Source organism: Glycine max, chromosome 20 (genome assembly GCF_000004515.6).
Source record: "Glycine max cultivar Williams 82 chromosome 20, Glycine_max_v4.0, whole genome shotgun sequence".
In the NCBI taxonomy this organism is placed as follows: Eukaryota; Viridiplantae; Streptophyta; class Magnoliopsida; order Fabales; family Fabaceae; genus Glycine; species Glycine max.
The window spans coordinates 804,677-917,288 of record NC_038256.2 but is presented as its reverse complement, the minus strand read 5'-3'; the positions used below and the strand labels follow the sequence as shown (position 1 = coordinate 917,288).

General features: G+C 33.3%; 14 protein-coding genes and 1 non-coding gene across 22 annotated transcripts; 6 read left to right on the top strand and 9 right to left on the bottom strand.

Moving 5' to 3' along the window:
* The first annotated feature begins 3,314 nt into the window (after positions 1-3,314).
* On the top strand, positions 3,315-14,509 carry LOC100776183 (tobamovirus multiplication protein 3). Of its 3 annotated transcripts, XM_003555690.5 has the most exons (11): positions 3,316-3,659; positions 3,761-3,851; positions 3,964-4,016; positions 4,159-4,251; positions 4,386-4,457; positions 5,203-5,275; positions 5,370-5,415; positions 7,615-7,678; positions 12,917-12,970; positions 13,055-13,132; positions 14,122-14,509. In XM_003555690.5, the coding sequence occupies exons 1-11, from the start codon at positions 3,489-3,491 to the stop codon at positions 14,212-14,214; spliced, it is 888 nt and encodes a 295-aa protein (XP_003555738.1). In that variant the 5' UTR covers positions 3,316-3,488; the 3' UTR covers positions 14,215-14,509. The 3 variants fall into 3 exon arrangements, with proteins under 3 accessions (XP_040869047.1, XP_003555738.1, XP_040869048.1); XM_041013113.1 differs by having other exon boundaries at positions 3,315-3,659; positions 12,917-13,132; XM_041013114.1 differs by lacking the exon at positions 13,055-13,132.
* Positions 14,510-17,251: 2,742 nt separating this feature from the next.
* Positions 17,252-20,768, top strand: LOC100819668 (pentatricopeptide repeat-containing protein At5g13770, chloroplastic). Its single transcript, XM_003555687.5, has 2 exons — positions 17,252-19,242; positions 20,455-20,768. Exon 1 carries the CDS (start codon positions 17,357-17,359, stop codon positions 19,184-19,186), a length of 1,830 nt encoding a protein of 609 aa, XP_003555735.1. The 5' UTR covers positions 17,252-17,356; the 3' UTR covers positions 19,187-19,242; positions 20,455-20,768.
* A 610-nt stretch (positions 20,769-21,378) lies between these two features.
* Positions 21,379-25,999, top strand: LOC102669023 (putative clathrin assembly protein At1g25240). Its single transcript, XM_041013112.1, has 6 exons — positions 21,379-21,527; positions 21,735-21,954; positions 22,109-22,392; positions 22,703-23,035; positions 23,287-23,459; positions 24,179-25,999. Exon 6 carries the CDS (start codon positions 24,482-24,484, stop codon positions 25,634-25,636), a length of 1,155 nt encoding a protein of 384 aa, XP_040869046.1. The 5' UTR covers positions 21,379-21,527; positions 21,735-21,954; positions 22,109-22,392; positions 22,703-23,035; positions 23,287-23,459; positions 24,179-24,481; the 3' UTR covers positions 25,637-25,999.
* Positions 26,000-32,444: 6,445 nt separating this feature from the next.
* Positions 32,445-34,220, top strand: LOC100809335 (uncharacterized). The gene has a single exon (XM_003556587.5). The coding sequence runs from the start codon at positions 32,949-32,951 to the stop codon at positions 33,738-33,740; it is 792 nt and encodes a 263-aa protein (XP_003556635.1). The 5' UTR covers positions 32,445-32,948; the 3' UTR covers positions 33,741-34,220.
* An 8,633-nt stretch (positions 34,221-42,853) lies between these two features.
* On the bottom strand, positions 42,854-45,391 carry LOC100808787 (pentatricopeptide repeat-containing protein At5g39710). The gene has a single exon (XM_006605406.4). It carries the CDS (start codon positions 45,339-45,341, stop codon positions 43,005-43,007), a length of 2,337 nt encoding a protein of 778 aa, XP_006605469.1. The 5' UTR covers positions 45,342-45,391; the 3' UTR covers positions 42,854-43,004.
* Positions 45,392-49,483: 4,092 nt separating this feature from the next.
* LOC100813442 (uncharacterized) lies at positions 49,484-50,971 on the bottom strand. Its single transcript, XM_003555676.4, has 2 exons — positions 50,617-50,971; positions 49,484-50,201 (listed from the first exon to the last, which is right to left on the bottom strand). The coding sequence occupies exons 1-2, from the start codon at positions 50,876-50,878 to the stop codon at positions 49,933-49,935; spliced, it is 531 nt and encodes a 176-aa protein (XP_003555724.1). The 5' UTR covers positions 50,879-50,971; the 3' UTR covers positions 49,484-49,932.
* A 2,771-nt stretch (positions 50,972-53,742) lies between these two features.
* Positions 53,743-56,189, top strand: LOC100808264 (uncharacterized). Its single transcript, XR_005890174.1, has 5 exons — positions 53,743-54,206; positions 54,761-54,883; positions 55,249-55,356; positions 55,748-55,806; positions 55,993-56,189. It is a non-coding gene; the product is annotated as an uncharacterized protein (transcript).
* Positions 56,190-61,487: 5,298 nt separating this feature from the next.
* LOC100809323 (myb family transcription factor EFM) lies at positions 61,488-64,578 on the bottom strand. Of its 2 annotated transcripts, none has more exons than XM_003555668.5 (5): positions 63,941-64,578; positions 63,361-63,605; positions 62,925-63,264; positions 62,423-62,499; positions 61,488-62,338 (listed from the first exon to the last, which is right to left on the bottom strand). In XM_003555668.5, the coding sequence occupies exons 1-5, from the start codon at positions 64,158-64,160 to the stop codon at positions 62,114-62,116; spliced, it is 1,107 nt and encodes a 368-aa protein (XP_003555716.1). In that variant the 5' UTR covers positions 64,161-64,578; the 3' UTR covers positions 61,488-62,113. The 2 variants fall into 2 exon arrangements, with proteins under 2 accessions (XP_003555716.1, XP_006605467.1); XM_006605404.4 differs by having other exon boundaries at positions 62,423-62,496.
* Positions 64,579-66,831: 2,253 nt separating this feature from the next.
* Positions 66,832-70,261, bottom strand: LOC100807730 (pentatricopeptide repeat-containing protein At2g15820, chloroplastic). Its single transcript, XM_003556585.5, has 2 exons — positions 69,726-70,261; positions 66,832-68,971 (listed from the first exon to the last, which is right to left on the bottom strand). The coding sequence occupies exons 1-2, from the start codon at positions 70,098-70,100 to the stop codon at positions 67,133-67,135; spliced, it is 2,214 nt and encodes a 737-aa protein (XP_003556633.1). The 5' UTR covers positions 70,101-70,261; the 3' UTR covers positions 66,832-67,132.
* A 392-nt stretch (positions 70,262-70,653) lies between these two features.
* Positions 70,654-75,031, top strand: LOC100804702 (serine/threonine-protein kinase SRK2E). Of its 3 annotated transcripts, XM_041013111.1 has the most exons (10): positions 70,656-71,046; positions 71,170-71,398; positions 72,230-72,304; positions 72,398-72,499; positions 72,586-72,639; positions 72,731-72,823; positions 73,065-73,157; positions 73,755-73,859; positions 73,935-74,033; positions 74,473-75,031. In XM_041013111.1, exons 2-10 carry the CDS (start codon positions 71,222-71,224, stop codon positions 74,767-74,769), a joined length of 1,095 nt encoding a protein of 364 aa, XP_040869045.1. In that variant the 5' UTR covers positions 70,656-71,046; positions 71,170-71,221; the 3' UTR covers positions 74,770-75,031. The 3 variants fall into 3 exon arrangements, with proteins under 3 accessions (XP_003555707.1, XP_040869045.1, XP_014628196.1); XM_003555659.4 differs by having other exon boundaries at positions 70,654-71,398; XM_014772710.3 differs by lacking the exons at positions 70,656-71,046; positions 71,170-71,398 and adding an exon at positions 71,715-72,097.
* Positions 75,032-78,103: 3,072 nt separating this feature from the next.
* On the bottom strand, positions 78,104-81,770 carry LOC100803646 (DPG1-like protein). Its single transcript, NM_001362096.2, has 4 exons — positions 81,533-81,770; positions 80,450-80,878; positions 79,237-79,480; positions 78,104-78,437 (listed from the first exon to the last, which is right to left on the bottom strand). Exons 1-3 carry the CDS (start codon positions 81,629-81,631, stop codon positions 79,286-79,288), a joined length of 723 nt encoding a protein of 240 aa, NP_001349025.1. The 5' UTR covers positions 81,632-81,770; the 3' UTR covers positions 78,104-78,437; positions 79,237-79,285.
* Positions 81,771-82,902: 1,132 nt separating this feature from the next.
* LOC100801527 (probable N-acetyl-gamma-glutamyl-phosphate reductase, chloroplastic) lies at positions 82,903-90,592 on the bottom strand. Of its 2 annotated transcripts, none has more exons than XM_041013110.1 (13): positions 90,006-90,592; positions 87,621-87,755; positions 87,036-87,143; positions 86,670-86,756; positions 86,494-86,544; positions 86,310-86,381; positions 85,944-86,063; positions 84,997-85,057; positions 84,812-84,892; positions 84,093-84,172; positions 83,906-83,995; positions 83,431-83,559; positions 82,903-83,322 (listed from the first exon to the last, which is right to left on the bottom strand). In XM_041013110.1, exons 3-13 carry the CDS (start codon positions 87,096-87,098, stop codon positions 83,215-83,217), a joined length of 942 nt encoding a protein of 313 aa, XP_040869044.1. In that variant the 5' UTR covers positions 87,099-87,143; positions 87,621-87,755; positions 90,006-90,592; the 3' UTR covers positions 82,903-83,214. The 2 variants fall into 2 exon arrangements, with proteins under 2 accessions (XP_040869044.1, XP_003555702.1); XM_003555654.4 differs by lacking the exon at positions 90,006-90,592 and adding an exon at positions 87,934-88,186.
* Positions 90,593-91,400: 808 nt separating this feature from the next.
* Positions 91,401-94,073, bottom strand: LOC100806672 (protein DMR6-LIKE OXYGENASE 2). Its single transcript, XM_003556584.5, has 3 exons — positions 93,454-94,073; positions 92,329-92,656; positions 91,401-91,801 (listed from the first exon to the last, which is right to left on the bottom strand). The coding sequence occupies exons 1-3, from the start codon at positions 93,894-93,896 to the stop codon at positions 91,493-91,495; spliced, it is 1,080 nt and encodes a 359-aa protein (XP_003556632.1). The 5' UTR covers positions 93,897-94,073; the 3' UTR covers positions 91,401-91,492.
* Positions 94,074-95,319: 1,246 nt separating this feature from the next.
* On the bottom strand, positions 95,320-100,901 carry LOC100806143 (uncharacterized). The gene is made up of 9 exons (XM_003556583.5): positions 100,487-100,901; positions 99,569-99,766; positions 99,017-99,114; positions 98,050-98,137; positions 97,758-97,961; positions 96,991-97,247; positions 96,200-96,290; positions 95,900-96,113; positions 95,320-95,765 (listed from the first exon to the last, which is right to left on the bottom strand). The coding sequence occupies exons 1-9, from the start codon at positions 100,658-100,660 to the stop codon at positions 95,554-95,556; spliced, it is 1,536 nt and encodes a 511-aa protein (XP_003556631.1). The 5' UTR covers positions 100,661-100,901; the 3' UTR covers positions 95,320-95,553.
* A 422-nt stretch (positions 100,902-101,323) lies between these two features.
* LOC547735 (3-ketoacyl-CoA thiolase) lies at positions 101,324-107,494 on the bottom strand. 2 transcript variants are annotated; one of them, XM_006605344.4, is made up of 15 exons: positions 107,386-107,494; positions 107,132-107,276; positions 106,620-106,693; positions 105,498-105,582; positions 105,169-105,295; positions 104,907-105,005; positions 104,758-104,825; positions 104,572-104,679; positions 104,409-104,486; positions 104,202-104,334; positions 104,007-104,103; positions 103,247-103,370; positions 102,754-102,862; positions 102,409-102,492; positions 101,438-101,654 (listed from the first exon to the last, which is right to left on the bottom strand). In XM_006605344.4, exons 2-15 carry the CDS (start codon positions 107,234-107,236, stop codon positions 101,608-101,610), a joined length of 1,338 nt encoding a protein of 445 aa, XP_006605407.1. In that variant the 5' UTR covers positions 107,237-107,276; positions 107,386-107,494; the 3' UTR covers positions 101,438-101,607. The 2 variants fall into 2 exon arrangements, with proteins under 2 accessions (NP_001237076.1, XP_006605407.1); NM_001250147.2 differs by lacking the exon at positions 107,386-107,494 and having other exon boundaries at positions 101,324-101,654; positions 107,132-107,289.
* Between the last annotated feature and the right edge of the window lie 5,118 nt (positions 107,495-112,612).

Genomic DNA, 112,612 nt, shown 5'->3' with positions numbered 1-112,612 from the left:
TAGGGTGATCGAACAATATAAAAATCATTGTGTCATCTTCTCTCTACTTTTCTCTCTTGATCTTGATTATTTGTGATCATTTAAATTGAATAATTGAAGTTGTTCAAGCATTGATCATATAAGTTTTACATTAGAAAATCACATTCGGCTAATCTTTCTTCTACATCTCGTTGTGAAATTAATTGAATCTATAAATCTATAAGAATCCAATCAAACTTCTAAAAAAAAGTATTTGATGGGCTTGAAAAACTCTGAAGATCCAATTCACCTCATCTTGGATTTTGCCATTTTGACTATAGAGTAGGAATGTTGCTCCCTATTTGGACTTCAGAGATTTCAATGTTACATTTATGGTGAAATTAGGTTGGTCCTTGTGTGGCAAAAGAAATTCTTTATGGGTGCAAATCCTTAGGAAAAAATATAAGTGTGGTGATTCTATTGTGCCTAATGTTAATGTCCTTCAGCCTGGGTCAAATACTTGGAGGGGAATTTGTCACAATTGGGAAAATGTTACTGCAAACCTGGAGTGGCGAATTGGTGATGGGAATTCTGTCAACTTTTGGAACCAACTTTGGGTTCCTTCTCAAGATCCTTTGGCGCACAAATCGACATGTGTTGTTCTTAGTGACCTTGAAGCTGAATCAGTTAGTTACTTTGTTACTAATTCTGGTGCCTAGAATCTCCAGCTAATGTACAAGGTATCTTCCTAGCCTCACTTGTGAGTTTATTTGTTCCATTCCAACTGCAGACCCTGTTCGAGTAGGTGATAGAATTGTTTGGGTTGATACTTCATATGGTTTGTTTTTTATTGCAAAAGCTTGTAACAGTTTGATTTTTGAGCGTATCTCCTAGGTGAACCTTTATTCAAAGTTATAAGGAGGTGGAAGGGTCCAAAAAGAGTTAGATTTTTTCTTTGGAAAGGGGCAAAAGATTCTCTTGTTACCAATGCTATGAGAATAAGGGGGATGCTTGATAATGCAAGTTGTCCTTTATGTTTGGGTAGTCCTAAAAATATTGATCATGTTTTTCATTTATGTGAGCTTGGGAAAAATGTATGGTCTCATTGTTTCCCCTTAACAATCATTTGGATGCTCTTAATTTGGATTTCAGATCATGGCTTTTGAGAAATTCAAATCCCTTAATTTTTGGTGTTATTCTAGATAATTTATACAAATTAATTTGTCATCAAGAATAAGACCTCTTCTTTGTCGAATTTCTATTCAAAGATTTTGCACCAAGTTGTTGCTATCTCGGATAGCATATCGCCTTAATTGCTCCCATAATTCGGTTGATCATGACAAGCTTATTTGTTGGAGTCCCCCTTTGGTTGATTGCTATAAGCAGAATTCTAATGCCTCGATTCAGGCACAATCTGGTTCAGCTTTTGTGGGAGTCATTCTGCGTGATCATTGTGGATTTGTTGTGGTTTCATGTGTAGTTGATATTGGTATTTGTCCAGTTGTTAGTGCAGAATCATGGGTTGTGTGTATTAATTGGTGTTCTTATTGCTTGACAAAGAGGATTCAAGAGGTTCACTATGGAGTCGGATTCTTAGCTTGCTATCAATCTCCTGAAGCATGGGTGTCTTGATTCTCATCCTTGTGCAACTTTTGGTTCATAGTAATGAAGAGTTTAGAATTAAAAGGTTTGATTGTGATTCTGTTTGGTCCCACACCCTTCGTGAAGGCAACCAGGTTGCTGATGTTCTTTCCAAATTTGGTCATTCTTTAGACGGTCAATTCAAGGTTATTGATTTTATTCCTGCTTTTATCTTAAACGCTATTTTGGTTGGGAGAAGGACTTTTCAAATTGTTTCTTGTTTTTCTTTTAAAGTAAATTAAAAAAACAAGAAATAATTTGTGGCGGCTAAATGCCATCACAAAGTATTTAATATTTTTAAAAGCATAATTCTTGACAAAAACAAAACAAACAAAGATATAAGTCCTTCTCCAAGCTACAAATTGGTTGTAAAAAAAATGGCACAAGTTTTAATATGGGTCTATCTTGACGGTTTTTACACATCTCAATAAAAAATAAAAAAATATAAGTTTCACATTTTTTTCTTTTTAAATTTACTTTTGGTGTTTATAATTTATGATTGTGCAATTTTAGTTTTATTGTAAATTTGGTCCCACTCTTTTTAAAATTTAACAATTATGTTCTATAGTTAATTTATCATCAATTTATATTCATAACATTTAAGTAGTAATGATGTGTTGATATGATGAATTATATGATAATTTAACATATATCTTGATATGATACTCTCAATGTGTTAATCAGATAACAATAATAAAAATTTAAACAGTGAATTTCATCTTAACATACATATAATCCTCTCACATTATTTATCATATTAATATATCAATATTATATCATCACTTAAACGTTATATAAGTATTTTTTTTTTTATCAAACAATGACAATAACCTCACTTTTTAATTTCTCTTGTATCTAGTATCCGTTCAACCAATCAGGCCTCACCATTTCTCCATTAACCGTTATTGCATGATGCAATTAATTGGCACATCCCACACATTCATGGGAACAAATTTAGTGACTTTGACATTTGATGAATTTCCTAGATTAATCTAGGGATCCAAATTTTTTCAACTGTTTTGAAAAATATTTTTAATTTAATTATTAATTTATTTTTATACTTTTAAACAATAGAAAATATTGTTGAACGTATAGATTAACTTGTAAAAAAATCATTTCATTTTAATCGGTGATAGTTCTTAAATTGCCAGAAACATCTTTCAAAGTAAAAACATTCCAACAATTCAATATTTATAATTTTTTTAATAATTTTACACTGCCATTTTTTTTTTACAAATGACAATCTGAACAATACCTGAGATAATTTACAGGTTAAATGTTAAAGTGAAATAATTCTATACCAATTAATTTATGCTTTCAATAATATTTTTATAATTTTAAAATATATAAAAAAATAATTAAAATGAAATATTTTTTAAAATAAGTGAAAAATCTGGACCATTAGATTAATCTAATAATCTAAAATGAGAAAAAATCACCAAAAGTCTTTCACATTCAATTCAAAGTGTTCACAATAATAAATTAATTAAAATTCTGTATCTGTTAAATATAATATAACTTAAGTGAAAATAATAGAAAGAAAAAAAAAAGAAGAGAGTTGAATTTAGAGAAAATGATAATGATAATGTATATTCATTTGAAGATAAAAAGATAATTAATAATTAAAAAGTTATAAAAGATAAATAAAAATAAAAATAAATAATAACAGATAAAGAAAAATATAGATTATTTATAAGATTACCATCTTCCTTCTGACCCTCTCTCTAAGTTATCACATACAACGTACACATAGACATTCATAATTCATTGCTATCACCACACACAAGCCTAGCTCCTCATCATACCACTGCTTTTCTCTTCCCTCTATCGTTTGTTCTTTCCTTCATTCACTCTCGCCGCCGCGCGTGCTAAAAACCGTCTATTCCAGAATGGGCAGCGAGGGCGTGCCGTCGACGGTGGCGGAGGTCATGTCGGTGGCGGCCGTCGAGCTCACTGACGCCTCCAGCTGGTGGCACGACATCGACGACTCTCCGCTGTGGCAGGATCGTATGTCCTACACTCTCGCCGTACTCTACGGTATCGTGGCCACCGTAGCTTTGGTATCGTCGCGTGGCGTACTCTTTCAATTCCAAATTAGGGCTTTATTTTTGTTTATTCGTTTTTTTTTTTTTATAAATTTTTTATTTTGATTGAACTTTAGGTTCAACTGGCTCGGATACATTTGAGAGTGCCGGAGTACGGTTGGACCACGCAGAAGGTCTTTCACTTTCTCAATTTTTTGGTGAATGGGGGTTTGTATCGTTCAAACCTTTTGTTATTTTACTTTTTGAAATTATTTGTTTAGTAACTGCTTAATAATGTGACGCTTTGTTAAGGGATTGTGCACTCTTTTTAATTTTGCAGTTCGGTGTGTAGTTTTCATCTTCTATCGGAACGTGCAGAGGTTGAAGCCAGAGGTATTCGAGTATAGGGAATGGAATGTAACATTTAATTTGAGTAATTTTTTCTTAACATAAGATTAGTTGTTTATTATTTTCTAATTACAGAATGTGGTTAGACTCACTTATACTCACTCACTGCGTTTGCTTATGTTTGTAGATTGTTCAACACATCTTGCTTGACGTGCCGAGTCTTGCTTTCTTTACAACATATGCACTTTTGGTCCTGTTCTGGGCTGAGATTTATTACCAGGCAAGTTTGATTTGTGGTGCATTTGCTTCTACATGGTTGGTTTGCCTCCTGTGATTTTCTTATTCCATGGCAGTGTGTTTTGCTGATTGGTTTTGATGGGCTGATTACTGCCTCGGTGTTAAATGCTTTTGCAGGCACGTGCTGTATCAACTGATGGGCTGAAACCAAGTTTCTATACGATTAATATTGTGGTTTATGTTGTTCAGGTGAAAATTTTATTGTTTACAAAGTTTGTGTATGTGATCAACTATTGAATGATGTTTGACTTTGGTTGCGTCGTTGCGATTCACTATATGGTGGCTAGAAGGAAAATTTTGTGTGATATCCAATAATAGGATATAGTAGTATAGTTGTGCAACTAGGTTATGGTTGTAGAGATATGAAGGAATAGATAATAATATTGGTTTCTAAATTCTAAGTGAGCAATATTCAAGCATTTAATAATAACAAACTAGATTCAAATTTTTTCTATTTCACCTTGAAACATCAAACTGAATTCTTTTGCTTCCTCTATGCTGGCATCCTAGATTTGTTAACATGCTTCTTTCCATTGACAAGTGACTCCCACTCTCATAGCTTCCTCTGCCTTCTCTATGTAGAAGTGAATCAAGCTAGGCCTAGCTGAAGCATAGCTCAATTAGGCAGTTAGTTAGACTATTTTCTCTCCTAATTTTGATCAGGTGCATCGCACCTCATAGTCTGATCAGTTGCATTGCACCTTTCCCCTCTTCTTACAAATACCTTAGTTATTTTATTATGGGTTCTATCCGTTTTTTTTTTTTGCTCAGTCCATTTGTTGGTAATTAACATTTAATATTCAATTTATTTATCTTGTGTCATTAGTTCTTATTTTAAGATGCATTGAAAGTTTCAGATGGCTTTTACTTTCAAGTTGACTAGTGGAGTTTGTTGAATATGATCCATCTTGTTTTTTGGTTTAATGTATATCAGATTACTTTATGGTTAATATTGTGGTGGAAACCTATCAGTGGACTGCTCATTTTGTCTAAGATGTTCTTTGCAGGTTTGTCTATGCTGGAGATTTGGTTTGTCATTTTTATTATTTGTGACACCTTTATCAGTTTTTGCTAACGCATATAATATATATGTTGCAATAGGGGTCTCTTTGTGTGCAGCCATAGGCTTTCTTCTCTATGGTAGAAGGTAATTGCTGTATTCATATCCAACTCCCTTTGATGCATGAAACTATTGCATTAAGTTACAAGATGCCACCCATTGAGTTGGGGATTGGTTGTGTAGAGAAAAATGAAGTAGAATCTAGAATAACGACTCCTTGAATGAGCAGAAATGAAAATTATTTGCCTTTGTTTTTGCTACTGGTTGGTCAGTTCTTCCTTTCTGGACTGATGAAATAAAATGGTGCTAAAAGATGGGCCTGGGGGAGCATACTTTGTAGATTGGTATACATCTGTATTGAGATCAGGGTCCAATCCTATATTGAAGTTTCTGTTGTAATTCTCTATAGCAGCTAAAATTTAACTTCATAGGCCATTGGTGTGGACAGGACTCTTCATCCCAATTAAATAGTTTGTTGTATTGTTGGATCTTTTAAGTCAAACTCAGAAGTATAGACTGATCTTTACCACATTTGAAATCTTTTTTACAAATGAATTATTTTCAATTCCAAGATAGTTCCTTTGTGTCTTGATTACTGCTTTCAATATTTGGGATCTGGTCTTCTCTGAAATTTCTTACATTAGTTGCACTGTCCTGGTTTTGTGAGGTGGTAGGATATATGATTGTAACCAGGATATCCATGAAGAAGGATAAAGGGATAACAATTGTGGCCTTTGAGAGTCCTAATTTTGAAATGACATAATGTTTGTCATATGATGTGTTATTATGATCTTCAATTTTCACCACCAAGCTAGTTTTAGTGCATATCTTGGTAAACATGGACGCTTCATGGACCCATTTTACCTTTGTTTAAAAAATTCTAAAGTTTCTCTCCATGACTCTATTTTACCATTTACTCTCTTGGCTGACTCTCATATTAGTGCTATATAATCTGTGCAACAAACATGTATTCTGCAACCAAAGAGAAGATAAAAACTTAATTGTCCTAGAGCTGATTTAATGGCAATGCCACACCTATGAAAATGCATGCATTCCAGACCAATGAATGAACTGAAGAAGTACACTAAAGAATTGTGTATGCTTTACTCTACCACTAAATATTGGCCTCTTTACTTTTACCAAAACCTTTAAAATAAAAAGGCAGGAATTAGTGTTCCAAAAGGATTGTTCCAAGGGACAGTAGCTGCCATGAGGCTAACAAATTTGTAGCAAATCATTTTTTTTTATGTCTTATTAAGCACCGCAGTTGAAAGAATATTTGGAGAGCTTTAGATTTCCAAATGGGTTTGTTGATAAGGAAGAATTGACTTTTGGGAAAAAAGGAATTTACAAGAAAACATGCCAGGAGAGTGAACAATCCACTTTCCTTTCAGACTTATCCAATGTACAAAGCAGAATCAAGTTAGAAACAATTTTTGTATGTGTTTTTTTTTTGGCCTTTATTTTTTTTATTCCTAACCCCAAAGGAACTCAGTTGTATGTGAAGATAAGAAACGGATATTATCTGAAAATGTGGCAACCAGTATGGACAATTTTTTATTTATCCAAACTAGAAATTTACAGAAACTGGGACTGGTAAATCCTTCAAAAATAAACATAATCAGCTTAACAGGTCGAAGGATTTTTTTTTTTAATCGTCTTTAGTTAGTCATGGTCTTATTTATTACCCTGATTTGGATACTGCTGTGAGTGGCCTCAAAGATTTTTAAAATTTCGAACTATATTTGGTTTTAGATTTGGTAGCAGTAAAGTTATCATAAATCATAATTTACCTGGGAGCTATGTTGCTGCATCACAAGCCTTTACAAGCTACTTAGTGATCATACCTCATTTTATATTTTTAAGCTTTTGTGACTTTCTATGTCAATTTTCTTCTCCGTTTACTAGTTAGCATATCCTTCTGTTTCTCTGTGACCTGGTTCTCAAATGAAATTTCCTCTTTTATAAAATTAGAGAATTTTAAAGTTGTGCCTTGGTGACTTGTTGGTCATGGGTTCGAATCCGGAAACAGCCTCTTTGCATATGCAAGGGTAAGGCTGCGTACAACGTCCCTCCCCCATACCTTCGCATAGCGAAGAGCCTCTGGGCAATGGGGTACGAAGTTTTTTTATAAAATTAGAGAATTTTAAAGCAGATAGATACTTTTAGCTTCAATTTTTAAATTAAAAATTTGAATTTTGTCAATGTACTTATGCTTTGTGTACTTATCTGTATTACCTTCTGACTTTTCTGATTCTGCATCCCCTTCTTGACTGTTTTTTACAGACTATTCTTAATGCTACAACGCTTTCCTGTTGAATCCAAAGGGCGATGTAAGAAGCTGCAAGAGGTATGCAATTTGATGATGGGATATTCCTCTTCTTCCCTCCTTCACTTTGACCCAGAATTAGGTAGTGATCGCCTAGCTTATTCTGGGCTCCTCTTTTTAAAAGGAGAAGCTGAGTCAAACAAATTTTTAAAAAGGAGCTTTAAGAAATGTAGCTTTTTTTAAATGAAGAAAACTAAAGAAAAAGGATCTTCAAGGAAGCTAGTTTTAGGAGCTTTTGGCTTCTACTTCTCCATAATTTCAAATCAATCCAATGACACTCCCAAGAAGTTTCAACTGAAAAGTAACTTTTAAGCTTAAAAAGTTGTGGAATTACTAGATGGATTTAAATTTAATTTTAAATTCAATTTTAAAGTAGCTTTAAAGTTCAAAAAACTCAAGGCAAATGCTATCTTAATCTATGTTAAAATTATAGGGGCTTGACTAAGCAAAAAGGAAGAGACAGAAAAGGAATACTCAATATAAGATTATATTGATATGGTGTGTAATAATATCATACATAATACTTACACAAATGATCCTATCTCTGCTAATAACCTGGTCAAATACCTAATGTAGCATTACTAATACAAATTGAAGGTCACTAATTAATAATAATAGTAGCTCTATTTTGGGTTGAGGTTATGGAATTTACCAATTGCCTATGAAGTCCTCTCTAACAACGCACCTAAAAAATTGATGTTCAATTTTATCTTAAGTAATTATATTACTTTTATCTTTTCACATTCTAGTTAATCTTAATTTTTCTTGTACACCAAAATGCTTCACTTTGAAAATACAATACATAAGCTCATAGCTTATATATGAAATGTCTTGATATAATTAAATTACCTAAATTTAGAAATATAAGGTCATCAAATAATTCTAGCTATGTCATGTTCCTATATAGAGAAAGTAATGAGTAACTTACTAAAACATAAATGTGTGACTAGCAAGCTAACTAGAAAAGAAAAAGCTGAAAGGAAATTTAAATCATAAGAACAAAAAGTAAATATAAATAGCTCGTTGTGGAGTATTGATAGACAAATATTAATGTGTGTGCATATATATATATATATATATATTATGAAAAATCACTTGAATAATATATTAATCAGGAGAATGCAATTTAGAAAATGACATAAATATAAAGTGGGCTCCACAAAACTTTGTTGAAACGGTAACTCGTGCTAGAGACATAAGCATCGTTGGAAAGATAACTCAGTAGAATGACTATGGTTCATAAGTTGCATAGAAAAATCACCATCTCTATGATCCACATCCCACAATAATAAGAAAAGTCACCAGAGTGTCTGTAAGTAGAAAAGTCACCACTAGAAAGATTGTTGTAGGAAGGTATGTTGCCAAATCTGAGGTATTGAGAGGGAAGAGAATGCCAGAATTGAGACATGACAAAACTTTGCTCCCAACTACTACTGCAGTTAGGGTTTGTCAAAGAGATAAAGGTAAAGACACTTTTTCAGATGCTAGGAAACTCAGCAGGCAACTAGTGTCAAGACCATATCATGCTGGATGGTACTACTTAGATATCATGTTAAAATTATAGGGCCATGTGGGATGCCAATATGAAAGGGGTGCATAATGAGGGGTCAACTTCAAGTTCTATATACAAGAGCCCGAGAAGATGTGATGCTATGATGGATGTTGCGTGCACATGGGAATTGGCTAAAAACATGGGAGCTTTAGATGGAAGAGATGAAAATGGAGTGTTGACTAGAATGGTTGCTTTAGATGGAAGAGATAAGTCTAAATTTGAGAAGTTGGGAAATAGGGAGGGTGATCAATGAAGATAATTACCTACAACATTAGAGGTTCGGGGAGGGGTGTTAAATGGGGAGCAGTAAAGAAACTGGTGGTAAATGAACAAGTTGATATGCTATGTCTACGTGAAACTAAGAAGGAAATGGTGGACAGAACTACATGTCAGGCTTTGTGGGGGGATTTAGAGGTGAAATGGGCAACCAGTCCAGCAGTGAACAGTGCTGGAGGCATCCTATGTATATGGAGTGAATCATCTTTTGTACCAAAGAAGGAGCTTATTGGCAGTGGACTTAATTTCACTAGAAGGTATTTGGAAGGATGATGGCGCAAAAATCACAATTGTAAATACATACTCCCCTTGTGATGCAAACTTAAAAAGAATCTTGTGGGATCAGATTAAACAATTAAGAAATGCAAGTCATGTCAAATTGTGGTGTATTGTTGGCGATTTCAACTATGTAAGGAGACAATTAGAACAAGTGAGGGTTGGCCAAAGAGAGCAAGGTGGGGGGGGGGGGGGGGGTCATGACAGAATTTAATGATTGGATAGCGGATCTAGAAGTTGAGGATGTGTCAAGTGTAGGGTGTAAATTCTCTTGGTATAGGCCAAATAGGACAGCTAAAAGCTGGTTGGATAGGATTCTTATATCTGCTGAATGGTTCTCTAAATGGAGTGGAAGTACACAATTCATATTGGATAGGAATTACTTAGATCATTGTCAAATTCTGCTGAAATCAATCATTGCTGATTGGGGCCCGAAGCCATTTAAGACTCTAGACTGCTGGTTTCAAGATAAATCCTTTAGGAAGACAGTTCGGGATTGCTGGAGAGAGTGCCAGTACTAGGGTGGGGAGGCTATGTATTAAAAGAAAAATTGAAGTTGTTGAAACAGAGATTAAAGGTGTGGAATAGAGAGCAGTTTGGGGATATCCACTAGAAGCTAAAGAGGGCAGAGCAAAAACTCAATGACTTGGAAAAGAAAAGGGAGGAAAGAGATCTGACTGAGGAGGAAATCAGGTTGAGGAAGGAGCTGCAGGAAGAAGTTTGGGTGACTACGCACTCAAAAGAATCCATTATGAGGCAAAAAGCAAGAATAAAGTGGTTGAAAGAGGGACTGCAATTCAAGATTTTACCACATGATTGTCAATTGGAAACGACGCAAAAACATGTTGCGAGAGATTTTTATTGGCAGATGTTGGGTGGAGGAGCCAAACAGAGTAAGGGAGGAAGTCAAACAATTCTTTATGGAAAGGTTTGAAGAATCATCATTCGAGAGACCAAGATTGGGTGGTGTAGAATTCAAGACCATTAATCAGGAGAAAAATGCTAAATTGGTGGCCTGATTTGAGGAGGATGAGGTAAGGGCAGCGGTGTGCGAATGTGGAAGTTTCAAGAGTCCAGGACCTAATGGACTAAATTTTAAATTCATTAAGGAATTTTGGGACGTAATGAAAATAGATGTCCTATGCTTCTTGGTTGAATGTCATGTAAATGGGTGCTTCCCAAAAGGCAGTAATGTCTCCTTCTTGACTTTGATTCCAAAGGTTTGGGATCCCCAAAATCTAAATGATTACATACCTATCTCTCTGATAGGCTATATTTACAAGATTGTCGCCAAAATCCTAGCTAGAAGACTTAAGAAGGTTATGGCCACTATCATTGATGAACGTCAGAGCGCCTTTATAGAGGGGAGACATCTTTTGCACAACGTGGGGTTGCTAATGAGGCTTTTGATGAAGCAAAAAGGGGAAGAAAAAGTTGTATAGTCTTTAAAGTCGACTATGAAATGGCGTTGGAAGGATCTTGTGTCTTTTAACCGAGCACTACTTGGTAAATGGCGTTGGAACTTATTTCAGCATACTGGCGCTTTATGGGCAAAGGTTTTGGAGTCGAAGTATGGGGGATGGAGAAATTTAGATGAGGCTAGGAGGAATCATAAGGAGTTGATATGATGGTGGGACTTATGTGGTGTGTGGATCAGAAGAGGAAGGTGGGTGGCTCAATGATGGTGTGAAGTGGAAAATAGGATGTGGGTTGCGGATAAAGTTTTGGAAAGATTGGTAGAGGGAGGACAGGCTGCTTTTGATGGAAAAGTACCAGAGTCTATTACATATCGCAACAGCAACACCACACTATTCAGCAAATAGGCATTGAGGTGGGGAAATCATGGGAATGAAATTTTGAGTGGCGGAGAATGATGCTGGAAGGGAAAATGGAATTAGCAGCCAGCTTTATGGAGGATATTGAGGAGTTGAGGATTCAGCCTAACCAACAAGACAAATGGATTTAGAAAGGGGATGTGAGTGGGCTGTATTTAGTGGGAAGTGGATATCATTTGCTTAATGAAGTGGTGGCGGATGAGAATTGCATATTGCAACAGCAACACCACACTATTCAGCAGATGGGCGTTGAGGTGGGGGAATCATGGGAATGAAATTTTGAGTGACGGAGAATGATGCTGGAAGGGAAAATGGAATTAGCAACCAGCTTTATGGAGGATATTGAGGATTCAGCCTAACCTACAAGACAGATGGATTTGGAAAGGGGATGTGAGTGGGCTGTATTTAGAGGGAAGCAGACTTCATTTGCTTAATGAAGTGGTGGCGGATGAGAACGATGATGGGGCATTCACAATCATCTGGAAAATGAAAATCCCAAGCAAGGTTGCACACTTTGTTCGGGGGTTGGTGAGGGACAGATTGCCAAAAAGAGCAAACCTAAGAAGAAGAAATGTGATGTTAGATGATTATTTCTGCCCGTTTTGTTCGAGCATCCCACACTTTTTTTGGATGCAAAAGAATAATGTCTTTTTTGGTGGGAGAGCCTTGCATGGACAGAAACTGTAACCATGTTCCCTGCATCACCTAAGGAACACTTTCTTCAACATTCTTATTGTAAGGCACCAGAAATAATCCAAAACAGATAGTGGATTTGGTGGGCTTCCCTCACATGGTGCATTTGGAATCTCAGAAATAGAATTGTTTTCTCAACTGAGGAGTTTAATGGACAGAAATTGATGGAGGATGCAATTTTCTTCTGCTGGTTGTGGCTTAGATATTTAGACAATGATATTTAAATCTGGCTTCTTGTACAAGGGCGGGACTAGGCCATAGATATTTTTTGTAATGGTTGTTTCCGCTTTCCAGTATTTAGGGGTGGGGATTATGGTATTCTAATATATATTGCATATTTCCATACCATAATCTTTCATTGACAACTTGCACACTGGGATGTACAGATTCTAGTACTAATTGTACTGTTTATATATATATATATAATACTTTTTCTGACCAAAAAAAAAATGTTAAAATTATAGGGCTTTTATAGTTAAAAAGGAGAGAGAGAGAGAGAGAGAAAGAAGGAAAAAGAGATATTAGAGTCTCTGAATAATAATATAACATGATAGCTAGATGGATATTTGTAGAAAATCTAAAAATATTTTTTTATATATTCTAACAATCTACATGTTTCTTTTGTAGGTTGGATATGTGACAACCATATGTTTTTTATGTTTCCTTGTCAGATGCATTGTGGTGGGCCCCTTTTTATTTTTAATTCATAGTGTTTCCTGTTTGCTTGGTTTCGAAATTGAGTTTGATTGTATTTTGTTGTATCAGATGTGTTTTAATGCATTTGATAAAAATGCGAACCTTGATGTTTTGGATCATCCTATTCTAAACTTCATATATTACCTGGTAAGATGTTTGTGTTCCTTCCCTTATTTTGGTACTTATATTGCCATACTCCTTACTGTTTCTTTTAAATTATTGGTATGGTAGAAGACCATTTTTATATAGGAGGGAAATAAGGGAATATAGGTGGGAAATTGGGTAAATGGTGTGTTGGGTGATTGAAACGCCAACTTTGAACACCACAGCGTCAGCCCCCCTTGGCAAACAGAGATGCCACTAGGCTCTGAGGCCATTGGCTCCTCACAGAGATGCCACTATACTAGTTATCATTTGTATTTTTGGGTCTGTTTTATACTAGTCTGGTTACTTTTTCTTTAAGCTGAGTGAGGTGAGGAAAGCTCTGACATATCCTCTGCCTATATTTTTTTTCTAACCTGAACTGTTAGTTACTTAAATTCAACTTTGCTTTCTGGTGTTTGGCATTACCGTTAGCCTTTAGTTCTGATAAGATTTTTTTTACCTGCAACCAAAATGGAAATTGAGCTAAATTGGATAACAAATCATCCGTTTCAAAACCCCCACCAATTCATAGTGAGGATATCTCTTGAACAACTTTTCAACCACAGAGATGTTGTTTCTCAAAATATTGCCTATTGATACTCTGATGTTGATATTCTGATTTCCATTTGGAAGGGTATTGGATTGCTATTGTGAGGTATCGATAATAGCATTTTTTACCATGTTTTTTGAAATGCTTTACTCTATAATACTTTAAAGAGAAATGCTTCCTGTATAACAAATTATTCAAGTTGTACAACCGAGAGATATAAAGAGAGAAAAGATAGAAGTCTGAATGTAATAAATAATGGGGTGGAGGGAGATAGACACAAAGAAAAGAGATTGTATAAATTGTTGTATGAACCTCCATCTCTACTTTAAAATAATAAAACCTCCATCTCAAGGATAAGCAATTGAGAAAGGTGTTTGTATGTCTTCTACTAGAAAGTGTCTCCCACTCTATTCCTCTTACTGTTTTCCCATTCTTGCTGCAGGTGGTGGAAATATTGCCTTCTTCTTTGGTCCTTTTCATTTTGAGGAAGCTTCCACCTAAGCGTGGTATCACACAATATCACCCAATTCGCTGAAAAGGGGATTTATCAATCGTTCACTATTTTCTTGAATGATTATCACTCTCCAAGGGTAATTTTTTAGAGTAGAGACAAGTCAGTCTTCTATGTTCGGTGGCAAAGCTTGTATGCTTTGTCTCTAGAACATTATGGTTTAGTTTTGCGATCCAGCATTTCGACACGATGATAATTGGGAGAAGGGGATATAGTGATATCTTGTATAATTAGTGTTTTGAACTGCTACGAGTTCGTAAAATGTATTGCCCCTTTGATTTCTCACTCATATTAACTTACTACATTAATTTCTGCACTATATCCCTAATTTCATTTCTTTAGTGGAGCTTTAGTTTTTGTTTTTACAGATTTGATTCTTTAGTTTGATCATTAAAATTCATTCGGAATCGGAGTCTTCCTAGATGAAATGTTCCCCCTTGAAATTACCACGTTTGAATACTAAATACTATCATGATTACTAAGATACAACCAAAAGAAAGTAAAAGAAAAAAAGAAAAGAAAAGAAAACAAGCATTTCAGTACGTGTTTTCTATATGATGACATTTTGAAGATTTGCATACCTGGGTCAGATTTGCTTTAGATTTGATGAAGTGATTATTAAAAAGTTGCTGCTATGCTTGGTTGTGGAATCTTAAGCGATAATGTGAACCTGCTTCTTCATAAACAGTCATTCAATTGTCAATTGGTGTTAGTGTGAATTATCAGCTACTTAGTATTTGAATGTTTGGTATGACTTCCTGGTTGAATGGTAGTTTTGAATTGATATACACGACATTAAAACGTCAAGAATTTTTTTAGCTGAATACAATGAGAGCAAATAATTGTTATGTATATAATACTATTTTTTTTGTTCCATTACGACATAAATGGTTCTAATGCCGAATAAGAAATAAAGTAAAATAAGATGCTTGTGATGTAACATTATTTAATGTAATTGCCTACAAAAAATTAGTTGAAAATTTAAATTCTTTTAACGAGATGAAAAAGTGATTGAATTAATAGTATGAAAAATAACATTAGTTTGTCAAAGAGCAATTATTCATTACTGATAGGTGTAAAATATAAGTTAATTTGATAGTCAATTTGAATTAATAAGTAAGTGTAATTTCTTTATTTTATTATTATTTTTAATGAAATAATGAAGAAATTAACATCTTTGTTATTTTTTACTAGCAAAATTTAAAAGAAGAAGATTTCAAATGCTTTAGAGAAAAAATTAATACAAAAATTGGAAGAAAAAGTCTTGAAGAAAAATTGGAAGAATTGAAAAATTCGCTTAACGTGCAAGACAGGTCCAGAGCACAACACACGTTTAGCGCAAAAAAAGTCCACGAAGAAACCCAAAGACACGCTTAGCGTGAAAGTTCGTGCTAAGTCCGAAGTCAACATAAAAATTAAGGTACCCTAGTGCCTATATAAAGAGGAGGAAGCAGAAGAAAAAGACATGGAGTCTCACAACCCACGTACTGGGTCTATCCCTTAGGGGGAACCCTCCCTCTTTAGTCATCCATCATCTTCTTCCATCCATCTCAACCTCCTAAAGTGTAAAAGTCTCTCATGACAATGAGAGACTAAAACCCCCCTTAATTAGGGTCTTACAGATCTAAAAAGTCAATAGATGTATTGTAATGTTTTATATCTATCAATACAATCAGATGTTTTCTTTCCTATTTCTTATTATTCTTTCTTATTTTAAGTTCATGTATCATTCATTTTTGCATCATCTTTAGGGATTAGTCACTCGAGAGACAATCATCCTTTATAGAAATACAAGGAATGTCTTACATGCATTAGTTTTAAGGGTTATTCATTGGGAAATGATAATATCTACAGGAGAAGGTATCTCAACATTGCATTTCTAAGGACAGAGTTACTTTGTTGTCTCTTGCATACATGTTTATGATTTCATCTTTGTAAAGAGATTTGGGAGAGAAAATATAAATTAGGCTCTTGATCGTGAGAGACCCGGGTTGAGCATATTAAGGTAGGAAAAATTCACCAATTTGATAGAGAAAAATTTAAAATAATACATCTTAGGCTAAGGCAGACTAGGTCCCAACATCTTATCTTTCTTTATCTTCATCTTATCTTTTATTCTTATTTTTTACTTTTCTTATCTTATTTTTCTTTATCTTCTATTTTCTTTTATCTTTATCATCTTTTAATTTAAATATTTTATCTTTTCTATCTTCTATTTTTTTCTTCTTATATTTATCTTTTCTTCTTAATATTTATCTTATCTCCTATCTTTCTTTATCAATTATTTTATTTCTTTTTTCATTGCTTAATAATTGAGTTTGCATCAATCTAAATACAAACAAAATTCGTGGATTCGATACTCAAAATTTTAAGTACTTTATTGCTTATCACAAAATTGGTACATTTACCACTCGGTTAACAATTACTTTGTCAAATTTCGGTACCTTTGGATACTTGCTACACATTTCCAGGTTACTGTATTTCATTTCAAAACATTTGAATGAGTTTGTTTTTTTTTTTTTACAAGAAACAATATATAAAAATTAGAATTAAAAAAGTTGTTGAGTATCTTAAGGTTAGCTAAATATAATTATATTTAATCAGATTATTCTTTTTCAACATCAACATTGTTTTATTTTAGTTAAAAAAACATTAATCAAACAATGATAAAATTTTAAAAAACAATATCTTTTGCAAATTTTAAACAATAAATTAATTTTCTCCCCCAACCACTACTAGTACTTTAAAAATATTAACTAGTATTTTTTAAATGTTTAGAATTTATTAAATATAACTTGGCTATGGATAAACAAGCCACCACTGTTCATAAATACAGTGATGTCGCACAAAATAAATTTTCATTTGACTTTGAACAGATAAAATGGAATATGGGTTATGGCTAGAAAACATTAACGTTCGTCATTGGTGGGAATCTGAAAATAGTATGTTTGTGATTGTCCCACACCACACGTCATTTTTTGAGTGGCTAACTAGATCCACATGTTTCTAAGATATCGTACTTCAGATAATGCCATGACATCTATCTATCTATCTATGTATGAGAACCCAATTAAACCACAACAATCCTCAATCTTAAAGTTTTTCTCTTCCAAACAAAAACCACAACAACAACAACTACTGTGATGGCCATTTCAAGTTCTGCAGAATGAATACTCAATTTTGCAGAACACCACCACCCCATCACGTGCATGCACCCATCATCCCCACGTGCCACTTCCCTTCTTTGCACACTGTCTCACCCTCCCACCACCACCGACGTTTCTTCTTCTTCCATGCCAATTTCTCAGCTTCTCCCACACCCATCTTGGAAGAAGAACCTTCTTCTTCCAACACCCCCACCATCATCCATGTTGTAGATGTTAACTTCGCTGCTGATGTTCAGAAACAATATTCCAAGCCAGAACCTGAGAACTTGAACGAGTTCTTATGTGGGTTGTTTGAGGATCCAAAGACTAAAGAACTTGCTTTTGACTACTACCAAAGGTTGAAAGAGAGACCAGAGTTTAGACCCGAGAAGCCAACACTGAAGCACGTGATCAGGTACTTGGTGAGTTTGAAGAGTTGGGGTTCCATTTTGTCTGTTTCAGAAGACTTTAAGGTTTACCATGTGTTGCCTGATAGGGCTACTTGCTCTAGGTTGGTTAAGTTTTGCATTGAGCATAGGAAATTCAGGGTTGCTGAGTCTCTGCTTTATGTTTTTAAAGATGATAGTAAGGTTGCTTTCTTGGCTTTTAGTTCTGCCATGAGAAGTTACAACAAGCTGCATATGTTTAGGAACACTGTTTTGGTGTTTGAAAGAATGAAATCGAGTAATGTTGTTCTCGATTCGAGAGGTTATTTACACATTATGGAAGCTTACTCTAAGCTCAATGAGTGTGAGAAGGTGGTTCAGTTGTTTCGTGAATTTGAGAGTAGGAAGTTAAGAGGTTCAAGTTATTTGGCTCAGATATATGTGATTCTATGTGAGTCATTAGCGAGGCATGGAAGAGCTTTCGAAGCGCTTGATTTCTTTACAGAGATGGCTAAGAAAGGAATTTCTGAATACTCAATTTACTCTAAATTGATATACTCGTTTGCGAGTTTGCGTGAGGTTGTCGTGGCTGAGGAACTTCTAAGAGAAGCTAAAGGAAAAATGACGATAAAGGATCCTGAGGTCTATTTGAAGCTTGTGCATATGTATATTGAAGAAGGTTTGTTGGAGAAGACTTTGGAAGTTGTCAAGGAAATGGAGGATGCAGATGTCAAGGTTTCTGATTGTATACTATGTACTGTTGTCAATGGCTTCAGCAAGAAAAGAGGGTTTTTGGCTGCGGTTAAGGTTTTTGAGGAGCTGATTTCCAAGGGCTATGAATCGGGTCAAGTCACCTATGCTTCGGTTATAAATGCATATTGGCGTCTCGGGCAATATAGCAAAGCAGAAGAGGTGTTTTTAGAGATGGAGCAAAAGGGGTTTGATAAATGTGTTTATGCTTACTCTACCATGATTGTGATGTATGGAAGAACGGGGAGGGTGAGAAGCGCGATGAAGTTGGTGGCCAAGATGAAAGAAAGAGGGTGCAAACCAAATGTGTGGATCTATAACTCCTTGATAGACATGCATGGGAGGGACAAGAATTTGAAGCAGCTTGAGAAGCTGTGGAAAGAAATGAAGAGAAGAAGGGTAGCACCGGATAAGGTGAGTTATACTAGCATCATTGGTGCTTATAGTAAAGCAGGTGAGTTTGAAACCTGTGTGAAGTTTTTCAATGAGTATAGGATGAATGGAGGGCTTATTGATAGGGCCATGGCAGGTATAATGGTTGGTGTGTTCTCTAAAGTTGGTCTGGTTGATGAATTGGTGAAACTTTTACAAGACATGAAAGCAGAAGGAACAAGACTAGATCAGAGGTTGTACCAATCTGCTTGGAATGCTTTTAAAGATGCCGGGTTGCAAATTCAGGCAAGGTGGATGAAAGAGAGCTTCCTTGTGACATAGTGTTCTTTCAATTTTGCAAACAGTGGCCAAATCTGAAGCTGAAATATTCGAAACCGGTGAGTAATTTGATGCTTGCTTCTTCAGGCACTTTGAGGTGTACAAAAAGATCTATCATAGATATATATCATGTATAGGTTTTGGTGATGAAAGGCTCTTGCTTGTACAATTTTTAGCTTTATACCCTTTCTATTGTATGCTTCCAAAATCAGATTGTACTCAAGAAACGTCTTTTTAATTATGACTTCCATAATCAAAGTAAAAGGCCATTAGTAGCAGCACAAGATGGAACTGCGTAGAGTGTAAAGTCTTTCTGAAACAAACATGTACATAACATTTAGTCAAAGAATTTCATATTCAGTGTAGCATACTAGCATAGCATCCATCAATGCAGGGGTTCTGTTTTCTGTTGGACTTCATAGCAGTAATTTCTTATAAATTTTGACATAAACTAAACTTGTGGGAATATAGGATTCTAGTGACCGTCATAATAGTAATTTTGTGGCCCAATTTATAACGTTGCAGAATGCAGACTTGCAGGATATTAAGCGTAGTTCAAAACCCATGAATATACAATGACACAACAAAATAACATTTAGAAAAGAGAAATGTAGCTAAACAATGTTAAGAACTGAGGTATATTATAGTAGTGATGGATAATGGGGACTAGCCCCTAAGAAATTAACAATGATACTTTGTTTTTGATGAAAGAAAACAGGAAATAAAAGAAGGAAATTGAAACAGAATCAGAATAGTAATAGGGTCTCAGACCTTGTTGCACTTGCACTGCAGGCCTTTCCCAGAAGGTAAAAAACACTGTAGTCTTGTGAACGAAGTATAATGGGTTTGGATTAGATTCAATTTTTCCAGAATTAATTCAAATTTCACGTTGAAAGCCAAAGTAACTAATAGTAGCTTTCACCTTTTCGATTTTCCACTATTATTTTGGGGGCTAGAATCAATTGTGGTAGCTATCCAAACACTCTATGCTTCTTCCACTAGACAGATATACTAAAGAAAAAATAGATCATGCACTAAATAAGTTTGTTGAGTTTTACGATAATAATCTTAAAAGTCATACCGACAATTGTCTCCGATTGGTTGATAGTGTAGAAATCTTCACACTAAATAAGTTCATAGCTATTAAACTCTACTAAATACTCTTCCACTAATCTGGACTCTGAAATTTTTCTTAGTAGAATCTTGAAGAGATGTTTTAATTAAAATTTTGGCAACATCTAACATTCTCCTTTCCTTGGTATCATTATCAGAATTGATGATGAACGCTCCAGAAGTGAGAACTAGTCTCCAATAGAGCTTCTTTCCACGCATGGACTAATACTCCGTAACGCTCTATCCATGCTATTTGATACAATGGATAACAAAATCTCCTGATCATCCTCAGCCTCAGCCTGCAACAAAACCAGATGTCTTAATAGAAAAATATCCCTCCTTGTGGAATTTTTCTTGGATAGAGAACACGTCTTCAATGTAGTTCACCTTTCCTACAAAGGCCTTTGATAACTTCTTAATATGCTTTGCTAATTTATTAGTTTCAGATAGGTCTCTACACGTTACCCTTAAACTGCAATTTTAGTCATTGTATGTTATCATTAAAATACAATTTCGTTCTTATAACTAAGCATTACAGTTGACATTGGTCCGTCTACTTCAGCAAAGTTACTTAACTATCATCCACAGAACAAATGTGAATGATGGAAGCTACTTTTAAGAACGTTTTGAATTTATTTTATTTCGGGGACTAACAACTAAAAATTATATACACTTTTGGGGACTAATTTGATCATTTATCCTTTTTTTTCTAATAATAAAGTACTGAAACCTGCCTCTTCTATACAAAGCGTTTGGGCTGAAATAAATTTGGTCTACAAATATACTGGATGATTATTTTTTTTTAATCAAAGATATCTCCAACTGATAGTTTGAGACAGAATTCTTTTTGAGGTATAGAAATTGTCGAAGTAGGTTATGAAAGTCTTCTCCACTGCATGATTAACTTAATTACACAACTAAGGTGCCACCGTTGGTCATTTACACCCTGTCAATTGTAGAAACATTTAACAGTGATTGATGGTTTCAAGAATAAAAAAACAATCTAATTATATATTTGTTCACAAATATCATGAATTTGAGGCTCTTGCAAACAAGGTTTTTTTCAGTCGATTTCACAGTAAGAGGCCTTCCTTCTTCATATGTGGAAAAAGAGTTCTGGCATGAGATGAGATGGCTCTTGGAGAGAAGGGAAAAGTTGAGTATGGAGTCAATGTTGAAGGTGGCGCCTTTTCACTTGATCCTGCTGACAGGCTTGGAACAAGCTTTGAAGGTTGTTTTTCAATTTAACTTTATGCTTTCTCCATTTCTTTTTAGTGTTCTCTTTTAACATCAGCACTCCTTCAACTGATTTTTGGTTGTCATACATTCTTCTAAAAAATTAGTCTTCTATTTGAAGTTAATATATAGACTGTTATTTGCAGTAACATTCTTTATGCAAGTATTCATTATTTTATTGATATTTTGCATTTGATTTCAGAATTTCTAACTGTTGCTGCAGTCCCCGTTACGTTTAGTTGACACTTGACAGGGAAATTCTAGTGAGAAGCAAATTTTGAAACCTGAGATGAATTCAAAAGTTACAATTTCTTCTTTCTAATTCCAACGCAAAATTTTAGGGAATAACTGATCCCACGCTTTAGGCTGGGATGCTGTTCAGTATGTTTTGCTTGGCATGTAGAAGATCATTATTTGTACAGGTATATATAAGAACAGTCTGCTTTTCCACTTCCTTTTCCTTTGACCATTGTTTAACTTTAACTTAACCCAGATATATCTATATATATATATATATATATATATATATATATATATATATATATATATATATATATATATATATTTCCTTCACAGCAATGGCAGCATAAATTATCATTACTCAGGTGCAAAATAAAACTTGGTATGGCGTGCCTAGCTATGCAGCATCACAATTTGAAAAGACTGTCTTACAGCATGTGTATTGCAATTAGATCTTAACAAAACATGGAGATGATGAAGCTTTCATGTTTCTTGCACAAAAAACAAACAATTTCCAACCAAATGTCCTGCTACAGCATGATGTGGAAGTTTACAAGTCTGTAAAGAAGCCAAGTTTATCATCACCTTTCCCATAGCATATCATGCTAGATTTAGTCATGGTAATCCATCATTCTCTTTGCAGGTGTCAGTGTGAGTTTGACTACACATGTAAAGTGACATACAATGATACAAGGTCTAGTTTTAGACATGGATTAGAGTTTAATTTTCAGGCAAGGTCAGGGTAAGGATTTTTATATTGTTAACACATAAAAAATCATTTTGTATAAATTTTAAAGTAACTATAATAAAAGTAAAAAAACTTACTGTACATGACAACTTATAATAGGATGGCGGTGTAAAAATCTTTTATACTGTCAATACAATGTAACCAAATTCTATCAATTATTTGATTGTTTTTGTTGATCCTAGGTTTTAACTGTGGAGAATCAGTAAACTTTGCTAATGGAGATTGGTTTCCACTCGGGGCTGCAGCTAGCAGGCGTTATTATGCACATCTCAGAATGATGCCTTTAATTCCATATGAGTAAATTCTTTGTAAAGAGGCGATGTTGGTTTACAGGTCCTCAAGAATCAGAAGTTCCAAGAACAAGCCTGAAGACACAGCATCTTATCGAGCTATTATGCTGCCTGTCTTCCATCTTATGCAATTTTATAAGACATCCCTTCGTGACTAAAGAGTTCAACAAACTTGTCAAGTTCTTCAAATACATCAGGTTCCCTGCTATACTGCCTGTGCCACAGGTATTGCTATGTAGCTTACTTGCTGTGCAAGTACTGCTTTTCTCATCCAATTTATCTTTTCCATGCTAAGACATCATTAATATATTCATTTTGAGAATTGTTATTTTAAATGCTTCAGTTATTGATAGATGAACTTGCTTTCAGTTACCATGTGGATGTAGACTTCATGATGATTTGAGACTTGTTAATTTTCATTTTGCTAGCAACAAGATGACGTAGGACTTACTGGTTCTGCTTATTATGCCATGCAGACATTGCACCGCAGAATTGTTTATGTGGAAGAAATTACGCTACTTTCAAAAGGAATGACATTTTCGCACTGGAAGAAGCAGCCAAAGGTTTTCAGGGAAAAGAATGTGTTGACACATTCTCTCTGTCAAGTATATTCTCCTATAACAGAAATGAATGCATCAAAGATCTCAAGGTATGTGAAAATTTTAAACATGAAATTGGTAAAGGCATTTTGATGGTAAACCATGGACACTTCAGAACCCTCTCACTGAAATGAGAATATTTACCTTCTTTGCTTGCATCACAAATATATTGCATTACTTATTCATCGGGTTTCTTATATGTATCTAATTTATTTCCATATTTGAAATTAAAACTGAAAGCATAATAATCCTAGGAGACTAAGATTTGAAGCAAATAGACCGTGATGCAACAATATAGGATGAATTCCTATTGTATTTTTGTGAAATAAAGTTTTACACTAAAATAGTATATATAAATTATACTCTTTTGATTATAAAAATATTACTTTATTTTTAATTTTAAATATTTAATAAAAATGAAAAAAAAAGTTTAGTTATTTTTATATCAAAATTTAACAATAAAATTTTTAATTAAATAAAAGTATATAATTTCTGGAAGATCATAAGTTAGGAAAATAATGCGCTCATATGCTGTATGACACATTACAAATATTTATATCATAACTAAAACTATTATTTTGTCTGAAACCAACACTTCAATCCTTTTAAGGGGTAAAACGTGTCAAGTGAAAACCCCAACGTTCCTAGTTCTAGAATGTAACAGTTTGTCACAAGTTCAACATGCATGATTCATCATTCTATTTTTGACACCATGACGATAGCAACAACATTAATTAACTGTTAACAATGTTGCATACATCGTTTAAAGAAGCTTCGAAATTAAAGTGCGTTTTAAGGATGATCCATCATTGTAGCTCGCGGCATAACAACCCTTGACGAATTCCACCAGATCAATCCCCAAAATACATGGCGAGACAAACAATATAAACAAGGAGTACAGCACATGACGGTTGGACAAATCGGTTGTGTCATCAAGATCCAACATAGTTCCAAAAACTATCACTAATCTTCACACATTCCAAAGAAGGTTAAAAAACAAGGAAAACATAATTTCCTCACACAACCTTCTTGTTCTTGCAACCATTGCACCATCGATCACAACAACAAAACAATGAGGCTATGGATTAAGGCCTCGGGTGCATTGAAAGATACGTATAGCATTTGGATTGCGAAGCTCTCACCGAGTGGTCCATGTAGGAATCCTGATCTCGAAACCGTGATCATCAAGGCCACAAGCCACGATGAACAATGCATGGATTACAAGAACGTTCAAAGGGTTTTCAAATGGCTACGTATCTCACCTTTGTACCTTAAACCTCTTCTCTACATTGTCTCCATGAGAATGGAGAAGACTCGTTCATGGGTGGTGGCACTCAAAGGGCTAATGCTCACTCATGCGTTGTTTTGTTTTGACCTACCCGCGGTGCAAAAAATGGGAAGGTTACCATTTGATTTGTCACATTTCAGCGACGGACACGTAAACCCTAATAAGGCGTGGGTTTTCAATGCATTTGTTCGTTCTTATTTTGCGTATTTGGACCAAAAATCCGCATTTGTGCGGTTGGAGGCAATGAAAGGGACCAAGCGTGGGAGCAAGGAGAAGGAAGAGACCGTGATGGAAGAGTTGCAAGGCTTGGAGAAGTTGCTTGGTTTGATTGATTTGCTTCTACAAATCAAACCTAGGAACCCTAACATGAACGTGGTGCTTGTTCTTGAGGCCATGGATTGTATTATGGACGAGGTTTTGGAAGTGTATGATAAGTTTTCCGTGAGGGTTCATCGAGTGGTGTCGATGATAATTGATATAGGTGGGAAAGAGGAAGCAAGAGTTGGTCTTGATGTTGTGAGAAAAGCTGAATTGCAAGGTGGTAAGATCTCTATGTACTTTGATTTTTGTAGGGACATTGGGGTCATTAATGTCTCCGAGTGTCCCGAAATTGTGAGGATTGATGAGAAAGACATTCATGAACTACTCAAAATTGTAAGAGATGGTGGTGTCTCCAAGAAGGAAAATTTGGAGGGTGATAATAATAATGCTATTGTGGTGTATGAGGGCAATAATTGTAGAGCCATTACCACCATTTTGGAGCAGAAGCAATTAGATTTCAAGACGGTGATCACTGACCATTGGGAGGTGTTTGATGATGTTATGGATACAAGCCTGCCTATAGCCACAAGTGCTAACCCTTTTGTTGATTCTTTGAGCATCGTACCTTATATCCCCGTTTGCAATAATCATGTTCTTCCAGATTTAATTGTTTTGTAGCATGTTGAGATAAGTATAAGGCTTAATTTTCAGTTTTTCATGAGGCTTATTGTAATATTCATGTAATTTTTGAAAAAGAAAAAGAAAAAGAAAAAGAAAAAAAAGGATAAAGTTTCTTTGCCTTTCTCATGTTAGCTAGCAAAAATATCAAGCACAAATATAACTTCAATTTCGAAATTATTATATGTAAACCGGACATTTATTTTCTAAATTTGAAATATTTTCGTTAGAATGTAATTAACTTTATAAATATAGTCACTAATGTGTAAAAAAGGATTAAAACGAATAATATTACAAAAAAAGGCTTAATTATATTTTAAGTTCCTAAAATATGGGTTAAACATTATGTCCCTTAAATAAATAAAAAATTAGTCCATGCATTTTTAAAAATCAATTAATTTATGTGAATCTAAAAAAATGTTTTTAATTTCTAATAATCACTAACGACGTTAACAAAATCACTAACACGGCTAACGATGGCCATGTCACTGATTGTTGCGTGGAATTTTTTTTATGAAATGTTGTTTCAATTTGAATATGATTAATATTTTTTAAAACTTTAAATTTATTTAAAAACTGAAGATATATTTTAATTTAAATTGTATTAAAATTGTGTGGTATATGTATATATTATTCTTTTACCAAATATATATATATATATATATATATATATATATATATATATGTATATGTATGTATGTATTCATTATGAAAGTTGTTTAAATTTTTATATTATGTACAATTAATGTTTTTCAAGTTTATGTGTTTTTTGCTAATTTAAATTTATATATGTACACTTAATGTTTTTCAAGTTTATATATACGTTTCGGCTAATTTTACAAATAAACATCATAATTAATTTGATTAATATTAATAAAGGAAAATTATAATAATTAATTCAATTATTTTTACAACTGATAACTTCTATCTTCATTAATTATTAATTCATTTTAATTGTTATTATTACTATTAAAAAAGGAAAAATAGAACTTTAAAAAGGGGTAAATTGAATCTTAATTAATTTGATTTTAATTTAAAAAATTACAATTTATATCACCAATAATTTGATTAGTTAAAAAATAGGAATGTTATCTACAATTAATTTAAATTTTTCATAAAAAATATTAACAAAATGAAAATATAATCTTGGACTTTTTATCTACAATTACCGTTATGACTACCACATTAAATACATCATCTTTAATTTTATAAATTCTAAGTGTAATACTTTAAATACTTTCCCAACATTTTTATTGTAATTCTTAATTAAATTTTTTAGATAAAGAGTGTAAATTTTAATTAAAAGTTATAGATAAAAAAATATAGAAATTAAAATTACAATCATATATATATTTCCTAAGGTAACTAAAGAATATAATGATTAAAAAATAATTATTAAGATTTTAATATTTTATAATTATATTACACATATATTTATGTATTTTACTATAATTTTAATTATTAACTTTTAATTAAAAATTATAAAATTTTAATCGTACACATAAATAAATGATATGAAAGAGAAATTAAAAATAAAGCATTAATTAAACATGACAGTGATAACATTAATGATTGAATTTAAAATAAGATGATTATCTAAATTTTATTAGATTTTTTTATGAGGGGAGGGGATAAAACCCCTAAACCAACAAGCAGTCATGCCAAAAGATCCTTACAAGATCACTCCAAAGAAGAGATAAACACCCTTGAGGTGGATATTTGTCTAATTGACCTTAAGATTGTTTTTACTTAAGATCAATTAGACGATCCCTAAATGAAAGAATACATGTTTAACATATAAAATAAACTCAATATACAATAAAAAGAATCCTTCACCAAAAAGTCAAAAAAGAAAACCTTTCTAATATAAATCCTCTTTTCTCATCATGAAATATTACCTATTATGCAACGAAAACTTATATTTCAAATAGGGCTGAAGCCCAAATTTAGATGATAGTATTAATAACCTCTAGGCTTAGATACCAAAACACAGCCTAAATATACACCATATCACTTCTTTTGCACTGTTAGCTAGCTAGCATTAGGTTAGCATATAACACTGATCATGGATTACAGAACGCTAGAACTGAACATGACATCCGCAAAGGAACTCAGAGATGCCAACTCCAAGAAGATGGCTGTATACGCCATCGTCTCACTCTCTGGCAAACAAAAGATCAGGACTTTCGTGGACAGAAATGGTGGCTCCAAGCCCACATGGAATTTTCCTGTGAAGTTCACTTTGGAAGTTGTTCTTTGCTGAATGTGAACGAGCCATTGCCGGAGCGGAAGAGGAAATCGGCAAGGCCCACGTCCCGCTCCGGCAAAGAAAGATTTTCAAATGGGACTCAGAACGGGGTTTGTTGGGGTTCTGTTTGCGGAAATAATATCTGTCTTAGGTGTGGACAACGTTTGGCTGATGTCTGTTGGAAAATTTGTTTTTTGTGTACTCATTTTGGTTGTCTTGTTTTCCATGGAGTAGCTAATTTTTCTTTCCTGAGTGAATTTAGGTTATGCTCTTGCAGTTTATATTCCTTCTGGTGTTTGTCTTTGTCACTGTCACCGGTGTTTGATATATCCTTTGCTTGAAAACTTAAAATGTGCTATTACATTTTAGTGAAATTAAGTTATTTTAATAGTAACTTTTAATAGAATTGTTTCGTTCAATAACTTTTATACATCAAATTATATCTATGCAAACCGTTAAATCAAAAGTTTATATTGAATATATTAAATCTACAAAAAGAAATTATGGAAGAGTTGCAAAGGCTTGGTTTGATTGATTTGCGTTTACAAATCAAGCCTAGGAAGCCTAACATGAACGTGGTGCTTGTTCTTCAGGCTATGGATTGTGTTATGGACGAAGTTTAGGAAGTGTATGGCAAATTTTCCATGAGGGTTCATTGAGTGGTGTCATGGATAATTAATACAGGTGGGAAAAAGGAAGGAGATAGTCTTGATGTTGTGAAAAAAGCTGAATTGCAAGGTGGTAAAATCTCTATGTACTTTGATTTTTGTAAGGACATTGAAGTCATTAATGTCTCTTGAGTACTCCAAAATTGTGAGGTAAGTGGTGTAACGACTCCAATGAAGTAGAAGTGTAGAACCACAAAGTAAACGAGAAATAGTTATTTAAATTCTCTTTCGTTTTTCTTTTTAGGCCTTTTAATTTAATTTCATCTTTGGTAATCAGGCTGATTAGTATACCATTTTAGGTAATACTTGACTAACTTTTTCTTGATGCGTCTTTTCTTTTTAAAAGGAAAGATCAAGCTAAATAAACATATTTTCACAATTTAAAAAAATAGATTTGTTTTTCAAATAAACAAAAGTAATTATAGTTCATATACATAAAAACCTCTAAAAATAAAACTCTTAAAAAAATAATAAAAAACACTTAAAAAATTAATAGTAGTACAATATCCATGCAATAGTTGAAAGTGCAATCCATACAACAGTAATAATCTATCCAAAAAAAAATTTGATACAACCTCTTGACTCTACTTTGTATATCATGTGGTATCAACTAGACTATCATAAAATAGTCTAGGAGCATATGTATATCCATAAGAAGCATCATCCACATCGATGCTGATATCCACCTAATGACTAGTTAGAGTTACCTAACTTTGCAATTAAGTTTTAACTCATATGATCATTATGAGTCAATGAAACATCCACACCAGGTCTTAGAAACTCCTAAGGTTCAGGTTAAACCTGTTGTGACCTGTACCATCTTGTTCATGTCTATTTCACCCAAACAAAACTCTTAAATGTTATGATGCATGCCCCTTTCTCTATTCTGTGCGCGTGTGTGGAGCAAATTTTTTCTCTCTTGTTCTCTTTCAGCTGTGCTATGCGTTAGTCTGTGAGTTTTATTTTTCCCATTGATATCATGGAAGCTTCTTTTGGGATGAAGATCAAAGGGGAAGAAATAGAGATCGATAGGAACATTTAAGTAAATTTTTAAAAATAAATCATTAGAGAGAGAAAATCAAAGGGGAAGTAAGAATGCTAAAAAACGAAAAAGAAAAAAGCATTCACCGAATTTTCAAGTAGTGCCAAATCAATTTTATATAAGGTGGACATGATTAATAATTAGAGTTTGTACAGTACACTAAAGTACGTTATTGGTTGAACCGAATCCTAGCCTGTAATCATGGGAGACAAGGTTAAACAATGAAAGTACTTTTATGTCTATAGATAGAACAGATATAAACAGACATCATCTTCGAGATTTTCCAACAACCTAGAATCCTGCGGGTTGGTGAATTATCATGGAAGTGCAAATGGTCAAGTTGTTATAAATCTGTTTGGAGAGAATGTGTATTGTGTAGCCAGCTAGCTATCCACAAGATGATGAATATAAGGGCCGTTTAATTATGTTTTGTTTTCTGGTGGTTTGACTGCGATTAATGATACAACTTCAAATTCAAATAGTACTATTTCAAGTAAATCAATGGCTTCCAAAAGACCATAATTAGGATGAAAATACTTATACAAAATTCCGTCATAATGAAGTTTAATTATTAAATGAAATGAGCATTGCCACGCACAATATTTAGAATAAATGTGTGAATGCTTCATGCGCACTCTTCAACAAATAACAAATAACAAAGATTGATCTAGTTATTTTATATTATAATAGTATATCACTTGTGCGTTTGCACAGTAAAATTAAATATAATTTTTTTTACAATTAATAAAAAAAATAGTTAACAACGTAGAATGCGTTAAATTGCATTTTTAAAATTTAATTCAAAATTATTATTGCAAAAAAAATCTAATGATGAAACAAAATGAAAGCATATTTATAATGAAACAGTAAACTATAACACAATTGCTAAAGTTAAAGTATATAAGAGTATTAATAATTATTATAAAATTAATAAAATAATTCATGATCATTGATTATTTTGAAATGAATATTTATAACATAGTCTTTAAATTTTTTAGTTATAAACAAAATTCGACTTGTCATCACTTTTACTATTATCATAAAAAAATTTATTAAGACTTATGTATATTTTTATTCCTTCAAACTAGAGATATAATGTGTTTAGTCCTTCAAATTATATTTTATTATTTGTATGGGTCAAACAGAAAATATTAAATTTGTAATTTTTGGTAACAAAATATCTGTTTTTAGTTAACAGTAAATTAATTACCAAAAGGAATTTCTAAATTTAATTAAATAAAAATGTTAACCTTTAAAAATATCAATAAAATATTCAACAATTCGTTGGAAAAAAAGGCTAAAAGGTTAAATATAATTTTGTAAGAAAAGAAATAATTATACAAAATATAAATATATTTTTAAATGATAATTTCAAACTAAACAATAAGAAAATAAACAGTATTTTTACTATATTAATCATCAATAAATAAATAAAAACTATATTAAAGTGACAATATGAGGTTATAGAATGAAGAATTAAGACGGTAAAAGTACAATAAGAAATTCTATAATACAGAAGGTAAAGTACTTTTCAAATAATTAACAGGCCAGTTACCCTGTGTAGATATATGAATATGTCTTTTAGTCAATTTCATATTCATTGCTTTCAAGGAGGTTGATCAATATTTTTCTTAACCAAACTTATGTTTAATCTGAACATGCATGTGACCATTAAAGACCTACCAAGAAAAGACAGCACTATTCCTAGTCAAATTTAACCAACAAAAGCAGGATCAAAACTGGGATACAAAAAACAGTATAACCTAACCCCGGAACTCGTTATAATATCATCAAATCAAAGAAACAAGCAAAAGCACTTCCTTTGTCTTTTTCTTGCATCTTCATTTTCTTCCTAGCTTCTTCAGCACGGTGCTCTTTACTTTCAACGGCAATTTTCTAATTAAAACTTGAATTGAATGACCTTATTATACCGTAAAACCATTCTGAAGCACTTTGCCTGTCACTTGCATCTTTACGTTTTCTCTTTTTTTGGGAAGAGAAGATGCTATTTCTCTTTAATTTCAACGGTAATTTTCTTTAAATTTGAACGACCACGTACGTACATTATCAGAAACTATGCTTAATTTTTTTCCTTCTGTATAGAAACTATGCTTAATTTGATTGGATTGTATGTTTACTTCGATGAACAGATTTGGATGGATTTTCGAAAAATTCAAACATTTTAATTACTGATTCTTTTGCCGTTAATTTTTATTAGCTTTATAGTTTATTTTTAATACTCTTAAAAAAACTATAATAGAAGTTTGATTTTTAATAAAAGATACAAAACTATTTTTACCAACTTTTAATTTTATTTCCTCCTCTAAAAAAAAATTATTTCCTTTTTCTTAATCAAACAAGGAAAAATAAGAAGTGTTTACTCTTTCCGTTTCTTTCTCTTCAAATTTTCTCCTCTTCTAGATCCACTGTCACTCTCTTTCCTAAATTAAACGAAGCAAAGTCATGCATATTATATCATTTACGCAGGCCAAATTGATTATACCCTTTGAATAAAATAATTATTGCTCCATCAGTTTCCTTCTGGAATACTATTTTTCTTGGCCAAACAATTTAAATCCAGCCAAATGCTGAAGTAATGGCCATATTTGTTCACGCCACATCAAAATTTACTTTAGCCGGAATAAGAAAAGAAAATGGTTTTGAATTCTCTTCTTCTTTTATTTATTTCCAAATAAAAATGAATTTATATTTGATCAGTCATATATTTTTCATATTATCGTATAGAACGTATCAATATACATCAACAAGTTTTTTTAGCAAACAATTACGATGACAGTAATTTTCTTAATAATTTAATAATACATAATTCAAGACTTACATAAATTTACTATATACTTTAGTGAATAAAAAAATCATATTCACAAAATAATGACGATAAAAAGAAACACCCTTTCTCTAGTTAAAAACACATTTACCAATTTACAAAGCAAATCGACCAATTTCAAATTGTCACTAACCAACCTCTCGCAGTGTCGTTGATCAAGTCAAGGATTGACAAATCTCAATTATATTAACTATAACCTAACAATATTTTTTTGAAGGAAACTAACCTAAAAATAAATTTACCATTTATTACATTTTATTCAGACCAATGGAAAGCAACAAAACAATTGGAGAAGATACTAATTAGACAAAACATAGGTGAAAATTCCAATCAAATGTAAGAAAATTCTAATGACCAAAATCATTCCCAATAGTGAAATCTCCACCCCTTTCCTCTCTCATTCCTTCCCCTGTCCTCTCTCTGTCTCTTAACTTGATCTATATATTTATAGCCGCCACCCATTTCTCACAATCACAATTGGTAATTAAGTAACACTAACAGAAGAAGACATGGAAGTGGTGGTGGCAGTGCCTCCTCCTCCACCACCTTCTTCTTCCATGGACTTTAACTTCGATAGCAACTGTTCCTCCCCTTACATCACTGCACCTTCCAGCCCCCAACGCTTTGGCAACTTCTTCTTCAGTGCCCCCACCAGCCCCACTCGCAGACACTCCTCTGCTTCCACTCCCAACACCACCCAAGACGAGTTCGAATTCGACTTCAGTGGTCATCTCCAGAGGCCTTCCCTTTCCGCCGAGGAACTATTCCTGGGCGGAAAGATTAGACCTCTCAAACCTCTTTCCCCTTCGTCTAGTAGAAGAAGAGAGAAAAGGGTTATCCAAGAATCACCACCATCACAACAACGTAAGTTAGGCAAGGAAAGAGCTTCATCATTTTCCGTTTCCTCTACGACCTTCTCTTTGGGAGACAAAAGTAACAGCAGCAAAACCTCGGAGAGTATTTCTAACTCCTCATTTTTGTCGTCGATTTCGTTCGGGAAAGGGTACCGAAAGTGGAGGCTGAAGGATTTTCTTCTGTTCCGAAGCGCCTCTGAGGGAAGAGCTTCGGACAAGGATCCTTTTCGGAAGTACGCGGTTCTGTCCAAAACGACCGCGCACGAGGATGTCCGGAACGTCAGTTCCGGTTCGGTTTCGAGACGGAGAGGGCCGGTTTCGGCTCACGAGTTGCATTACACCGTGAACCGGGCTGCTTCAGTGGAGTTGAAGAAGAAAACGTTGTTGCCTTATAAGCAGGGCTTCTTGGGCTGCTTGGCCTTCAACCCTGCCATGCATGGGTCTTAGTTCACGTTTTAATCAAATTGTGATTTTGGTGTTCTCCAAAATGTTAATATTATTATGATCCTCATTCGTGTCGTGAATGGTAATTTCAAATTTTCTTTGTATATTCATTCTCATTCACAAAGAGACTAAAATTAAATTGGATGAAAATTTGAAAGTGAAATTATTCACACACAGATACAGTAAACTTTTGTTAGGATTAATTTTGGTATTTTATATTTTGTCCATTGTATTTGGTTGACTCGGGAAAATTGTTTTGTAATGTCCCCTTCAGCCAAATCATGTGTTAGACTACACATTAACAAGTTGTGTGATAGTTTTGCATGTTGCAATATAATTTTCCACATATTGTATATTCTTTGCGTGTATTTATGACTTTGCTTTGGTGAGGAAAAAGTCTACTTGTCAAGCTATGTACCGAATTTAGGACTTGGGGAACCTATTGAGGATTTTAAAATTAAACATTAAGCACTCTTTCATTTTTTTTTTTTGACAGATTAAGTACTCTTTCTTAAAGTGGGCTTTATTTATTTTACCCAGAACAGCCTGTTACCCACCATAATGTGTTTCCACTAGGTACTTATATTTGGTGATTGGTAACAGCTTTTCCAAGTTAAAAAGTTTATGAAAACGCCCACAACATATAGCATGCCAAGAAAATAACTAAGAACACAAATTAATTTATGGACAAATTAAACATGACCTTTGAAAAGAAAGAAGCTTTTATTCAATATCATTAGGATGTTGAATAATGATTGTAATATAGCTGTACAGAGCAAGGATTGTCGTTGAGTTCGACATCCAAAGTCTTTGATTTTTTTAAAGATATACTGTAAGACTGCGTGCGAAAATTCGGTGATTATTATGCCATCAACAAATATTGAGACGAGAGACATGCTAACTGTACTTTATTTTTGTATATAATGTACGAAAAAAGGAGAGAGATGTGAAGTGCATAATAAGATAAATGATGTAATAAAGAAAAATAAAGAAAAAAAATGATATTTAAATAATATATAACTATTGTGATGATGAAAACTTTGGAAAATGCCATTCTTTGAAAGAGAAAAGATGCTATACACACATCCACTCATGTCTGTGTATATAGTTTCTGCATATTATTATGTAGTATGCTTCATTTGTCGCTTTGTAAAATACAAGCAGAGAATTATGTAGTATGCTTCATTTGTAGACATGAGTAGGGAAGCAGCACTCTTTTTAGAATGTGTCATTGTCTTTTTGGGAGAGAAAGAACACCTATCTTTTCTTTCTCCTTTATAGAAGTAAACATGTTAGTGCTTGAAGTCTCTATGCATTTAATGAAGATTCAAAATCATAAGATTGAAATAGGCTTGACTTCTCTGTTGTTCCTTTTCAAATTGTCCATGTGTTGTCTGTTGTCCCTTTTCAAATTGTCCATGTGTTGTCCATTTAAAATGACGTCACAAAACAGTTGTATTAATATTTAGGGTTGTGATTCAATTTTAAAAATCATGAAAACGATATCATTTCAAAGGAACAGTACAGATACAACTTGAAAAATGACTAAGAGAAGTCAAGTGGGATTGAAACAATCCTTTCTCACAACAAACATATGGTCCCTCAAGCCTATAAAAGCAAGACTCAAAGAAAGAACTTTAATGAATCTATATATCTCTTTGGCCGGAAACTTTCTTGCTCTAACCTTTGGACAAAACACTGAGCCACAATAGTTTATTCTTTGTTTTGCAAAGTCGTTTATATCTGTTATTCCTTCATACCCTTACACAATGCGTTGATATACTGTGTAATCTTATCAAACTTATTGTTTATGAAAGTGAAGAGTAATTTCGTATTAAAGAATACATGGGTTGACAATTTCATGTTGAGATTGTTGGTTGGCTATAACAAAAAATGACATAAAGAATATTTGTTTATGATTGTGTTAGTGAGAAATCGTGACTGATCTGCTAGTAGGAGATGAAACTATTCCATGCCTCCTTCCCATTTCATGTAAGTCTTTCCCTTTTATTCTTGCCATACAAAGTAGAGGTGACATTTATTTTGTCATTTGAAATTTTTCACGTGGATCATGTCCTCATTCAAAGACCTAAATTTGGAAATATTTAATTGTTTGTGCAAATTTGGGGACGAGGTGAGGAATAATTAATTGTACTTCGCACCCCACAAGTTCACTAGATATATTGAAAAGGAAAATTCATTCTTAATTTTATGTAAACATGTATGCTTATTTTTAATAATTAATAAATAAATATTTTTATTCTGTTCCTTAATACAACTAAATGTATTAATTTCATTTTTTTTTATAATTTTAAACTGTTAAATTTATTTAATTTTTAATATTTATTACTATTCTAGGTCTCTACAGTTTGTCTAATATTAGCTAGAGAATCAGCGAACATAATTAATGAGGAAATTATTCCAAAGCAAGAGTCAGAGGTGGGAGCAGGAGAATAATTGAGAGACAGAGATGAAAATGGGGGATTTATTTCCTACTCCTATGCCACCTCTACTTGAACGAAGAACTAATGCCATTAGCCATGCATGCAAGAGAAGCTATCTTTACGTAAAGTCTAATGCTACCAATTGCAGAGGTTACCATATTTTAGCTACTTTAACTTCCATTTTTACGCCTTTATTTGAAGGTTTGAACTCTATAGCATACATAATTTGGAGCAGTAGATGATAGCATGATGCTTCATGGGCACGTCACTTAACCGTGCACGTATTATACCCATGAGAAAATATGTCTCCTTGTGTGTATTTAATGACGATCATTGATGGGTTACAAAGATAAATTTTCATGATGACGGTATTAATTATGTGGCTATATATGTATATTGATGCTCATTAATTGTTTTAGCTGGATCATCATTGCAATGGTACTATATATCCTAAAGGCTATTGATGTTGTTCGTAAAGTTTTATTACATTTATTATATGAAGCATGCAGTACATACAAATTCAATTGGTAATTTGTTCTTTTAAATTTCAGTTTTTTTTAGTGTGTTTGGATGGAGGAATTTAAAATTTTGAAAAATTTTAAATTCTAAGAATTTTAAATACTTTAATTGAAATTCTTTTATTTTCAAAATTTTATGTTTGAATAAAAAAAGTTAAAATTATGAGGGTGAAAAAAAATGAATGAAAAAAAAGAAAAGATATTATTTATGTGTTACTTATACATGTTCTTCTATGTTCAGACCCCGATGTTTCACAATCTCATACTGTGTTTTTTGAAGAAGACCGTAAGAAGAGAATTTCAATTTTTCACCTTTTAGAAGGAAATTGAAATTCCAAATTTTTAATTGTTTAAAATTCTGTTTTAAAATTTCAAAATTTTAAATTCTTCAAAAAAAACATCCAAATAATGAATTCTAGATCACAGAAATTCAAATTTTATAATAAATTACTTTTCTCAGTTAAAATTCTTTATCCAAACATACTCTGTAGGATTTTTAATCTGAGTTAAGATCATGAATGCGCTTCTTTTCGAGTTGCATCTAAAGTTTTACTAGTATAATTTTATATGCATACATAAAAAGATAATTAATACCTAATAGTGTTGAAATATGAATGATTATTAGAATGGATAAAAAGAAGTCATCGCCTAATCCAATATTAGAATCATAGTAATTAACTCATTTGACTCAATCATTTAGCCTCAAGATAGATACCAATGCACTAACTTCTTACCTTTATGCCTAGCTAGTGAAGTTATACAAAAGTCGGCCTTTTTCACCAAGGTCTTTAACTTTTCAGTTATCATGTTAAACTTGGATTGCTTTATTAACTTGAATTACACGTCTTTGACTGGTCTCTTTTGAAGATGTCATCACTAATTAAAACGCATTGGATAATTATGTCAAGCGTGGGTATCATAAGAAACAAGCAATAACACTCCAAAATGTATAAAAGTTAACCAACCCAGAGTAATACATCAATTATGTGTTCTCAGTGAATAATGTATATATTAGATATGATTATTCTTTAAAACTAGTTTATAAATGAGCTAAATTATAAGCTAGTTATAAACACAGTTTATAAACTAACTAATTTAATTAAAAATATTTTATAAGATTAATTAATAAGCTAGTTAATAAATGTTAAATAATATAAAATGACATATTAATTATTTGATTATATATATATATATATATATATATATATATATTTCAATATTTTAATTTATTTTTAATAACTTATAATCTTATAAAGTAAGACCATAATTAAAAAAAAAAACAAAACAAAAGCAGTTGAACGAATGATTTTAAAGTTGGTATGATTAAAAGTACGTACTACTTCTAACCTTAAACTGTGCAATGCAAGTAAATGAGGAGACGCGCAACATTCAGGTGCGTTTGTTGGTAGGGTTCTTGTAAGGCCAATGGGTGGAGCCTAGGACATTCATTCGCTGCACGATATCTCGCTAGAGAGCAGAAAACGTGTTTGCACCACTCTATGGTTTGGGTGAGCGTTTATGTCGATTTCCTTCACTGTGAACTGGTGTGGGTTGTGGTGGAGATGAATGCGGCGTTCGTTGATGGAGACAGCCGAAGATGGAAAGCCAGGCTAATTCGGGAATGTGAAGAAAAACTGAGAAAAGTAGAAAACAATAAAAGAAAAAGTCATCATCCGTTCCATTAAATGTAAGGTAAATAATTCTGAATGTCTTTGAATTGATAAATTCGTTCATCAAAGATAAAAATTTAAATTTTAGTCTCTAAAAATTAAAAAAATATGTAATAAATTTATCTATCGGTCCATTTTTCTTTGTCACCATTAATAAAAAAGCATACTTCATGTGACATAAGAGACAAATTTGTAGGAACTTTGACAAATGAAAATAACTATTTACTCAAAATATAATTTAATCTTCATTTTCTCTTTTCTTTTATCAGTTACAAGTATAACATTACAATAAGCATCTAAAAATATAGGAAAAAATATAAGTTAAAAAAAAACATAATAATAAATATAATATTGATCGGTAAGTATAATCTGTATATTATTTTGAAATTTTTATGGTGACAATATTAGATAATAACAAAATTAAGTTAGTCTCATTTTTTTTAAAGATTAACTTAATAGTTGTGTATTTCTGTTTGAGTATCATATCTTGACTAAAGTATTATTATATTAAAAATTTCAGAACAATAAACAAATTATGTTAATTAATCAATATTATATTTATTATTATGCTTATTCTAATTTATTTTTATTTTCTTTTTTTTTAAGTGTTTATTGTAATATTTTACTTATAAAATTCATAAATTTATAGAGTACAAACAAATTTGTCCTTGCACATATAGTCTTTTTCATTAATATAGACGGTTAATGAATTAATAAATTTATTGTACTATTTTTCACCTGGATTTAAAATTTAAATTTCTATCTTTAAAAGATAAATTTATTAACACTATCTATTTAACGATAAAAATGAGTACTTCCTCTTAAATATAAAAAGAAAGTGTCGCACCGTGCCAAACTCACGGTAGCCTCAGTCGCAAAAGAGTATGTCAAAGGACAACATAGTAACAATCGACGAAATAGTGGTGGCCATTAGCTAGTTGGTTGCCATATGCATTCAGATTAATATAATAAGTAAAAAAAGATAATAATAAGAGATTTCAAATAACTTAGTGAAGATAATATTGAGAAAATTAAAAAAGATAGCTGCTTATTAGCTATCTTATTTTTATTAGTTAGTTGAAGTATAACTTATGAAAATAAACGCATGTACCAAACAAATTTAATTTGGACAAATTAATTCATAAGTTTTTAAATTATCTTACCGAAGACACTTTTCGTCCATAAAATTTAAAAAAAAAAACACTTCAAATCCTAAAATTACTGAATATTATCATATATTATAATTTTAGGAATAAAATTTATTGTTGTTTAGTTTGATAATTTCATAAAATAAATTTTTTTGTTATTAGTAACACCTTAGACAAGGTTCCTTCAAAGAAGAATTATCTTTTCGTAAGAGCTATTAATGCTGTATATATTTATAAATCTATTTTCTCTTTTAACTTTTTTTCATTCTATTTTTCGTTTTCTTTTTCTTTTTTGTTTTACATCAGATTATTTATTACAATTATCATTTCCTCTCTTTTTTTTTGTTTTCATCTCTCTCTGTTTTCCTTCTACTCATAAACCTAAAGATTGAAATATATGTCCAATGCCATCCCTTTTATTGACAAATGACGATATAGTGCGTGTTTAGATTGGCATTTCACATGCCTTATGTTCACGATTTCCAATATACAAAATCCAAAAGCTATAATACTAATGGATTGAAAAAACGGTCGTTATGTTCAACTGGACGTTTTTGCAAGCACGCCCATGTAGTACGTTTTTTAAGAAACACTATAAAATAATTTAGAAAATAATATTTATTTTCATGGAATCCTTGTCTTCTTTAGCACCCTAAAATGGTGTCTACTCCTTAAAGAAATGGTGTCTTCTTTCTTTTATATTTTCTTACCACCCTCTTTGCAACAGACCAAGTCTTCTCTTTTCAAGCATTATCATTTTACACTGAAATTATTATATACTTTAAGATTATTCCATGTTTATGGTCATCCTATTTTCTTAAATATACGATTTTAATTCTCTTATATTTTAATGAAAACATTTTATTTTTTAAAAATTCACAATTTTAATCTTTAATTTTTTAATTAAGATATTTCGTCTATCACTTTTAAAAAATTCACAATTTTAATTTTTATTACTCATTTCAATCGTTAATCTATATACTTTATAAATATTAACTAACACATTTATTTATTATCCACACAAATATTTTTTTAATTATTTAATTGTTAATAAGTTTAATTTATTAAAAAAAATACATATTCAAATCTCAAAATTGAAAAAGAAAACTAAAATTACATATTTTTAAAAAAAATAGGGACAAAATGTTTCAATTAAAAAAATATGAGAATTAAATTGTGGATTTTTAAAAAGTAGAGGACAAAATATCTCAATAAGTGAACTTTAAAAAATGAAAATTACATTTTAGCCTAACTAATAATCACATAATATATAATAATTTATTTATTAATCTTTTCTTGTAAATTGAAAAACTCAATTACATGATACATGTTCATTGACGGGAACAATGAACACGGATGTTTCCGGACCATAAAATAATTTCTCCCCAAATGCAATCTTGCATCCCTCTTGTGGTAAAAGTACTGTACTACTGTTTGTGTGCATCTGACAATGCAAGGGGCAGTGGTTGTGCCTGTTGTTGAGCAGTAGCCACTTTCTTCAGCAAGGAGATATGAAAAATAGAGTGAACTAACTGTCTTCAGGCAATTCCAACCTGTATGCAACCTTGCCTCCAGCATCTTATCATGGCCATAAAAGTGTGGGTAGAGCTTCTGATTAGGTTTTTCAACCAACTACAGAGTTTGTATGGCCAATGCAGCAAATCATGCATTTGAAGCTTGTCATTCTTGTCAACTTTTAGAAAACTTTGTTCCATAAGGACAGATATAACTAATCTTTTTGCATGAAGTCCACTGCCATACAAAGTCCATGCAACAGTGTTAGTCTTTACCTAAAAAGAAACAGCTTATACATTTTCCCCATACGATCGCTTAAACCATCATAGTTTAATTTTAATCTCTTTCGTATTGGATAATTGGGAATAATTTCAAGTTTCGTCAATGCACTTTCCCACTCAGCAATAGCCTTTTCAAACCAGTAAGAGCCAAAACCTTCAAGAGCAGGTGGAGGTCTTCCAGAGTAAGCAACAACCCTTCTTAAGAGTTCAATGATATCTGCTAGCTATTAGAACAGCTTGTGTAAAAGCTTGCTAACTGAAAAGCTCCAGAGACTTTCTTTCTTCCATTCCTTTCATTCTGTATATATTATCCTCAGTAAATGCTCATCTCTAGTTGTGATGAATAATCTATTCTCTTGACTAACCCACTGGTGACTTTCCCTTATTATAGTCCTCAATTCAATGTCATGTAAATTCATCCTTCTAGTTTCAAGACGCCTGGAAGAAGTTGTTCTTGCAAATAAACTTAGCCACCATCTTGGTCCCAAATTACCATTATATTTGCAAGGAAACATTTACGTCCAAGGTTTTGATTGATTTCATTGTAAATGGCTCTAGCCATGGTTGTTTTACCAATTACTCCCAAGCCCAAGATACCTTCCATGAAACCTCATTCGAGCACACAAGATTTCACTCCCACTAGGTGATATGCAGCAAATAAGTGGTGCCTTGTCTCGTTTTGTGATAACAGTTTTAAGAATATCACCAATCAACTCGAGTTCCGTTCTGGCAAAAGACAATATACTACAAATCAGATTAAAAAATTGTTTACTAAGTAATTCTTAACATTAACAGCACAATCTATCAAAAAGGGGAGAGGAAGCTGAAACCGACCATTAAATCATTTAATATAAAAAACAGCAATGAAAATTTCGAATTGATCAATCCTGGCTGATACTTTTCAAGCAAGGTTTCGCTACTGCTATGGAACTAAGCGTATTTTCTTTCAATATCATGAATTTTAATCTTTACCATGACGACCCAACTATTCAGAATGTGTGCATATTCATGTTGCTTTGCAAAGACTCTAATATTCAAATTTACAATTCAAATGATAAAATAAAGGGCGGATCATGCCCAGATTATGCTTTCTCGACTTAAGCAGCACAGCACCCATTCATAACACATAAATGATAAAGACCAACAATTTGAAATTAAGTAAATTTGCCATTATAAGAAAAAATTATGCTTTGATAAAAAAGCACAACAATGTCCGTTTATGATTGCAAGCAAGTTACTTCATACTTGACAATTAAAAACAACTAAAGAAAAGGCCATATTTGGTTTGTTTAAATGACATTTGAAGGAATGGGAATGAAATTGAATTATGAATTATTTGACATATTTGGTGTGATTAGCAAGAAAATGATTTTTGGTGTAATAAAAATTAAGGCATGTATGGGAAGTAGATTTAAAAAGAAAAACAATACTCAATTGCAAGATACCTCACAAGTAAATTTTGGGCTAGGAATTCATAGACAAGACAGAAATAGGAGATGATTTACCTGGCCAAGAAGGAGGCTTTAGATAATTGTGGAGCTCCAGAAAAAAAAAATTGATAAATTACTTTCCCAGCAAGAGAGAATTTCATTTCCACATTGTAAGTCACCAAACTGATCATGCTAGGTGTCCACTAGAAGGATAAGTTCTTATTTTAGCATAATACAGTTTAGCACACAAAACAAAAGACATTAGGTACTTGCTGGAGCAGATGAATGAATTCCACCATCAGGTAGTAGGCCATCCTTGGCCATTTCAGTTAGCACATTCAAAACAGCATCCATGTTACCTTCTTTAAAGTTAACCTCAACAAGTACTTTAGCTACCTTGGCATCGTTGAGCCTACAGCTCCTCAATATGTTTTGCAATAACCGACTCAGCTCATCATTCATCCCTTCCCTAGCTAGTGCTTTAACGAGAGCAATTACAGCCACTGTATGACAAGCAAAACTAGAATGCTCCAACTCCATATACAGATTATATGCCTTGTGAACATTTCCCCCTCTAGAATGTCCATGTATCATTAAATTATAAATTGCTGCATTGGGCTTATGATTCCTCTGAAGCATTGTCTTAAAAACTCGATCTGCTTCATTCATCAAACCCTTCATGCAGAATCCTTTAACAAGACCTTCCACACTCTTAAATTCATTATTACTGCAGTTTTCTATCAGCGTATTGTATGTTACGTCATCTGGTACAGACTCCTCATAAAACAACTTCAGAAGAAGCCTCTTTGCTACTTTTGTCCTAGCTTTCTTATTAAGTCCATTAATAAGCACACTATAGGTAACATTATCAGGCAAAAAACCCCTCTGCACCATTTCATCATGCAAACGAAGAGCCTTACTCAACTCCCCATCAACGCAATAAGCATTAATCAAACTAGTATAAGTAACCTCATCAGGCGGGAGACCCCTGCGCATCATCTCTCGGAACAAATCAAAAGCTTCCACCAGTTTCTGCTGCAGACAAAGACCTTGTATGAGCGACGAATAGGTGACCGTGTCAGGCAAGACACCCTTCTCAACCATCTCCTCCTTCATTTGAAACGCTTTTCCCAGCTCACGCTCCCGGCAAAAACCAGCTATAACAGTGCTATAACTAACAACATCAGGAGGCAAACCTCTCTCAACCATCCCCCTCAAAATTCCCACAGCCTCCTGCACCCTCCCCAAGAAGCAATATCCATGGACAAGGGCGTTGTAAGTCACAACCGATGGCGAAAATCCACTAACAATCATCTCACTCAAGACCTTATAAGCCTCATTCATCAACCCTTTCTGGCAGAACCCATCAATCAAAGTAGTGTAAGTCCTCTCATTCGGCCTCAGCCCCCTGACACGCATCTGATCGAAAATCTCCACGGCGCGACTCAAATTCCCGGCCTTACACATACAATTAATCAAAGTAGTATATGTAACAACATTGGGAGACAACCCTTTACCAACCATTTCCGAAAGCAGCACCAACCCCTGATGCAAATTCCCTTCTTTGCAAAACCCATTAACGAGAGTATTGTAAGTAACCTCATCAGGAACCAACCCTTTCCCCCTCATCTCCTCAACCAATTCCCCAACCTCACTCATTCTCCCTTTACCACACAATCCATTAATCACTGAATTGTACGAAATCAAATTTGCGGCGACGCCCCCAACCGCCATCGCTCTCAGCAGCGCCATCGCCTCCTTCACCTTCTTCTTCTTGCAAGAAGCATCGATTAGGGTATTATAAGTAACCACATTGGGTGAAATTCCTTCCTTTTCCATTTTACGCATAAACCCTAACCCTTTCTCCAAGTCCCCTTGAGAAACCACGCCGCGGATGATGACGTTGTAAGTGTACACATTCGGCGACACGCCGTTCCGGACCATGTCGCGGAACACTCGTTCCGCGTCGTCGTAGTCGCGATGATTCGACGAGCTCCGCCGGAGGAGAGCGTCGAGGACGGCGTTGTAGGAGAGGACGGTGGGGGCGAAGCCGTGGCGGTTGGCGAGGTGGAGGAGGGTGAGGGCTTTGGGGACGAAGCCGAGGCGGGAGAGGGATTTGACGACGAGGTCGAAGACGGCGGAGGAGGAGAAGGGGGAGGAGCATAGGTGGAAGGTGTCGTGGAGGTGGCGGAAGAGGGAGGCGCCGGTGGGGTCGGGGAGGGTGGCGGCGAGGTCCGCGGCGAGGGAGTGGGCGGTGCGGTAGAGCTTGAAGCGGACGAGGATGTGGAGGGCGAGGCACTTGCAGTGAGGCGTGAAGAAGAAGTTGTGGGCCTGGGCTTGGGCTTGGGCCCAGGTGAGGAAGTTGAGGAGGGTGCGTTGGTCGGATTGGGAATTGAGGAGAACGTAAGAAGCTGCTTGGGGAGTGAAGTGAGGAGAGAGAGATGCGAGTCTTTGAGGGTGGCGTTTTAGAAAAGCGATTGCTTTGTCGGCTATGAGAGAGTGGTTTGAAGAAGAAGAAGATGAAGGGAAAGCCATTGTGTTGTGCCCAATGCCTCTTGTGTGATTCTGGGAAAGGTTGAATTGAGTCCACAAATTCATACTAAGTGTAAGTAAATGAGATTCGTGGCAACTAGAGTGATGCCATCATGACAGATTAATGGCGTATCATTGCAACATATTAACTTCCTTTCATGCTTTCAAAAATTAATTATAATTTTATTTCTTATTTTTTATGTTTATACCAAGTGTTTGATTTATCTAATATCCAATATTATATACTTCTTAATAAACACACCATAAAATAATGAAAAAATTAATGTCAATGTTATCATTTAACAACGATGTAAATAGATGGCATAGACTAAAACTTTAAGAAAAAAATATGTAGGAACCTTAATTGATCAAAATTTTATTTAAAGACCAAAATTTAAAATCTAAAAAAATTTAGGGAGTAAAAACTTATTTTTATCTAATCTAAAATAGAATTTAATTTAGAAATTAATTTAATGTAATATACCAAGACGTAAATTTATTTTATAATCCATTCCTATCTAACAAGTTAGAATTCCCACTATTAATTATGAGTATAGTTTAAGCATTTTTTTTCTTCAATCAAATATGTGACTTCAGTGTTTTAATTTTTTTAACTTTTTGTTTTATTATTATTATTATTATTATTTCTTTTTAAGTTCCGTTATTATTATTAATTTGTCAATTTTATCCTTTAACCTTGAATCAGACTAACTTTGCTCGTAGTTAAGGTGGAAATAAGTCAGACAATCCGTCAAGAACCTATAATCTGGCTTGGCCTAACTTATTTATTAAAAAGGTTAAATTTAAATTTTTTAAAAAGATTTTTTAATTAGAAAGGTCAAGTTGTAAGCTTAAAAAAAAGCATACTAAGGATGAATAGTGAGTTTGTTTAAATTAAATATATTCTTACATCCACTTATCAATTACGTCACTTGTAATATAGGTCACAAGAATCATGTGATGCATAAGTTTAGAATCAGTCCATCACTTCCATTCCTATTTCCGCATTCTTACTTCCTCATTTTCCTTCTTTCAATAGTGGACCTATTTTAAACTCTTGATCCGTCACACGAGTAATCTAAACTTTTAGACTTTTTTATGTATTTAATTAATTAGATCAAACTTTATATATAGACTTTTAGGTCAAATCAGACTTTTATGTAGGTCAGGATTAAACCTTAATAAATTATTTTTAACAGATAACAAATCAGACTTATGCTTAGTATAGTGGTGTGGGTCAAGCTTAGGTCCACCAAAGTCCGACCTATTTTCATCCCTACTCACTGTGCATGGATAACCCTGACCCAAGATAATTCTACCCATGATGAGAATCAAACATATATTCTTCCACTAAATAAATTGTTTTCACACATGTAAACCCGGAGAGTCATACACTATTGCATTAATACTTTAAGTTTATGCAGTTTTAGTATATTTGTTAACTTAATATTCAATATTAATATGTGAGTGACATTGTTAGTCAGCCATGTTAATTCAAAATGAGTAATTGATGAATAAGAATAAAAGTATCAGATAAGGAATTGAAAAAGAAAAGTAAGCATTGAGCAAAGGGAGGAAAACTGGTAACAAAAGAATAAGAAAAAACCTAAAATTGAGTGTTGCCTTTTGCTGAAAAAGAACTGTGTGCTGGTGTTGAAGAGAAAGGCCAGGGACTAAGGGTACGTATAGAAGGAAAAAACGAGTTTCGCGATAGAGAAAAGTTTCAAAAACTTAAAGATTCTTAATTTCCTCTTCTAACAGATCCTTAAAGATCAATGAAGCTCTTGATATGATGTTACAAAAACAAAACAAAAAAAAGCATAAAAAGAGGTATTGGACTTATCCAGAAAAATATAAACGTATATGAAGAATGAGTGAGGAGCAAAACAATTCTGTTGTATTTGAGATTTGTAACACAGCTTTTGCACACTCTAAATTATTATAGTAAGATCTTAAATAATAGAAAAAGCTATAAAACCTCTAATTGAACAAAGCAAACAGCAAATTATGGCTAAGCTAAAAAGAGAGCACCATATTAGCCTCCAGCTATAACTTGCTTTTCTGAGCACAAACAAACGTTAACCAAAGTTACCAAACTTACAAGCAAAACAAAAAAGTACAGAGTCATTAAAATATTTTATTATAACAGCTTAGAAAAATCTGAATTGCCAACAGAATCTTAGGCATAACATATAAGAAAAACAAAATATAAGAAGCTGCAATGGTGCAACTTTCTCATGGCCACTTCCAGAAGGGACGAAACATTGGCATCACGGCGAACTTCATGGTACCGTTATTGCAATGGAAGCCGTTTCGCTCACCACAGGCAAAGTAGTGAGGCTGCCACTTCTTCAACACAAACTTGAAGCCCTCTCCCGAACCTTGTGTGGGATTTGCTAGCATCTTAGCCTTTTTAATGTCACACTTCAAGAAGCTCCCAAAACTTTTGAACATGTATACACTGTGTGGGAAACTGGTGGCATTTGGAGCATCATATTTGAAAACTGCATCACAAATTCAATCAATTCGTGCCCATGTGGGGTAGAATTAAGTCCACAAATTAGTGGGGTAGAATTAAGTCCACAAATTAGTGGCTAGTTTTATATAGACTTTTTGTAAATGAGATGCATGGCAACAACATGAGTAATATGACGATGACGCCTTGATGGCGTATTATTACATGGAATGACAACAAATTTACTTCCTTTTTATGTTTTTTTTTCCTCCTTTGGTGCATTAGTTCCTCTTAATTTAAATCTAATCGTAAAAGTTTCATCTATAGTTATATACATATTGGTGGAGGTTACGGTGAACCACCTTTATATGTAGTCTATGGTGGACTATTTTCTTGACCTTTAGATCCATCTAAGGCTCACATTACAATAAATTGTTATTATGATATTAAAAATAATATTATAAAAATGAAATTTTTTAAAATATTACTTAAAGATATAAAAATAAAATATTTAAATCAAAATTAATACATTAATTTTATCATGTCTGGGATGTGGGATGTTGGATTTTGTGCTGGTAATTTAATAACTATGGATGTGTGTTTGCTATTTGTTAGTGGAGAACGAAGCTTAATAAAATTATATGTTGATATATTACTATTAACTTGTTATATATCTAGAGATGGAAATATCCTTTGTCATAACTATATAGAAGGGTTAATTATAGGGTTGGTTTAAGAATAAAGTAATTAAAATTTAATTTTTAGGTTTCTCAACAAAAAAAAATGTATTTATTATTAATTTTTATAATAAAACACTAAAGGTCACAGACATTGATAAAAAAAAGTTATATATATTAACAAAAACACTCAACATATAATTCTTTCAATAAAAAATATCTCAAAATTTATTTTAGATTTCATTCACTATTGAATTAATCCTAATATTAAGTCAACTAATTAATAAAAAATGTAATAGCATGATTATTTTCAAAGAGTTCATAGTTAGAGTCCAAGAAGTGGGATAATTCATCCCACTAACCTACATTGTGCCAATTAATATTACTTTGCGGGGTAAGCTAGTCTCAACAATATCTAGGCCATCAAGAACTTATTCACATTATGTAAATTGTTCTTAAAATTAAAGGTAAATTACCATAAAATTTATTTGGTGGAACGTTTTTTTATCAGTAAATATTAATTGTTAATTTTTATTAGCAAAAGATCTAAATCTACAATGTTGTTCTCTTCCTTTCATTCTCCCTTCATCACCAAGTTAACTTTATATTCCCATTTGTGAAACTAAATGAAAAAGGATGGAAACAAAAACAAATGTCACTAATGCAAAAATCATATTCAATGATATTTTTTTAACACATTCAACGATGATTTTGAACTGTCTTTAAAGCTAAAGTTGTGGAAAGTCAAGATTTTCCACTTTCCAATTGGTAACTAAAAAACTATCTTTCTAAAGCGATTTTGACTTGAAAGTAAACTTTTAAAATGATTTTCAAAATAATTGTTTAAAAATGTCTTTTTTTAAAAAAAAATAAAAAATGAGGCTTTTAAGATGAAATCGTCTTAGAAAATAAATTTTTTAAGACAATTCTTATAATAATCATCTTAAAATATTTTTTTAAAAAAAATTAAAAAATTAAGAGACCATTTTACTAATACAAAAATGATTTTATTTACCATAAAATGATTGTAATTAAATACATAGACATTTGAAAATTCTATGCCAATAACATCTTTTAGACTCTGCAATTAAATTATGACAACATATATCATCACTGTCTGCAATTAAATTATGACAACATATATCAACTCTGCAATTAAATTTGACAACATATAATGACATCTGTTGTATTTGATATTTGTAACACAGCTTTTGCACACTCTAAATTATTATAGTAAGATCTTAAATAATAGAAAAAGCTATAAAACCTCTAATTGAACAAAGCAAACAGCAAATTATGGCTATGCTAAAAAGAGAGCACCATATTAGCCTCCAGCTATAACTTGCTTTTCTGAGCACAAACAAACGTTAACCAAAGTTACCAAACTTACAAGCAAAACAAAAAAGTACAGAGTCATTAAAATATTTTATTATAACAGCTTAGAAAAATCTGAATTGCCAACAGAATCTTAAGGCATAACATATAAGAAAAACAAAATATAAGAAGCTGCAACGGCGCAACTTTCTCAAGGCCACTTCCAGAAGGGACGAAACATTGGCATCACAGCGAACTTCATGGTACCGTTGTTGCAATGGAAGCCATTTCTCTCACCACAGGCAAAGTAGTGAGGCTGCCACTTCTTCAACACAAACTTGAAGCCCTCTCCCGAACCTTGTGTGGGATTTGCTAGCATCTTAGCCTTTTTAATGTCACACTTCAAGAAGCTCCCAAAACTTTTGAACATGTACACACTGTGTGGGAAACTGGTGGCATTTGGAGCATCATATTTGAAAACTACATCACAAAAAATTCAATCAATTCATGCCCATGTGTTTGCATCCTTTAATAGCAACTAATTAGCAGGGATACAGATGACCAATAGATAACAATATAGTAATTTTTTTATTTTGATTAACAACAACCAACAAATGAATTGAATGTAGAATATTGAAAAAATAGGTCCAATAATTCATCTTTTCCCCGTAACATATTAAAAGAATGATATGGTAAGATGATAAAATCTAATTACATGTATGTGAAAAGAAGTTATATACTAAAAATACATAAAAATTAACGTGTATATATATTTAAATGCAGTTTAAATTTAAAGTATATGTATAAATAAAATGGATTCTTCCCAACTCACTTTTATATATGATATTAATTAAACAAAATATTAAAGGTACTCATGTTTTACTAGAAAACTCACCTAGAGTATCATTGAGGTAAAATGGGGCAGTCTTGAAGGCCCAATCGGTGTAGTTGAAACCGTAGTGCCAATGCTCTGAGCCACCCACGAGAATTTGCCTGGGTTGTTGCTGTGTTTTGTTTTGAGGATGATTCCCAAATCTAGACCACCAATCAGTGTAGTTGAAACCAAAGGACCAATCCTTGTTGGCCATGCTCACTGAAAACATTGAAGCACTTATAACAATTAATATCACCACTCCATGTGTAAACTTCAGACCCATGATATATGCTCCAATATAATATAGTCTCACAAATGTGGGTAAACAAAACAAGGGAATTAGAGTGCACAATGTAAAGTATGATTTGGTTGTTGTTGTTGTTGTTTGCTGGGGTTAATGGGTATTTATATAGGGAGGGTGAAGGGGGAAAAACGTGTCATGAAATATGGTGGTGCAAAATGGCCAAATCAACTTCTAATTTTTTCTAATAAAAAAAAAATTGTTGGTTGGCATACTACAAATTGAATAGTTGTGTTTTTAATTTCCCAATCACTGGCTGGTCAACTTTTGTTCTACGCCTGGCCTCTTTCACGGAACATGTGTTTGACCTGGTCGAATAAATAATTAATCGTAGTATTGTTTTCTGTTAGATAAAGGAAAATGGCGAGGATAGTGTATGTTCGTATATTTTGAATTATGATGATAAGAGATGAATTGAAACAATATATACGTATTAATAACTTTTTAAAATATATAATAATGATAATAATAATAATTTAATACGAGTAATTAGATTTTTATTTTTTATTTACTAAAAGGTCCCTTACCTTACACTTTTAAAATTATTTAATTAATTATAATCATTAAAAGATTATATAATGGTAAATATGGTTAAAAGCATATACAAGTACAGTATTAAGCAGTTATTAATTAAATACCAACCTTCAATTTTTCAATCAATGAATAATTTCTCATTTGAATCCATATACTAAATTCTTCACCTGTAGTGTTATCATTTATGAACTTTCTAACAAATTTTAAAGAAGAAAAAACAACAATATAAATAGTGTGTTTGGTTCCAAATTTTAAATGTGATTTTTAGAGCGTAACAATTATAACTTTCACATTTTAATAAAGTTAATCTCTTGTGATGGTCTAGTGAGAGGCAATATCAGTGGCTTGGTAACAGTGGTAAGAAACAGAAATTCTTCTAACAGGTTACACTATACCATGGTTATATGCAACTGTGGTGCAGATCGAATGGCTTTCTAAAACGTGTTTATCATTGTCTTGTATAATATAGGGGTGGTACACCAGGTACCTGTTATAATACATTTTCTTTGTTGTTTCAAAATAAAATGTCGTTAGAGGTCTAAATAGTAACGAAATCAAAGTCAGCGTGTAATGATAATGATAACACTATTATTATTGCAAAACTAACGGAAATTTAGCTAGTGTAGTAGAAATGTCCACAAAATGGTGTGGATGGTTTCATACTTTGTGTGAATGAAATACGTTGCAACTTGAGTGATGCGATCATGACGGATTAATGGCGTATCATTACATTGAAAGCCAACATATATATTAACTTCTTCCTTTCATGGTTTCAAAAATTAAAAAGTGACTGTAATTTTTATTTTCGTGTATACCAAGAGTTTGTTTTTATCTAATTTTTTTTGGGTACACTTTTTATCTAATCTAATATTATATAATTTAATTTAGAAATTCGCTTTTCTTTAGTGAACAACTGAACAAGGCTGATCAAATAATTTTAAAAAACTCTGAGTAAATAAACCCCCAGATCAAGAACAATAATTAAGCCATGACGGAACGTGATTGAGGTTAATAATGCTAGAAAGTGAAAGAAGAGGAACTAAATGATCATAAATTAAACATCATAAGAAATATGTACTTTTATATCAAATCATAAGATTGGAGTATAAGCATATCTATGTCTATATTTTTTTTAAGACATCTATGTCTATACACTGTAAAGAAAACATCTTTCTCTATATCTATAAATGGTTATATACGAGGAAGGAAATCAATTAGGTTTTATGATATGTTTTTAATTTTTTTTTTCAAAAAAAAAATTGAGAATAATAGGTGAGGGGCAAGAAAGACCCCGACTAGATTGGGTCCCCTAAAAGTTACTCAAGCACACCAACCCCAAAGAACATCAAATTAAAATTAACAAAAAAAAAATGACAATTGGACACTATGCAAAAACCCAAAAGGGAAAGTAACAAAACTTATGATTAGGTAAAGAATATTGATCCCTAAGGAATCAATCCTTCACAAAATTCGGAATCGAATTCCACCAAAAAGAAGTGTTATGAAATGACACTCCAAAACTAGCAAACTTATATGCACAAGAATTATTTTTTTAAAAAAATTATCTCCATGTAGACAAGTGAACAAGAAAACACTATTTTTTTTTTTAAAAAAAAAAAAGACAAGCAAATATGTTTGAAATCTTTATACAGAATTTCACTTGATTTGGAATGACTTGAGATCAGAATTCCGTTTTGAAGAGTTGAATAGTCTTTTGTATGAATAGTTTGTCTTTAGAAGTTTATATTGATAATAACTGAGACTGAGAGCAGAAGAAGGAACGTAGCAACAATGGGTCCTGCGGCAAAGACGAGGAAGAAGTGGTGAAGTAGAACATCGAGGACCCCACCGAGGCCCTCCTAGACGCCATCCAAACCCTCACCCTCTTCTTTTCTTCCCTTCTCACTCTCCCAATCTCATTACGCCGTCATTTCGCAGGCATTGTCACGTGCTTCCCCGGAGAAATATAGAGAAATGAAATGTCTCAATTGAGTCTTTATGTTGTAGCAGGTGTCCATATATTGGTTGTAGAAGACATTTCTAGTTTTTCATGAATTCGCATGTAAATACAAAAAGAATTTAATTAGAATACATTGACAGGGTAAAAGTTATCTAATCACAATGTTTAGTAGGTTTATTCACTTTCATAATAATTACTTGAAAGTCATGCATAAGATAATTTTTAATTGGTTGTTATTAGTTTTATCATACTAGGTGAGGTTGACTATATAGATCATATGACCCAATCGACTCTCTTAAAGATCAAGGTTTCAGAGATTGTTTGACATCGTAAAAATGTTTATGGTGACGGTGCATGAAAATTAAATTCTTACAAGAATATTGTTATTTTTACTTTATATACTTGTATGATGAATATAGGAAACAATGAATATAGAAAGTAAAATAAAAACAGGGTGACATTTTTGCCATTATTTGTAAGGTTGATAATAGAAAATATTTTTACAAACTATATAGTTCCTGAAGTGTCATGGGTGTTCATGCACATAGGTACATGTAAATAGAGAAGAAACGGATGCAGAGTTAGAAACCTAATTTGGTGAACAGTGAACAGGATATTTCCTATATTCTGGTCCTTGGAAATTGTAGGATCGCCATCTTTTGAATTGTGCGTACATCATGACTTAAAAATGTCCAATATGTTCTATCTCCAGGTGTATGGTTATGCACGGAAACTTGCGAAGATTGGAATTGAAGAAGCCCTTGTGGACCTGACTTGATTTCAGCATGCATCACTTTGAGGGCCATTGCCGTAAATGTAAGTGAAGTAAAATCTAATCCTACATTGAGCATGAAAAATTGTGTTTGCATTGAAAGTTCACAGGAAAATAACAGTTGGATCAAAACTATATGGTCAGATGGTTTTAGGTGATTTTTATGGTGACTGATCCTACACAAATTTTCAGTCATCCTTCATTCTTGTCTCAAAATGGCTGTTAAGAGCTTTTATGAGCTGCCTCTCCCAGTATGATCCAAATGTTGAGTTGCTGCAATGTTTGCTATTCCTTTTCTTGAGTCAGTTGACGCATCAAGGTGGACATGTTAGTGGAAATAAAAACTTAGGGCTAATGGTAGGTATACTTGCCTGTTTATTATATAGGACTTGTAGTTTGTAAGATTTGTAAATTGGGTGTCTTGAAGTCTAGCTTTTACTTTTTATCCCCCTTAGATTTTTAATGTTTTTCGAGGTTTAAATTCGGTATGTTGGGCCTGCAGCCTTACTAACATTGTCAAATTGAAGTGTTGACTCAAGTATGCATTGCCTTAATGCCTTGTGTTATCACTGCTGAGTATTTTCCTTTTATGTTGCAGGATGAAATATGTAAATCCATTGCTGAGAAAGGTGGTATTGATGCAATACTCAGACGTATAGATGACAGTGGTGAACAAGGCAACAAAGCTGTGGCCAAAGTTTGTTGCTCATTACTTTCAAAGGTATAGGTTAAAAGATTTTCTCTGGACAGGTCACCTGAGAATTTTTATTATTTTTTAATTTTTTAATTTGTAGGGATTGCATTGTGTCGTTCTCTGTTATTTTGATGGTTGTTGTCCTACTCTTTCTTCATGAACTGAAAGTTCTCTTTGAACATTTATATTTTGTGTTTAAATTTTTTTTATTGCTTGGACATGAGAGTGCTTTAAAATTAAATGACCTTAAACTTATACATTGTTTGATATCTTCTAACTTGGAAGATCTTTTAATTTAAATGTAATAGGATTTATTTTTTTGCGTATGTGTGTGTGTTTGTGTTATTTGTTTTATTAAGTTGAATGACTCTTTTAGTTGTTTAATTGATAAGTTAGCAGGAAGTGACGCAAACAAGAGTACAATTGTTGGGAAAGGAGGTATGGATAAGCTAATTAAACTTTCAGCCAGATTTGCTGATGACCCTTCTGTTTTGCAAGAGGTGAGAACCTGCAATATCTTAATCTAGGCAGCCAGTTTAAAATTACTATCAGTCTTAAACATCGTGCTCCAAGTATAATGATTTTCGAGTCAGATTGGTTTAATGACATTCCATCTACTGAATTATTCCATTGTAGGATTGCAATTTAGTTATAGAAATTCAAAGAATGGATGGACATTAGATATTATGATAGTTGTTGAAATGTGGAAAGGCTGTAATCAGGGTTTACAAGGTACTGAATGTAGTTAAACTGGGTTCTTACTCGTATCAGGCCATATCCTGGACAGAATTTTATCTATAAAGTTCATGATATACTTGTTTTCCTTTCAGTTTATATGAATCTGTGCACCCTGTACCTGTTATGATTTTATTGCTTTTATTTGTGGCACAGATTATGTCTATTATTTTGGTGACCTCGCTATTCAAGCAATGGAGAAATCCAGAGAACAGGCAAGTTTATGATTTGTGATCTTTATATTTATAATTCAAGACATACATTTAATCAGTGCTTGGCACTCTTTTCGGTTTTTCTCCTTCTTTTGTAGTTTTGTAATCCTTGCCTTGTAGTAACATTTTATTTTATAAGGCAAGTGTGCTCATTATGGTTACCCTTCTTGCACATTTTCTATTGGACAGAACTATCTTGCTTAATAATGGAATTGAGAAATACATAAGGAAAGCAAAGCAAACACATAGCAACTGTACAGATGGGTCGAGGGATTTGGAGCTTGATAATTTTGACCTCTATTGTTTTACAATGTAATACCCACCAATAATTTTTTTGTTTCTGAAGAAAAAAAGTGAGTGTATATGATTGCAGATTTTAATCGTCTCGTCTCTATTGGATTTGTGGACTTCAATGTACAAACTGAGGCTGAACGAACCTAATACTATATTTTTTTTTTCTTTCTATCATATTATCTTCTACATGTAAAATCGTAAAGCTTTTAGCTTATTATTTGCATTGCCCTTAGATATCCCCTTGTGCAATTCACAATATCCCTTGCAGGTGTGTTCATTTGTTCATATTGCCCTCTGATTCCCCTTGTGCAAAAATTAGTTACGCAATTCATTTCACAATTCACTTCGCACAAATCTCTTACACTGTCTAGCATCTATTAATAGGGATCGGTTAACATTATTTTGAGAAAGTACATTTTTATATTATTAACTAATATGGGTGTAATCACATGAGTGCATTTGTAGCCAATTCCGGTTAAAAAGGCCACTGAATTATGTTTTTAAACAAAATAAATCAATGATTTTAACATGTAAAAACAGGGGAAGTTGTTATGTGTAGTTGTGTATGATTGGTTACATGTTTTTAAAATATAAATACTATTAGATAAGTAACATAAATAAATTCAATCTGAAAAAAAATAAGGCAAGTTCAATTAGATTCAGCATATTGCGCCAAAAAAAAAGTAAAAATAAACAAATAATAGACAGTAATATTATGCTAAGTTTTCACATCATTCATTAGTTTGAGTTGTCTCATTCACTATCTCAGTTGTAGTTAAATTTTTTTAGTTCTTATTTAATATCATCAATAAAGAAGATTTAATAATATCATAGTGTTCTTTATTAATCCTACACAGATATACTTTAATTTATGACAATAAAATATTATATCCAATCGATAATTAGTGTAATGTAAAGAAAATTGGTGAATTTAGAGAGACGCGATTGTAATTTATCTACTAAATAACATGGTAAACACTCTATATGCCTTAGAAGTATTAGAGTATCTAAGAAAGATGTCTTATCAACTTTGAGCCAAACTTTTCAAGTTGATATTTGGAGTTCAAGAAGGATGAAAATATGAAATATGAAATATTGGATATTCTACTATGTGGTTCATAGGAAATATTATCTGACAATGATCTCATCAATATTCAAGCTATATATATTAATTACACAAAGCATGCTGCATTTATAACTTCTATCAAGAAATGCTCAGGAAGTGAGTAATTACACAACATGCTCTTAATTTCTTGTAAGGCTTTATTTTACCTTTCTTCTATCCTATTTTACTGAGTTATTTTTTATGAAGAAAAATTATGGAAGATGTCGTTCTTTTCAGAAAGGTTTTAAACTCGTCATTTTCAAACTGTGTCGTTCTATGATAACTTCTAAATGAAAAAAATGCAAAAAAAAAAAAAAAACACTTTCATTTTAAACATTCTTATAGAATACTTCAAAGATTTTCAAAGATTCATGTTTGTGACTTTAGAAAAAAAATAAATCCATTTATAACTAGATCAAGCATACTTTTTACCTCCGAGAACAAGATCAAGGGTTTTTGATCAAACAAATCCATATGTAATAACTCAAATAGACTAGAAGTGGAAACAATATTTTTGGAATTAAAAGAGATTTTCTTTTGTTTTTCTCTCTAGCATGTTTCACAAAAAAAAAATGAGTTTTCTAAGAAATCTGAGACAATCCTTTTACCAATTGGTTTTTAAATGTTTAATCCAAGTGAATATACATACACTCATGATTATACCTTAGAAACAATTCTACTTCACTACCTGGATAAAAAATATATATTTTTTAAATTACTTGTCAAATACTATTCCTAAATATAAATTACCTTTTTAAATTAATTCTTTAATATTAATATTTTGAAATATAATTATACTAAAATCTAAATTATTGAGTAACAGAATCATTTTTGAAAAATAGTTATAATACCTAAAATACAAAAAAAGTATATGCCGTAAAATTCTTTAGATAGTCAAATAAAAGATATCCTTGCTGACTAGTAGATGTTACATAAGTCAAAACTTCCAGCTTGCAAGACAAAAACTTCCAGCTTACAGAAAACACAAGTGTTTTACAATTTGTTTCAAAAACAATTATTAGGTCGTATTTAGATAAAAAAAAAAAGTTATAAGTATTTATAAAAAAAAATCTCATGTATTAAAATTAACTCATAAGTTAAAATTAGCTTTCTTAGATCTATAAATTATTTTATACATAAATTAATTTTAATTTTTTTTCCTTACAAATAAAAACTTATCCAAACAAAATCTTAACCACTCATATGATTTTAACACAAACCTCAGATCATTTTTTTTAAAAAAAAAAAACAAGGTACTCTTTGTCGTTAAGGAAAAAGTTGAACGTCATCTAATCTAATTAATTAATGAAAACCGTTCAAGATATATAGATCAACCCTTGGACAATAAATTCTGAACTGTTGGTGAATGTTCCATGGCAAAGATTGTCATTGAATTAAACAGAGAGAAGCACGCTAAACAAAATCAAATTTCACATAGATTTTGGGACAAGCCAAGATAAGATATCTGCAATTTAGGCACGGAAATTAATATTTTTGAACATGTATTGGTGGGTGGCAGTTGGCAATTGGCCTTTTTGCCAAATTTTTGGTGGTATTTCCTTGTCTCATACTTATAGTATTGTGTGTATAATAATATCTTATATTATATTTGCTTTCTTATTCATACCATAACATAGATAAGATAGATAGCTATCAATTGGCTTGTCTGAAAGAATCTTTCAAGAAATTTTTTCTTCTAGGGTAAGACCAACCTAATTTATATATAACTTACACACATTTGTTTTTTTTATTCGCCATGTGATTTGATTATTTGAATGTTTATATTATAATACTATTCTCCGCATATTATACCCCTGTAGAGGTGTAATAAAACATTTGAATGGTTTTTGAAGTCTTCAAAGCAACTTAATTTAATTATGATAGCGTGTAGCTGAGCCAAAATTGGATAGCAACTTTTTTATTCTTAAATAATATAATCTTCATTAAAATATGTTTAGATAAACTTCTTTAAAAATATTCATAGGAAAAAAAACAAAATAAACTTCTACATAAATTAAAATTACCTTATAGATAAGTAAAAGGTTAATTTTAAAGAAACTAATATAAAAGAGTTTTCACAAATTAACTTGATATAAACTTATCTTACCTTATGCACAATGAAGAAATTTATTTATTTTCTTTTTTTAATAAGTATTTTTTTGAAAAGAATCATCAAAACAGATCTAAATATGAAGTATTCTTGAATTTCAGTGAAGATTCAAATATTAATTCGTTGGCAATATATAATATGATATCGATATATAGTACTATGTTTTTGTTAAAAAATAAAGATGCAATTTTATAAATGATTTTAATAAATCTTACAATTAATCATGATATATAGAATATTATATGATATAACTTTGGAGCTATTATCAATACATAGAGGATCAATGATCAACCTTCTCTCTGCAAGATTCTTCTCTATTATTTGTTTGAGAGTGACCGTTTTGTCATGCTCCTTCCAACAAGATAAACATTGAAACCGAGTGCTTCTATTTCTTAAGAGATCAGAAAAGGGCGATTTTGTTACACGATCATGACAAGGCTTAGGTAAACGGATAAACATTAATTAAATAAACAGATTAACCCTCGTAAAAATTATCAAAATAAATTTATTTATTCCAACAATTTTTCATACACACAATTAATAATTTAAATTTCTGTCAGTACGATTAAGAATCTCAGTTATTTACCAAATGTACAAACCTTGATGATAAAATATTGAACCTTTTAGTGATAAATTTTTTACTGAGTAGGTTCAAACATTTGATTAGGTTGACTGTTGGTGCCTGGTCAGTCGGTGGAGTTGATTAGTTTAAATTTGCTTAGGGATGACTTGGCTGCGGTTTCTTACAAGCTTCATTGCTTGTAAGCTTTTTATTTGGGTAGTCTTCTACCCCTAGATTTGGCCTATTTTTAATTAATGAATATAAGTTTAAGCTAAGAGGAAGCTATCTCTATTTTAAAGTTAGAGTAAGATATTAAAATACAATTCAAGTAGAATTATATATTGCCAAGTAACAAGAGATACTGATATGTACTCTAATAATTTATTTAAAACATGCCATATAAGGTGACTGATCAAATTATGATTCAGAAGCTTATTGAATGTTTTTTATTTTAAGAAATTATGATTATATAATTTGATTAATTTTTAATTAAATTATATAGCATATGATCACTTTGTTAATATTTTCTCTAATTTTTTTAGTAAATATATGGAAAAAATGATAAAATAACAAAAGATTATGACTTCCTTAATTTTATAAAAGATAAATTTAAATTATATGAATTTAAATTTCAAATTTTACAAATTAAAAAAAAAACAGATGCTAACTTAAAGGATTCTTTTTAAATGAGTATTAAAAGAAAATATTTATATTTAAAATAATACGTAATGTAATATTGGAAAATTATTTAATCACTTATATTAGAAAGAAAAAAAAAAGTAATGCTTAATGTATTTTGTAACCTCTTAGTATGCTTGATATTTTTAACACGTGTTTGCTTCATTTGGCTTTTAGTATCAGACAAACATCACTATATTACTTTCTTTAATCTTTACTAAAACTTTTAATTTTCAATGACATTGGATAAAGCCAACTAAGTTCATTGGATACCAATGCCACAGGTCCACAGTGATGATGCAAATTGAAGAAAAAGTACGCAGAAGAGCATGAGGATATTGTTCTCATGTGACTCTTCTATTTCTTGTTATAATCTGTTACATGAAAATTACACTCCAAATAGAAATAAATAGATTGTTTTTTCTTTCCAAGCAAATTCCTCTTCCTCTAACCTGCATAAGTATTTTAATTAATTATAGCATAAATTTGGAGACACTGTCAACTTCAAGTTATGGACATATCTTTAAATTAAATATAGACAACAGCCCTCACTTAATGATAGAGTATCTTAGAGACAAAGACAAGATAATTTGATAATGAAGAGACGATTTCCCTGGCATTATCTTCATGTGCATCCAACATAGTCACCATATTATCTGTAGATTGAAGGGCACATTTTGCTAACTCAATAAATGAATCAGGAACTTTAAAACATTGCATTAGCAAAATAGAGAAATCCAATTTTTTTTATAAGCACGTGGAACTTTTGCTTTAATTCCATGGACAGAATTATACAACACCACCAATTATTTCAAGGAAAATAATTCCATATTTTTCAAAGGCTCTTTCACAAAACAACAAAAAATAAGCAATTATTTCTATAAAAAAAGTTGAACCAAACACACTAGATATCACAACCATTCCATATGTAGGACTTCAACAATATATAATTTTTTTATTCAAAATCATATTTTAACAAGTTCTCTAACAGTCTTATGGACTTTGTACACAAAATGACATCAAACATTTTATCTCTCTCTCTCTCACTATCTAGCTAGCATGGTAAATTTGCACCTGACCCGGATGACGAATTTCACAACCTCCTTCACAACTATTAGAAAACACTGGGGAGCAAAACTGGGAGTTACTTGATAGCTTTCCTTTCCTATTTTGGCACAACGGTATGCAACAAGTGCAAGATATCAAATATAAATCATCTAAACTACTATTAACTAAGTCAACCACCAAATCATGAAACTCCAAAATCCATCTAAGATGTTGGAGTAATTTCTCCTGCAGCATTACAGTGTTCTCAGGGCAAAAAGAAATGAATGATCATTATTATTTTGGACAAATGAACTGCTCCGGCTTCTTATTGTGCAAAAACCAATTTTTACTTCAAAATCTCAAAAAGCCTCTCTCCAAAGATCCATCCTCTTTTATGTATCATGTGTTGTTCTTGAGTAGTTGTAAAACTCCTCTACTTTTATCTGCTAAATTCATGGTGAGAAAATATCTACACATCACCTTTTCCATGTTTTTTGAATGTGACTTTTTCCAGTTATAAGTCCGATTTTACATCATCATCATCTATCATGTTGTCACCTTCTGTTTGGGATGTTGCTTCCCCCGATTGTGTGGCTAATTGGAGAGGGCCTTGAGGAGAACCAGAACTGCCACCCTTCAAGGATTCATTGTGCATCCACAAGCCTCCAAGATCTACAGCAGACCGACTAAAATTTGCAGCTGTAGCAACTGGAACTCGCTGTGTATGAAGCCGGTATTTCTGCAATGATAAACAACCATATGTAATATCAAATCAAACATTAGAAGGCAGTAATTAAGGGGAGATGGAACAATATGAACTCACTTGTAAATGACTCTTTACTTCATCATTGGTCAGGCCATCTACCCTCATGAGTTCCCTAATTTGCTTTGGAGTAGCTGCTGCAGTCGAAGTAACCAGGAGATTTAAATTAGACAATTATGAACCAAATAAGAGACAATATGATTATGACTTGCCAAATCTGTGTTTCTGTAAAGAACTTTCAGGTTGACAGATAGTATGATATGCAATGAAATATGAATGTATGATCCTAACTTAATTCACAACTTCAACATGAATCAAACTGGAAAAAAAAAAACTTATTTTCATATCAACACAATTCCAGCATCCAATCCCTCAATTTCTAACACTAGAAGACATTTTTGGCACAATCATCCATTTAATAGTCCATCCACAATTTCCTTTCAATCAAAATGATGAAGTGTGATTAAGACCCTATTCTAAGAAGCAAAATAATTGCACTACTAATTAATGAAATTCATGTGCCAAGATAATTTTGATGTTATTGTTAGCCTTAACTACTAACCTTGAGAACCTCCAAGCACCTCTAAAGCCTTAATAAACCGGCTATGCAACTCCGGTGACCAGCACCGCCTTTGTTTCCGGCTGCTTTGTGGCTGATGCAGCGGTGAAGGAGCGGAGGAACCCACCCTGCAAGAGCTGGTTCTACAACCAGATCCCTCCCTAGTGCTTTTCACTGCAGTTCCAGGTGTCTGAAGAGAAAGTCCATTGGCAACACAATCTTCCTTTTCTTCCTTTGTTGCAGGGTAAGAGGAAAAAGGAATAACAAACCCCTTCTCTCCATTTCTAATTCTACCATATTGGAACAAGTCCTTGGTCACAGATTTTCTTTTTTCTCCATTATTCTGCCATGATCAAATAACAAAAAAAAAAAATGTAAATTCATAATTTTTTCAGCACCCCACAAAACAAACACTCTCATCCTGTTTGATTAACAGTACCTTGTTTTCAACTCTATAGTTGTGTTTTTTGTCACATTCATATGCATTGTTATTATTATCAGCTTTATCATCATTGTTCCAAAGCTGAAAAGAACTCATCCAATTCTTCTTGTCCCTGCATTCCTTCTCCTTCTCAATTTCCTTCCTCTGATCACACTCTTTCTTCAGAGGAATGAACTCCTCAAACACTGGCTCAGACTTGCAAGCCCTGCATTTTTCTGATTCCACCTTCAAAGCTGAAATTGCTGCAACCACAAAGAAACAAGAACAGTGCATTATTCCATTGAAACTTGATGAGAAAATAAACACAACCCATGTGCCAAAACCATCAAAGCAGGCTCAAAATTGTTTTTTCTTTATTTATCTATGTTCCCCAAAAGTTTAGCTGAGTTAAATTCCAAGAACTCATCACGATCAGAACAAACCTTACGGTTCAAAGAACGCTCACAAAAATACTTATAAATTTATCACCCACAAAATCCTCACATCAACACCAGAATTCAAACTTATATCCTTGTGGGATACGAGTTTGTATCCTTATCAACCAAAAGTGTTTTTTATTCTAAGTAAAAAAACGAACCATCATTTAAGAGGAACATGCAGAGAGGAAGTTCGCGTTTGAATGCTTGGATCTTGGCCAATTCGAGTTCCAATCTGTGGACAAAGTCATCGAGCAAGGACACCTTGTGGGATGCATTTGGGGTGGTGGAAAGGTGGCAGAGAAAATCAGTGATGGTTTTTGGAACAAAAGAGGGTCTCAAATCTAAGCTTAGTTCTTCTTCAGGAACCACCAAACCCATGTTGGCGTGTGTTACAGTGTAATGTAACAAAGAGTTGTTATGATGACAAAAGGGTCTTCTTTTTATTCTTTTGTTTTGTGAGTTGCAGTGGTAAGGAGATTAATTATTCTGTTTATGTCATTCCTTGATTTTGGAGTAAAAAAAGTGGGGAAGGATTGAAGGAATGAATGATAGAAAGAGAGAGAAGTGAAATAGGGAAAACATAGAAGGGGAATTAAATAAAGGGAATTTATAGGTGGAGGGCTTCATCATTCATGGGTTTGGACTTTGGATTGGAATATGAAAGAGGGTTTGTTTGATTGTGATTTGCGAATCAGAGTTGTTTGCAGAAGAATTTCAACTCAAATGAATAAATAAATAAAGTCTTCTCGAATCTCCTATAAAAAAAAACTTACATACTTTTTGTTTGCAGAAGAAAATAGTATCTGTAACAGTGACCGAAGTTTCATACTTATCTAACATGGCTTCTCCCAACACACCCACACTATTTTTTTATATAATAATAATAATAATAACTAGCTTCAAATTGTGATTTACCTTGTTTTGAAAGTTGGCCTCTCTTAGGGAATTAAGAAGGACTTTCACAAGTCACGATTTTAATTGGAACCAATTAATGAAAGTTTGAAAAAAAAATAAAGAACTAATCAATTTTAACAAACCACAAATTGAACTAAAACCTCCTTGAGTTCTTACCCTCCCAATATTTAACTTCTACTAAAGATTAGATTCACTTACACTCGGTTATGTGAACATGCAAATTTGCTCTCACTTTCACAAAAGTTACAAAACACCCCAACTTGGTTGAGAATCCAAAGAACATAAGATACCTTATCTAAGCTTTAGAAGAAAACACATGAAAATTCTTACCTAGAGAATCCTTCACGTGAAGACTAGCTCTAGTTCATGGGTACAAGGCATTTTTGTCAGCCTCCCACCACCTCCCTGCTCATGAAGGCATCTATTTTTTTTTCTTCTATTTTTTTCCAATCTATGATCTATGATAATTATAAAAGCAGCTTAAGTTTTTTATTTTAATCCTATTTTATAAAGGATGGAATCTTTTACAATGAAAAAGAATGTTAGTGACACTTTTTTTCTGTATACTTTTTTATTGTTATATATCTTTTATGTAAATTTCACTAAATACAATAGTTTCCCCGCTTCCATGTGGTATGTGGATGATTTATATGAAAAATTACTAAACAATAAAAATTATATTAAACATAATATAATGTTGGTTTAAAAAAACTAATATAATGTTGATTTCTTTAAAAAAAAAATTGAAAGAAAAAAGTGATACGGGCATCTGATAGTTTTTCACCAAATTGCGATGCATATTTAAGCTTTCAAGGGTTTGGCATCCTTGTCTCTTTCAGGGGTTGTTTCCTATATTAAGAATTATATTATATATTCTCCTTCTCCTATCATATCTTATGTATGTTCTTGAAAAATCATATCTTATGCACTTTTAAAATACTAATTAGGGTAATTTCACTTCATATGAATAAAACAAATAAAACAAAAAAAATGATTAATTTCTCTATGAGAAGAATGTAATTGTAATTAGTTATAAGGTAAAATATGTTTTTGGTATAAGTACTTTTAATTAAACTTGATTTTATTTCATATACTTTTAAATTGATAAATTTAATCCTTATTTAGCCCCTACGTTCTGACGGCTGAGGGACCAAATAGAAATTAAATTCACTTATTTTTAAAATATAATAAAGATCAAAATGATTAATTTAAAACTACAAAGATTAAAATTAAATTTGACTTAAATTACAGAAACCACAAACATATTTTCCTTACTTGTAATAATGTTATTATATCAAGGTATTGTGCTTAAAATTTTTGCTATCAGGGTTTTTTTTTTAAATTACTCATTTTAACTTTTGAGAAATCATTAAAAGTAGTTCTGTTTAAAAGGTGTTTTTTTTTCAAAAGTCTTATTGAATTATCATAGGTATATTTTTATTTAAAATATTTTTCATGAAACAATAATTTTTTTCATTTCTAAATAAATCACCTTCTTGGGAATATCATTCCAATATATAAAATTCTTGAAAAATTTTGGATGATATAATTTATTTATTATTTAGCTAGAGTATAATTATAGTTGCTCATGCTTTAACTGGAGTATCTTGATTTCATGTCAGTCCACAAATTTTTTTATTTTATTCCACCATGTATCCACTTTTTGTTTATTATTATTATGAATGAATTAGAATGAGTTTCTGTTTGTAAAAAAAAGTTATTTTTTAACTTCTCTATTAATAATATGTTTAAAATTGATTACAACGGAAAAGTTTAATAGCTTTACAATCAATTACCACAAAAAATGTTTCATTTGCACTCATTAATATATTAACATTCTCAAAAATCTTTTACAACAATAACAAAAAAAAATACTTTTATTCTCTTCTATCAATCATGTAAAAAAAATTATTCTCATTACTTTTCTTATGTTGAAATTTACATTCCTTATATACCAATCCTTACTCAAAAACAACTTGAGATTATTTTTCAATTTTTCCTTCCGGACTCACAAGGAGATAAACTATATGGTCATTTGCTTTTTTTAAAGAAGCTGATTGGGGATAATTCGCAGTTCCCATTTATTTAAAGAACTAAACTGTTGTAAAAATAGAATTACAAACATTCCATGTAATGCTCCAACCATGTTGAATAAAATTCATTTGTGTAGTGTAACAAAGTTTTAAGCCCTTACTCTAATTTTCTATGCATCAGATATTAGGAATATACAACTAGAATATTTCAGAGGATGGATACAAAAATATTCAAGAAAGCCTTCATTTTGCAACCATAGCAGTGACTATAGTAAAATGCATCTGTGGAAGTACGGAAATCAAACAAGTCCTAGAAACAGGTGTAAAAGCACCATCTGGCCAGGAAAACTCCCTAAAAAAACCTTCTCCAAATCATGATCATCAATGTGGTATCATTCTTTTTCATTCATCTGAATCACTATTGAAGTTAATATCTTCAGTTTTCTCCGTATCCTGCTCCTTTGTCTCATCGCCTGCTTCAGAAAACTCTTCATCTTCTTTGATATATGGCTCAACCAATTTCCAGAACCAAGTTGAATTGCTTCCCAGAATACCAATCCAAAAAACCCTTCCTTTCCTCTTGACTTTGCAATCCATGGACATGGCTTTAAATTTTCTGACAATGTTCTCAACACCCTCACGACTTCCCTTTATTTTCAGCAAAATATCCCCTGATGAATTTCGATGGCCCCCATACATGTACCAGTATGCCAGAACACATGGTGACAACCATCTATGGACTAGTTTTGGAATTGTGGGTTCACCTTTTGACCAAAACTGATCTGCATAAAAGCCAAAATGAGAGCTTGCAATGGTGCAAAACTTATCCGGTATGTTTTCACTATTGTCACCTGGCTTACAAGTAGGATGCAGCCACTCATAAAACTGGTGATATATATGACTCTTCAGGACATAATGGCTGCCAGAATTTCTATCAAAATCAAAACGAATAATGTGATTCCTCCTTTGGTCATCAGAATCAATCTGCAAACCACCTAAAAGCAACCCAATCAAGATTTCTCTCTGCTCTTTGCTTAACTTCAGGCTTATTGGTCTTTTAACAACTTTCCTTTTCAAGCTCAGGATATAGTCAAGCTTTTCCATTAATGGGGATTTAATTTCATACTTTTTTAGACACATAAAGTCATAGACCTTCTCTGCCTTTAAGTGGTTTCCCGAAGAGAGGTATCCACTTAAGATGATGTTACATGATCGAGCATTAACACCGATAGTCGCATCACGATTCATTTGGTTAAATATATCCTCGGCCTTGTCAATATTACCTATTTTCACCAAAGAATTCAGATATATACTGTATAAAGTACAATTTGGACGACATTTCTCCAAGCACTGGTAGAATGCCTCTTCCAATTTATCATGTAATTCCAAAGTGAAGTACATGCTTAGTAAATAAACATATGATGGCGTAACAGGCTTCAGACCACTCCTGACAAAATCTTCCATGATTGATTCTGCCAATTCTGATTCTTGTGCTTTGCATAGTATCTCTATTATTTGATTATATGCGGCAACATCTGTTCTACCTAGTTTTGACTGCATTTCCCTAAATATATCCAATGACTTCATCGGCATGCCAACCTTTGAGTAGACTTCCATTTTATACACAAAAGCCAGAGCTGGGGGTTCACTTTCAAACTTGAGAAGTTTGACCCAAGTTTTTTCAGCTTCATCCACCTCCCCCTCCCTTGCACAAGCCCTCAAGATAGATAATAGTACCTCTCTGTCCTCCTCAAATCCAGCACGTAGCATTGCTTCCCTCAATTCTGCTATCCTTTCTTTATCTATGGAATCCTGATAGCTATGCAGCCAAATTAGGCCCCCATAAATTTCTTTATGCACATCAAGGCCAGTTGTAACCAAATGATGATATATAAACTCAGCTTGCTTAAGGTAATTCTTTGACAAGATCCCCGGATTGCTTACAAGAGCTTTGAAGAGGGAACTATGTAAGCTAAGACGGGGTTGGTAACCACCCAACTGAATCATACGATTGTAAATGCTGCATGCTTCATCCAAACAACCTTGAACAGGAGCACTAAGATAAGCAACAACTAATATATGGAATGTTGACTCACTAGGAACACGGCCTTGATTGATAATATCATCAAATACCTCACGGCACTTTGAAAACTTTCGCTCTTTACCCATGTAATCTGCTAGCTTGGTAGCAAGAGCAAAATCAAATCGATACCAATTTCGTTGCATCATCCATTTGTATACCTTTAGGAAGGACAAAAGTAATTAAATTTGTGAACACACCTAATGGCTCATAATGAGATTCTGTAAAATGTTATGGTTAAGTAATCAAACACAATATTTACAGCCAAATACCAATTCCAATTCCCAAGCAGTAGAAGAAACAAAGAACGAACAACCGATTCACAGGCAGGAAGACGGACTCATTCAATAAAACAACATTTCCATGACAAATAACAATATAAACTAGCAATAGGGAAGCTTTGCACCATCCATTATTCCACACCAAAATATATATTAGCCAACAAGAATAGAACAATTTTCATTTTATCAACCAAATCAATAGGATTTGATTATTTTACCACATAATCCTATTCATTAATATGATATGACAAGGTGAATTCCTATTAGATGCCTATCCACAAATGTTTCACACCGACAATGCATATAAATTAAACTCACCCATAAGTATCCTCCAGTTGAAAGCCTACGGTTCTCATCAATTCCCACAACTCAATATACAATTTCATTCCCTAAAGAGGCAACTCATGTTATTTTATTCCCTGAAAATACTAATACTATATGCAAATTGGTCCCAAAGGTGAAGCCACATTACACCTTCAAAGAACAATTTTTTTTGAAACACGCAAACTTTCAGAGACCAGAGTATAAACGCAAGTTCTTCCCTTCTCCCTTAACCATCCAACACAACTTAGATAACGCAAGTTAGCACATTATTATTCATGGTAACGAGGTGGGAAGAAGAATAGTTAGCTACCTTGAATGCGGTTTCGTTCTCGCGAACGCGGAGGCAGTGGACGAGGACATATGTGGCGTCTTCCTGCCTCATCCACTTCTTCTGCGCGTTCAGTATCCTCACCAGAGTCCCCGCCTTGTGCGCTGGCAGCTCCTTGCAGAGCCACGCCACCCTCGCCCTCCGCCACTCCTCCGGCACCGCGCTCAGCTCCAACACCTCCATCTCCACCTCCGGCCCCCTCGCCTCCGCCTCCGCCGACCGGAGAACCTCACTCTCCGGCGCCGTCACGGCGAGGCGAGGGAACTGGCGGGGGCGCGGGAAGAGAAAGGGGCGCGGCCATGGGAGGTGGGGAAGAGAGAGCGCGAGAGATCGGAAGAGGGTGAAGGTGGAGCGCATTGAGTGAAGATTATTATTAGGGTTTAAGGAAGAAGAAGAAGTGTTGATAAGATAAAATTCTTTTAAAAGTGATTATTATAAAATTCGAACTCCTCGTTGCGGAAAAGATAGATGTCAGTAAATACTTGCTTTTTGACATGTTTCTTACGATTAAGATTTAAGGAAATTAGTATTGTAGGATGTAATATATTTAAGATTTAAGCTAAATGTTTGTTTGTATGTAATTAAAATTAAAATTACGGATAAAACATAAAAATAAAAATAAAATTTAAACAAATTTTAGAATAAATAAATTTTATATAATTAAATAATTAACCCATATATTCATTAATAGTAGAGAATCCAATTCCATTAAAATAGTAAAAAGAAAAGTGCGTTACTAAAATTATGTCATTCATTACGCTTTTCTCCAAGTCTAAACACAAAGGTGTAGTTACTTACTTGAACTAAAAATACGAAAGGTGCACCTTAATTTCTCAGTTTGTGGATCACACGTTTCACTGATTCCGTGACAAATAAATAAATACTACTCTTACTCTAAACTCATCATCATCATTGGTATTGCTGAAAGCACAAAAAAGAAAGAAAATCCAAAGCAACAAATAAATAAATTAATTAAAAATTAAAAATTTGCTGCCTCATGCATCTTAGATGATCAGGTTTGGATAAAATAAAAAAGATAAACTTTGGTGTAAGAAAGACACACAGAAAGAAAGAGAGAGATAGAGAAAAAAAAGCAAAGCAAAGAAGGTTCACGTTCACGTTCTGTTCTGTTCTGGTTCACACTTTCACGAGCCTATCACCGACTCTCTGCACCTGCAACTGCAACTTCCAACTTCAACTTCAACCACTGCAAGCTTAGCTCTGAAAGAAAAGAAAAGAAAAAGAAAATATCTCCATTTGGTTTGGTTGGTGAAAGTTGAAACCTTTTCACGAGCTCAAGTTGGTAGTAACTTTTTTAACTTGGCGGTCTCTTTTTTTCTACATCGACTCTCGTTGTGTTTTGCAAAGATCTGATCTGGGTCGTGGATATTTCAATGTGAAAGTTAAGGTTTTTTTTGTTGCATAGTAATAATTGAAAGAAACAAAAAAAGGTGGGATTTTTAAAGGGGGTGGTGGAGATGGATCGTTCTGCTATGACTGTTGGGCCAGGAATGGATATGCCGATCATGCATGACAGTGACAGGTATGAGCTGGTCCGTGATATTGGGTCTGGGAATTTTGGGGTGGCAAGGCTCATGAGAGACAAGCACACTGAGGAGCTTGTTGCTGTCAAGTATATTGAGAGAGGTGATAAGGTTTGTTAATTAAGTTCAGCTTAATTTCTATGCTTTTTCCCCTTTTTTTTCCTTTTTAAGTAAATTGAGTTTTCTTTTCTTGTTCTGTTGGTTGTTGTAAAGTTTGGTTTGTGTGTGTGTGTGGGGGGGGGGGGGGGGGGGGGGGGATTTTGGCAACTGAAGTTTTTGGTGCTTTCGGTGGTGGTGTTTTTGTTTTCAGTTGGATATGGTGCTAAAAGAGGTGTTGGTGGTTAATGGGGGTGTAAATGTTGATTTCAAGTTTTGAGATGTGTTGCCCAATCTAACTGTGTATACTGTTTTGTTATTCTTGTTTTCTGGATGGAATTTGAGGCCTTTGGGGGTAATAGTGGGTGCTTATTTGAATGTGAACCTAGTTTTTGCTTTCCTCTTCTACCTATTTATTGAGCTTAATATGGTGCCCCCATGTGCCTCTTATGTGAATTGGTGGACATAATGGGAGATGCTAGAAGTCTATTTGTTTTTATACATAATGGCATATTTTGTTGGATGAGGTGGTGAAATTGAGAGTAAAAAAGCTAAAGTACGCTTGACGGGAGAACTTCTTAGTAGTATAGGAGAATTTATAACTATTGGTATAGCTGCTTTAACCCCTCAACAAGGTTGTGTTGTGTTGGTTCAATAATCACATGTACACCTCCATTCCCCCTTATGAGGAATTTTATTTCTTCTAGAGTTCATGTGAGTCAATTTCATTGGATTTTGCATGCTAAGCTGTGGGGTAGAGTTATTTGAAGTTTGGAAGGAATTGTGTTGTGTGCATATGGTTTTCCCTGCGTGATATTGAGCTCAACTGTGCTTTCTTCTTAACAGATAGATGAAAATGTACGAAGGGAAATTATAAATCACAGATCACTGAGGCATCCCAATATTGTCAGGTTCAAGGAGGTTTGTTCTCGAAACTCTGTACACATCCAATGTCTTCACCTATTTCTTCCTACCTGATGTATTTTAATTTATTCTCATTCTCTGCAAGTGTAGGTAATATTGACCCCTACACATTTGGCTATTGTGATGGAATACGCTTCTGGAGGAGAGTTATTTGAGCGGATATGCAATGCAGGACGGTTTAGTGAGGATGAGGTTCTTATCTATTCCTTTCATGCATTTTTGTTGCAGTGCTGTTGCAGTTACCGCTTACCATTTATGTCTATTATGTTTTGTTGCAGGCACGCTTCTTCTTCCAACAACTTATATCAGGGGTTAGCTACTGTCATGCAATGGTACATAAGTTCGGCATCTTTAGTCTTTACTTTTACAATAGGTATAATGAGTTGCTGACTTCAATGTTTCTATTTATCTTATTTAATAAAGCAAGTATGCCATCGTGACTTGAAGTTGGAGAACACATTGCTGGATGGTAGTCCAGCTCCTCGTTTGAAGATTTGTGATTTTGGGTATTCGAAGGTACACTTTCTTCGTACTGTTATATCTGTTGGTTGGTTCAGGCTTATAGTACCGGCATTCCAGATTGATATCACTTTTGAATTGGGCATTGTTTAGAAATTTCATTGCATTTTTATTATACTCCAAGATCAAGAATATTTCTTTATCTGTCCTTTGCCTTTGGTTGATTAATTTGTAATATCTGTGACACAATTAATTTGTAATATCTGTGACACAAATCTTGACTGTCTTACTTTTGCAGTCCTCTGTGCTACATTCACAACCTAAATCTACTGTTGGTACCCCTGCATACATTGCTCCTGAAGTTTTGCTTAAGAAGGAATATGACGGCAAGGTATTATGTAACTTCTATCCCTTGAAGAAAATTCGTTGAGCTGTATTTATTGTAGCTTATGTGGACCTTTGCTGTTTTCCTTAGAACAATTTAACTCATAGTTCATAATTATAAAATTGTGACAACGACAACCAGTTGTTAGTTGGCTTCGTGCCCCTGTAGAATCTACTAAGTTAATGTCTGGAAAGACACTATCAACATAAGCTTCAAGGTGTTTTCCTGGGAAAAACTTATAATGATATATTCTGTAATGACTGGGGGTTTAATTGGATTGTCACTTTTTTAGCTTCCCCACTTTGAAAGGCTCTTTGCTTCTCATTGCTTTTTCAATGTGTGTTTCAGCTGAGTGGTTGTGAATCTTGAGGAGAAAAAAATCGATAAATGTGTGAGTAATAGACAGTCTTGCTTGAAATACATATGATTTTCATTTACAGTTAGAAATAGGCCTGTGAGTAACTTTATGCTTTATCTCCTGCACAAGAAACTTGATATTAGATATTAATGTGAAAGCACTGATTTCAGGCTAGCTATGCTTTTTTTTTCCCTTTCTTATTTACTAATGCCTTGTATTGATGTTTCCATTCTACTATGACTCAGATTGCAGATGTGTGGTCTTGTGGGGTGACCTTATATGTCATGTTGGTGGGTGCATATCCTTTTGAGGATCCAGAGGAACCTAAAAATTTCCGGAAGACAATTCATGTAACCTACTGCACCATTTTTAGGTCAACGTAGTAATAATATTGAATTACTTAAACTGTTGGATTTTGCTTGCAGAGGATTTTGAAAGTCCAGTACTCAATTCCTGATTATGTTCATATATCTCCCGAGTGCCGTCATCTAATCTCAAGGATCTTTGTGGCAGACCCTGCACAGGTCAGCTTTTTCCTTTAATTAATCTGAAAATTATGTGCTTTATTTATACAATTGAGGCCAAAAGGAGTTCTAGCAACACACTCTAACACTTTCTAAGTTCTCACACACTGATACACTATCTACATTAGTTAAAATTTATTGGAAACTACAAAATCACGAGTGAGGTTTATTAAACAAGTGGAATTCACAAAAAAAATGTGATTTCCACTAAATTTCAACCAATAATAGTGTGTTCAAAAGAGTTTGTTAGAGTATGTTGCTGTCTTCTGGAGTCCTATTATACATAAACCTGTACTACCTTGTAAAGAGTTGAAGTGAAATGGATCTTTAATTGTTTTCGATTATGATCAATTCCAAGGCATGCTCCTCTTGTGTGTTTTTCTTTCCTAAAATATGATGGCATTACCTTTCAATTGGAGACTAATATTGTTTTAAACAGAGAATAAGTATTCCCGAGATTCGAAATCACGAGTGGTTTTTGAGGAACCTGCCGGCTGATCTTATGGTCGAGAACACAATGAACAACCAGTTTGAGGAGCCTGATCAACCAATGCAGAGCATTGAAGAAATCATGCAGATAATCAGTGAGGCTACAATTCCTGCAGCCGGAACTCAGTCTCTCAACCAGTATCTTACCGGTAGCTTGGACATTGATGATGACGACATGGATGAGGACCTAGAGACGGATCCCGACCTCGACATTGATAGCAGTGGAGAAATAGTTTATGCAATGTAAGCTGCTGGCAAACAATGCAAACTGACTTCTCTGATCAATTTATAAATAGTATAGCATGGGTTGTTCAGTGGGTTTGGAATATGTGGGAAAAAAAAGATTTCACATCTGAAGGGAAGGATTCTGTGAAAAAGTTTGTTTTTTTTTTTTATGTTGCGAGGATCATTCCTGCTTATATTTTTATGGTCCTTTCATGATTACATGCTGCTTTGTATTGATAGTTGTGGTGGTGTTATATTATGAAGTGGTTGTCTTTCCCTTTCAATCTTTTCTTTTCCTTGGAAAGTAGTACTCTGTTCTTGTCATGTGGTCATATGTTAGGTTATTTTCATTTTGAGAAATGATGCTAGATAAATATAAAAAGAGAATAAAAATAAGTAATTGATAAGATTGGTGATATGAGGTGTTAACTGTTAAATGGGTGTTGCAATGTTTAATGTGTCAACGAATCGCATTCTTTCATCTCTAGCATCATCTATTTGGTGGGGGTTGGGGTCCACTCTTAAGAAAATTGGGAGTTCAATTTATATGCGTGGTTAATAAAATATTTCTATAGACATTTAATACGAATTTACTTTATCACTATATTATATTAATGAATAGATCACATTGTAGTTATATTTTATTGAATGTTTATTTTACTGACTTAGTATCTAAGTGTAACTGAAAAAATGGTGGTTTGAATTTTGATGCATGCATGCTTAATTGGTTCGTATACAAGGATGCGTAAATAGCTTTCTTGCGTAGCGTTGCCAATAGATTGGAATCATTAAATTTAGACCTAACTTTTTGTCCTAAAAATGAAGTGCATTAATGAGTCATAATCATAGGTGATTCATGAAAACTTAAGGACTTTTTTTCTCTTAAACCTTTTCATTAGGGGAAAGAAACCTTGGTTAGTCCAAAATTCTGTCAGAGAATTATTATCGAGATAGTATTTGAACGATTTAATTTTAACTTTAACACATTAATCACTTATGTCCAATTACTTAAATATGAAAACTTAGGACTAGTTTCTTTTAAAAAAACATGGTTTATATATATTATGCATGGCGAGTTCTGGGCAATTTACATTGGGATCTCTGTTGCTTGAGGCCGTGGCTTTAGGACCTTTGTGGTTGAATCTGATTCTCTTTGTTACTATTAATATGCTCAAGCATCAGTGCATGAATTCTCACCCTTGCCATGGTATTGTGCAAATGATAAGAAAGTTTTCTACAGAAGGAGGCAACTTTACTTGGTCTCATGCTTTAAGAGAAGCGAATCAGGTTGCGGATAGATTAGGAAATTTTGCTTACTCTCTTAATATTCAGCTGAGTTGTTTGTTTGTTTGTTTTTTTTTTATGTTCCTTCTTTCATTTCGAACGCTGTTTTGGCTGTTGTTCTTGGCACCGCTTTCCCGTGGGGCTTTTAGTGTTTTCTTTTGGGTATTTTGTTATTAGTTTTTTAATGTAGAAAATAAAACAAAATAAGACAGTATGCTTATATTTGTCAGTAAAAGTAAAAAGTTGAAAATAAAATATTTTTTCAACCAAGCTTCTCCTGTTGTCATCTGCAATCCATTAACCAAAAAGGTTTTATACATTTTTGAAAGCTTGTGTTTTCGGCGTATAAAGGTAGACAGCATCTGCATTTTTACTTGTATTGGCATTTCTCTTTGGCTGGAATAAATAGGTGTGAAGTGAAGAATATTTATTACTGAGAAACTTAAGTGTTCATTATAGTGGAATCTTCTTTCCTAATAATTTTTTTTTCTATAAGGCTGTATCTTAGTTAAATGATCAAAGTTTAATTCTACTCGAACTAATCTAATGTTGGTAATAACGTCCTTTTGGCTTGCATGCTTGTTTATATAGGGGGAAACTATCTAAAATGAAACTTAATCTTATTAGGGAGGTATTTTCAGCAAAATCCAAACTCATTTCTACTTTATCTTATTGCTTATGTTCAAGGGCACACCACTGGATTCTATACTCATATTTTAAAATGCATTGCTTCAAAGTTCAAAGGTTGAGAAAATATCATAAGCTTATAAAAAGAGTTTCAAACAAGCACTATCAATGTAAGATTTTATATTATCAATCAATCATAAATAATTTTTATTATGATTTTTAAAATAATATTTATTATAAAAATCAATAAATTTATCGTATGTGACAATTTACAATTAAATAATACTATGAAATAATAAAATATACAACAAAATAACAAACTAAAATGTAAGTAAAAAAAGGACCCCAACAGTTGCTTTTCGCCTGCAGGGTTGATGCTTGATTGTCAACTGCCAATTGCGAGAAGGTTGGAAATTGAAACAAAGAAACAAACGTCAAAGTAGTAGTAACCGGCAATGACAAAAATAGATAGAGACAACAACTTGGGTAATATTTGGTGCATGTTCAAATTAGTTCATTGCATTTACAATGAAAACCTACCAAAATGTAATTGATAAAATGTCTTGGTGCATGTTTAGTTTAGTTTATTCTTAAGATATATTCATTTTCTTTAATCTTTTTGCAACAACTTACAAAAAAGTTGATTATTTTTTAAAATAATCTTTTATTAAGCATGCACTTAGTTATGTTTTTCCCTTTAACAAATCGTTATATTTTAAAATAAACAGTAAGCTCATTTAAACGTACAACTAATAAACAAATCCATGATATAATTACAAAAACGTGCCCTGTGTCTGTCCCCCACCCTCACCTAATTTCTGTAAGATTTTTATTACACAAGTATAGATCGCGACAGATTGAAATGATGCAAAGGAAGGTTACGTGCAAATATAAAACAGCTAATTTGACAAACTTTACCCGTGTATAATTTCGATCAGTGGTGACAATTCATCTGTAATTTTATTTTCATTTGAACAAGCTTATTTATCCCTCAATTTTCTGATAGAGTTTTAAAAAAAAGGCTTATTTTATTTATCACTACCTTTTGTTTACTGAAATGCACTCTAACACACTCTATTATTCATTAAAATTTATTAAAAAATATAAATAATATAAGATGAAACTCAGAAAGTTTTATAACTTTCATTAAATTTTAGCCAATACTAAAATTTATTATTAAAAAATGTTATTAACATCTCTATTATCAGCCGCGTAAGGTAAACTAAATTGATGCTTAAAAGAGCATGTTAGTATTTCATGGCTGAAAGATCTCACTAGGACATTTTACACATTATTCTTTAGTTACACATTCTTCAACACACTCATTTCAATACATTATTATCGGTTAAAATTGATTAGAAACTACAAAATTATGAATATAACTTATTATGTAAGAGTAAAAAATTTCGTATATGATCCACATCACAATGAGCAGAAAAGAAGAGAACAACAAATCATACCGACTACTTCACCATAGATTTATGCTATACATAAAATTTAATGGTGAAATGATGCTCTAAAGGTTCTGGACCAACATTTTATGTCACTCCAAACAGAAAGTCGAACATGATATAATATAAGATGAAATTTTTCTCTTGTACAACAAGCAAAGTCACCATTGACATCTATTTCTCGATACTTTATCTACCCCCACCATTCATCACAACCACATATTCGCAAGACAAACTATTTTCTCAACAAAGTGAAATCCAAATTCAATCAAAATCTCAACGGGTTGCTTAACTCCATTAAAATCTTCACGAGTAAAAACTTGGTCTCCTGTATCAGAGTAAACATAGTCAATGATTCACCAACAACATTTTAATACAAAACATTATTGAATAAACAACTGAAGCCAACTTATACATGGTATTGACAAGTACACCTATATTACATTGCAGGATTAAAACAAGCAAACTTCAATATATTGGTTAATTATTACTAGAACCATTATTATACAAAACATTTTCACCAGGCCTAATTTACTAAACAATCTTTTAATAATAGCATGTTCCGGCTTAAAACTAAAAAATAAATGCAATAAACAAAACCCCCCAAAAACTATATTTGATAAATGCAAATTGACTAGGTACCTATAGTTTATCTAAAATCTTTCAAAAATATCATTATAGTTTTAGCAAAACTTAATATTTACTGATGAGTGGAGACTTATTTGAAAATATTGGACAGCATACGGGCCCAATTACAAAATTTTAAATTATAAGAACCAATTTAAAAAGAAGATATAAGGTGGGCTGGATGGTTAAGGGAGAAGGAAAGAGGAAAAATGTTGCGGGTTTGATCCCCTCTGCTAACAAAACTAACATTTGCTGATAAAAAAATTTAAAAAAATCAGTGAAACTATAGGGACTTGCAAATGATTTAACCAAGGCTTGAGCTTGATGATAAAACTAAATTTTGGTTGGACTCAAGCATTTCCGCTTTGTTAAACTCCCACAATATATAACATTTACTCATAAAACAGGAGAACACATTATAGCCTCCTGCAAATTCCAAAGAATCACATGTATTGGATTTAGGATAATAAATTGTAGAATGAGTTAATAATAGTACTTACAACTGAAACTGACTTTGCAGGCAACAAGTATCATAACTCAGTGAGTTAACTAACTAGAACCCAACATCTTCAATGCTTTAGGTCTTCTATACCACAATATTGCAAACAATAGAGTCCTCAACAGAACCCCATTTGCAAAATGAGGAATTATTATACGTACCCAGTAAGGGTAATATGGTCCAGGCAATTTGATCAATGTGAAGAAAATTGCAATGGCAATTAAATGCCATGGAACTTCTGAATCCTGAAAACAAGACCAGTCATAAGCTATGGTACAAAGGTGAAATTAAACAAGACATAAGCTACACTACACAGTAAATGGGGAGGGGGGCAGCACCAGATTGAGTTTCTCATATCTTTTTCTATTATAACAAATAAAAATGATCTCAAAATATATTAATATTGTTAGGGACCAAAAAACAGAGAAGGAAAAGTATACATAAATCTGGGAATGTTTGTATTATTTGCTAACAGAAAAAGGAAACATACAGAAGGAGTATAATCCTACTGCCACAGAGCTAGGCTCCTACAGAGAGGCTACTGCCCTCCGTCCATCACACAATTCACAAATCAAAAACGTGAACCCTCTCTCTCTCCTAATCATTCCCTATATATTCCCAAATCCCTTTCTCACACCAATTCTGTTACAGCCTTTGCCACCTCACCCTTACTATTCTCACCCCTCTTTCTCCTCACATACACTCTCCAAACCTTGGGCCTCCCTTCTAAGTCCAAACTCTTATCCCTGGTCCTATCAAATATCAGCATAAGTTCCTAACAGACCTGCCCCAGGAAAACAAGGCAAGTATCTAGTTTTGAAATATATCATCAAATTCATCCTGAATTCTTAATACAAGCTGGATGCCTAAATTGGAATTTGGAAATAAATGAACATCTAAGGTAGTCATTGTATTGTTAATCACTGTCAAATATCCGCAAAGAAAACTCATCAAGTGGAGTGAGATTAACTGATTCAAAAGGAACATACCCCAATTGTTAGCAACTCATGATATGGAGGCAATGTGACTGTTTAAATCTTCTACTAAATGAGTAAAAGACATAATGCTACATTCAACAAAATGAGCTTAAGCATCACAACTGTTTCGTTCTGAATGTGGGAAAGTAATTTTAGAAAAAACAACAGCTTAATGCTACATTCGACAAATGTCTCTGATATCTAAAATATAAAATGGTGCCCAACCAATGATCTTACCCTTAGACGTGGAGATAACTGAAGGGCAGTCTCTTTAAGGATCCCAGCCACAGCAACTCCAAAGAGAACCGGAAGAGGAACAAAGACTAGCTTCCTTTCATGTGCACAGTACGACATTTCACTGAGGGAGGTAACTGCGAATACAGGTACAGCTAGGTATTTGACAACAACCAAAATAAGATCAAGAATAAGTTGAATGAAGTTGTCTAAAGCCTTGTTATGCGGGAATTTCTTCACCGGCTCAGGAGAACTGTCCCAAAGCTTTTGCACTTTGTCTATTAATTGGTCCAGCTTCATTTTCCCATGATCATCTGATTGCTGTGCTGACATATTCATAGAACAGAAGATATTGGCCCCTCTCTTCTGGGATGCACAAAATGGTTTAACACTCAAGCAGCAACTGTGCTTCTCAAAAAAACATGATGTACCCTGTGCAACAAGAAAAAGGGGGAACTTTACCTTATGAAGCCAGTAACCAGACCTTAGAAAAACACTTTTTTAACCAAATGTAGAGGTAGACAAGATTCAAAAGAGTTCTAATAGGCATACACTGTTAATATAAGTTTTTATGCTATCAAACAATAAGAAATCATCCTTTGAATGACTTTTAAGGTGGTTATTATAAAAGTCAATGAACTTATTATACACGATGATCTGTGATTGGATGACACTGTAAAAGACATTTACCGTGAGTACATGTATTATTTAGGGTCTTTTTGGAAGAGCTTATTTACAACTTATTTGAACTTATCTTATGGTATTTGTAAAAAGCTTATGATATTTTCATAAGTTATTTTCAAAAAGCTTTCTAGGATAGCTTATGAAACTTATATGAAAAAGTTTAATCTAATTTTCTAGTTAAATTGTAGAAACAACTTATACACACATGGTTATACTAAGAGATTCAAAAACTCCACAACATATCATAACCGGCAATGTTCAGATTGAGTAATGCGTTATATACAAATTTCCTGACCCTGAAACATAAATAATATAATAAATGAAAAAAATACATGCTGCATTTCACATTTGCCTACTAGGAGAAAGCAAGAATATTGTAAGAGAAAACGTTGAAAAGGGTACCTTGAATCCGAGAAAGGGAGGTTGGGTTGTGAATGTGTTGTTGAGGGTCAAGAGTTGGAAACGAGAAAAAGTAGTAGCAGCAGATAGAAGGTGAGACATGTTTAAAGATAAAAACTTGAAACCAAATTGGAACACCCTTTTGAAAGGGGATTGCAATTTAACAAGTGGGTTTTGCAGAGGTGCCAACGGAACGGAGTAATCATACAGCGTAGTGTACTAGGTCTGTTTCAGGACGAACGATGCGAAAGTAATAACAGCCATTGGATATACTATTACTTTAATCAAAGGTTAAGATTTTTTCATTTTTTTTCTTCTTCTTTTTCCCTCCTTTTCTCAGTTGTTCGATGGAGATTGAAAGGATAAAATTGTAAATGAGAAAAAAAAGAAGAAAAAGTAGTTGAGATTATAATATATATATATATATATATAGCATAATTGTATTAAGGAAATTTATTGCACACCTCATTGTAAATTATATTATTAGTATAATCTACATATTTTATTTAGTATTGTGAGAATTCCCAATATTTGTAATAAGACTCTTGACTGGGTTTTTTCATATTGATAATTATTAGGTGTGAAGATGTAAACTTTTAAAATTATTAGATAAATGCTAAAATAGTTTACAAACAATCATAATAAAGTAGAGTATGTCAGTATGTGTACTCCAAAACTCAAGTGAAGCATCCTGTAATAATTTATTCTTAATAATGAAACATATAATTATAATTATACAAGACAAGGTAAAGAATACATGCAAATCAAGAAATTCAAGATATTGGAGCTCCTCACACACCACGTGGAAAACTTAACCTTTGGCTTAAGGCGAGGTATATAAGAAAACCTAGCAACTAAAGGTGCACGGTCTCTAATTTTAACTTCACCATCTTTAAGAAATATTGACTTAGAGGTTTAGAATCCTTGCATATGGACAAACTGGAGTTTAGCTCGCAAACATTCATTAGAAATTTGAGATTTCACCCTAAATATTTTTCCTTTTGGATCGGTACTGTATAATCTCTGAACACATAATGGTGGGCATTTAAACTAGCATCCAAATCTATAGTGTGCTTTGCAAGAACAATTTTATCTCATCTACATAAATCTCACTAGCTGTACGAATAAAATTGTTGTATCATGACTCTTGTCACCTGACATGAATCAGTTAGTTTTAAATTATGATAACTTGACTATCTAGATAGTTTTATATTCGGTGTTCCTTCGCTTGTTGAAAAGTTGAAGATGCGTACCATATGTTAATAGAATTTAAAATTTAGCGTACGCTTGGATTATTTCCAGTCTTTTACTAAAGTGGGTTGGTTTAGATAAAATGCCCTGTTTGGGCAATATCATGAGAGTGATATATCTTTTGCCACAAGTATTCAAATTAGATTATTTTTTATTGTTAAATATTTTATGATATCCAACCTTGGAAAACTACATGCCACCACCTTCGAGACTTATTCTAACATTACAGATAAAAAAAAAAAAAAAAAAAACAGAAATTGCTTTAATATCCCTGCCAATGTCATAACCAATTCCCTTCTAAATTCTTGAAGAATCTCACATTACAATCTAGAGAATGAAAATACATAACTTGAAAATATTTCCTCTGCTCCATCAAGTATTTTGGTGGAACTGTGGCTTCAGATTTGGAGCTCTAGTTGGACAAGACAACTACTCTAAGGAAAAAGAGGCAGGTAATGAAGTCCCAAATTTTCTGGAAATCCCATTAACAAATTAAGGTTTTGTAAAGCTTGACCTGAAGCTCCCTTCACTAAATTATCAATCTGCAACAACACATCAACATACTTAGAGTCATGTCAACAATAATATCATAATATCATTAAATACACAATTTCAGCTGGATATATAGGAGAAAAAAAATTAAAACATACAACAGATATAATGATTGCTCTTCCAGGAATTCGGTCTGGAAAAACATTGATTAAACAGTAATTAGTCCCTTTAACGCTGTGAGTTCGAGGAATGGCTCCATTTTCCAACACAACAACAAATTCTTCGTCCTGAAATCACCAGAAAGAAAAGAGAAATTAATAAAGGGTCAAACCAAGAAATTCAAACATGAACCCAAAAGTATACTAATAAAGCAATAAACCATGAATCAAGATAGCACATTCCACAGCCCCGTGAAACAGGCAGGATAAATCCTTGGTTAAAGAGAATTCTGAGATCTCAAACAATATGATGCGGAGAGTTGGATGACCAAAAAAATTCTCCTCAACAATGAAGGACAACCATTAAGTATCATTTTCAACCTGCATTCTTTGTATTTGTCGGCATATATGCAATCATACATTACATTTTTGAAAACTAGTGGTAGGTGACAAGTAGTGAAATAAAAAGATAAACCTCATATGAGAGCTTCAGTTGCTGGTACAGGTCCTCAATTCTCACTCCTGGAGCCATTTCCACATAAATAGTTGATTGCATACCACGGCTCTTATAAATGGCAAAGAAGCATTTGTTAATTTACTTGACAAACAAGAAGAAAAGAATACAGAAGATAGAACATTAGAACTGTCGGTGCTACTCTTACCATTGGAATTAGGTGTGGTGTAAAACTAACAGTTACTTTTGAACCTGAAGCATCAGCAAGTCCCTGTTCAATTTCAGGAACTGCATACAACAAAAATAAGGTAATTAGATCTATTCAAATTCAGATGCCAATATGTCCCCAATAGCTAAAATCAAATCATTGGCAATATATAACAAATAGGATAAGAGCTTGATGGTAAAATGCTCAATCCAATGTTGTTCAATTGGGAAAGGGATCACCAAAAAAGAGGTCAGCAATGTAAGTTAATGAAGAGACGCACAACACAATCACAGTCCATGATCAAGTTGCAGTTAAATTATGGAGCCCCGGCAGAAATCACTCAGCCCTTCTTGACACTAGTGTAATAAAAGGTGGGGGCTCCTACGGCTCTACCAATTTAAATATCAGAAAACTTGTGTAACAAGTATTATTGGTTCTGCCTCAAGTGGTTATTGTATGATCACACAGCTCTTACAATAAAACTAATCCCTCGACACTTCATCATTAGTTAGGCTGAAAAACTAATATTATAAGGGATATAAGTGAAAATAAATAATTAAATCGACTATTATAATATTACTTTCACTTATATCATTTTAGTTTATTCCAAAATATCACAAAAGTATAAACAGGAAGATAAAATATGTTATGTGCATTAGTTAGGCTGAAGTTGTAAGATTCGAAATACATAAATCCAATAAGAAGAAAATTAGACTTACCATGGCGATGCCGGGTAACACCATAAGAATTGAGACCTTCAGTTACTTCAGTGAACAATAAATTTTCTTTGGCACTGCGTCCTGCAACAAGAACCAAGTAACAGAACCACATGGAAAGCTTGAGCTGAGAATGTTTTGTGAAATACATGCAATAAAATACAAAAGATGTGCATCAAAATTCTAACCTGCTCCACTCACACCAGATTTAGCATCAATGATAATATTTTTAAGCTCAATAAGACTAGCCTGCAAAACTAAGAAAACTCAGAAAGAAGAAACTTAAAGGGGATTTGAAACACTTCAAGCATCATAAAATCAATAAATACAGAAAAATCAGTTTTTAAAATAAGCATAAAGCTGAGCCTAAGTCCTTGGACAATGCTTCCATCCTTGAAAACAACTCTTGATCTAGCATCTTGAGTACTTAAGTCAAGGTAGACAGACTCGATAAATAAGTTTAGTACAGGTACACATCCAAAAGCCAAATTCATATGTTATCCAGAATCCTGGATATTTTTCACCAATTCACTAGATAGATGTAAATGCATAGCATGATAGCAGTAATATCACTATTGCCATGTAATGCCTTTTAATGCAAACTAAATGGACAACAACATAAATTCAATACTCCTCCCTTTTGTGCTATAAATGTTATTGAATAAATGCAAAATATGCATAGTTATTTTTTATTGATAAAACAAGAAATTTGTTTAGAGAAAATGATAGAAGTATAAAAGGTTGGAGGATAAGAAATCAAATCATCATCAAGGAAAAACAAAAGGAGAATAAACAAGACAAAAAAAGGGTGATCTAAAAACTAGTCATTGCAGGAGAGCTATCAGTTTCTTCACATCTCTGAAACACTGATTCCCTTAAACAGGCCGTGAACTGAACATCGGAGAAATCTGGTTAAAGTGAAAAGTACATCAAGCTTAACAGCCTAGACCATAAATTTGAAGCCAATGCAAAGCCAAAGCTAGTAGATACAAGTTACAGTCACAGAACAGAAGCATTAGAAATTTAGAACACAATTTTATATTAATTTTAGCATTTTAATCACATGCCATTTTCTTAAAAGGAAAATTCACTTATTTTACATATGCATTGTGTAGTGCAAAGTAAGCATGCTGACCTTTATCAATGGGACAAGAGGAAGTTGAACAGAAGTTGGATAACAACCAGGATTAGCAACTAGACGAGCATTCTGTATTTCCTCCCTTAAAACCTCTGTCAATCCGTATATAGCTTCTTTCTGGATACAGATAACTAGATTAACTCAGCATTAAAAACAAAATTATACAACAAGAAAGGTGGTTTCAACTTGAGATTCAAGATTCTCATATATGAACAGAAACAAAAGCTGATAAGTCAAATTCATAAATAGTGATTGCATTGTGCTTCATCAGTCTATAATATAAGTTGATAACGTGCTATACTGATTTAAGGTGGACCTAGATAAATTAGACCCTTGTGTAATTGAAGAGGACAAGAGTCCCACCTGTAAATCTGGTGCTCTATGCGGCTGACCATACCATTCTTCATACTCAGAAAGATCTTTTAGACGAAAATCCTACAAAATCCCTCATTTACAATTCTGATATGAAGCAAAACTTTGTTCATACTGTATAATGATTTGCTTTTGAAAAAAAAATTAAAAGAGACAAAAGTTATTTAAAACATACTGCAGAAAGATCAACAATCTTCAGGTGCTTTGGTAGGCCTTTAATAATTTCCTGGAAACAAGACGAAAATCTAAGGAATAGTCTTAACTTTTAAGCATTGATATTTGATATACTTTATCAAGCACTCTCTTGGCAAACTCGGGTAAATACAAAACTCAAAAGACATAAGAAAGAACCTGAGTAGTTCCATGAGGCAAACAACAGAATACAGCATCCACATCAGAAAAGTTTGCATCCTTTATTGAAATCAAATCTGGCAAGTCCTGCAAACATGGGTTAAGTTCAAATTATGTAATTTACATAACAGTGCATCAACATGCATAATTCATAATCACGCCATGAGGATTGCTCAAGAAAATGATGACTGAGAATATCAACAACCTCTATGATCATCATAGAAAAGGTTCGCAAATTTCACTTAGAAGAAGCAAAACAGATAGGTGATAGCACACCATACCCTCAATAAAATAAAATAAAAAAACTAACTAAAAATGAATGAAAATATCTTTTACAATACACATCATATCTAAAACCAGCCATACCCAAGTGCTCAAATGTGGGAACACAGAAGAGATTGGCTGCCCAGCTTTCCTATCCGCAGTCATCAGTGCAATCCCAAACTGTGGATGATTTGCCAAGAGTCGCAGAACCTAACCCAAAAAGTATCACAATCTCACAACACAGTAGCACCAGATAAAAAAAGACAGTGACTTCAACTTGCTTGGGTAAGTACATGGAAATTGGCAATGCAAACAATTTGGAACAAAAGTCACTTCACGGTTTACACTTGAGTTGTAAACACCAAAAGCACAAGCAAAAATCAAGAAATTAAATATAACCAAAGTTTTAAATTGCGATCTCAGTCACGGTTTCATCGCAATACTTGAAATTGTGGGAAATTGTAGACAAATGTGATCAACGCAGCCACAATTAAGGTCGTAGAGATCCAGAAACATTGACATTTGGGCCGAAATTATCCTTGATTATAACTCATTCTCACTGTAAACCATAACTAGGGTTGAAAATGAATTTTACTCGGTCCTCTCTACTAATTCTCCATCTTCCAACCATTCTGCATGCCAAACCAAGAAAGCACACTTAGAACCATTATGTGCCATGTAACTTACCTCAGAACCAGTGTAGCCACTAGCTCCAACAACACCAACACGAACCGCATTTTGCGAAGAAGATGGGTTCCCACTCTGGCTGGAACACTTTACAAGTAGCTTCCCATGTGGTTGTTTTCTCACCTTTCCAAACCCCTGAAAAATACCAACAACAACACCAACATAAAACTCATTTATCCACAAAAGAAGAATAAGAAAAAAGTGACAGAATCAAAACAAAATCGTGCCCCGCATACTAATAATTACTAACGAAACATTGTGTGGCAACATTTTACAAAACAAATTTTTTTTTTTAAAAAAAAAAAAAGAGTACCTTGGGGTTTTTCCAAGTGTGAAAATGGATGGAACTGAAAGAGATGGCGCTCATTTTGTGTTGTTGCTAAGAAGCTTAACGAGATTGGGATCAGAAAATTAAGTGTTAACAAAGTGTGAAAATGGGAAGAAGCATTGCATGAAGATTCCACGATTCTTCTGATGACGGAACTGATTCTTTCTTCTTCTTCTTCGGATACTTCTATTCGGGTCGGGTTTTACTTTTTAAAGCTCGTTTAATAATTATAATTAAATTTTCAAACTTTTTCTTTTCTTTCTTCTTTTTATTAGTATTAAATTTTTAACTTCTCCCTCCTCTCTCTCTCTCCCCCCTCTTAATATAAATGTGAATGCATCATAAAAATTATAAATTATTATAAAAATAAATGTTTTCTTTCGATTTCTAGTTTTTTTTTATAATTTCATTTGCTTATTAAAGAAAGTAAATCAAATTAATTAAAAAGAAGTTGAATATGAAAATAAACGCAACTGTTTTGTGACAGCAAAATAAACATAACTCTAAACAGTTCCTTTTTATAACTTTAATTCACTAAGTTTTTTATTATATTATTTTCTGCACTCAAATAATTGTTGTCAAAACATTTTTAATTAACGATTGACATATTTCTATTATATTTTTTTATGGAGAGATATATTTCCATTACAATTCCCCTATCTTGAATATTATATATATATATATATATATATATATATATATATATATATATATCAAATAAAAATTAGAACAAAATAGCGCTCCAATTCACGTGATTTTCCTTTATAAAAATTGTTGATTTTTCAAATTCCTTTAAGTTAAACAATTATTATTATTATTATTATTATTATGCCTTTTCAAATTCCTTTATAGTTTTGAATCAATTTTCTCAACAATTGATTAACTTAGATTTCACGCTTTTTTTTTTAGCATTTAGATTTACTTTAGAGATAGAGGAAAGATAAATTAAAATTTTAATGATGATAAAAGAGAAGAGAAAGTTAAAAAATTTGATGCAGCTAATATAGGAGAGAGAAAAAAAATTGTATTTAATTATAATTATTATAATGTCGTTAAATTAGATTGTGAACATCCTTTCTACTTTTTTTTGCCATTTTTTATTATTATTTCTTTAATTTGTACTCACTACACTACAATTTCCCATCGCTTCCAAATCGAATTTGATGGCGTTGCATACCAAAGATGGTTGATGTGTTCTGTTTCTTGGAGAACTTTCCAAATTGTGTTTGAATCTCACTTTTGCTCATTGACTTTCCAAATAAATTGTGCCTCTTGTAAAAATGGATTTTTTGTAAAAAAAAATTACTAACCAAATAGCACAATCCTACTCTTTCCACTTTTCAAGAAGAATTTATTGCAGTTGCACCTCTTATTCAAAATCAGAGGAGAACTCGCTTTCTGGAATTAAATTTAATAATAAAAAAATAAAAAAAGTTAACTCATAAGTTTAAATTTAATTGAATCCTAAAAATTAACTCAAAAGTAAAAGTTGCTCTTCACTTATATATTTTAATTTTATTTTATTTTTTGGCTAAGTGGGTTAAGTTTTTCCCAACATTATGCGAAATTGGGAGATTAAAGAGTTGCATTATGGATGGCCCGTTTATAAGTTGATAATCGCAGTCAATTTATTTGTTCACTGTGGGAAATAGTCTTTCATTATAATATATCCGCGCGTGGCACATGTCAATTTTAAATATTATAGTCTTTCATCAGACACACAGAGAACGATATCCATAATAAATATATTAACTTTCTCTCAATTAAATATGTTAATGAATCTTTATGTGATATATATTTAAGATTTTTTTAATTTACAAGTAATAGTAAAAAAACACTTAATTATATGCTACGTAGAGATTGATTGGAGCTATGATAGATATGGACCATGTAATAATAATTTTTCTTTATAGTGTATCAAAAGTCATTCAGCTGTTAGTTCAGAAAACAATTGTACCAAAACCTTTAAGTTTCTGAAGCTACCATAAAACCCATCATGTTACAATTAGGCATATATAGATCATGAGAATGAATATATATAGTTGAAGTAGTAGTACCTGAACTCAGGTGGTTATTGAGGCCACTGGTTATACTATTGAGTGAGTTCTTTATGATCATCATTAGGGCCAAGTGAAGCTAGCATCAAGGTAGGTTCCTCCACGGTGTAATCAAACACCTCTTTCCAGTCCCTAACATTTTTTGTGTGGTCTGAGTCATAGTACCCCATCACCTGCACACCATCATTATCCCTTCTCACCTTACTCTTCTCCTCCTTCCTCTGCCCAAAGAACTTCCTTTCAGCTGCTTCAATCTTCTCCCTGCTCTATAGGGGCTCCATGGTTTATCACTTGGAAGAACCCCCACTCTTTGCATGCATTGCCTATTTCCTTCACAAGCTCTTCAAGGGAAGAACTGTTTAATAAAGGGTAGAGGTCTATCACAGGAATGCCCTAAGCTTCAATGATGGAGAGCTTTGGCCTGTGCTTTTGTGATTGAATGAAAGTTGGATCTATCTCTACCATGGTTTTTTGGCTGTTTGTTATAAGAAGCAAAATATGTTATTGTAATATATAGAATGGTATGGATGTATGGGCATATATATCATATTGGTGTTGGTGTTCAACTATATACACACATTGACATTAGGCACATGTTTTTGTTGGTATTTGGTGAATGAGATTACCAGTATAACATAATCAATTAACAAGGTTAAACATTGGTAGAATAATAGGGTTGAATGAAATAAATAAATTAACTGTCTAAAATTTTTCTTTATGAAACTATCTATTTTTTTAATATAGTTTTTGATTGGTAATTTCAGTTTTGTAGCGGTTTTAAAGAATTTTGATGAAACAATATTAACTGATTAACAAAGTTTTTGTATAAAATTGAAATATTTGGCTTGGAGCTAGTTTGTGTTGACCGAGCTTAGTTGTAAGTGAAACAGTTATATATTTTAATTTTACATGGATTCAAACATATTAAAAATTTTATAAGAAACAACGAACATTTTTTATAGCCAATATTATATAAAATCGCTAAAAGAAATGAGTTTTTTTGTTGGTGAAATTATATAAAATCACTTTGGTACATCGACTCCTGCGACGGCTACTGGAGCAACGGGATTTTTCTGCCGCATCTATACTCTACTGGAACAATGGCTACTAGTCACTAACTTTATGAAAAAGAGGATTTAATCAAACTAATTCATTAGTAAACAAATACACCTCTGTTAGGACAATTTTACCATGTTTATTTATATGAAGAGATTAACAGAGTTCCTACAATTAAGGGTATAAAATGGATAAAATGTCTTCTTTTGTATTGATTTCACAGTGATTTTATACTCAACCAGGACTTCTAAGGTGTTACCAGATACTCACACTACAACTTACACTAGTCCATGTCTTGAACTCTTTATATAGAATAAAAATTTAGAGAACAACACATACTAGAACTAAAGCTCAATATTTTATTATTTATTGGCAGAATCGAACCAACACAATTTTGTTTGGATTTGAAATGATGGAACTAGCAGATAGAACTAGTTATGCTCAGATATGGATGATATTGAGGATGCCAACCCAAATGCCTCATCCAAGATCCTGAAGTGATGAATTTGGATATTCTCCACATCACGCTTCTTGAAATCACTCCGGTTTCTGTTGGCAAAGAACTTACCATACTTGTATTCTCTATATCTTGCTGGATTTTGCTCATTTACCAGCTCCTCGGCAGGCTTCACCATAACATGGTGAGCAGGGAAAAAGAAGAATGGAATTGAAAACCTTTCCTTTTCTGTATTCACCACCACCCTGTGCTCCACGCTCTCGTACTTGTCATTGCTCCAAACCTGCAAAAGTAACCCCCAACATTGGCCTAAGCATTTAGATTGAACCAATTCAACCATGAAGGAGTAAAGCTAAAGCATTTAGATTGAACCAATTATATTGTCCTCAATTGATGATTCAAGCTAAAGCATATTACATAGTAATTGTTCACATCAGCCTATGAAGGACTAATTTTAAGAAACTAATAATAGAATATTATTTTGTGGAAAAGAAACAAATCATTTAGTACATTTTGACACCAATTTCGTCCTCAAAGTATTATCCTCTCTCTTAAGTTGTCCCTAAAGTAATAAAACTATTTTAAGTAATCTCCAAAGCGTTGAACATGTATCACTTTAGTCCTTAAGTTGACATATTTGAGTAAAGTTTAAGAACCAATTTGAAAAGGATTCTTTTACATTTGGAAGACTAATTAGAATGATTTCAAATACTTGACTACTTAAGTATTTTTTTGACTTTAGGGACCATTTAGGAGAAAGGGTAATACTTCAAGAGTTGATGTTAACAAAATCATGTACTAATAACATACCTGAACTATATCCCCCACATTGATAATAAATGCATTTGGGGTAGGTTTAACAGGAATCCATTCTCCATCTGATTTTCTCTTAACTTGTAATCCTCCAACATCATCTTGGGCAAGCACAGTTAAAGCACTGGAATCCTTGTGGCGACCAACACCAAGTGCCAGGTCAGGGAAAGGGCATGCGGGATAGTAATTGAGTCGCACCATGCTGAGTTGGTTCTTGAAACAGCCATGGAATTTGTCAGCAGCCAAACCCAAGCTCTGTGAAATCAGCTCCAACAACTTGTAAGCTAGCTTTTCCACTTCTCGAGCATACTCTTGCAATGTTTCCCTAATGAAACATAATCTTCAACCCGTGAATATTTCTCTGCCGAATTTAGTTTTGAAATGTGCAAGTTTCATCTTGATTTTAAATAATTATTGTCAAATCAAACGAGAGTATACATGATCCTACATGAGTTATGTTGGTGTAGAACAATCTCTATTGTGTGTCAAAATAAATTCTATTCTTCTGTTCTTTTTGATCATTTGCATGATTAACACCAGAGTAAAACATCAATTTTGTCATAAATTGATGCCAACAATGAACTTGATCCTTAACATTACGAAACAGGTAATTTGGTCCTTTTACATTTAACAAAGAACCAAATTTAATTTCTCACTGTAGTAATCTTCAATCAATTTGATCCTTAGTGGGGATGAGCCGAGTTTGGCAGAACACATCCTTGAAGAGGAGCATGAAGCTTTTTTTGACTAAATTCCACACTAAGAATTAGTCTTATAGTTGGCCTAAAGGACTTAAACATGAAGAAATACGCCCAAGGTATCATGACTTGGGCCCTAATTATGATGGTTTAAAAAACCCAATTTGACCCTACCCTGATGTTAGTATGTGTTGAGGACCAAATTCATTGACCAATGCCACTAAATATACTTTGTTACAACACTGAAGAACTGAATTGAAAATTTGTACCAATTTCAGAGTTAGCAAATAAATCAATTGATTATTATTTATTACCAAACAAAAACAAGGATTAAATTTACTATTTCATACTATCACAAACCAATAGATAACATAAGAAATCTCAATTTCAAGAATGAAATTGACATTGAACTCATTAAGATTACCTAAAATGAGGAGAGTTTTGGGGCCATTGGTTGGTGAGAGTCCTCAAATCCAAATCATTTGGCTCATGGGAAGATGGGACTTGTGCAGTGTTTTCAACAAGGTAATCAAACACCTCTTTCCAGTCTCTTACGTTCTTGGTGTGCTCCCCATCATGGTACCCCATTGCATTAAATTCATCTCTTTTCACTTTCTTCTTCTCCTCTAAGCTCGTCTCAAAGAACTTCTTGGAGACAATCTCAACCTCTCTACTAATCTCAAAGGGTACCCCATGATTTATTACTTGGAAAAATCCCCACTCCTCACATGCTTTGCCAATTTCTGAAATGAGTAATTCTTTTCTACCTTCTGAAAGGTCTATCACTGGAATCTCTCTAACTTCCACCACCTTTGCTATGGGACGGTGTTCTGTGGATTGTATAAAAGCTGGATCAATGTCTCCCATAGCTAGATATTCCTTATACTTGCAAATAACTAGAGTCTTACTTTAAGTTGTGGGAAGAACACAAGTTTAATTTTGCTTCTTATTGTTGTTTCTTATTGTGTGGGTTTAGCCTGAAATACATAGAATCTGGACATGTTTTTTAGTACTTTGCCATTGAAGGGTGAATGCGGACAAAAATGCCTGAATTGCAACTGCAGGAAAGACAAATAAATGTGTAAACATATTTGAAGTGGGACCGCAGCAACTTCACAATTTCTCGTAACCAACATGTGACTGAGTAAGGATTTTATCGCACTGCCCCATATACAAAAAAGACTCGTCAGCGTATATAAAGCTGTTAAAAGAAAGAAAGAAAACTAATTAGAATGCATTAATTAATAGTGTAAATATTAGACCGTTGGTCCAATTGGTAAATAATTAACTTATATCCACGAACATGAGTTTGATTTTTGCTGCCAATTTAAGGATGATGTTGATGAATAATATGTAAGTACGTTTATAATTGTACTTTATGCCTCAAGATTCAATTTACCAATTTTTTTTAAAAAATAATGTAAATATTAGTATATTATTATTATTATTTAATTATATAATATATATTTTAGAAGAATTATATAATATTATATATAATAAATTTGTTGGATTTTATAAGACCCTCACAAAATGTGGTACAAAATAAGTTTCAATAAATTTTTGGTTCTGATAAATAATTTAAAATTTGATCATAGTCACTAACATATTTCTGTTTTATTTGAAACAATAATATTTTAAGAGTGAAAAAAATTTGTTCATATTATTAGTAAGTTTTGTTAAGTGTTGATTTGGCTAACAATAATCCACCTTGACACTACTACGTGAATCTAATTGTAATTCACATTACCACTATCTCATGTATCCTAATCAATAATATTTTTAACAAAAACTAATATTTATTGATAAAAAAAAAACATGTATCCTAATCACTTCCACATGACTCTGTTAGTATTGATTATGCGTTTAAACTAATGTTCAACGGAAAAACTCACATTCCAAGACACAAGCTAATGTAATGTGAAAGTAACTTTTTTTATGCTATGATTACTTTGTGGAGTGAGTTTCCATTAATTAGAATGACCACTAACTGCATAGTTATCAAATATCAATATGTGAAAATTGACCCTAAAAGGAGCAAATGTAAGGTCGGACTAGAATTTAGAAGAATGGTATGAAATGGGGACAACATTGTGGTGGATTCTCGAAAACATAAATAACCGCCAGAACAGAATAGTTCAGTGATAAATACCTAAGGAATAGCTCGACTTAAGGGTTGCGGAATATTCAATATATTACTAATATCAACTTCTAGGTTGCTTTAAATTAATAACATGAATGATTTGGAAAATGTTATGACATACATATATGAAATGAGAAAAGTCCATATAGATTATGTGAAGTGATATTTGATTTGAAGAAAATGTGACAGTTTCTACAGTTTGAGGAATTAAAGAATAAAACAAGCTGCATGAATTAATTTAACAGGACAAATTTGCCCCAGTTCAGACACTACTAAGACCGAGTAACATTCAATCATCACTGCACGGTCGAAATAAACTAAGCATAGTTGAGTGGTATCACTTTTCTAATTAAACTGACTATTTACAAATAGGAACATTGGTGTTCAAGCAGCATTCATAGAGGTTGAAATGAGAACGTGAGCTAAAAATTGCATCCCGTCCTGGATTTTGCAAGCTGCTGTGGTTTGATCCGCTCGAAGGTGCTCAGAGAAGGCACTGGCTTTTTCCTGAACTGATTTCTGGGTAACAACTGAAAGAGACTCAGAAGTAACAGCTTTAATGGCAGCTTGATAGGCCTCAGTTACATCAGATATGCCTGATAAATACATCACAAGCGCCAAATGGTAAACCTAAGTGAGCATAGAATGATCGAAATTCGTGGCATACAAATACAATGGATATACTTTAATATGTGATGATGATAAAGGGTGAAATCAGTAGGCAACCAACCTGTAATGAAACTGTGGGAAACTGCTTTCACATATCCAATCATGGTTTGGGCATTTATTCTTATGATATTAGCTTTTGCGGAAACATCTTCGGGCCACTCAACGTTTGCCTTATCATCATCAGCTTCATCCTCAGTGTTGTTGGCACGAGAAATGATGGATTTTCCCAACACCAGAAGTTGAGACACGGCAAAACAGCACATTTCAGATAGTCTCTGCAAAGAAAAGCAGCACCATTTTACTCACTTTTATGACAATAAGAATAAATTTTGCCCACAATTTCTGTAATATTTTCTCGTACGTGAACTCCCTCAGAATGAAGAGATTCCAATCTTGCATTAGTTCTCTGAAGTATATCATTAGCAGCTAGTCCAGCCAAGGCGTTAGCAAAACTGCAACAGGTAAGAAGGCATCACATATAGCATATAATATAGTGAAGTGAAGCAGGCATCCTCAATCTGTGTAAATGGTGAAACTGCATAATGATCAGAACCACTCAGAAAGACCAGGATCATAAAGTGGGAGGGGGTAAGAAATTAAAGAGATGTAATATTATATATGAAATCATTTAAGCTTTTGGAATAGTTTGCACATGACAAATCAGCAGAGCCTCTGTGGCCAAGTGGTTTAGATTCGATCCTTGCCTACCACCCTCCATTCTAATAATAAGTAGAAGTATAGACCAAGTGTAGCTGTGCATTATTATCCAAAGGGCTCTTGCATGTGAGGGCATGTGTTAGATTTAAAGTAAAACCATTATTCTCTTCACCTAATGGCTTTTGGGATAGTTGGCTCATGACAGTTGTAGTAAAGTAATAGGCAAACACATTCAAACTTGGTTTGCTTTTACCAATCATGTGCCCATAATTACATGTTATCTATTTTATCCTGCATACAAACATCCAAATTATCTACACGTAGAGTTTCTAAACCCATACTTTTACATCCTTGCAGATCGAACTGTAACCATTCTTTTGGTTCATAGAATTGTAATATTTTAGCATATCAGAAATGGAACTCTTTAAAACTCAAATTTATGGCAGCAATGGTAGGGGAATAAAACATCAATAATTGTGAGGCCAGTTAAATTACCCTCCAGCCATTTCAGCAGCCTTGCCAACACTAGAATCGTGTAAATTCTTCATCTCATCACTGCTTCCCTCATTTCCTTTCTTTATTGTCTTTCCTTTGTTTGAATCAGCATTGCTTCTATCAATTTCAGTATTCAAATTAAATATTTGTTGGACCTCTTTAAGCTTCCCATCATATACAGACTTCTGCTCAGCTGATAACTTTGCTTTTCTTCGGTTAAATAACAAGGCATAATGACTAGACAAAGCCTCCAGTTCCTGAGTATTGCATATGAAATAATTTGCTAAACCAAAATCTAAAATAGCACAATTTAATGCATAAAAGATAGTGTTGAAATTATAGGGATATTTAGGTGGAGATGGAGGAAAAAAGAGAACAAATTCTTGAACAATAGAATATAATACAATGCACAACCCTATTCATACTATTATTAGACTTCTAATTCAAAACTAAAAAAGGAAACCACTTCTAAGAGATCGTTTTGGTCTAGGACCCTGAGTATCTAGAAGCCACTCTGGACCCCTAGCTAATCCAAGTTGAGCTGGATGGACTCACTTAAGGAAGCTAATCTCTCCTAGCACCTATTTTATTCATTCACATGAGTTGAAACTCAAACCAGAGACCTTGCTTAAGGGGGACCAAGCTTCTTGTCACTGGGATTAATACGTGTTGGTTTAAGAAAATCATTTAAGATACTCTAAGATATTCTATAACATACAGAAATGATATTTTGAGAATTTTTCTATATCTTTTGACGATAAGAATACCTCCAATTGTTCTGGACCTCCATAAATGTAAAAGCATCGATCAAAAGTCACTTCCTCTAATAATTGATCCTCATCATTTTGTTCTTCACCTTCTTTTTTATCCTTCTCAACCTCAATTCCAGTTTCACTGATTAATAAGTCCATTGTCTCCTTACCAACATATTCAAGAACTTGCATTCCCTTTGCAGTAAAAGCTTTTCCTGTCTGCAGCACAATGAATAGAAGAAATATGCATGTATATCTGTAATTATTGATAATGAATATCAATCAAAGAATGACAAATTTTCCAAACCTCTAATAGAGAAGATGCATTAGCACCTGCAGCTCCTGGCCCGTCATGCTTCGGAGATCCTGAAAGATTTGTTGCAGAATTCTCGAGCCTACAGAACACAAGGACATCATTCAGGTTCATGGCCTTCAAACACAAAGTTTGTTGAATGATAAGAAACAACCACATCTTTTATGATTGCATTCTAAAATTAAACCTTGCTGAGTGACTTGGATGGAATACTAGAGGCAACACAAGGCTTCCATTGAATATCAACGGATACTATGAACAAAATGCAGGAAAGTTTACAATGGTCGTGGTTTCAATTAAAAAATGAAACATTTTTCTCAGTCAACAGTAGTCAGATCTATAAATTAAATATAAAAAGACAGGAAGAAAAAAAAGAAGAAAAATATAGCATATTTGAAGCAAGCAAAGAGAGTGGAGAAGTTTTATGCAACTATAATACTGATATATCTATACCAGAAATTTGAGGAACGCTGAATGATCTAAAAAGAGAATCGGTAGAACACCAGAAAATAAGCAAATATTATTAATGAAAGTAGAAAGGAGAGCCTGAGCTCTTACAAGGAACCACCAGAAAACTATTTCTCAGCCAACAATAACCAAAATAACAAACCACCTCCTCTCTACACTCCCCCTCCCCAAATAACCATGCTGCATGGCCTAACAAACTTGCCAACTCAGAAATTGTAAATAATGTGGCACCAATAGGAGGGAGTGCAAGAAAAATGCTCTTCACAAAAGCTATTTTAACAAATCCAAAGTTTTCACAACTTGTAGCATTTTCCTATTACTATATTTGAAGTATTTTTAATAATTAATTCTACATATTTTCAAGTAGCATAGATGTTTATCTCCATCAAAATATCAACATATCACCATCAGAGCAATGATCAGTAACTAGACATACAGAACAACCCCCATGTGGGTCAGTGTAAAAATAAATAAATAAAGCAATGAATTATACCGCTGAACAAAATCAGTGCCCCCTCTCCATGCATTCCCTAAAGCACTCCATGCCCCAGAAGCAAAAGTCTCCACAGAGTTATCAAAAACCTTCAAACCCTACACACATTAGGGAGCTCAGGTATAAGTGCTTAATGAATGAGTACAGACTACCTAAAAGCACACAATTTGCATTCACAAATACAGAATTATTATTTTTCTCTGATAGAACAGTGCGACGGAATTACACCATCAATGTTACTCACAAGTCACAACTCATGACAATCACGAGACAAAACCAAACTTCTAAGAGTGAATACTTATAGGAGCATATTCTAGAAGCTAGATAGTACAAGTTTCAATCATCACTCAGCAGAAAAAATATCAGTGTAAAAGATGAGCAAAAGTGATAGTGAACAGAAAATCTGCATATTTGCTAATTCATAGCAAAGACATGAGAATAAATCTGCATAATATGTGTAGAGCTAGATGCTCAACTCCATTAAAATCTAACATCTAAATTGCAAATTAACCCACCCCAACCCCCCAAGGGAAAGTATCCTTTTATGCTTGCCTGGCTAAGCAGTGACTCTTCACTAGCTTTCTCCAATCTTTCGAGAGCAGATTTTCGCAGTTTGGAACCCTCATCGTCACTTTCCTTCTCATCTGCAGATCCTTCAGCCCCTTCAACCTTTTTGGAAGATTTTGAATCTTCATCTTTGTTTTGCAACTCCACAATGCTCTTTGATGCTGTCTCTGCAACTACAGCAGCCTGCATTTCAAAACACCATCATTTCACAACAAATAATTCGATACCCTCCTAATGATTCTGCCTCACAAGTTCACAACCCTCCAAATCAAAATAATTTTCAAGATATTAATGCCTCTACTTTTTCATTCAATATTGTCTATTTTAAGCAATTAAGATATGATCTATTAGAAGTAATAAAGCATCAATCTCTTTCCCACATACCCTTTTTGACTCCAACCAAAAATAACCCTTATCTAGTCTTCTTCAATCATTCTTCCCAATAATCCTCCATAGCTAAATAACTAATGCCTCTACTTTTTCATTCAATATTATCTATTACAAGCAATCAAGATAGATTTTATTGGAAAAATAAAGCATTAATCTCTTTCCCACATTATCCATTTTCACTCCAACCAGGCATAACCCTTATATAGTCTCCTTCAAAAAAAAAAAATCTACATGCTTTGTATTACTAGAAAATCTCACACTGACGAAGTGTACTATATTGCAAAAAAAACAAATATATTGACCGAAAACACCTAGTGCAGCATATTTCAGAATTCCGATAAGCCCAATTTCATGATAAAATTATTGCAAAAAATTAAAACAATAATAAAAAGGGAAAAACACATATATACCAACAAATAAACAACTAATTCAGAGATTGAAATGAATGCATTCACTGGATCAAAACCAAATTATAAACAAAACTGCACATATTTATGTCGTTTGGAAACGCACATTGCGAGAGATCTCTTCGGCTGCAACAGCGGCGGCCTTCTGAAGATCGGAGAGAAACGAGAGCGGTGAAAAGCCCCACCCGCCAGACGACGGGTTAGGGTCTTGTCGTTTTGGCGCAACTTCCTCGTCGTTGTCGTTTTGCTTACTCTCGGACTGCTGCGTTTTGTTGTCCATTCTTTTTGGAGATTCCGATGAGAGAGAGGTTTTGTTGGTGTGCGTGAAGAGAAGAAAACACAAATGGGAGATTTTTATTGTTGCTTACGCAACAACATTATGGATTTTCGATCTGTTGAGTTTGTGTCAATTTCGTTTTGAATTGGATGAAGGATGCAACTGTGTTCTTGCAAAAGCAATGTGATGCTATGCCAAACGTCGTTTTTAGAGGTTTTAAGCGTACGAACGACGGAATGAGTCGACGTCGTTTTTACGTCACATTTATGTGAGTGTTTAAGTGAACATCACCTTATGTTCGGTGTGTTAAATTAAATTAAACTAATCGAATTTTAAATATGTGCCCTATTTAATTTAGGCGACTTTAAAGTTGGTTCTGAACGTGGAAACCTATATTATTTTTTTGAAATGAAACTTTTCAATTTGAATAAAATTTGTTTCAATGATCTAAACTTGGTTTTTGTTGTAAGATGATTACATTTAAAACCATAGTCCAGAAGCTAAAAAAAAATCAAAAAACAAGTACAGAAACTAAAAGGGAAAGGAGATAGGATACTGCACAGACAATTTTTATACTTACTTTACCCACAAATTACTTAGGCTATGTGGCCAAGGTAATATTTAAGTCATGGTCAAAGTATCCACTCTTAAGTAGCGAGAATTGTATTTTGGGTTCATTAACATTTTTGTATCTTCCTTGTTTCATTTTCTTATCTTTTTGTTTGAAAGAGATTATCTTACAACAAGGGCAAAATTGAGTTAGCAAACTCAATGCTATAGTTGAGTCATAATTCATGGTTAAAATAATTCTTGTTTACACTTCCAATTTTTTGTAATATTTCAATCAAAGCTGAATTCAAAATAGAAAGACTTCAAATGATGTCTAATGTCAAGCATACGGTGACAAAAGATCGTTATTTGTATGAACTCTTCTAAACTTGCACAAATCTTCAAAAGTCTCCCCTTTCAAATACAGCAGCAGCTCCCATACCTGACCCTGGAATGATGCACATTTCAATAATGTTAAAAAGGAAAGGAATAACACTCTAAACTCTCACATGCATGAACTCTTAATCTGTTTATTTTCTCCTTAGTTTTACTCACTGTTCTCATTTCAGTTCCATTTTTAATTTTATTGGTAAGAACTTTTCTTCTTGTGCTTCTTTTCTTTTCCTGTTCTGAGACAGCACATTTTCTGGAAATAAATACACTAACTTATTCGGCAAGGTACTTTAACTGTCAGGGCCATATTTGGATAATTTTCCCTGTAAACACTTATAGTATAAGAAACAAGAAGGAAAAATGAAATAAATTTCTCTCATAAACTAATTTTAACTTATGCATAAGTTAATTTTAGTTTATGTAAGAAACTTATTTTATTCAGCTACTCCAAGAACTGATTTTAACTTTTGCAAAGCTAATTTTGGCTTATGGAATAAGTTTATTTCATTTTACCCTTTTTTTCCTGCTATAAGTGCTTATGAAAAAGTTTATCCAAACATGGCCCCTAGCCTAGCCATCTTCTGTGTAAGCTAGCTATACACCTACCAGGCTACTAGTGTCAACTTACAAGAACTAATTTGCTATTTTGCCCTACAAACCAAGAAAGTATTCTTAAAATTTATCTCCCAGCTTTTGAGTGACATGCATTTGTTACAAAACTAATTTTGACTTCAATTTTCACTTTTTCTCAAATATTCAACTTTTTACTGTTATGTGTGAGATGGAGAGAGGCCGGAAGAAGAAATCACCTATGCACATTGAGATTACACCATAGCGACAATCCTTGCCACGACGTTTCATCTCATTCAACAAAGTTGCAACACAGCGTGCACCTGAAATGGCAGCATGTAAATTCACCAACAAAGTCAGCATTAGGTTCATGAAAGATGAACAGAATAAATGTGTTCATTTGGAAGTGTAAGACGGCTTGTCCCTGTCGTAAGATGAAAAATACATGAGCAAACATGTCACAGTAATATAAAGATTCCAGTTGCAGGTGCCTCTCTGAAGATTTTAGCATTACCTCTTCCATTTAATAAGAAAATAATAAGGCAAAAGTAAGTTAAATTTCTGACTGAACATCTCAACATCACCTGTAACACCCAAAGGATGTCCAAGAGCAATGGCACCACCATTGACATTGACCTTTCTGGGATCAAGTCCCAATTTCTTGAGGCAATAAACATACTGTGATGCAAATGCCTACACAAGACCATTATATTTCTAAATGTTCAGTACAAGATTATTTGAAATTAGATTTAGCAGTAGTGAAAATATGCAATAAAAAGTAGTTATTAGTTAAAGCCTTGTTTGAATGAACTTCTCCCTGAGCAATTATAGGATAAGAAAATGTGAAGGTAAAATAATTTGAGTTTCTTTTATAAGTTAAAATAAACTTGTGCACTTGACTTCTATAGAAGCTCTAACATTTAACTTCTCTAAAAGTTAAGGTGCATAAGTTGATTTTAGCTTATGAGAGAAACTCAATGAATTTTGCCTTCTTATTTTCTTCTCCTATAGGCTATCAGTGTTTATGGAGAAGTTTATCTAAATAGAACCTGTAATGACAACTGTTAAAACCTTTACCTCATTGATTTCAAATAAGTCAATGTTGCCAAGTTCAAGGCCCACGGATTTCACTGCAGCTGGGATAGCAACAGCAGGGCCAACACCCATGACTGCAGGATCTACTCCAACAGCAGCAAAACTCCTGAAAAATCGAATTCACTTGTGAGATGAATTCAAGTTTTCAAAGTAAAAATATAAAAAATAATAATGAATAAGGTTTTATTAGAAGCCTGATTTCAGTTTAGGTCCATGTTTGAATAGATTTCCAAGTAATATTTATGAGTTACTGATTTCAAATATCCTTTCAGCATATAATATTCTAATATCAAAACTGCGAAGCACAGTTTCAAGCGTTGCTTATCCTTTATTACAACAACTTTTTCAGACAAATTACCTAATAAGTATCCCATTAATATAACTAGGAATATTTCTCAATTTAAATTGCTTTTCCTGCAGGATGCCAAATGTAAGTATTTATTGTACAGAAGCCCTACATCTACATGCCTGTTTTGTTAGTAGTTATGTTTATCTAAAACATACTTTCAGAAACTGAATTGACTTCTAAACTTTCTTCTAATTTGATGTAAAATTAATCAAATTACTAGTTGAAAGTGCAGCTTCTATAGACATTGAGTTGGACTACAAGAAAACATGTACTTCGAGCTAAATGCAGGTGGTGTGCACATTATAGGACAGATGCAGGTTTGTGTCTAGATTCACATTTGATGTGACTAGTATTTAAAAATAATTTCTTTGACGATGCATTATTATTGTGTACCTGAAGATTCCAAGTATAGGAAGCCCCTTTTGCACAGCCACTCTTCTCTTCATGAGGAGAACAGCTGCTGCACCGTCACTAATTTGGCTAGCATTCCCTGAAATTGAAAAAAGAGAGACAAAAATACATTCATATTCACAAGGTAGAAGATTTCCCCCAGACTAACAAAGTTAATGAAAAAGATTTCTTTAGCACCTGCTGTTGTGGTTCCATCTTTCTGGAATGCAGGCTTCAGCTTTGCCAAATCCACTAAATTTGTGTTTGGCCGGATACCATCATCGACAGAAACAACAATTTTCTTCTCCACTCCAGTTTTAGGGTCCACAAACTTTGTAAACAAATCATTAGTAGAATAGCATTATTAACACTATAGGAAAATTCATTTTGGTAGTTGGTACCTACCTTTGTAGAAACTGGAATGATTTCTTCTTTGAACTTACCAGCTGCTGTTGCAGCTGCAGCACGCTGATGAGACTCAACCTAATTATACAAATTAAAAATTTCATGCTTCCTGATAATCTTTTTCATATATACTTGGCACACTAAATACTTTTGTCATACTCACAGCAGCTTGATCTTGCTCTAGCCTTGTCACACCATAACGCTGCGCTACATTCTCAGAAGTAATTCCCATTGGAAGAAGACAATCCCGGGCTTCTGCAAAGGTTTCTACCTGTGAATATAATGAGAAGTCAAGCGGAATATACCTCAACGGAAAATGTGGACATAATAATATACAATTTCACCATACCTTTGGGTTAATGTTGCGAAGCCTATTCACACGATCTACTGTCATAGACTCCAATCCAGCCCCAATCCCTGCATCAAATATTAGGAAGATTAGGCCAAAGAAATAACAAGGCCATGGCATTTAAGTACACAGTCTAGATTCATTCTGACCAATTTCATAGAACCCAGCTTTTATATAAGCAGCTACGTCAGAAACCGCCTGAAGTCCAGATGAACATTGCCTATTGACAGTTCGAAGAGGCACTGTCTCTGGTTGAAAAATGAAGAAGATCCATCATATTAGAAAATGCGCTAAAATACATACTAACTTCAAGCATAATCAAATGAAGTCACCTCATGAGTACTTCTACATTCAGTAAAGTCAATAAGAAATTTCATATAAACCATGCTCAATGAAGACTACAAAATGTACCTGGGAAACCTGCATAAAAGGCAGCCATTCTGCACTCAATTCCTCTATCTGATCCAGGTGCCAGTACAGTGCCCACAACAATGTCTCCAACTTCTGCTGGGTTCACATTTGTTTTCTCTATTACAGCCTATAGGAAAACTCATAGTTTAGAAACTACAGAAATAAATAAATAAACTACTGATCAACAAAAGTAGCTCAAAACATTTCAAGGTTGACATCATGTTCCAATCATAAACCATTATAAATGTTCACTAAACCATTTTTTATACAATACTTTTCTTTCCAATCTTTTTTTATTAACTAATTAGTTAATCAAACCAAATAATTACCTTCAGAACTGTGGCAAGCAGGTCATCTGGAAGGGTATCCTTAAAGCCCCCACGCTTTGCTTTGCAGATGGCAGTACGATATGCACTGGTTATTGCAGAGAAATTAAAGCTAAAGGTTCAATAATGCCATTAACAAAATCATAGAGTAAATAGTCAAATTTGTCCCTAAATGATGTAGTATCAATCAAACTAGTCTTTGAATGATAGTAATAAAACTATAGCGTCAGCCAAACTAGTCCAGTCTTTGAATGATATCCAATTATCCATGAATATGTATTTCCTCGGTCAAATTAATCGCTGACCTTAGGGGCTAATTTGACAGTAATCAAAATACACATTCAGTAACATGAGGATCATATGTATATTCAGGGACCACGGATGTAATATTTCTCATCTTCTAAGTAAGGGTGTTCGCGGCATGGATTTACATGTCTTTACCTGATCCAAAATATTGATAGGATCATTATTTAAATCCGAACTCGACCCAATTAAGACCCACAATATATGAAACATGATCATCAACCCACTTTGTTGACACAATATACGAATCTTAACATTATTTATTGTTAAATCATAAAATTGAAGAAATATACATGTATAATTACGGTGTATTTTAAGATATATATCTCAAGATAGATAATATCAATGTAAGATAGAGTTTAATGAGAAGTATAAAAACTTCTACTCTGTCATCCAAACCATTGCTGTCTTTTTTTAAGATAAGTATTGTAAAAGTCAATAAACTTACCATATATGATAATTTGTTATAATATCATGTTATTCAAAATATTATCTATTAAGCCAATAAATTATATTATTAAAACATAATCATTTAAAAAAATACACTTTTTTAAAGAATATATGACATTGAACTAGGTTGAGACAACCGGAAGTATAATCTCAACCCAAAATACAACTTAAATTTGTCTTCAAAATGCATAAGATTTAACTTTTTGAACTCAAACACATCAAAAAATACTTCAGACCGAGAAGGGTTATGAGCATTCCTACTTCTAAGGACTAACAACATGAACACGTATATTTCAAGGACTAATTGGATTATTACCACAAAACAACGAATTAGAAATCACACGAAAGGATGGTTTATATAGGCAAACTTACGCTACAATCACCACGTCGTCATCTGATCCACCTATTTGACCGTGCGAAGAATTCTTGGCAAAACATAATGAAGCCTAACAAGAAGTGGGAAAAGACCTTAAAAAAGGGGTAAAACATTTCCACATATGCTTCAGAAAGTGAAGGACAGACTCAGAATATTATGAATAAATTTAATCCTCAATTAAGAAATGCTAGTAACACACTATTTTTAATACACTCTCTCTTTATCTGTTGAAATTTATTACAAATCACAAAATATACACTAAATTGAATGCATCAATACACTCTTTTATCTGTTGAAATTTACTAGAAATCACCAAATTTTGTGGGTCCATGTGTTATTTAATGAACTAGTTAACAAGGGATCAAATTTATGTACTGACATAAACAGGACAACATAATTAAGCTCTTGAAGATTAGAAATCAATCATAGTTGCATTCAGCAGAGGCAGAAAAGCTCAACTTTGAAAAACAGAGAAACTTAAAAGAAAAACAATGAAACACCCACTTACTGAGAGATCCGTAGATTGATGGGTTTGAGAAGAAAAATTTGAACTTGAAGAAATGGGTTGAAGATGATCAAGCAGGACTCTCTGTCTTTGAATTGCTTTATCCATATTTGAGCTCCTGTACTGTGTTGTGCGAGTGAATGTGATGCTGAGTTTTAGCCAAGAGAAACAAGTATATAAATAAACCCTTTCTATTTATAAGAAGTAACATAGCAAATTATATAAATTAAACTCTTTCTGTGTAAGAAGTAACATACCAAAGGGACAAATTGACTTCAAAAGGGTCATGTCTTCACTGAATAAACTTATTATTCATCTTTGAATAATGTTGGGTGAGTTTCTTCAAATCTGAAAAATTAACTTTAAAATAACTATTTTTTTTAAAATATTTAAGAAATAGATAGAATTTATTTATTCTAAAAAACAAAAAATTGTTATTCATAAAAACATGAATCTGCTTATTTTATTTAAAAAATATTTTTTAAAAAATAAACTTAAACAAACTAGCCATTATCTTATCTTATTCAGAAATACTTAAAAAGCAAAAAAAGTTGGGTTACTTTTTCATTTTGCTACTACTGACCATGCAGTGCACGATAATTTTATTTATTTATAAATAAATGTAATAAATATATTTTGGTTGAAACATGCATCTGTCGGTCGCTGAGTCTGAGGAAATGCACTGGCAAAGTTCCTCGAACAACGTGGAAAACGAGACCTCCGGCCAAAACGTGATTAATGACACCCACTAACCAGAATGAAGACTGATTCAGGAAAAACCAAAGTAGGTGGCTTGGCCAAACGCCCAAAAGCATCAACTCTAACTGTATGTTTGGTATCACCTCTCTTAACCCTGTGCAAGTTGAAACAAATAATATTTACTTTCACATTAATACATGATTTTGTATGAAAACATGAATTATTAAAGTAAATCTAAACATGTATTAAATTTGTTTTTGAGAATTTTTTTTTATAAATTCAAAATATATTTTTCGTCCTTCTAATTTTATTTATATAAAAAATAGCATTCTGTACCTATAAATTTTGAATTATTTTATAATTGTCTAAGTATAACATTACACAAATTCACTGAAATACAAGCAAATTCTTGTGAAGACAACTTATAGGCCGATTGATGTAACAGTAATTTCATTCAAGTTGCTGAGTTGCAACAAGAAATATCTGGATTAGGTACCTTGAATGTTTCATAGTATTTCACGGATTTAAGATGTTTTATGTGAAAAACTTGAACAGTATACTATAGACCCATTCCGCACTGCACCTGCCCAGTTGCATGTGTTTTGTTTGGTGATGAGAAACTCCAAATTGTTTCAGCAACAAGATAAAGTTAGTCAATTCTTGGTGGGTTTGAATGGACAATTTTATGGAGTAATATTATAGATCTTATTACATGATAATACTTTGCCATCCCTGAACCGAACCTTTCTCTATGGTTCTTCAATAGGAGTGACAAGCACAATATGTGTATTCCTTTACATAGCTTTACGTAAGAGTAATAAGTTCCTAAGCTTTTCTTAAACATAGAATATAGATGGAAACTTAGCAACAAATGTGGCTGTTTTAAGGTTTTTTTTATACAAAATAAATGTTAATTTGTTAGTTTTTTAGGAGTGAACCAACTCACGGTCTTTTTTTTTTTTAACCATCAAATAAATTTTATATTTTATATAAACATTTAATTAAGTATTATATCGTAACTGTAATAGTTAGTGAGAATTCAAAACATGATCCACTAATAGCATCTCTAATGAAGTTGTTTAAGTTTATTCTTAAAATTAAACAATTTAAAAATGCCATTGGAGCAAATACATTCTTGTAGAATTTTTATAAAATTTATTTATATAAACAAACTATCACCAAAGTTGCTTGACTATTAAAAAATATTTTTTAAGTTAAAACGATAGTCTTGTAAAAAAGAAGTTAAAATGATATTTATTGTTTGAGTAAATAAATAAAATGAGACCCTCTAAAAATAAGTTAAAAACTGTAAAAATTAATGAGTGTCTTAAATTTACAGTGTGATAGTAAAAGACGCACTAAAATAGAATTAAAACCCCAACAAATTGAGTTCTTAATAAGTTAAAGATGCTGTAATTAAGCATTGTCAGTTATTTCAGTTTCATGTACTCTAAGTCCTAACCCACTGTTATCAAAGTTAAGATGAACTTCATTTAGGTGATTAAATTTATTAAATTTATCAAACCTTAACCAAAAACCAAAACACACTAATTAACACACTCACACCAACTGGGACAAAAGGTAAACACTAATTAAAAGAAAAATAAGTTAACAATGAAATTGTTAGGTATGAATTTGGCTGGTTTCGAAGGGAAGGAGAGAAATTCAAAGCTGAGTATTTCATTCATAATCTGCTTATTACAATTAGTCCATATTTATAATGAAATTCCTAACAGAATTGTGATTCTGTGCTAGGTGCAAAGATTACAAAATATGGAAGTTTGTTATGGTTGCCCCCTGATCCTCGACAACAAATCCTTGCAGATTCTTCTAGTGCCAGCTCATTCCTCATCACACGAAATCCTTCAGATATGAAGGTTTGTTAATTATCCTCTTTGCTCTGCCTTCTATTTGGGTCTCTGTGTTGTTGTTTGTACCCTGTCTTGGGTTTGCTTGTTGCACCTCTATTACTTGCTGCACCCCTCTTTGTCTATCATCCCACGGGCCTTGGAAATTCACCTTGCCCTCAAGGTGATAGTCACGACTCAACTGAGTCCAGGATTCCCACGAGGTCTCATCAGGATCTAAGCCTTCCCATTGCACCAGTACCTCCCACGGGGAGTCGGGGTTATCTGAATTGTAACGGTAATCCAAAATGGCCAAAGGAGATACAATGAGTTGACCGTGAGCAAATTGGTCAGGGAGACAAACAGAATCTGCAGATGCCGGTGACCCTTTGAAAGGTTTCAATATAGAGCAATGAAACACGGGGTGAATACGAGCACCCTCAGGGAGTTTCAGACGATAGGCCACAGGACCAATGCGCTCAGTGATCTCAAATGGACCGTAGAAGCACTTTTGGAGTTTGTCGGAGCTAGAAGAAGAAGAAGGCTTGGCCGAATTTTGACGATGGGGTCTGAGTTTGACCATAACCCAGTCACCAACCTGGTATTCCACATGTCTTCGTTTAGCATCTACATATTTCTTCATCAATTCCTGAGCTTTGAGGAGCTTTTTACGAATCAAGCGGAAGGTGTCTTCTCTGTTCGTAATCATATCGTCAACAGCGTCGATCTTTGAATCTCCGGCAAGATATGCAGGGTAGTTAAAGGGCTTTTTTCCAAATGTAATCTCGTATGGAGTGGAACCAGTAGCGGCATTCCAAGAAGTATTGTGGGACCATTCCACCCACAATAATAACTTGCCCCATGAGCTTGGTCGCCGGTGAATGAAAGCTCTGAGGTATTGTTCAATGGCGCGATTCAGGGCTTCTGTCTGACCATCGCTCTGAGGATGGTAAGAGGAGCTCATCCTCATATGGGTGCCACTGAGACGGAATAGGTCCTGCCAAAACCTGCTCAGGAACAGGGGATCACGATCAGAAATCATGCTACGAGGGAGACCATGAATTTTACCGACAATGTTCATGAATAGAGCTGCGGCGGTATATGCTGTGTGTGAGGTGGGAAGCATTTTCAAATGGATGCCTTTAGAGAACCTGTCGACAACCACCAGAATGGTGGTGTTCCCCTGAAAGACAGGCAGACCAGTAATAAAGTCTAGAGAGAGATCCTCCCATGGTCGGTGAGGGACCGGCAGAGGGCATAGGAGGCCGGCGGCGCGCTTGGTTTCATACTTGGAGTGTTGACAGTCTAAGCAGGTAGAGACAAACCGTGCGACATCGTCTCGCAACCCGTCCCAATAAAAATTGTCCGTCAGTCGGGCTATGGTCTTTGCGACGCCAAGGTGGCCGTCGGTAGGAGTAGCATGATACTCAGTGAGGAGTGTGGGAAGCAATGGCAGGTGAGGAGGAAGCCAGATGCGGCCTTTGCGTAAGATGAGGTTGTTTGAAATACTGAAATCAGGAAAGTTGGCGGGAGTTGCTTGAATGTCCTGAAGTTTGGACTGATAAGACTCATTCTGAGCCAACTGCTTCCTCAATTCCTCCATAAATGTCAAACAAGGGACCGACAAAATGAGGGACAAAGAGGAGTCTTCCTCAGAGAGTCGTGATAACGCATCTGCCGCCTGATTAGTGGCGCCGGAACGGAACTGAATTTGGAAGTCATACCCCATTAGACGAGCCAGGTATGTGTGTTGCTCAGGGGTCTGCACCACTTGTGTGAGTAGCTCCTTTAAGCTGCGGTGGTCCGTTATGATCGTGAATTTGTGACCCAGAAGGTACTGACGCCACCGTTTAACCGCCGAAGTCACTGCAAATAACTCTCGAACATAGGTGGAGGAATGGCGGAGCTTGGGTGGGAATTGTTTACTGAAATAGGCTATGGGGTGTCCCTTTTGGGAGAGAACCGCGCCCATCCCAATGCCGGATGCATCCGTCTCGATCGTGAAGGGCAGCTGAAAGTCAGGGAGGGTAAGCACAGGGGCTTCCGACAAGGCTTGCTTCAGTTGGTCAAAGGCCTCCTGGGCTGAAGGGGTCCACTGAAAGGGCTCTGTAATGGTGGCCGCAACTAAAGGGGCCGCAATGGTGGCATAGCCTTTAATAAAGCGTCTATAAAATCCGGCGAGACCCAAAAAACTACGAAGAGCTTTGGCGGACTGAGGCAGGGGCCATTGTCGGACGGCATCCACTTTAGAAGAGACTGGCTCAACACCGCGCTGAGACACCACATGGCCAAGGTATTCGACCTCTGTCTGAGCGAAAGTGCATTTGGAAAGTTTGAGGACAAATTGATTTTCTAATAAAACCTGAAAAGCTTGCTGTAAATGCAGAACATGATCAGTGAAAGTGATGCTATATATTAAAATATCATCAAAGAAGACAATGAGAAACCGGCGGAGGAATGGCCGGAAAAGCATGTTCATCGTCGCCTGAAAGGTGCTGGGAGCATTGCATAGCCCGAAGGGCATAACCTTGAATTCATAATGCCCGTGGTGCGTTCGAAACGCCGTTTTCGCAATGTCTGAGGAATGCATTCGTATTTGGTGATACCCCTGGAGCAAATCAAGTTTCGAAAACCAACATGCGTGGCCCAATTCATCTAACAGTTCATCAATTGTAGGAATAGGAAATCGATCACGGATGGTAATGGCATTAAGGGCTCTGTAATCCACGCAAAACCTCCAGGACTGATCATGTTTGCGGACAAGGAGCACCGGAGAGGAGAAAGGACTGGTGCTGGGTCGAATCAAGCCCTTCTGCAACATGGATTCGACTTTGAGTTCAATCTCCTGCTTCTGGTAATGGGGGTACCTGTAGGGTCTTACATTAACAGGAGTAGCCTGGGGAAATAAATGGATGTGGTGGTCGGTAATGCGCGCCGG

What these genes read in the sequence shown, in the direction of transcription:
- LOC100809323 (XM_003555668.5), bottom strand. Translation starts at nt 64,160, where the DNA reads ATGGGTTTGGTGGTTCCTGAAGAAGAACTAAGCTTAGATTTGAGACCC. An exon ending in CATGTTCCTCTTAAATGATG is followed by an intron (nt 63,606 to 63,940) that starts GTTCGTTTTTTT and finishes TTGTGGTTGCAG; the next exon opens with CAATTTCAGCTTTGAAGGTG. An exon ending in AAGTAAAGAGTCATTTACAA is followed by an intron (nt 62,339 to 62,422) that starts GTGAGTTCATAT and finishes TTATCATTGCAG; the next exon opens with AAATACCGGCTTCATACACA.
- LOC100807730 (XM_003556585.5), bottom strand. Translation starts at nt 70,100, where the DNA reads ATGCGCTCCACCTTCACCCTCTTCCGATCTCTCGCGCTCTCTCTTCCC. An exon ending in AGAACGAAACCGCATTCAAG is followed by an intron (nt 68,972 to 69,725) that starts GTAGCTAACTAT and finishes TCCTTCCTAAAG; the next exon opens with GTATACAAATGGATGATGCA.
- LOC100776183 (XM_041013113.1), top strand. Translation starts at nt 3,489, where the DNA reads ATGGGCAGCGAGGGCGTGCCGTCGACGGTGGCGGAGGTCATGTCGGTG. An exon ending in TTGTGGTTTATGTTGTTCAG is followed by an intron (nt 4,458 to 5,202) that starts GTGAAAATTTTA and finishes AATGTATATCAG; the next exon opens with ATTACTTTATGGTTAATATT. An exon ending in TTTCTTCTCTATGGTAGAAG is followed by an intron (nt 5,416 to 7,614) that starts GTAATTGCTGTA and finishes TGTTTTTTACAG; the next exon opens with ACTATTCTTAATGCTACAAC.
- LOC100813442 (XM_003555676.4), bottom strand. Translation starts at nt 50,878, where the DNA reads ATGGGTCTGAAGTTTACACATGGAGTGGTGATATTAATTGTTATAAGT. An exon ending in TTACCTCAATGATACTCTAG is followed by an intron (nt 50,202 to 50,616) that starts GTGAGTTTTCTA and finishes TTTGTGATGTAG; the next exon opens with TTTTCAAATATGATGCTCCA.
- LOC100804702 (XM_003555659.4), top strand. Translation starts at nt 71,222, where the DNA reads ATGGATCGTTCTGCTATGACTGTTGGGCCAGGAATGGATATGCCGATC. An exon ending in AGAAGGAATATGACGGCAAG is followed by an intron (nt 73,158 to 73,754) that starts GTATTATGTAAC and finishes ACTATGACTCAG; the next exon opens with ATTGCAGATGTGTGGTCTTG. An exon ending in ATTTCCGGAAGACAATTCAT is followed by an intron (nt 73,860 to 73,934) that starts GTAACCTACTGC and finishes TTTTGCTTGCAG; the next exon opens with AGGATTTTGAAAGTCCAGTA.
- LOC547735 (XM_006605344.4), bottom strand. Translation starts at nt 107,236, where the DNA reads ATGGATAAAGCAATTCAAAGACAGAGAGTCCTGCTTGATCATCTTCAA. An exon ending in TAGAGCAAGATCAAGCTGCT is followed by an intron (nt 104,487 to 104,571) that starts GTGAGTATGACA and finishes TTGTATAATTAG; the next exon opens with GTTGAGTCTCATCAGCGTGC. An exon ending in TGTAATCTCAATGTGCATAG is followed by an intron (nt 101,655 to 102,408) that starts GTGATTTCTTCT and finishes GCATCATTCCAG; the next exon opens with GGTCAGGTATGGGAGCTGCT.
- LOC102669023 (XM_041013112.1), top strand. Translation starts at nt 24,482, where the DNA reads ATGAGGCTATGGATTAAGGCCTCGGGTGCATTGAAAGATACGTATAGC.
- LOC100808787 (XM_006605406.4), bottom strand. Translation starts at nt 45,341, where the DNA reads ATGAATTTGTGGACTCAATTCAACCTTTCCCAGAATCACACAAGAGGC.
- LOC100803646 (NM_001362096.2), bottom strand. Translation starts at nt 81,631, where the DNA reads ATGTCTCACCTTCTATCTGCTGCTACTACTTTTTCTCGTTTCCAACTC. An exon ending in CTCCCTTTCTCGGATTCAAG is followed by an intron (nt 80,879 to 81,532) that starts GTACCCTTTTCA and finishes CTTGTTGCACAG; the next exon opens with GGTACATCATGTTTTTTTGA. An exon ending in AGTTATCTCCACGTCTAAGG is followed by an intron (nt 79,481 to 80,449) that starts GTAAGATCATTG and finishes TCTTGTTTTCAG; the next exon opens with GATTCAGAAGTTCCATGGCA.
- LOC100819668 (XM_003555687.5), top strand. Translation starts at nt 17,357, where the DNA reads ATGAATACTCAATTTTGCAGAACACCACCACCCCATCACGTGCATGCA.
- LOC100806143 (XM_003556583.5), bottom strand. Translation starts at nt 100,660, where the DNA reads ATGGACAACAAAACGCAGCAGTCCGAGAGTAAGCAAAACGACAACGAC. An exon ending in GGCACTGATTTTGTTCAGCG is followed by an intron (nt 98,138 to 99,016) that starts GTATAATTCATT and finishes TGTGTTCTGTAG; the next exon opens with GCTCGAGAATTCTGCAACAA. An exon ending in ATGCATCTTCTCTATTAGAG is followed by an intron (nt 97,962 to 98,049) that starts GTTTGGAAAATT and finishes ATTGTGCTGCAG; the next exon opens with ACAGGAAAAGCTTTTACTGC.
- LOC100809335 (XM_003556587.5), top strand. Translation starts at nt 32,949, where the DNA reads ATGGAAGTGGTGGTGGCAGTGCCTCCTCCTCCACCACCTTCTTCTTCC.
- LOC100801527 (XM_003555654.4), bottom strand. Translation starts at nt 87,987, where the DNA reads ATGAGCGCCATCTCTTTCAGTTCCATCCATTTTCACACTTGGAAAAAC. An exon ending in TGCCTCATGGAACTACTCAG is followed by an intron (nt 86,545 to 86,669) that starts GTTCTTTCTTAT and finishes TCTTGTTTCCAG; the next exon opens with GAAATTATTAAAGGCCTACC. An exon ending in CACCACACCTAATTCCAATG is followed by an intron (nt 83,996 to 84,092) that starts GTAAGAGTAGCA and finishes GCCATTTATAAG; the next exon opens with AGCCGTGGTATGCAATCAAC.
- LOC100806672 (XM_003556584.5), bottom strand. Translation starts at nt 93,896, where the DNA reads ATGGGAGACATTGATCCAGCTTTTATACAATCCACAGAACACCGTCCC. An exon ending in CAAAACTCTCCTCATTTTAG is followed by an intron (nt 92,657 to 93,453) that starts GTAATCTTAATG and finishes ATGTTTCATTAG; the next exon opens with GGAAACATTGCAAGAGTATG. An exon ending in ATGTGGGGGATATAGTTCAG is followed by an intron (nt 91,802 to 92,328) that starts GTATGTTATTAG and finishes TTACTTTTGCAG; the next exon opens with GTTTGGAGCAATGACAAGTA.